This window comes from Calypte anna, chromosome 4A (genome assembly GCF_003957555.1).
Source record: "Calypte anna isolate BGI_N300 chromosome 4A, bCalAnn1_v1.p, whole genome shotgun sequence".
In the NCBI taxonomy this organism is placed as follows: domain Eukaryota; kingdom Metazoa; phylum Chordata; class Aves; order Apodiformes; family Trochilidae; genus Calypte; species Calypte anna.
Genome location: NC_044248.1, coordinates 14131811 through 14257392, shown reverse-complemented (window position 1 = coordinate 14257392; position 125582 = coordinate 14131811). Strand labels below are relative to the sequence as shown.

Here is a 125582-nt window from a genome sequence, read left to right as displayed (position 1 = left end):
TTGTGCAGACACCCCCTAAGCTAAACCACTCTGATGTACCCCTCTGGCTTCGGAAGCCCCCCAGGAGTGTTTGCTGGCCATGCACCTCAGGAGCACACAGCATACCAAGCATGCTATGAGGAAAGGGCTTACAGGAGAGGTAAATCAGACAGGCTGACAAATTGGGGTTGTTCAACCTGGAGAAGACAAGGCTCCAAGGAGACCTTATAGAGGCCTTCCAGTACCTTAAGGAGGCCTACAGGAAAGCTGGTGATGGACTTTTCACAAGGGCATGCAGCAACAGGACAAGGGATAAAAAGGGTTTTAAACTGGAAGAGGGTAGATTTAAGTTAGATTTTAGGAAGAAATTCTTCAGTGTGAGGGTGGTGAGACACTGGCACAGGCTGCCCAGGGAACTTGTAGCTGCCCCCTCCATAGATGATGTGTGAACTACATTTGGGGCTGCTTACAGGATTTTTCCCTGTCAGCTCAGCTTCTGCTTGTACTAAAAGAGTGGTAGCAGATGGGAGGGAACAGGCACTTTTCAGAGCCCTCTAGCTTTTTGCATGATGTCTGCCTGCAACATGTCCATGAGTGCTCAAAGCCTGGGTCTTGTTTTCTTCTGTTGCTCCTGCACAGTTCTTGCTACCCATCTCACTGGAAAAGGTTTGTGATTTTTACTACTTGCAAGTTAAACTGGTGAATTTTGAGATACACTGGGACAGGATGGGTAAAAAAAAAAAAAAAAAAAAAAAAAAAGAAAAAAAATACCGCCAAAATACAACCAAAACAAATGATAAAACAAAACAACAGCAAAATGAACCAGGGCCAGACTAGAGGGGTCTTGGAGCAACCTGGTCTAGTGGGAGGTGTCCCTGCCTGTGGCAGGGGTTTGGAACTGATGAACTTTAGGGTTCCTTCAAACCCAAACTATTCTCTGATTCTATGATAAAACAGAGCTGTTGCTGCCAAAGGCAGGTGTTGCTGTGACATCCCTCACTGGGGGTTGCCTGGGGGGCAGAGCCCCTCTCAGCTGCCAGGCCCGGAGGGGAGGGGAGCAGCCCTGTGGCTGCATCTCTGGGACCAGAAGCTCCAGCACACAGCAAATGCAAACCTCAAAACCAAAAGACTGGTTCATGCATGGCTCCCACAGGCATAACTGGATACACAGGGTGCACAGCAAGTGAGAGCAGGGGCTTAGAGAGGTGTAGGAGAGTTATTGCAGTGAGATGAGGGAAAAAAACACATGAGGTTACCTGTAGAAAAGCAAATATTAGAGTGACCTAGGCTGGCACTGCTGGAGTCCTGGCAAAATACTGAGGCAAAATACTGAGATTGAGACAAGAATGAGAAAGGCTGAGGTATGAAGGGTTTAAATGAAAGCCTGAACCCAAAAGTGTAATTAGATGAGGCAATTGAGGGGGTAAGATGGTCAAACCACCAAGCAGGAAACCAAGGTATACAGACTGGAAGGAGATTATGGGCAGGAGGGAAGCCACAGCAACAGAGATTGCCATCAGCCTGTGTGGAAGTACCAGAGAGAAAGCAACACAGATGAGAAAAAATGAGACAAAGACAGGACGGGAGAGATCATGTCAGATGCTACAATTTCTTAATTATTCAAATTATAATCCTTACAACTCAGATATCAGGAATAATTTTATTTATTCCATTAGGCTTCTGCATTCAATGTGATGAGGTGCTTTCATGATGAAAAAGATAAGATTTTTCCCCATAAAACATTCTCACACAAATTCTTCTCTCCAGGTTTGTGATTCCTTTCATGAAGTTATATGTCTGGATTTGATCTTGAAAGTAACTTCGTTCTCTTATATTACACTCTTTTCACCTTGTTGGAAAATGATCTTAAACCAAGACAGTTTTGTTAGTATAATTTTACCCAAGCCACAGAAACTCTGTGTGCAGAAGTTAGTTTAATAATTCTAGACTGGCACCAGTAGCAAAACTCTGTAAATACATTACAAGGAGAAGTTTAGTTGGTAAGAGGTATTTAAATCTACAGACAGATCCAGCTCTGATATTTTCAGCTGTGCTGACAAAGGGATGATTTTTCTGCCCTGATGCTACAGTGACCTCAGCCAGCTCCCAGCAGAGTGGGCAGAACGGAACATGAGGTGGACGTGGGATAAAGATGATCTGCAAGGGTTTTGTTGAGCTGTCTCTTTCTTTCCCCTGCTGTCCTCATTAGGTGCCCCTGTCTGCTTCATCCACTCTTCCCAAGAAATGGGGGCTCAGATCTGCTCCCCACAAGACCTTTCTGGAGGAGAAGGTGCTGCCTCACAGGTTAAGTGTACAGAGATTTGTTACATGTGAAATGAGGGTATGTCACAGCCCACTCTCAGAAGTGTTCACTCTCCAAGCTTCAGTTCAATTGGGAAAAATTCAAACACTGTGAGATGACTAAGTTAATTGCAGACCGTCTTTGCTTACTGAATTATATCCAAATATTTAACTGATATTAGGAAACATTCTGTGTTAGAAGGCTTAAACAAAAATTTAGAGTTGAAATAGAGGCTTTTTAACTTTTTCTTTTCACAGAAGTAACAAACTTTTTATTTGTCCGATTAGTTTTCTGATATTTAGAACCATTTAATTCCTGGCTAATACACTTTCTCACTTGTGCTTTTCGTAGCTTCCCAATCAGTTAAAAAAAAATAGAAAAAAATGTTTTCAAGTTTTCATAATCTCCTGAATGAAATGCAGTCGACAAACTTTCAACATGCAATTTCTTGCTGCAGTAAAATCAGCTCTTGGCAGTAATGATAAACTGTACAATAGGTATTACACAATTGACACTGCAATAAGCCATATTGAGAAGGAAGTGGGAGTTATAAACCGGGAGACACACCCCTCCCCCCAAAAAACAATGCAGGTCTCCAATATTAAATGCTCATATCAGACATTTCTTTATTGCAATTTTAAGATAAGTTTTTGAGGATGACTTGCTTAATCAAATACTGTTGCTTTTCAAGATTAGTGTTCACAGACTAATCATGCTGCACTTAGCTTAATTTGCTTTGCTGTGGACTCATTAAAATCTTTTATTTTGGTCAGAAACCCTACCATGGCTTGGCAGAGGAACAGGAAATCTCTGCTCAGTGCTGCAGAGTTGTGACTGCTCTTCCATTTTAACCCAAAGACTGGAGGGTGCTGCAACAAGTTACAGCTGGGTCACTTTTACATTCCTGCTTCAAGAATTCACAACCCCTTAACACTGTCAGCTGAAAAACTGGGACTTAAACAGGGAGAAAAATTATACTGATGTAAAAAATGATTCAGACTGCCATTAGATCAATTAAATCTAATGTTTAATTTTACATGACCTGAACCCCCATTGGCAACAATCCCTGTGTCTCATCCTAGTTTTTCTGTAGATGCTTTCACCCCATCCCAACTTGCTACAGATCCAGCATTTGGAGTTCAAGAAGAGACTTTCCTGAGTTGTTACTGTCATCTGAAAGGGTGCTGTATGCTGAGAAAGGAAAGTGCACTTCAGGACCAACATGGCAACAAATACTTATTGTTTGAACTGGAATCTATGAATCAGAGTATGGTAGGAAATACTCTAGTGCCACAAGTAATAAATAGTGGAGGTTTTGCACTACTGTTTGCTGGCAGCTGTGCAGTGTAGAAATCCCTGGGCTTGCCAATGTTTGGAAATCCATTAGAAAGATGTGAGCAGATGTGTCATGGTCACCCCTCTTCCTGCAGAGGTGTGCAAACTGTACCTTGCAGTCTCAGGTGGGCCTGTGGAAAGTGTCTGTCACACAGAGACAGGTTGAGCAGACAATTTTAATTGTCAGGTGAGCTGTTGCCTGGTGTTAGCTCTAAGGAGACTCCCCACATGCCGTAACAGTCCAAAACCACAGCTGAACAGCCCTAAGAAAAATGTCAAACTCTTTCCTATCTTTGGCATCTTCAAAGAAAACCTGTTTGAAACCTCCCCTAGGAAGGAAGGCATGAACTGGCTTCCAGAGAGGATGTTGAATCCTGTCTGACCAGCACTGACAAGGATGCTTTGTACGGCTGTTACAATGAGAGGAATAGTTTGTTTTTCAGAGAGATGTCAGCCAGAGGTGAGAGCCACAAGCACATGTGAGGAGTCAGTAAAACAGGCAGAGCTACACTTTTGGCAGCCTACCTTACCAAAGTTGGCCTTACCACACTGGTGCAGCCACAGCTCTTGGTAGTATAGCTGCACCCAGGACATGCAGGGCAGTGTAGTCACATTCACGTGCCTTTGCATTCTCTGTACTGTTCACTGTATTAGAGATTCTCATTTATGTATATATATATATATATACTCACTTGTATGTCTATATATATACACACACATACACATACACATACATATACATATTGACTAAGAAGTACTTCTGCCTGTAATGCCTATTTTGCTCCTCTAAATAGAGCATATGGAGCATACCCTCTCTCTACAAAATAGATTTCCTAGGGTCTATATTGGCAAATAATCAGATGGAAAAACTACAGAAAGGCTTGCTTTGGGACAAGTGGGCTACATTTTTAAGGAATATTATGCTAGAATACTTATGTGATTTTTGTACCACTAAGGCCTCCAGTATTTGTGTTTCTGGACTATTTTTTTCTTAAAGAATTACACTGCATAAAACGTTTGCAGCAAATGCTGGATTCTCATTTTAATTCAAGTATTTTATGGCACTTTTTGCCGTGATTATTTGCTGATTAATGCTGGTAAATTCTGAAAGATATTTTTTGTGCTTGGTGCATTTGCTAAAACCCAGATCACATCCTTTGATCAGCTTCTGAAAGAGTACACTGCTAACTCGAGCTCTCTGCAATATTTAGCTGTCTGGCTTCACGTGTTATCCCAATAGTAGTTTGATTCATCAGTTTCTGCCTGAAGCAAAACTCTCTTAGGGAGTCAAGACAGATTTGCTTAAGTAAAATTGGAAAATTAGTACGATTAGAGAAATACATGTTTAGAAGGACAAACATTTAAAAATTAGGGAGAATTATGAAGCATAAATTTCTGTCACTAATTTTAACCTCAAATATTATTTCTTTAAAGATTCAACTTGTAGGACTGTTAATCTACTGTTTATTGGAGGCTTGCTTTGTCCAGCTGTCCTAGATGCAGACCTATTGTCTAGTCATTAATTACAGGTGTTAATTGGAGGGGGTGGGGCCAACTAATCCGTGAAACTTCCTGCAAAGGGAAACCAACAGATGAATAAGATATTTAGATGACTACTGGTGGTAAAGGCTGTTGAGTATTTGCATACACGCGATGAAGCATTGCCTGCATTTAGTTTTCCAATTAAAAATTTCCCTGCATTTGACCGAAGGGAGAAGCTGAAAACTTAGTTGGGTTTTGGTTTTGTTTTGTTTTGTTTTGTTTTTCTGTTGCATGACAATGCAAGCAGGAATTACTACTTTAAATAAATAAATAAATAAATAAAATCTGCTGGTGTGTGCTTCCTGTTCCAGTTTGTTTAGTCACAACTCTGAATTAGAGCTCTTTGTTCGTTGGTTTCATTTACTATAAACAGGTCTCGTGCTTTGTTTCAATACATCAAAGCCCATAACCAGGCGCAGACAGGTAATGTAAAAAAGAGGTGAGAAAGTTTACAGTCTTGCTTCATTGTTTCTTTAAGCCTGACAACGGTCAGAGGGATCACCCAGAGGTTAAAAGAAGGCTTGGCTGGTTGGTTTGGAGGTTTTTTTTCTTTTTTTCTTTTTTTTTTTCTTTTTTGGTTTGCTTTGATTTTTTGTCTGTGTGGGGTTTTTTGTTTTGTTTTTTGTTTTGTTTTGTTTTTTATATGTACATAATATAAACTGGTTTCTGTTTTGTTCCTTTTCTAGAAACCACATGTAACTTTAGGTCAGAAAAGGGTAAAATGTGGCACTTCTTTGACCAGCGCTACAGCTGCCCATCAGGCAAAGGTGTAGGCTCCTCTCCCTGCTGTGCTGAGGCCGGCGATGCTATCCTTCTGGTGAGTACCAGTGGTTTATTTTGTTTTCAAATGTCCATCCACCTGAAGGATGCAAATGGCTGGGGATGGTATTTTCTCGTAACTGACACTGCCAAAAAAGAAATCACTGAGTTAGTCCTTTAAATATAAAAGGAAATCCCACAGCATTCTTAAGTGAAGCTGCTCTCAAAGTTTGTTTCCTTCCAGCCCCTGTATCTCTCCAGGTTCCCTTTTTTTTTTTTTTTTTTTTTTTTTTTTTTAATCTGCCCTCTTAAAACAACAGGAATGCTGCGCTGGCCCTTAGCCAGCCAAGGCTCAGCGAGCAGGGTAAAATTTCAGTTCAGATTTACGTGAAGGTGTTGGGAGTAAAAATCTGGTTTGGTGAGTTTAAGGCAGGGAGTAGTCAGGAGACAACCTTGCTACTGTGAGTGCGGACAGAAAGGGAGGAGGAAGCGGGGGGGGGAAGGATAAAAAAACCACCCAGGCTGGGGATGAGAGACCAATGTTTCCCCTCTCCGAGCTTCAGTGAGTGTTCCTGAACTCCTGCAGCCTTATCGAGTTCGTAGGCAGAAACTGAGGTCTGGGAGTGGAAGAGCTCAGCGTCCTGCTCAGCGCCCTGGAATGTGCGGCTTAGGGCAGGGGCGAGCAGGGGCTTTGGCTTAGCTGGTACTAATTGCAAGTTTTAGTGCTCAAAAACTGTTTAAAAAAAAAAAAAAAAAAAAAAAAAAAAAAAAAGAAAAGAGAGAGAGCGAGCCAAGAGAGGGTGTTAAGGCTGGGGAGAGCTGTTGCTCCAAGCAGCAGCGTGAGAAGTTGCTCAACTCTCCTTTAGCAGCGCGGTGAAAGGAAAATGCATTAGGCTGCTGCCCCGAAACGCTGCCGCTGCTGCGAATGGTGCTGGGTGCTGAGGCGGGCTCCAGGTAGGTGCCATCACTTTTTGTTTTGCTTTGCTCTTCCTCTGTCCTTGCCTGAAGGTTTACTCTTCTGTGATTGGGTTGACAACGTAAGAGGACAAGGCGCTCGCTCCGAAAATGCATTTGAAAATATTTTTAGGGGAAAAAGGCAAACAGAGAAGACTGCAGAGATTCTCAGTGAAGTTTTGGTGACTCTTTCCAAGTGACAGATTTCTGGTGATTCTGAGGAAAGATGGCAGATGAGAGGCACAAACAGGTACTAAATAAAGACAGAGTGAGAAGTCATCTGCAGATCCTAGAGTTTTAATTTAAAAAATATATGTTTCTCCATGTCAAAGAAAAAACACAGCATGACATGCCTGATGTCTTTGGAGTAAATTTTGGAAGGGGTATTTTGTTTTTATGGCTGTTTCCTCTTCTTCAACATCTAAAATACCGTTGTTGGTAAGAACGGAGAGTGGTGGTACAAGTGACAGGGAAGTGATAAGAGGGCTCTGAGATAGGCTGCCGTCTGCCGATAAGTTATAGATATTAGCATAAGAACAGGACCTTATCTGGGAAAAGTTTCTGATGACCGTTTAAAATACATGTATCAATCAGGAGGTGAAATTTCTTCTTCACTCTGAGGCATGTGTGATTACATGGGAAATGCCAGGGACTCCTTATTCATGTTAAAAGAAAAAGCTGATTTTTTTTTTTTTTTTTTTTTTTTTTTTTTTTTTTTTATGTCCCCCCTCCGTGATGGAAAGCTACACAGCTACACAGCTCATTTCTTCTTAGGAATTTAAAATAAAATTTTGAACAAAAGCCAAAGTATTATGATAATTAAAGATGGGTTGGCACCTAAGAAGTCACAAAATCCCTCCTAAGTTTTATCAGCTCAGCTGGCCTGGCCTGGCCTGGCGGAGGGGCAGGAACATAAAACCAGACTGAAATGAGCTGCCTGAGGCTAATGCAAACGGAATATTAGTGCCTTTATGTGCCTCCTAGACTTCGCAGATGATAACGTGGACAAGCCTGCAATTATTCTTTACCAGTTGAGCCGAGTTCACATGATGTGAGAGGGGGAACTCGGCGTCTTTCGCAAGCAGGGAGGGAGCAAGCGGCAGGGTGCAGGCAGGCTGCCAGCGGCCTCGCCGTCGGGATGGCATTGCTGTCGGGATGGCATTGCTGTCGGGATGGCATTGCTGTCGGGATTGCCGGGATTGCCGTCGGGCTGCGTGCCGGCAGGTGCCGGGTGGTGTGGGGTGCGAGGTCCGTGTTAAGCGGAGCCTGGTATCCAGCTGGAAAGCTGGAAGGCAACGCGCCCTCTAAGAGGAAAGCGAGATAATGCCGGGAATACGCCGCCGTTTGGTGTCCGTCAGACTCGTAGCATGAGCGCTGAAGGCTATCAAAGTGCCGTCTGGGAGATAAAAGAAGAGACAAACACTTTTCTTGAGTATTCGTTCTCTCTGCCCCGACTCCCCTCCAGGTTTCCTCCCCGGGATAGGTTTTCCTTCTGTGCATCGCGCCCGAACCTAAGGGCCGGTGCTTCCACCGAGCCCCCAGCTTCCTCCCCTGCTTTCAGGTACCAACTTTTTCTGACACATGGGGCCTAGGTGTTGTTAGGGAAATGCTCAGGGTTGTTAATCACGGCTGTTAATCATTTCTGGGTGTCCCCGCAGCTACCCGGGATGTGAAATCTTTGAAGTTTTAGAAATTAAAGGAATGTGCTGCCTTCAACACACCAGATTAAACAGGCGTTGAAACCCTTGGAATAGAAGTATTTAATTTAAGCATCAGACATGACAGAGCCTCCAGGGAATGCTATTTCAAAGGTGGTTTGGTCTGAAACCTTGTCCTTGCATGGTCCGCACCCGGCTAGCTTCAGCTGGGCTCTCCTGGCCTTGGGGTTTGCTTTTGGGGCTGCCCACATTCCATATTTTCAGGTCATGGCTACCTCTGCATGGCAGGGCCCCCCCACTCCTTTGCTCCCACTCTGTGCAATGCCATGCCCTCTGCTGCAAAAGCTGTGAGACCATCTGACAGAAGGCAGAGAGGTTTCTTTTTTGCTTGCTAGGATACATTTTTTCCACTGTCAGCTGTTTCCCTATGTGAAAATTAAGACATCTTGGGTAAAAGCTGGAAATTATGCTTTTTTTGTGTCTGACTAAAAATATTTAATCCCAACAAATAGACGGCAAATCTTACTTCTACCATCATAGACTCAGTATTGGCTCTGACAAGCAGTGAAATAGATTTTTATGGTTTTAAGTGTGTACTGAAGCCCTATTCACTGGGCTGCCAATGACATGTTCAAATTGTATTAATATCCCACAACTAGAGAAGAAGATCCAGAGGTTACCATGGAGTGGGTGTGCAAGCACCTGTTGATTAACCATAGGAGTCCACAGCACTATGAGAGTGACAAAGTCCAGCAGACATTATACTACTGCTTCACCTGAAAGTGTAGTATAATCTTGGCTTTCTCATTCAAATCACTGGCCCTGATCATCTGTGCATGTCTGATTTATTGAGAAGTTTAATAAGAGAGAATAAGTGTTCTCTGGGAAGAAATGTTGCCCATCCTGTTCCTGTTGAATGCAAGAAATCAATGACTTGGACAAATGCAGAGCTTAGATTTGTTTTGTAGCAGACTAATGATGAAGAAACCATCTCCATGCCTGTGGATGTGTGTATGTAGCTCCCATTTTTATCAGGAAACTGAGATCTCCGAATTACCAACGACCTATACCCACAAATCCTTCCTTACTTTGTAGTCAAGTCACTTTGAAATCTGCTTTGTATGGGGATTTTTAGGTGCAATTTTCAAGGTTGTAAAGTGGATCCTGTGAACAGGATATTTTTGTGGGCCACATTAGCAGAAGGAAGGACTCTGAATTTTATCTTTCCAGTAAGAGGCCTAAAATAATATTTCTTTCTGCTGTTGTAATTTTTTTTATTATTATTCAATAAAATGCTTTTGAGCACACCTAGCTCTTGCCAAGATCAGGAACATCTCAGTGGCCTTGCTGAGACAATGCAGGCTTTGTATAGCTATGGTTGGTAGGGTTTTGGTGACACAGTAAACTCAACAGGGCAAAGCAACTTCTTAGTAACTGTAAAGCTGACTACCTGATATTTGAGGGCATTTGTCCTTTCCAGTCTTTCATATCCCCTGGCCACAAGCAAGGTTTCATTTGAAGAGAGAGGTTTTCAATAATTTTTAAGAGTTTGTTTTTCAAAATGTGCGTAGAGTCTGGATGTTATCTTTTACCTAGCTTGGTCATAAAGCTGAGACTAAATCAGCACGGATGGTCTTATTTGCCACAAGATGGAAAGAAACAACAAATATATAAGAATCTTTGCCTAAGAACCATGAGGCAATGCTAAGTTTCAGCAACCTCTAGTGTGGATATGGCTTAATCAGCTACTGACAACTGAAATGTTCTCTGTCCTAGTCACCAATGTGAGGGGCACTTGGAGGTTTACTCCAGAGAAGCACCACCCCAAGCAGTCTAGCTCAGGGTTTACATTTGTGTTTTGGTCTTTTGAGTACCCAGAGGATGTCCTTGAGTTCTACCTTTGAAATAAACTTAAATACTGCCTCTGTGTTTCTGTCTTTTATCAGAGGCACTTATTAAGCTCCACCACGAGTCAGGCTGTAGGTTCAGCCTTAGCAGGTTGCTGTTAATTTTTGCACTGTCATAGACCCAGGATTGCTGACATGGGTGTTGCTGCTGTGTGTGTACCTGCTCCACAGGTAGAACAGAAAGACTGTCATGTCATTTGGGGTTTATTCCTGAAATACCCAGCAAGAGGCAAGAGATGGGTTAGACATGGGGTGGAGCACAAGGAAATGGTGAGGGGTCAGCTGGGTACAGAGTAGGCACAGCACAGTGGCAGTCTGGATGCTGTTGCACTGCTTCAGCAGTAAGGGAGAGATTTTAGAAGGAATTTAGGCAGGATGGAGTAAAGTTTCTCTACAGTTATGATCAGGAAGGTAGTCCTAGGGAGGAAGTACAAGGGAAAACAGGTTTTTGATGGCAAGCATAAAAGCTGCAAAAGACATCCCTTTGGCATTCAGCTCTGCCCATCTGTGCAAGTGCTGTGTGTAAGGACACATTTTATTTTGTTAGAGAATGGAGAGCTGGTCAACAAAAGCACAAAAATGAGTGGCATACTCAAAGCATCAGTCTACAAGGATGACCCTTGTAACAGTATTTGGAAGATGAAACAGTAGATCGAGGTTGCAGTTATGAAAGCAGAGAAAAGATTGTCACCATTTCTGAGCTAATGCAAGGGTGAGACCCTAGAGAAGTTTTTTAGCAATGATAGAACAGGCAATGCCATTTACATGTAAGCTGAAAGCATGAACAGATCTTGGATGTACCTCGAAATCAAGGCTGCCCAGATAAATGCTGTGTCCTGCCTCCAAACAGAGCAGTAAATGCCACTGCAGAAAGAGATTTGGGGCATCCCTTGAGAGTGGTAGTATCAGGGACTCTGTTTAACCACACTGAGCTGGACATGATGGCCAGGCTTCCAGCAGGAACTCTTTCAGAAGATAACAGAAAAAGTGTGGAGGGGCACCAACTGGCCTGGGTAGTATGGCAAAGCAAAAAGCAAATTGAAGGAAACAAGTATAGGCAGAATTTGCAATTGAACTCAGTAGAAAGATGAGGGTTAAAAGCAGAAGAGAAGTTATCAGGGCTGATGGAGTGGAAATCACAGAAAGGCTGAATGGTGATATATAATGGGGGAGGCTAACAGATGGTGCTGAATGGGACCACTTGAGGCTTAGTGCAGGGGAAATTCAGTAGTAAAGAGATGGAGTCTAACCAGTGCATGCCAAAGGAATGGTGGGGTTTTTTATGAGTAAAATAAAAAGATCAGGACAGGGGAGGAAGGAAATAGGTAAAGTGGACACAGAATGACAAGGGGATGGTGTCATCACCATAAACCAGCAATAGTGAGAAGAGAAAAATGGAGAATGAAAAATTGAGGAGAAAGATAGTGGTCTCAGGTGGAGGAGAGGTGTCTGCAGGACTGGAAGGGGTATAAATAAGAAATGCTGAATCCTTGTAAAGAGGAGAAGGAGGAGGGAGAAAGGGGAAAAAGATCAACTTGCTGACTATAGTCTGATCCCAGATAGGGAGATTATGAGACAGAGATGCTTGACTGAGGTTTGAAAGGCTTGCTGCTGAAGCAACAAGGTTTTAAGACCTCGAGGGAGGGAAGACTGTGGCTAGCTGAGGTCTTTAAACCTGGAATGTGTGCTGGGGTGAGAACCAAAGGGCATGAGGGTGTGACTGTGGGAGCTCTGGAGGCTGGGGAGAGAGGGAGAGTCAGAGCTGGGAAAAAAAACACCAAAGGCAAAGAGGGAAGAGTCAAACATGAACATTCATGCAAGGACAAGTCCTCAAGATGTTTTTACCACAAAAGAGCATGTTCAGCTTACCTTAATAAAATAGTTGCATTATTAACATGACCGTAGGCCATGTCCACACTGTGTACATGCTTCTGGCAGTAAAACTTCTGTTGGCAGTGGATGCTGCAGAGTTCATGCACTGATACCCACATCCTAACGTGAGTACTGCTTCCCATGGGGAACATTTCACTGTCAGTAGTATTTCCATTAAAGATGTCACTAATACTGAAGTTCACAGGACCATAGCCACAGGAAAAGCTGCAAGTAGAGATGGATTTTATGTGTCTGTGTATTCAAAGTTTTGGGATCACAGTACAATGTGTAGCTCTTGAAGACTGACTCTGTCCTTGGCTTCTTGGCTTCACGAAGTAGGCAAGGGAAGACTCACCTTAGATGACTTACTGAATGCACACAGTGAATCAATGGGAAGCTGGAGGTGCTTCAAATTGGATCAAGGGGATCTGAACGTGCATATTGTTGCTGCTGTGTGTGGTGTCTTACTCATTTACAAAGTGAACAGGGTGAGGAGATGCTGCTGACAAGGTTGTCTGCTCACCCTGAGCACCTAGGCTCAGGGCTGCTGCAGATGTACCCAGCAGTGCTGCACAACCCCAGGGCCCAGGAGAAAGCTTTGACTTGAGTGTGGTCCAAACAGGCCATGGCTATCCTGCAAGAAAAATTTAAAGAAAAAGTGATTTTCATGGAAGCTAATTGTATGAAGCAATAATAAACAGAAACGTGCTTCTTCCACATACTGAGGTCCCATGTCTTGACTTACCTGTATGAGTCACAGCTCAGACTCTATGTGTGAACAATAAATCCTGCCAAGTGCCACAGGGGTGGTGAGGGTGCCTGGTACATGGGGAGGGTCCTCTGCCTCCTGTGGTGTGTGATCAGTGGGAACACGTTCTAGGACAGGCAACAGCTCCTGAAACAAGCCTGGCTGCTCTGCTCCATGCTGCTTTGTAACATGCCAGCCTGCAGCCTCTGGAGCCCTTCCTGGTACTGGAAGGTCTTTTCTCTGACCTGTGTTTTATCACAGGTATTTTCAGGTCCCTATCTGAGGTGCTGAGAAGATCAGAGACCATGTCTTCCCACATTCAGTTTTTACTTCTGAAAATTCTGTTCTGTAGGTATTCATTTGCAGGCTCACATTCCTGGTAAGCAGCAAAGCCAGACTGACAAACAATTTTAGTTTTTACTGTCTGCTGACCTCATGCGTCTAAGTAAGAAAATTCCTGTGCAAATTCCTGGCCATTCCCATGGCCACCTGCCTCGGGAAAGTTTATCAGCTCACTTTTGAGTTGATATATGGGGCCCTGTATAAAACCTACATCCCTGAGGGGTGTGGAATGAATTGCCAGAAGCCCTGAATAAGTGCAGTTAAGTATTGCTGAGATGGAAACACCGGAGGCCTTGGCTGTTGGCTTTCTCATCAGAATGAGGAAAGCCCAAGACATACAGGTCTTACACTTACATAGCAGTTCCAGGCCTTTTTCTCCTCTAGCTACAGCATTATCTGGAGTTTAACTGGCTTTTTGATTCCTGTCATCTGCCAAAGCTGGGTTTGTGGTGACATGCTAGTGCAGAGAGAGGCACCGTTCAGACACAGCAGGGATTTGAGAGAAGTGTGTTACCTGCAATCCTGCTGGCCCCTGGGGTTGCTGTGAGCAGGCTGCTGGCTGTTGGCACTGTTGTGGTGTCCATCCCACTGATAAAGCAATACAGCTGAGGGCTGAGCCTGTTCGACCAGCTTCAGCTTGTGGCTTTACTGAAGAGACTGAAATCTGAGCCAGATCCTGGCATTTCCATCTGTAGATTGCTGAGCTTTTGAGCTATTTTTTAAAAAAAAAAAAAAAAAAAAAAAAAAAAAGGAAAAAATATAGAAGCATGTTGTTTATATTTGTACATTTTTTTAAATCTAAAAGCATTTGGGTTTTTTATGTTTATATTTATATGTTTTTGCACCAATTGTGCAAATAGTATCTTTTCTTCTACACTGGTATCAATGATCACTGACTTCAGTGAAGTCAGTAAAAGTGGCAGAGAACAAGGATTTGGGAAGCTTAACTTTGCAGCTGCTTGGGGAATACCTTGCTGCATCTAAATAGGTGTAGGCTTCTCTGTCTTTGCACAGTAGGTATCACAAAAATCAGTGTCAGTGCTAGATTTTTAATTCCCAAAGTACTGTCAGGGTTTAGTTACTGTCTTTGTCCTTGGTCTAGGGGGATGATGCTGACAGGATCATTTTCTCTCCCCGTGCCATGGTTTTACAGCCAACAGACAGGGAATACATGTTTTTTTTCCTAATGAAACACTAGAATTGCACTCTTGAGGAGTTCCATAGAAGACAGGTTGTTAAAGAGCGTACTGCATGTATACAGGAGCTACAAGGGATGCACCTGCTTCTACTACAAAGCATCTCTGTCTCTTTACATTTTCCAATAGGCACAACAGTTTTTTTCTGTGATTCTGTGACTCAAAATAAATAAGTTGAGTAAGAAATACTCCAAAGAAGATGAAAGCCAAACTGCTGACCATGCCATCTACTTACTCCTGGACACTGTAATAAACTTAATTTTATGAAAAATGCCATCTACTGTAAACCTAGAAGCTTAGATTTGCAATAAAGCTTCATATTGATAATAGTGAAAATCAAAGAGCACAGCTCTACATAAATTCTCTAGGTACCCAAGGAACAGACTGCATAGGGAAGTTGTAAGCTGAGGTCCAAGTTCATGGTATCTTTGGACACATATTTGTGCTTTTAATAGGTAAGCAACTGCATACAGTTTTTTTCTTGTACTCCAAACTAATCAGAAAGGATCCTGCTGCCGTCTGGGAGCTGTAATCGTGCTACCACAGATGTAGTTGTGTCCTGGGAGTTGTGCTCACAAATAGCTTGGACAAACCCTTTCCAGAGCTAAGGCTGCTGCAAAGAGGATTAGATAAGCTTGCTAGTTGTTGTTGTGCAGGCTTCCTTCTGAGTTCTCTCATAGCAAAACCCATCCAAAACCACAGATCCAAACTCCTAGGGGCCAGGCCTGGTCCATGTGGCACGATGCTGTAGTTGGCATGCAGCACCTACTGCTGACTCCTGGCTTCCCCATCCCACCATGTCCACCTTCACCTTCCAGCATGGGTGCCAGTTTCTGGGCCCTCCACTCTCCCTACTTGCTCTGCTGGTGTCCACTGGTAAGTTTGGGTCTGTGGGCAGGTATCCTGTGACAGGATGCATATTTGGAAGGATGCAAAGAGAGGGGTTGCTGAATGAGGGTGCACTGCATAAATTAATGCAGAGATGCTGGTACCATGGAAGAGCAGTGGGGATGAATGTAACATCAGCAGCTCTGAATGATGTGCAAAGGGAAGGAACCAGGCTTTCATTTTCACTGCATTGCTACGTTGTTCAAATCTGGGTTCCATCCACCATGCCAAAACACATGAAGGTCTTAGCTTCTGCCTTACCTCTGACGCCTCTCTGTCTCCTAAAACAAACCCTATAACACAAACAGTATGAGGTGAACAGCATTTTATTGCTTCTTCTGTAGGTCCACACCATTTCCATCACATTTCCTCTTAGTCTAATCTTATCTGTTCTGTGTCGCAATCCTTGCTGAGCTTCCCTATTTCCAAATCAAAGCACAATCTTTCTGCAAAAAGTCTGAAAGCTGCCTCCATTTTGAAATGCAGCCTTTTTAAACAAAGGACATCAGTTGGTTGTTAACTCATCAGTTTGTTAATCCTTCCCTGGAAGGTAACTGATGCCAAAATCATTGCATTTTTAAAGCTCTGGCAAATGTCAATCACCATTAAATAAAGGTTTCTTCTGAGTTCACACATGCTATTGTATGTATGTGTGCAATAAGGTGTAGAACAAGCCAGGCAAGAAGCAAAAAGTGTCTGAATTACTGGTTCTGCAGGAAAGGTGCCAGTATAGAGCTTAGAAAACTTTTCTTGCCACAAAAAATACCATGGATGAGATAATGACAGTATGGTAAAGGGGGCTGGTTTTGGTTGCTGTGGGTATCTGCTCTGTGGTTCTGTGTTTCTCTGCCTGAGAAGATCTCTCTATGGAGATCTGGGACTGCAACTGCTCCAAGTGCGTGAAACTTTGCATCCAAAAGTTCCCGTTGTATAAGCAGATGTAAAAGGAAGACAGTCAGCTCTTGTTAATAAGGCTTTCCTACAGCTTATAGTAGGAGACTATTTTAATTTGTTTATAATTTTGAAAAGATTTTGTCCCTGGATAGAAACATTAGGTGGCAAATATCTGTCTGATGCACATGACTCATTCTGTGTTTGCCTGGATAGATGTTTAACATAAAATGATTTGACCATTTCTGAAAATCAGTTAAAGAATTTGCGTTTTTTATAAATTTTTGCAACCTCTTCCTAGTGTAGTGACTTGACCTTTAGCAAGGAAATGGGCCTTGTGCAGTGGTACCTGGGTCTAAGCAGACTACAAACCTTTGAAAATCAGTTTCCATATGCTTGGTAGAAGCTTCAGCTTTTAACATCCCAGTCCCAGAAACCACTGTTCACACTGCAAAGGGATGAGGCTGCTGGGCTCTCCGCTCCAGAGTTCAAGAGCTTGGGGCTGTGAAGAGCAGGGTAGATTTGGGAGCCAGGGAAGAGAAAGAAGGGGGTAGGAAAGGTAAGACAGCTGCCTGGAAACAGCTGATGGGGAGTCAGAAGAGTCACAAAAAGAGGGGCTTAAGGGGATAACTCAAAAGGAAGGGATTGAGAACAGGTGGTTGGGCAGGGAGACAGCACATTTGAGAGCTGTCTGACATGGGGGTCTGCAAACAAAGCCAGCCAGGCAGGGGGACCCAGGGTTAGAGGTAATGGTGGTGGAAATGGTGTGAGCTGGGGGCACTGGTATCGGACAAGCCTTGGGGATGTGAATCCAGGGCTTTTCCCAGCACCACCTTTCCCTTGGAAAGCTGGAAGGAGCTCCCCCCTCCTGCCTCTTCCCTCTTTTGCTGCTGCTGCGGGCAAATGCAGGGCTGGGCTGCTGCCCTGTCTCTGTGATTTACTCAGTTGCTTTGTGGAACAGAACTCCATGGAGTAAATCTCATGTGCTACCCCTGTGGGTGACACATGCGTCAGAAGGATGCCACATGATGGAATCTGGGGTTGGGTTTCAGTGTGCAACAAAACAAAACAAACTAAATACAAGCTTAGGAAATGGTACACAGATATATTCTACTCAGAAAAAAATATGAAGTGTGCTATTCAGATTGTGCCAGATTTATAGTCTGCACAATCCTGATTTGCCTTCTGGTGTGTATTATTATAGTATGATCCTGTTTTTTTGACACATTCAGTACTGTTGGGATTTTTTTTTTGTAGAATCCTTGCCATATACTATGTATGAAAAAGAGGGTGGTCAGTAAGCAGTTTAAATATTTATTTTCTTTTTCTCCCACTTTTCAGGATGTAAATTATTCACAGCCTTGCACTGCTTTGCTTTGAGGACAGATTTTTTACTCTTTGTTTTTTAATGGTACAACACTTATAAACAGTAATGAGCTAATCTGCATAGCAACAATTTGATATTTATCAAAAAGCTAGGAAGGCAGAATATGAATTAAGTTTACCACAGTTTTGACTGTACAATTTAGGATGCCAGGGCCAGGCGAAGGTGAATTTTTTATTTTAGAATAAAAAAACTAAGTTTTCTGGAAAATAGTCATAAGGCAAGCAGTGTGACTGACTCATTAAGCTAGCTGAAGTGAGGAAAAAAAAAAAAAAAGGAGGTAATTTATTTTGTCTCAGGACAAACATTTAATTTTTGGATTCTCTACCCCATTTTTATTGTTAAAGTTGGTCAATGAATGAAATGGGTTTTTTTGCTTAAGATCCACATTTTCTTTTCAAAGTGCATTTCCCAGCAAGCTCACCTGCAGCTCTGAGTGCTCTTCACTTCTGAAAGCAAATTGCAGACCAGAAAATGTTCCCACCTGAAAATAAGGAGCACACAGTTGGTGACCATTGGTACAAAGTTAGGTTTAAATTACTTGGCCAGTGATACACAGGATCCATGTGCAGAGCAAGGGTAGAAAGCAGTAGGCAAAAGCTTCTTTATCAGCCTTAGCTATGAGTTCCCCTTTCTCACAGTGCATCAGGCACCACATTCCCTCCAATGCCTCTGTGGGGGTGGTGCGGACAGCAGCCACCATCAGTGTCCAACCCCAGCTTCTCTGCTAGAGCAGGGCCACTCTCTGCACTATATGGCAAGTGAAGGAATCCACCATCTCCTCTGAGGGTCTGTAGCAGTGCAGTATTCAATTTGCAGCACCCAGCTTCCAAATATCAGGTGCTTTAGGGGGCTTCTGGTACTTCTTGAGGGGAGCAGCCCATTGCAGCATTCACTCTCCTATGCACAGGTCTGCAGCAACCAGCCAAACATGGGCTGGCACCTTCACCAAGTGAAACATGAGGGTGAAAGCAGTGGTACCAGCAGCCAGGCTGGAGGGTACCCAGGAAAAACCCTGTGATGCTTCAGTCCCTTCTGGACCAAAGACTGTTGGGGACTGCACCCAGAGGTGAGGTGTGGGGAGATGACAGCCCAATGCCACTGCATAGCAGGAGAGCTGCAGGGCCAGGAAGAGAACCTGCAAGAAGAGATATCCTCACCAAACCAGGCTGATAAGGTTTGGGCTGGGAAGGGGAAATCCTGGGATGTCCTTTCTGCACCATGGTCTGTTTCTGTGTTTCATCCACATCCTTGCATGTCCATGGGTAGAAGTAGTTAGTCAAGCTTTACTCAGGGGTGACTAATGATAGGACAAGGGGCAATGGCTATAAACTGGAGCGTAGGAAGTTCCATACAAACATTAGGAAGAATTTTTTTCACTGTGAGGGTGATAGGGCACTGGCACAGGCTTCCCAGGGAGCTTGTAGAGTCTCCTTCCCTGGAGACATTCAAAGCCCATGTGGATGTGTTCCTGTGTGACCGCCTGTAGGTGACCCTGTTCTGGCAGGGCGGGTTGGACTCAATGATCTTTCAAGGACCCTTTCAACCTCTAATTTTCTATGATTCTAAGTAGGAGTGAACACTGGCTTCTCAAGAGTGGGAGTCACCCATGCTCTGAATTGGCTGGTTTTTGGGTGCTTTGGGTCCCACACAAGTCCCTGCTGGGGGGACGGAGAGCTGGTGAGCCTGGCCCAGCAGGGCAGGTATGTCAAAGGGGAAGCCTCTTTCACTGACAATGTTTTAGCTGGAAAAACAGCCTGTGGTAAAGACAAATGGGACTGGTGTCCTTAGCATAATAAGGAAAGATGGAAAGATAAAAAGGGAAGACATTATGGAATACAAATAGTGAGGAGAGTGCTGAGGACTGGGATATTACCCTTGCTAGGTGTCCTAGTGTTAGACATTTCCTTGCTCAAAGAATACATCTAGCACATCACTGACCACCACATCCTCTTTAGCAACCTGTTTAAGAAAGGTTATTTGTAAAACCAGGAGTCCAAACATAGCAATTCACCCTGTGCTGTGAAGGTGCCTGGTTCTCCTTTTCCTGGTGGATATTGTGTGTGACAGTTACCTGAAGTTAAGGTGTTTTCAGGAAGGAACAGAGGGTTGGTAGGAGACTGAGATGATGGGACTGTAGACTTGGTACTATCTCTTGGCTTTGTTCTTTGCCTTCAGGCAGGTGAGGGTTGAGGCACATCTGTGAAAGGGAGATGGTTCCCCCACCTAGAGACATCTCAAAGACCTTTGTGACCTGAAAGGTGTAGGATCAGAGGATGAATGTATTAAATGTTCCAACAATCATGAAATGGTTTCAGTTTTGATTTAGAACTGATTCAGTTCTTTTAATATATTCTTCTAAAGCAAAAGCAGACAAATGAAAGGTGCCCTTTGCACTGGGTACCACAGACACTGGAGGGAAAGCCAGCCCCTGATCAGCCAGCTTGAAATCTATCAGAAACAGAATGAGAAACAAACTGCACAGAGAAATCACCCTCATGTGTAGCAAACAGCTGAAGATAAGGATGAAACCTGTCCCAAGTGGGCTGAAATGTGGTGGACCATGTTGCAGCTTTCATTTAGCAAGCCTACATTGTGAACATGCCTATGAGAACTAGTGGGTGGATGACTCATAGACAAAGAAAAGGACCCAAAAAAATCAGAAGAAGAGTTTGCACCCCGTAGTACAGAATACAGCATTTAAACTCTTCTAACCTGGTGTGGTAGCTGTATGTGCCCTGTCACACACCTGTGCCCATGCTCTGTTCTTCTGCAAGGTCACTGCCTTTGAGGAGGACCTGCACTGCATGACAATAGCTTTACAGTACATGATGGTGACTTTTGGAAAAGCTCATCATCATTTCATGTCTATCCACTCTGTTCATTTACTGGGAAGATCACAGAGAATGCAAGTCGCTCTGTTTTCATCTTCAAAGCTTTGGTCAGGCCTGCAGTGAAAGCATTGGCTGGCCAGATGTGTTGGCCACATCATATTTAATTCCTTTTTCTCCCTGTGTTCCCCTCCTGCTTTCCCACACTGAAAATCTCACAAGGAAAAATCTCCTCATCTGCTGGCCAGATTTTGCCTACATATGCTGTATGTACAGTGTGCTGGGACAGCATACAGGGAAAACACAGCCTGGATTTTGTCCGGAGCAGCTCACAGCCACCTCACCTGTCTAATGGTGGCAAAGAGAGCCTGTGCCTGCACTGGTTATGCCTAATTACTTGAACCTGGTGAAAATCAGTAAATTTTCTTCTGGCTTTCAGAGCTGAATTGGTGTCAGCATCCTTGGAGATAACATGCATTATTATGTGTATTATTATTATTGTACTTGAACAGGTTTTTTTTTCCTTTCCATTGTCTCTCTGTTCAGATTTTGATTTAGTATTCCTTCTGTCCATCTGTTTGGGTTACTCTGTGTCTTGGTGCTTAGAGATTTCCTGTCTGTGTATTGAAAGATTTTAATGAAGAATTTCAGCAACACTCAGAGCCCTCTGCAGATTTTGACAGAAGAAAGAGTTATATGAAATTACTTCTAATCTCTTTATCCTTGTCACACCACTCTGCTATGCAGTAATACACCAAAGAATTTCCAGAAAGAAAAGGTTGATGACTTACAATACCTACCAACTTGGTTGAAAAAATAAGGGAGTTGGAATATGAATTCAATCTGCTGCTGTATTATGCTAGCTGGGGGACAAAGGTGGGGAAATGTGGACAAAGAAGGTTGGAAAAAAGTAAGTGTTTTCTTGATGTAATTAAAAAAAACAAAAAAAAAAAGCAAACAAGCTAAAACCCAAAACCCTGAGACTGAGCAAGCCATTTCCCTCAGAAATTTAAATCATGTTCTGAAAGTTAAAAAATGAGGCGTTTTGGTTGACTTTGTCATGGGAGCTATCAATGGCACATTGTTAATCCCTGCTAGAGTGGCAAAGCTGCAAAACAAATAACAGTATGTCCTTGGGTGCACCAGTTCTGTGCCTGACAGGTTTTCATTTTTCAGCCCATTGCATAATGCTGGCATGCACACACGACACGTAGCGTATGAAACTTTCTGGGTAGGGCTTGATCTTGCCTCCATTCAACTCAAGGGCAATACCCTTGTAGCTCTCAAAAGAGGCAAGGTTGTGACATGTGCTGGAGACAACCACAGCCTGGCTGGGCAGCCAGGCAGCAGTGTTTCAGAGCAGGTTGGCTGTTTCCTACTCTAGTCCAATCCCACATACACTTGTGTAAGGACTTATCTTTTGAAATCCCAAAGCAGCTAATGGCTTTCACCACTTGCTCGCTGTTTTCTCAGATGTATTTCCTTCAAAGAAGGAAAAAGAAACAACAAAAAAACAAAGCAGGGAAAAGAAACCCTGGTTCTTATTTGCTTCTGAGATACAAACAGACAAAGAAGACGATATATCAATTTTTTTGTACTCTGTGTTTGTCAGCCTTAGCCAAGCATTGTGTGTAGGTGTTCTGTGATTTAAAAAAAATAAGATGAGATGTGGGTGGGACTGAAAATGCAGTTGCTATTATTCATCTATTTATGCCATCATACTCGTGTGATCAGGCTGTGATCTTGTGCAGCAGCCTAGGAACCTATGAATTGTTTGAATCATCCTTCTGTAAAAGGGCCAGGAGACATGTTGTTTAATCCTTCTACTAGATCAGCAAGATCTGTATATACCAAATTTGTATTTCATACCTACAGCCAGCACCAGCCCACACATGTGATGAAACATTGGCATTGAAATCCGTATCTGTTCTTTTTGTCTTAACAATATGCAAGCTCATCAGGATTCCAGGTGGTGAAAACCATTGTGTAAACAGCACACTTATGGTGGATTTTGTATTTGTAAGTTTGAGTCAAGTTTGCAAAACAACCCGAATTGTGTAAAAATAAAAATTCCAAGGACAATATTTCCACTTTTCAATTTGGAGCACCTTATGTGAAAATTGTAGGAAAATTTAAAGAAGTACTAGAGAAAAAAATCAAACTGCAACCAGGTTTTTTGATTTTGTTGAGAAAAGCAAGGAAAAGAATCTTTGATAGTGTTGTTTTCAGGGTCCCCTTGTGATAGAAAGAGGTTGTTTACACATCTGTACTCTTGATACTTTTACCTTCTCAGGATGTGATGTTGGCACTGGATAGCCAAGCCATCCTCAGCTGGTTTGAGTAGAGTTTTTTTACATGGGACTGCAGTACTGAATGCTCTTTCATCTCTGAGAATCTTAACTGTGACACATGCAGACCATCCAAAAATCTTAGGTATAAATCTCTTATCACATTTTTGCAGGCTCAACCACATTCCTACTTCCACAGAGACCAGTTCTTCTAGCTGCAGGCAGTGCAAACTTGTTGCAGTGCTAATTATTTGGTCATCTGCCTCAATATTTCCAGATGTAAAAGATTTCTTTAGTTTGGTTGTTAAAGAATGGGTCTGGTTTTCTATCTCTTTTTCCCATTAGCTACGTCTCTTCTAGAGAATTAAACGTGCCCAAAATTGCTTCTTGGCACAGAGGCTGATTGCCTCCAGAGGAGGATGCTGTCCTGATCACCAAAACCAAATGGCTGCTCCCAAATTGTGTGTTAGGAACAATTTAGAGTTCATCCCAACCCCCACCAGCCTGTGACAGGGTGAATGGTATCTGTCCTCTGATTCGGGCAACTGGGACTTAAATGAGTTGGGTCCAAAGTGTGCCAGGGGCTGTTCTGGCCCTTACAGAGGGCAATTGTCTTCCAGCACCCAGGAATGATTGTTGATGTGATTCATCTCCATTCACTTCTGTAGAGAGGGAGTTCTTACCTCTCCCCCTTCCTTATTGGCACTGATCAGCACAACAGCCTTTTTTTAGAGTTCCAAAATCAGGAATATATTTATTATGTCCCCAAGCTAAATATTTGCATTAAAATAAAAGTATAATTAGTGCTACCTGTATTAGCAAGTGTTCCAGAATGAGGCTGGTAGGAGAGAACAGAGCTATCAAGATAAAACCCTGGGATCCATGGGATGTTTGCCCAGGAAGAAGCAGTGAACAAGGCAAAATGAGAGGTAGCAGCAGAGGCTGATGGTGAGGGCTGCTGACTGCAGCCAAGCCAAAGAGTCTCACCACAAATAATGTCAACGATTTCTGAGCAGGCATAAAACACAAAGGCATTTTTAGAATGGGAGGAAGAGTCTGGAGGTTCCAATGGCCTAATTTTGGTGGGGTTTTTTGTAAGGAGGGAACATTTGTTCAGCACAAATATTCTGTAGATCTAAATTCCGTTTTCCTTAATCTCTCATTACTGAGGATGCTATTACAAGGAATTCCTTATCAGGAGAAGAAAATGGTTGCCTTTTCCCAGAGAAATGCAAAATAAACTGATTCTTCATAACTGAGACCCCCCTGGAAGGACAAGGTGGAAAGTCACTGAGAGCCACTGACTTCTCAGCACAACAGGAGTGACTCTTGGCCACTTTCTCAGTTGAGAAATCATTTCTGATGAAACTTTGGAGTTATGTTGCTCTTATCCAGCTTTTATTGCTATTTCTATATATGTATGTGTGTATATATATATATATCCAATTGGTAGCAGTAGTAAACCTATAGAAAAATAGGAACTGCCTACATTTCCTTAACAAGAATAGTGGAGATCAAATGATTTTAATTAAAGCTGGTTTTGCCTTCAGTATGTAGAACAAAGTTTTCCCCTATTACATGGCAATATTGCATTCAAGGAAGACATTTTTTTCTACAGAATATACCTGATTTAACTGCCATCTGAGACTTTAGTTTCACAGATTAATTTTGTTACCCACTCCTTCCACTTGCACGCACTGGGGTAGCATTTTTAAGAATTAACAGCAACAAGTTTGTTTCTCAGTTATGTGTAGTTTAACTAACATATAATCCTCTTAGCTTTTATACCTTCACAAGCAGGGATTTGTTTGGCTAAAAATGTTTAATTAGCCCAATCACATGGACCAGGTATTTAACAACCTCAAGGCAAACCCAGCATCAGAGGTGTCTCACCACCAGACTCTGAGAGCTAATTCTAGGAGGCCTTTGCTGCAGGCTGCAGAACTTGAATAACAGGGTTGGTGAGTGGATGGCACCCAGTTTTTCTACATTAGTGGGCAGCATTCTTTAATGGTAACTTGCTGGCTCCAAACAGTGTTTTGTGATCCTTTGCTAGCCCCCATGCCTCTGCTCTCCCTCCAGAGCAGCCCTTTGGCTTGTGCATGCACAGGGCAGGCCAGCTCTGAAGAGAGCTGAGGATCTTCTCATGGGTCTGGTAGGACTGCTGCAGACCTGGCAGGTCACTGGAGTAAATAAATATGTTAGCAGATTGAGCAAGGATTGGACCTGCTGAACTTTTGATCTTAGTAATCTGAATCCAGAAGAGAGGCTGCTCGAGCAGCTCATGGGTCCTAACCCAGGAAGCACGGGGTCACTGCTGAGGGCAGGCGAGGCCAGGGAGGGGACATTGATGCCCATGGGACTTGTGCTCCTGCTGTGTGTGAAATCAAATGAGAAAAGGAGTGGCTATCACAAAGCGGAAGAATGGACACTGGTGAAAAAACAGGAGTGAGTGTTTGCATAACATGCTAAACGTGTAATTATTAACTTGGGATTAACTCTGTCACTGAACAAGGGCCATGGCCATACAAAGCCATGAGCATCACCCATGTGATTCTGGGGTCCAGTTTTTGGGAAAAAAAGAGCAATACTGTGATCAGCTGAGACTGGACAGAAACACTCTGACTGGTGGCTAAGGGGGGTATCACTTTGTTGCAGTTTTCTAGCAGTAGTATTGTTCTCAGCTGAACTTGTCACTGCAGAGTTTTCAAAACACCTGTGGCAGTAGGAGTGATGCTGACCAAGTCACCTCCATTGAGTGTTCTGCTTTGGAGTTGTTCTTGGCAGATGTTCTTATCTTAAACTTCTTTGAAACATCCCAAAATGTAATAAGAATACATATGTAAATAACTGAGAAATAGCATGAGCTTCTGCTCTTTAAGTTGCAGGAAGGGGAGCCCTCAGCACCTACCATTTTCAGCCCTGACTTTGCAACATATTCAGAGCTTGCCTAGGCATCAGCTTTAACTGATGGCCTATTAACTTAAGGTGTTGGATACATATGTCTTCACATTCTGCACCTATTCCAGCTGCCCCTCTTTGGGATGCCAGTGCTATCTCTCAGACCTGGGTGGCCCTGCCTCAGCAGGGAAGCAGATGCCTGGAAGGTCTGTCTAATAAGGTTATGACCTGCTCTTGGGATGCCTTAGCACACACAGACCTGTGAGGAATACAGCTGGCCAGGCTGGTTTTTTCCAGATCTGGTTATGAGGAGCTGCCCCACCTCTGTACAACTGAAAATGGCATCCCAGTACAGGAGGAAAACCAGGTAACTGTATCGTTTATGTGCTAAATGCAGTGCACTTGGTTTAAATCATATGTGACCATGTTCTATCTAGACATAAAATCAGTTTTAAAGCAAATACTTGTGATGAATGGACGTAAAATCAATTGAAAGTATGTTGCCTGAACAAGACCTGCATGATCAGGCAGAATTTCCATTACAGAGCTCTTGCTGAGAAAAGTTAAAATAGCAAAACCATGGTATTAGAAGTAATTCCTTAGGAAGCCAGCTTTTAAAAAAATGTGCTGAGCTCATCCTGACCTTTCAACTTTCAAAGGGCAACTGTAAAGCTCACAGGGTCCTGTCAGTTGGATTATTTAGCTCAGTAGATCACATTCAGGCATTTGCAAATAGCACTAAAAGTATGAGTGCTCACAGTGTTGGTGATGGTCATATCATTAAAAAGTGCACTTTCTGGCTGACTCTTACAGCTAACTGAAATTATAACATGAGCCAAATGAAAATCTGTCAGAATGATGTGATGGAAGGAAAACGATGTCAGGTAGTATAACTAAGAGCTAGCAAGTAATCTAAGTAATGAGGGGACCTTGGCTTTGATAGCCCAAGTGTAGTACACCAAATAAAGCAAAATCATCTTTTATTTCACAGAGTACCAAGAGCCAGTGAAACCTATATCCTTGGAGAAAGTATCATTGTAGCTGGGGCACCTCAAAACTATGCAACACAGATGCAGAGGCTGTATAAATCCAACATCCAAGGAGCATACACAATATTCATGGGGAGTGGAAACTGGGTCAAGACAGAACGCTATTTTTCCAAATGTCCGTCCAGTTTTAGGAATCTCGATGTTTGCCTTTAGCAACCTGGGTTGCCTGAATGAACATTCCTGTTCATCTACTGCCTGTGGAGGTGCCCATGGAGGGCTGGGATTGAACTTCATGGCCAGGCAACTGTTCTGTAGATGGCTGGGACACTGATTACCAAAGCAGGAGGGTGGATTTCTACATGTCTTGCTAGAGCATGGACACACTGGTGATTAAATACTTGGGATTATTGGCCCACACTGCACCTGGCATGAATGTTACATTCAGCAGGTGCAATGTCCAGCCAGTGAGTGTGGGATGACATTTTGCAGTGAGGATGTGTAGGGAACCTGGGCCAGAAGAACATTTTAGTAAATCACCTGATTTCTTTGAAACAAGGAGTCAAAACATAGGTGTGATGCTCAGCTCCTGGCTGAGTAGGCTCAGGCTCAGCTGGGGACCATGCTGGTGATGACTTGATTCAGGTCTATAAAATCCCAGGTGGTGAGGATGGGTAGGGATGAGCTGCTCACTGTCTCTACTAATGCAGAAGGCTGTAGGAGCCATTTTCAGAACAAAGGGAATTATTTCTTCATGAAGCAAATACCATATCTATGAAACTCTTTGCCAAGAGGTGTGATCGGTGCAGTTGGTTTTTGCAGGAGTTCAAGGGAACACTGGGCAAGTATTTGGAAGAGAGATCCACCACTGTGTAAACTACATCAGGCTCAAGGAGTCCCCTGAGCTGAAAGTGGTTGGAGACTGGAAGTGGCATTGCAGTAAAGATCATGTATGCTTGCCCTGCTCCTATTCTGTATAGGTTAGTTTGTGGTCGCTGCTGCAGACAAATTATTGTGCTACATGGGCCCCAAAATTCTGAAATAATATCATTTTTTTAAATGTCTTTATTTGGACAGTAAACAACTTTTGTGCTCATTTTCTAATATGTAGGTGAATTCAAGGTGCTCTGACTTCCCATGTGTGCCTGAGCTGGAGGGGAGAGCACTTCAGGGAGCAGGGGTACCACAGTACCTGTGGAGACCCAGATCACTCCCTCAGCTACCCCATGCCTGTACATACCAGATGCAGAATTCCAGATGAGGTTTTACCAGAGCAGAGTAAAATGGCAGAATCACCTCTCTCAATCTGCTGGCCACACTTCTTTTGATGCAGCCCAGGATGTTATTTTCCTTCCGTGCTGCAAGCATGCACTCATGTCTAGCTTTTCATCCACCAGCACTCCCAAGTCCTTTTTCTGCAGGAAAACCTTAATTTCCAAGCCTGTACTGATGTGGTGGATTGTTCTGACCCAAGTTCAGGACCCTACACTTGGTCTTGTTGAGGTTCACCTGGGCCTACCTCTCCAGTTTGTCCAGGTCCTTCTGGGTTACATCCCATCCCTCTGTCTTATTGACAGCACCATTCAGCTTGGTGCCATCTGCAAACTTGCTGACAGTGCACTCCATCTCCCCATCTGTATTGTTGATAAAAATATTATACAGTACAGATCCCAGTAGGGACGCCTGAGGGACACCACTTTTCACTGGTCTCCATCTGGACTTCGAGCCATTGGCCACTACCCTGTGGATGCAACCATCCAGCCAATTCCTTATCCACTGAGCAGTCCACCCAACAAATCCATATCTCTCCAACTTGGTGAGTAGGATATTGTGGGGGACGGTGTCAAAGGCCTTGCAGAAGTCCAGATAGATCCCACTGATAGGTTGTCCCTTGTCCACTGATGTAGTTACCTTATCATGAAAAGCCACTGGGTTTGTCAGGCAGGATTTGCCCTTAGTGAAGCTGTGCTGGCTGTCTTGGGTCACCTCCCTGTCTTCCATGTGCCTTATCAGTCCTTCTAGGAGAATCTGCTCCGTGAACTTCTCAGGCACAGAGGGGAGGCTGGCAGATTGGTAGTTCCCAGGGTTTTCCTTACTACCCTTTTAAAAAATGTGTCCCTTCTTCCAGTCACCAGAGACTTCACCTGAAAACATATGTACAAGAAAAATATGTTATGAAACCAGAAAAAACCCCAAAACACTCTGATATTCCAGTTGTTTTTTTTTAATTTTTTAAGAGTTTTTTAGAAAGTAATAAATAATTTTAGAAACCATTTTAGAATGCTTCCTAAAACACAACAAAAATAATCCTGCAGATTTTGTGCACACAAAGATGCACAAAAGCAAGAGAATTGTGCCAAATATGTGCACAAATGCATGTCACTATAAACTGTTAGTTTCCTTTATATGGACTTTTTTTTCGTTTTTTTTTTTTTACATCCCCTGTATTGCCTTCAATACAGACTTTTAGAAAAAGTTTTATAAATGTCATCTGCATTTTGTAAGTTGTATTGACTGTTTAAGCATTTTTAAGGGATAAAGCAACTCATTCCTGTTACTAGTTGCACTGAGTAAAGCTATGCTGTAAAACCCTCAGATGATAAGCACAGTATAAGAACATGTCTGAAATAGTACAACTACCTTGACTGTACTGGAATTACACTAATTTGCTTTAACAAAGAATGCAGAAAAAATCTGCATAGAAAAATCTGTCTCAAATCGAAACATGATAACCCAGACAACTCTGTAGATTCTGACTGATATGTTAATTTGCATGACTGAGCACAGGATCATTTCTCTTTAGGCTAGAAATGTGGGCATTTAACTTTAATATTGCTTCTGCATCTTAGTCACAAGTTAAAATAAACCTTGGAGACACAGGTTTCTAAAAGAATGTCACTAATAATATGAAAGGGGTGAAACATGTTTTTGAGCAATTGCCATAGTCCCATTTCCTTTCTCACTCAACTGGAATAAAATCAGTTGAAAATCTAATTTCTAGAAATCTATTTCCCAGGATATGCATTTTTAACGAGGTTGTGCAGAATTCCTTCCACTTTATCTGGAATGTCATTTATCTTTTTTTTCTTCCTTGCACATCGTACTTCATATGGGCCTACAGATGGCAAGAGAAGGATTTTAGCAGAATTAAGGCAATACAGCTCCCTTGCTTCCATTTTCAGTTACAGTGGGAAAGGAACAGAGACTCCAGGACTAAACAGACATGTGTTGGCTTGTCCCATATGGCACCCAAGTGATGCTAACCTCGGGCATGGGACACAATAGACTATTTGCTCACAAAAAGTACATTCCCTCAGAATACCCACTGGCAGCTCTGCTGGCTGCAGAAGCCCAGGAGCTCACAGAGCTCCCTTCTGACAACCAACAGCATCATGAGTAGTACAGGGATGGAGAGCACTTTGTTTAAACAGTGGCAGCTCCTCAGTATAAATCCATCTGTCCTTCATCTCTCTCCCTCAGTGACAGTATCACGGGTGAGTGATGTGCATGCCAAAGGAGGTGTGAGCCATCGTGTTCTGTTCTGTTCCTTAACACAGAAAGCAATCAGAAGGATGTTAGCACCCAAAACATTGACTAACACAATGATGAAAATAAAGTTTCAGCAAGCACTAATCCATGTGCCTTTTTTTTTTTTTTTTCTTTTTTCTTTTTTTTTTTTTTTTTTTTTTTTTTTTTCCCCAAGAGATCACTGCAGGCTCTGCCACATAGTCTGCAGACTGATTCATAGCCTGGAATTTCAGGCTCACACACAGTGTGATCCCAGAGGCTTATATTCATCACCACTCTGCCTCGTGCACGGTTTTTGTGGGCTTAGCACCATAAGAAAATGTTAATTGACACTGCTGATTTACTTAACCGCAAGCAAATGAAACTGTATCTAACCTGTAAATAAAGTGGCATCAGCCAAGAGCTCGAGATGGGCTCAGTAACTGGATTACAATCACTCAGTGAACTGTGGCATTCATCCTGACTGCATCCGAGCCTCAAACACGCAGGCGAGGAGCAGCAGCAAACCCAAAAGGTGCCGTGCCAGTTCCCTCTGTGCTTCTATCTGGTTATTTGTGCAGGCTGAGCTGCCCACACTGGCTTGTATGCAGCAGTGACATCGCTCTGACCCGCCAGTGTGCAGACAGACAGACAGACAGACAAACCTTTCCTTGCCCTGGATGTGTTGGGGGATTGGCTCAGCCCGGCTGGGCCACTGGGTGCTGCCCAGCTGCCGGAGGCTCAGGAGATCAGCCCTGGTGGCAGCCTCACAAGCTCAGCTCTAGAACCTGTGTCCTGACCCAGAAATGGGCCTACAGAGAGGAATGAGGCTGGTGGGAAGCTGGTACCGGCTGGTAGGGGAGGCTGGTACTGGCTGGTAGGGGAGGCTGGTACCAGCTGCCTGCCCCAGCTCTGCGAAAAGCACTGAGTGCAGCAGCACTGCTCACCTTGGATCAGATACACCCGGTGTCTAGCAGGAGGTAATTTATTATTTTTAGTGAAGCAAGTATAAGTGGCAAATAGGAAAAGTGCAGACGCAGCCTTGCCTGTCCCCAGACCAAACACGGCAGCAAATGTTGTTGCTCTTTGCTACATTGGACTGTTCTGGTTCTCTGCAGGTCTTATTTTTCAAGCAGCCACCTGTCCCTACTTCCAACCAGAGCTGAGAGAGTAGGGAAACACTATCCATGATCTAGAACATTTTTGTTTCTTTAAAAATGAAATAGATGAGAGCTTTCTGACTTTTCCTAGGATGAGTGGTGCTTGCTGCTGGTATTATTCAATATCCACATGGAATAAACTGATCTGGTTTGAATCAGATGCAACCTTTCACTTCATCTGTCTAAATACTCACTGGTTAGGGGACCATTTGGAATCTACAAAGCCAAAGATCTGGCTCTAGAACAGACGCAGCTCAACTCAAATGCAGACTCTTGTCCTCAGAGAGGTTTTGGTCTAAGCAGAAATCTCACAAGAACAAGCTGGTCCTGAGCATTCCTCTGTTTTGAGCAAAGGTTAATGAGAGCAAACTGTGTAATTCCAGTTTTAACATAAATCAGATCCAAGCTTCATATCTGAATTGTAGCCTCCAGGTAATCTAGACTGAGACACAGCCAGCTACAAATAGCTGCACCTGTGCTAAAAAGCAGATAACACTTTTTTTTCACTGAAATACATGTGGCCAACAGCTCCTGGTTTCATAGCAGTGAGCAGAGCAGGCTATGTATGTCAGCTCTTCAAATACAATTTTGTGCCCAAGCTGAAAGGTTACAATGTGAATTTTGCAGAAGCCAGTGAAAAGTTTTTGAATTCTAGAAATATATGTAGAAACAAGACTGATTTTGTAACTTGGGAGTTTGAATCAGGATGTTTCCACAGGCCATGCTGTGGGACTCAGGACAGCCAGATTGCAGATCAGTTTGCCACTGATCTCAGAAAATGCAACAATGTGCTTGTCAGCGTGGGCATTACAGATTTTCTCTTAAGTCATTCATTTGCATGGAAAAACAGATGTACTTTGAGCATTAATGGAAGATCTAAAAAATAGAAATACCATAAAACTACTCTGGGAAACTGATACACTGACTAAATGCTGCAGTGTTCTGGAACAGAACATTGTGTTACTCAATTCTCCAGTTTTCATACAATGGACAAGAACACTACAAGCACAACACGTTGGTTATGTGTGCATGGGAGTAAATGATATCTGGTTTTAGTTCTTACATAGGAAAAAAACCAAGTTTAGCAATGTATTTTATTTGCACATGAGATAATACTGTGGAGAGGGTATTGCTGGTTCTCCTTAATCCCCTTTTACATTAAGATTTTTAGTAAGTAAGAAAATCTGCTTGGGGCTATTTTTATCATAAACAGGAAAAAGTTTTGTTGTTTCATTTTTCTTTCTGAACCACTACCCCTCCAGTTCCCACTCCCCCTTTCACCACTGCACTTTTGGCCCCAACCTCCCTGTTTTTCTGCAGTCACACCCTCTTGTGCTGTCACCTCTGGATCTTTCCCCTTCTGTCTCTAGGTGAACTCCATATCTTTCATCTTTGTGTCAGTGTGGCTTCCAGCAGCCAGGACAGTGGTGCCAAATGCCTGGGTTGAAAGCAGATGACCGACCAATTCTTCCCTCCCCAAGGGTCAAGCTATCCTTTTGAATATGTCTTTTCAGTACACTGCTATTTTACCTGACTCATACACATTTCTTTAGAGCCAGTATTTGTAAATTCTGTATTTAGTGCTTCCTCTTTCCCATTCAGCCTTCATTTCCCCCTTGCAGTTCATACATTTTCTCTTTTCTCACAAGCATTACTGCGTCTCATTTGTTGCCCCTCTGAAACACCTTAGCTCACCCCAGCAGTTAGGTTGCCCCATCACGTTTTTTTCTTTCCCTTCAGAAATTACAGATTTCCTTGCATCTCTTCTACATGCAAGATCCTTTCTAGTTCAGCCTCACCTTCCTTTCCAGATGTTACCTGCCCTCTAGGTAGTTCATAACCTCTGTTCCTCCTAAACCACACCTATTAATCTCTGTAATTCTCTATTAACCTCTTTCCAGACAATTATAAAACGCCTGACCCCATTCTAAACATCCTCAATCCTTCTCCCATTTTTACAGTTGTCTGGCTAGCTTCTGTTCCCCCAAAGGAGAGGAACAAGAGGCAGTCAAATACCTCTCATGGGTAGATGACAGAAAAGCCACAAAGCAAGAGGTCCTCTGTGTGGGTCAGACCTTCATCCCACTCACTTACAAATGTTGTTTCTTGTGCCTGGAATTTGGTGATGAGGTGGGCGTGCTGCAAAGGCATCGTGTACTGACACTGAGGGATGTTTTTCATTGCATGGAGATAATTAAGCAGTAAATAATAGCTTCCAAATATTTAAGTACAGACCTTGGGAACTGGCCTTACAGAGATCTATATCAATATCTCCTCTGAGACAACAAATAAGAACAAAAAATATTTCATTCATCTACTTGACAGTATCTGCTGGAAAGGCTGATTCAGACCCAGCTTTTCCATTCAGCTATAAAATCTCCATGGGTGTTAATTCCTTAAGCAGTATTTTTACATAGAAATGTTACTTATCTTCTGGGGTTCATTCAAAGCACCTACCTACACTTGAGGAGTATGATGAAGATATTGCATGTCATCAGATGTTAGGCAATGAATTAGCTGACAAATATTTGCCCAAATCTATAACAAAAGTCACTAAGGACAGTGCCAGAATACTGCTCATTGCTAAAATGGCTACTGGCCAGTTTCAGTTCAACATTGAAGCCCAAGAAAGTACAATTAAGGCATTGTTAGCAGCATACATATACTCTTTAATTAGAAATTTTTTACTTTTTACAGCTCCAAATATGAATATCCCAAAGCATTGTAAAAACCAATGCGACTTGAGAGAAAGCTAGACAATAAACAGATAGACAGATAAAGACAGACAGCCCACAGAAGTTGATTCAAGTACTCTCCTGTTTAAAATAAACAATTTTATTCTTATGTTAGGGGAATTACAGGGGAAAATGTCATGTATAAAGCTGTGGCTTATGATTATTTAATTCACATGCATCAGATTTATATTTAAACAAGCAATGAAACTTCTTAACTGAAATATGACCAGAAGAACTCCTACTTCCTAGTAATACCCCTGTAAAGGAGGAAAATTGTGAAAACACTGTAGTGATATTCAAGCTGGTTTATTTCTCAAACTTTTACATTTTCTAAGCAACAGTCACTGAAACATATATATACTTCATTCTACTATATTTCCTACCTGTCTCATGCCTGGCAGCATATTTGTGTGTCAAACAGTACCCTCTGTGGGGGACTCACTGTGGACCCTGCTGCAGGTCTCCTGGTTCTTGGAAGCCCCTTGCCCTGGGGTGGAACTGGCAGAGGTTGGGCATGGTCTGAGAGGCAGCAGCTCCCAACCTCCCTGGGAAAAGGACTGATTTGTAAAATTGCTCCATTCTTCCCTGGACTAATGCCAACCTGCCCATTTCCCCCTCTGCTCCCAGGCTGCAGAGGAGGACACAAGGAACCAGGGACGTGACAGGAACATTGCTAAAACACACAAAGCACACAAACCCCCCCTGACTGCCTGGTGAGGATCCTGAATAAACCAGAGCTGAGCCCAATGTTCTCCCTCTGCAGTAACTGTCACATCAGGGAAAACCCAGAAGCAGCTTAACTGAGGAACTTTTGTACTAAAATCAAACCCATGGGGAATGTACATCTGTGATTTTAAACCATCACATTTCCTACATGATCATTTCCCAAGTGTGACTATGGCTATGAAGTTGCTAAATCACCAGCAGTGTGGAGTCATACAAAACACAGATGAAGTCAAAATAACCTCTAAAAGTTTTACACCCCTAAAAAAAAAAAAAAAAAAAAAAAAAAAGCTGCAAATAAGGCAATTAACCAGAAAGGAGGGATCAGGTTCTTTATTTTTTTTTTAAAAAACTTCTTTTTTTAGGGAGCTTATTGGCAGGCATTATATGATTTTGTAGCAGTGTTGCCCATTACTTGCTAACCATCTATTTAACAATTCAGCTCTACAGTGACTATTTGCAAGTATTCTTTCCCATCAACATTCAGTTTCTCTGTGAATCATGAGCAAGTTTTCTTACACATCTCATGTATTTTGCAAGGTCTGTTCCCTCCAAGCAATAGTGATGACTGAACTTCTGCCCAGTGCAACCACTGGCAAAACAGCCCTGAAGCCACCTAGTAGAGGTGGTTTGTAAATAATTTCCTTGCTATCTCTTTCCTCTTATCAGCTGGAGGAGCACATTGTCTGTGCAAAGCCTGAGGACCCATTCTGCTGTAGATGAAGATATACAGGGCACTTTGCTCGAAATCTTAGCACAAAATGCTAAATTATGGACCAAATGGAAGAATAGGTATGGCAAGATGGTAGTGTATGGCTCCTGTACTGCTGGCATGCCCGGGTATCATTTCTGAGAGCCCAGTTGGAGAGGTGTCCTCACATGTGCCATATTCAGGCTACTACTGAAGATCCCTCTCAATTCACACTTTGGGTCTCTGATATTCTCCTGGATGCTCATGATCTTCCACGGCTCACAGTGGTGGCTTTTTTCCCCTCCCACCTGTTTCTTTTGCAGCAAGCTATTGCTTGTCCTTCTGCTCCAGAGGAGGGGATGTAGCTCCAGTCAGAGGTGATCAGTGCTGTTCCAGTATTTCCTGGGGAGGTGGTTTCGACACACTGCTTAGGGATGGGTCTGAACATATTCCTGACAGCACCGTGATACAAGAGGTTCTTTACTGGGAATATGGAATTTATGAAGCCTCCACATTGGTCCCTCTGGGTCTGCCTGTACTGTTTTCCAAAGCAAGTGTTACTATACATGATGAAATGAAATTGCATCTGTTGAAAGAGAACTGGAACAAAATTAAACCCCACTTAAGAGACACAGAAATTTCCCTTTCTGTTATCTGATCCCCACATTTTAGCTTTGTTGTTTGATTTAGTTATTGCTAACCCTTTTAAAGTAAATTGGTGTTTCACTGAAAGTGCTTTTGCCTGAAAGCTTGTGAATTTTAGGTGCTTTTTCACTATTAACATCCATATCTTTCACTTTCACAAGCCAGTCTGAAATTATACGGTGTCTGTACTAAATTAATGTTGGACTCTGCAGCCTGTGTGCTGTACAAGCCAGCACCTCCTCCATTTGCAGTAGGTAAATATGCAAGTGTTACATTGCCCTTGAAACCTGCGGTGTGACAAAGGTTGTGCACTGAGAAAAGACTGAAACGCCAAAATTCCATGGGTCACAGTCTCTCCTGTCAGAGTTGTGTTAATCAGAAACCCACCCCTGGTTATCTGCCAGAGCCTGGTGTGGGGAACTTTGGACCAGGTGACACAGGGCCAACTCATGAGAAGCATCCACCTCTCTCTGAGCCCTTGATTCTGAAACCTTGATCTCTGAGAGCAGAAAATAGGGAGAAGCATGTTAAATTGGGGTTGGTCAGAAGGCAACTGTACTTGTTTCAGGTACATGGGCAAAGGTACTTGCAGAGCTTGCTGTAGGCATGGCACTGTCTTGCTGTGTGACTTTTGGGAAATTATTTTAACAGCCTACCCCAGCCTGTTGAAGAGCTAAAGGTATCAGCTCTTCAGGGAAATGCCTGACAATGGTGCTTAATCCAATTGTTCATGTTCACAACTTGCTTTCAGATATACCACTTCAAAAATTACTACTGCTATCACTTCCTTTCAAAGACAGGTAAAATTCATTGGGTATGGATGATTTTAATTTAGAAGTAAATCTCCAAAAGAAGAGGAAAACTTGTACAAGCTTCTTTGAATGAAAGACACAGACAAGTTTTCCACAGAGTGGTAGCTATACAGAAGTATGCAGGGAAGACAGTTTTTTTCCTTATTGCTTCTGCAACAATGAAAAAAATGTTTGGTTTCTTTTGCATTATAGCAGCTGGACCTCCTACCTCATCCACCTCTATGGCAGCAGCTCTTGATACCGGGTGGAGCAAGACTTCTGCCAGCAGTTCCTCCCCCCAGAGCTGGTTAGGCAGGGTCTTGAGTGTAGATAAACTTTCAGGTAAGACCCCTCTTTCTGCCTGGGGGTCTCAGATGTGACAGCCACAGTTGAGACCTCAAGCAGCTCTGTGGAACATAGCAGGTCATTATTTCCACTTACAACCAGGAGATCAGCAGGGCCCTCAGAGGCTAACATGATGTGGCAAATGTCCTGCCTTAGGCCTGAGAAGCTGGCAGAGGAGAATGGGTCTTTCCCACCTCTGATCATTTGCCACTATGCTCTTCATCACAGGTTGGGAATAAATCTGTAAAGCAACTGGCAGGGTTTTTAATCCAGAGGGAATACAAGATAGCAGTTGGGAATTAGTAAGGCTTTTGCAAAAGACATTGCCAGGTCTTGCAGGTTTTCCTACAGCAGCAGGATTGTGTCTAGCAGCTGTAGGGAAGTTCATATGGTGTGTCATTAGCCTGTCCTACCAGGGAGTCCAAGGTTGCTGGTATGGTGGCCTTAAGTCCCAAATCTTTGAGAGATTCCCCTTTTGCCTCTCCTTTTCCAAGGAAGGTGATTGTGGACCAACAGGAGGGAACACCACACCTGAAAGCACCCACAACAAATAGTGGCACCTTGTAGAGCTGAGTGGGCTGGTGTGTGTTGGGTGTACTGGGTGTGCAGCATGGGCTGCAGACAAAGGGCTCATGGACATGCCCCAGCCCCTGCCAGCTTGCCTGGGGCTCTGGGCTCTGAGGAAGCCCCCTCAGGACTCCTGGCTCAGTAAAGACACTCCTGCTTTTGGTGGCACCTCTGCTGAAGTCCAGCCACAGCCCTTTGCTGCCCTGGCAAACCATGCCATGTGTGCATGCTGGCTGGTGAGCTGCATACAGCTGTGCCCCTGGCCACGCACGAGTGTGACTGCAGTGTGCCCAGCAGGCAGACAAAACCTCTCCAAGTCGACCAGGCTTGGATGGTGTCCCTCAGAGTAGCATCACTGAGGGTGAACGACCCAATTCTTGTCTGAGGCCATGCAATACCTAGACCAACAGCAAACCCAGCTCATGGACATACTCCTTGTTGCTCTATGTGGCAAGTTCTAGCAGCTAATCTGATAAACTAGGACAGCCAGTGTTGAAGATTTTCTCCTTAAACATCCGCATTCAAACGCACACTTCTCAAGTCAGGGATGCCAGATTAGACAAAATCACTCTCTCTCTGGCAAAACAGGACTGAAATGGGATGATAGACAAGGCAGGATCACACACAAAGTAGCCTAGATTTTCCCGTAGCTCCTCCATTAGCACACATCTGTGTACTAGGTTCATAAAGGCTCTCCCAGTTTGGAAGCAGCCACTGGGTCCCAGCCTCTGAGTCCTTCCCAAACTGGGCAGCTGTCCTCTCCCTCTCCCTCTCCATCTCCCTCTCCCTCTCCTTCTCCTCTCCTCAGCTCTGCCCTCAGCTGCCGCCCGTCCTTGCTGCCCTCTGCCTGTCATTGGGAACTCACTGGGAGGAGTGGGAAGGCTCTGGATGGCACAGGTGGAGCTTTAGCTGTCGGGCACCCCTGGGAAGCTGAGACGCAGGAGCAGAGGGGCAGAGCCTCTACCTGCAAGGCAACCATCCCGGGTTGTTCCGCCATTTCTTTCCCCTGTATTTGTGTTTAGGCTCTGTTTGCATTAATCACCGTTATTTCAGAACATGTTTTGTTGTCTTTGTTTTTGGTTTTTTGTTGCTGTTGTTTCTTTTTTTGTTTTTTGTTACTTCTTAGCTGTCATCTGAGTGACTGCTCTCCCATGTTGCAGTTTTACTTGGAAATTTATGTACTCCCATAAATCAAGTGTTCTCTCTCAGCTTTCAGCCAGGCACGCCTAGGCTTGCACACACCCTTAGAACAATACAGAGAAAGGGTATCATGACTTACCTGCCACAGATTATCTATTAATAGCACCAATTTTATTATTTTTTTCCCCTTCATGGCACGCTTTCCCTGCATCCCCCTCTTAGCAGGTTTTTTTTGTGTGTACACTGCTTTCTTGGTTGAGGACCAGGCAGGTAGAAGAGGGGGTGACCTTTTTGGCACTGGCTTTGTCCCCGTGGCCCTGGTGCTGCCTTCCCCACGGGGTGTTTGCAGGAGGGTGGGACAGTGATCTGCTCACAGCCTGGTAAAACATTGACCAGCTCAGGCAGTCGTGGCCAACAAGACGCTGGGCTGCCCGGGGAGGCAGGCAGCGGGACCAGCACCCACGGGAGCACGACAGCCTCTCCACAGGTATTGTTTCCACTTCCATTTTCCTAGCTTTGAGTGGTAGAAGGACAACTAACTGTGCTCAGTTATAAGGTTTGTCAAAGGTTTGCTCCCTAGAAGTCAGAAGGGGAGTTAGCATTGTTACTTTGTAGTTTGCTTGCATCAGCTGCAGTTGGCTGCGTGTTGTCATCCAAAGCACGGGTTGGTTAACCCATGCTTGATTAGATAGTTGGTTTGATTTTGGTGTATCTTCCTTAAAAAAAAAAACCAACAAAAAAACAGACAAACAAAATTAATGCACAGTTGCGTTTGAAAGCTTCATGGATTTCTGACAAAACTCAAAACAGGTGGCTTCTGCTCATCTTCTAAGTAAAGAGTAGGAACCGGAGTCAGAGTTTCTAATGAAAATGTGCAGTCTAATTATTGCAACAGGAACGTGGGTTGTGACTCACGCTGAAAAATACTTGCTGATTTCTGGACAAGCTTTGCAAATATAGGCAAAGTGACTAATTTTTTTCAAGACTTTTTCCATGTTTCAAGGCAACAGACACAGAAAAAGTACCAGGATTTAAGTTCTTCATGTGCTTATGCCACTAAGAGAGGTGAAGCTGGATAGACTCAAGTAATTGAAGTGTGCTCAGTGACCCAAAGTTTCTACCAGACTTTGGAAGCTGACTTGCTCATGCAGGAACTGTCCTCCATGTGTGCTTTGCTGGTCTGGATGTGTCTTTATGTAAGTGCATATGGTGACTTCCCAGAAATCACTTTTTACATCCCAGATGCTTGTCAAATAATCCTGAAAAGGGTGGATTTTTTAGAGGGCTTGGTGTGCAGTGACCGATGTGTAGTCAGTATTTACAGCTTATTTACCATATGATTTGTGTACAAAGCAAAATGCATGAAAAAGCATTTTATTAGAATTAGTTGCTTAGAATTTATCAGTGTCAGGCCTAGCTGTTCTTACTCCTTACTTCACTCCTTGATGTGACAGATTTTCTTGATGTGTTTGCTTACTGAGCTTGCACACGACATGGTATTTATGTTTAGTAAATGCTCAGTGGTGTTAGGTGGTACTGAAGGGTGGTAGCACATTTACTTTATTAAAAGTAGTCTTAAGTGTGGCTTCAGCTCTTAGCAGTGCTAAAACTCCTAGAGCAAAATGCTGGAAAAAATTACTGGAGAACAAAACAACTGTATTCCCACAAATATCTGCTTTAAGGGATTGAAATGTGATTCAAGAAAAAATTTGGTAAAGGTTGAACTATAGTTTCAGTCTGTCAGTGAATCTGTAGATGTAGAGCATGACTATGATTAAAGTGTGTGATTTTTTTGTGTGTCATAGCTGGTGTGTGATTCTAGCCTTCTCCCAGGAATCATGGTTCCAGTATTTGACACTAATTTGGACTGATGTAGAAGTTTCCTTTGCAGTAACTAAAGAAAGAGTTCAAATCTTATCTCAGAGCTCACAGAGACTGAATTAAAAAAAAAATCTAAAACAAAAGACTGATGACAGTGTTATCTTGTCTATTTTCATACAAAGCTGGCATTCTAGCTAGTGGCTACAAGGGAGATTAAGTGGCTTAAATGGAAAATCTGTTCAGTTTTCAAGTCCTGTTTGCACTACAGAGGACTTGCAGGGCAACACCAACCCCTTTCCATTGCAGAATCAACAAAAAAAAGTTATCAGATAGACAGGCTTTGGGATAAGTGGTCATAAATGTCTGTAAATTACAAGCAAATTAAATTTTCAGTAAATAATAATGTTATTATGTACTAAAACAAAGCAAGGAGGTTTCATGTTCTGCGTTTTCAGCACAGCTGTTTACTAAGTTTCAGTTGGCTTAACCTGTGTAAATAAGCTGAAAGGAGCAGGTCTGCACAGGGATCATGAGGACAGCCTAGTCTGCAAAATCTTTTTTGGGATAGAGGAGGAGGTGGAAAAGTCAGAGAATAACCCTCAGCCTGGGCTGGTTACAGAGTCACTAGTAAAAAGGAAGTCTGTCCTCACCCTTAAAGCAGTTCCTGTGACACAGGCATTACTGCTAGACTATGCAAAATAAAATACAATGCATCTCACAGGGATCTCACAGTGGCACTTTTGCAAATTTCCCTTCACGGGAGAAAAGAAAGATTTGTATTTGAACCAGAAGTACCTATAGCAACCGGATGTATTAAAATGGGACTACTCTCATTGATACTTTGGAAAGGAGTGATACTCTATCAGTAGATAAGCAGATACGCAGATATGCTGATTATATGAAAAAAAAAAAAAAAAAAAAAAAAAAGGAAGCAAAACTCTGCTATCTCCCCAGAACATATCAGCTTGTGGACACCAGGGCCTCATGTGCTGAGCAGTGCCAGAGCAGCCTTGGTCCCCGCTCTCTGCCAGCAGGTGCCAGGGCTGTCACCAGGAGAGTGCCACAAAGAGTGTCCAGGTTGCATGCTCAGCAGCCTGCTGTGTTCCATCCCTGATTCCAGCAGCCTTCATTTGTTTGTGCTTGTTGTGTAGCAACCACTACATCATGGGTAAGATGTTGTAGTCCCTTTCCTTGATTCCCCATCACAAACATGTTGACAAAATATCACCTGGATCAGACAGGTTACTTGGGGTTTGCTCTGCTGGACCTCTTTCTTTAAGAACACACCCCAGGTGGAGACTTCGTATTCATTATTTTTTTTCCTGTGACACAGCAGCCACATGGCACCCGGGTGAGGCCATTGCAGTGTGGGCTTGAGGCAGAAGAGCAACTCCTGTGTCTGGCAGGAGTCTCATTACTTCTATGAAGATGTGACTCCTTGCTTTTCTCTCTCTCCATCTTTTCTGTAGCTTTTCATTTGCACAAAATCCACATGACCAGAATCTCTACTTTGGGAGAAATTTAAAACATTATAATTTAATTAGTTTGTTATCTTAGGGCAGAATCATAATTTTAGTGGGGGATTTTCGCCTTTTATAGGAGTAAGAGTTTTCTAAGGGAAACAGTTTACTTTTTCAGAACCAGCTGCAAAGTGTATTTTTGTGAAAATAAGCTGGTTTTCCTCTATCTGTTGTGGTGAATGAAATGACCAGGTAACATGCAAACCTTAAAGGACAGTGGTTAGAGACAAGGAAGCTCACCCATCCATGTTTGCAGCTGAGCATAAGTACCAGGGATGCATTGAAACCCCAACCTTTCAACTTTGCTAAAATAACACAAAGTGTTAACCCATGAGTTGCAGCTGAATGTGAAATATAATTTCTGTGAAATGAAGTAACTTTAATTATTTTAATTACCAAAATTATTTTGTGTCAGATGCATGTATATACAGTTCCCAATGATGTCAATGAGAAATGAATGCTTAGATCTTGATTTAGTTTTTTTCTTCTTTGCAGTGTGTACTTTCAATGAGAATATTTCTTTATACAATTTGTTTCTTTCAGTAACAACTTCCAGAACTCCTGTTCTCATCAGAAGTCAAGGGTAGCATAGATCAGAGTGCAGTATAGATCTGATGATTAAACACACCCAACCAAATGAATGGCATCCATGCCCTCCCCTCTCTGATCCTGGGTCACAATGTTTCCCACTACCTCCAGTATTCAGGAACAGCTGTCAATATCAAACACTAGTTGATTACATGCTGGAAGGCAAAAGTAGAAATGATAACCAAGAATTTTAGCAGAAATAATTCTTTTAATGGCTGACTAAACAAAGGCTTACTTTTCATACTACAGTATCCTGTCTCATGACAATTGACTGAACTTCTTCCCTGAATCTCCCAGTCTGTGAAAGTAAAAAATAAAAGTCACTGAGCAAAAGATACAGTGCCATTTAACCTTCCTATTTGGATGGAGTCAAGTTTGACAGGTCATCGAATTGCCTCTTTCGTACTTAATGAGTATTTGGCTTAAAAACAAAAATACATCGTTGAAACCAAAACCTTTAGGTTGCTGAGTCAAGAAAGCCATGCTCTGCAGATGTGAAGCCTCTATTGACTTTTCATCCTTTTCGAAGAGCTGCAGGGAAGTAATTATTCTCATTCCTCTCTACATCCTGCAAAGATATTAACACACAAATGCTATGGCACTATCACAGTGAAGTATTTTTATAATGATCTCCAGAAAAAATGCACATCTTGCTTGGATCTGTTTTCCTCTGGGCAGTTTTTGTAATTGCAGCCGAAACTGCAGCCCCAGCAGCTGGGATTATGCTAAGCTTTACTGAACTGAATGCTTTCACCTCAAAAACTGGGGATGCTTTAAAGGGAAAGTTGCTACGTAAACATTCTGCAGTGCATAGGAACAGCTTTTTCTAACTTGGTTTATGGCACTTTTATTAATGCTTCTCCAAGCAATACTCAGGAAAGCCATTTCTTCATGATCTTCCACTTGAACAGCTTCCAGAGGTGCTCAAACCATACCTGTAGTTAGCTGGTGCAGGCAGACAGCTTTATAAGGAAAGATGAAACTAAGAACTTGACAGTAGAAAATTCATGGATAATCAGCTACAGACTGAGTTTAATGGAATTACTCATTCCATTGGTGTCAGTTGGTGGGGCTGGTAGCTAAAATCTTCATTCTGCAGACCCTTCTCTACCTTGCATCATGATGGTTCCTGCTAATGTTATCCTTGAGAACTGCACTGCCATTATGTACTGCATAGTGAAGGGTCTTCATTAGGCTGTGCTTATGAGTAAATGCCTTATCTGATAGGGCTATGCCTGCCTGGGCCATTAAATAGACATAATGGCAAGGATGGCTCTGACTGGAGTTTCAGGGTAAAATTCATGCTGCAGGGTTAAAAAGTGTTGGATGTGCCTATGGACCTCTGTAATCAAGCAGCACATCTGCATGAAAATGAAGGAAGAGCACCCGGTATTAATGCCTGGAAAGTTTGCTTGCCTTGGTGGTGGGTACCATTAGCATGGCTGGCAGGGATTAGGTACAGTGGAAGTTACTAGAGCTAGTACTACTCCTTCATTTTTACTTAAAACTTTTTGTCAATGAGTCTTGAGCCACAAGGCCCAACTCTGCATCAGCAGTCAGGTGGGAATCTCTTATCAAGGGGAACATTGTTTGAAACAATGCTGTAAGCACAGACATAATCAGAGTGGCTGCAAAAACAGTACCACAGGTAGGAGTGTGAGATGGCCAAGCACATCTACCCAAATGAGAAGCACCACTGATCCCAGAGCTCTCTGTAGAGAGGGCTGAAATGGGGACAGGCATGGGGGAGGCCTGCTGCCCTTCATCAAGGGGAGGGCTGGCAGGACAGAAGCAACATCATGGGAAAAAATGTGGTGAAGGGACTAAGGGAGCAGCAAGAAGCTGGACCATCGTCCAGCATTCTGGACATCAGTGGAGTTGCCTGTCTCAGAGGCAACTGAGTGGGGTCATCTAGGCGGAAATCGGAGACGACAGTGCTGAGGGGCAATGAAAAGGGACTAATCAACCCTACCATCTTTAGTTCTTCCTTTTCATCACCTTTCTACTTCTGAAAGATCTTGTGCTGCAATGTCCTGTCCTATCCTCAGCACATCAAAATACGAGAGGTACCAAAAACCAAGGGACAAGGATTTCCAGAAGCTTACAGGCAATATGGTCCCTCCTACTTTTTCACAATCAAGTTAAGGAGAATGATCAATAAATTCAATAGAAACATATTTTGACAGGCTCAGCAGGCTACACTCCTCTTCCACAAAGATCTAGTGTGACTTCACTCTGGACTAAAGTAAACTAAGACCCTCCTGGCCCAGTTTGTCCTGTGTAACTTCTCCACTTATGCTAAATAGAAGAATTTCTGTCTAATCAGCCAGGCTGAAAACCAACATCGTTATTCTGTACTTGCATTGTAATTACAGATAGCCTACGTTAAAACTAGAGTCATGCACACCTGTTTAATAGGGTGCTGATCTATATATTAAATTTTTTCATTCTAGACAGTAGTCTATTTTCTCCTGCAGAATATTTTGATGTAAATGACTGGTGAGTTAGTGCTGATGTTGAATACAAATACTATGACTCTCACTAACTGGAGTACTGTACGTGTCGGCAAATGAATGTTTTTCAAAGCAACTACTTTCTGCAGAGACATAAAGAACAGTTTTGGATGAAGGATGTGTTTCTTTTTAGTTAGTTTTTTTAAAATGGCAGAGACGTGTGTAGCCATTTGTAAACAAAAGTAGGACACATAGAAAGCTTTCTTCTAAATTTCATGATGACACATCTCCCCTATGGAAGAGGAAAGACATGGAAATGAAATCCAGCATTTCATTTTATGCTCATTCAACACAGTAGGCTCAGCTCTACTCTTCATTTGCATTTAAACAAGGAAGTTTTGATAAAGAAATTGTTGAATTACTTGGGAGTGTCTTCAGGGCAGAATGAAAACACAGTGAAAGCTCTTCTGTGTACTAACTTCAGTGAAAGGGTAGTTGCTGAGACCTCTGGCTACATTTTGGTAGAGGAAAGCAGGGTCCACCTCAGCCAGCATATGTGTCATTTGAAACATATTGTAATTGTATTAATGTAGGTTAGATTTAAACTGTTTTCATTTGTTTAATTTTTTTGCTGCATTGGGAACCTAATTGTAGATTTTTTTAATGGAAAACTGCAAAGCTAGGTTAAAAAGAAGTCAAGAAAGAATTGCCTTAAAAACATGCATAATAATAATTATTAGTCAAATCTTAGAATTTCTGGTGGACAGTAGGAAAACTGGTAAACTCATACTTTTGTGAGTTTTTCCCTTTCTCCCCTTACAGAGGTGATCAGTCTTCTTAAATGCCCACCTTGTGAAGGGAAGGGGCTCTGTGTTAGGAACTCATACCATCACTTCATGGTTCAGATCTCCATGAGCCATGGGTATGTGGCACTCTACAGAAGCCTCAGTAGACTTTGCATCCAGGGTCCATGGTTGCTCTGCTTGACAAGTTATTAACTGGCACTTAAAGCTTGCTGTGGTGCTGAACTGAAACCTCATACTTTTATTCTTGTGTATACTGGAGTTGTATATTAGAAAAAAGGAAAAAAAAAAAAAAAAAGGAAACAAAGAAAATTTTGAGGAGGTCAAATCTGGACAGTATGCTAGGAAGTCAAATTTTGACAATGTTTTGGGAACAGAGTTGTGCTAACATGCCAGGCTATGGAAGATAGGATCTGTGTCTTCTCTTTTGTTTCACTGCTTGTTCAATCCAGTTCTAGGGAGTTTGCTGTTTTGTTTAAACTCGAGTTTTCCAGAGTTGTAATTATGTAAATTACTTCTAGTTAAAGTTACGTTTTTGTGAGTGAAGTCCAAGTAATTTTAAAAAGGGTTATTCTAGCTTATAGACCAGTTTCTGTGTTAAGACAGTGGGCACATCTTTTTTAAGGGAGGGGAAAACTAGAAAATATTTCTGGTTTGAGTCTTTCAGACAGTTAGCATGCAAGATTTGTGAGTTTGTGTAAGTGGAGAGGGGGCATCTGCAAGGATCTGACAAAGAGATTTGCAAAAAAGTCAATGAGTGCAACTTCCCTCTGCTTCCCTTCTTTAATCCAGGTGACCACCTTGACTCTGAAAGATTGTTAATGCTCAGTACTCCAGAATCTGCAGGGGGGATTTGGTATCAGAGATGATAGTAGCTCTTGATAAAGGAGCCACTGCACGTAGCTCAGCAGCTGGTGTTTGGCCATTCCAAATCTAATTTTCATCTAATTAATAATAAACAAAAAAACACTACTTTTTTAATTAGCAACTTTATAAAGGTTAAATTTTTTTAGCAGCAAGGCCAGCTTCTTGAGACCTCAAACGAGCATATTTCATTGGTAGTATTTTTATGTACAATAGATTTTCTTGTTTGCTTATAAAAATATATATAAAAATAGCTAGTTTATACACACTATAAGCCTCCTGCCACCTCTGTCAGCAACAGATGGAAAGGGTCAAATATTCTGGGAATTTTTTAGAAAATTAATGTGGAGTAAAGAGGCTGGGAGATGTTGGGCTTGTTTTGGTGGGCAGGGGGGTGTTGTTTTGTTTTGTTTTTTAAGAAAACCACCAGACAGAACAAACGTATCTGTCTGGATCATCTGTTGAAGTCAGCTTTCAAACAGGATTTATTACTGATTCACAGGTATGCTTTATTTCTCATTTATTGCTCTGGCTGCTCACATGGAGGAGAACAGACACAAATACCGGGAATGTGTGACCCCCTTCGTAGGCCTAAAAATGAGGAAAATGCACAGCAAAGGGCAAGAGAGCTGCAGGTCAGCTCACCTTCCCAGCTGCCTGGAGGCCATGTGCATGGTGGCTCCACACCCCAGTCCCTCACCAGACAGGTCCAGTGGTTTTGCCTTGCCGAGGGGGACGTAAGGCAGAAACATGGCTGGTGTTGACTGGGCTGGTACTGAAGGAGGAAGCATTCAACCCTTTGCAGCTTCTCAGATTATTATACTGCAGTTAAAATAACTCCCACCCTGTAAAAACTTGCCATCAGATAACAGGGCACTCTGACTCATTAAACATACCCTTGCCAAAATCGTTTCTCCAGGTGTTCCAGTTTCTTGCCTGGGTCACAGTGTTAAAGCATTACTTGCACTCAAAACCCTTGAGCAGTTCCTGCCTGGTTGAATAGAGCCATCAACACAGCTGTGCTGGTGGCCGCTTTCTAGAAGGTTTTCTCCAAGCATTTGGTTTGACTTGTAAAAAAATAGCCTGTTACTTTCTCACAGCCTCTCCTCTCCAAAGCATGACCCCCTCCTTGTTGAAACCTGATTGTGAAATGCCACTTTCCCCTTCCCCTGCTACCAGTGGGATGCTCTCTGTGCCAGCTGGGTGCAGTAGCACAGGATTTCATTCCTGGTTGTGAGGTGATTTGATGCTCTCAGCGACGGACTGTGCCATGAGGTCTTTCTGGCTTCTCTGCTTCCCTGTCTCTTCCCAGGGGAAGGTTCCATTTTCATTTGTTTAAAAGGTTTTTGCCTGCACGAGGGGGGCAGGCATGGGGTTGTGTACATCAGTGTTTGCACCTCCCTCCAAAAACTCCAACGCCAGATGAGAATTTCTTCATATTTATAAATGAAATAACCTTCTTAGCTGTAGGCCTACATTTCAGAGAACTGCTCCATTTCCAAGCAACTGGGAGGAAAATAAGTTTTGCCTCACCTGAGCCCAGGGTAGGTTTTTCCTGGCAAGTTTCAGTAGACGCACACAAAGCCTTTTGAAGGTAGGACACCAAATACTTGCAGCTTGCACCTCAGATTTACAAATTTATTTGGGCTACTGGACATTATTTTTGTTTAGAATAACTTTTGTAACCAGCAGCTTTCACTTACATTTACTAACTGGGCTGTGTTGCTTAGGGGAAAACAGAGTCGTCACAGAGTCACACAGGGACACCTGTAGGTGCAGACAACTGCTGCTGGCTCAGGCTAGTCCATTTTGTCAGTCCCTGGAGCCACATCTAGGGCTACATCTAGGGCCCACTCAGGAGGAGCTGGTTGGTTCTGTCCAAAAGAGGACCAAAAAGCAAGCACTGATGCAGTGTGGATGCTCAGCAGACCAGGACAGAGGATGACCTGGAGAACTGAGCTATCACATGGTGCAGATGTGCGGAGTGCTCTGGACTGCCCTGAGCTGCTCCAGGGATCAAAGCAGCTGAGGGTTTCACCAGCTGGGGTAATGGAAATGACACATCTACCTTCCTCTGCTCTATCATAGGCTGAATAGAGATACAGCACAGGCAGTGGTCCAGCCCATTTCTCCACCAGGAATCTCCTTTGCCTTCCCCTTCTAGGAATAAATGTTATCCTCCTTTAGAAGGGAGTATCTGCCACTTCTCTACAGAAGACAAGCACTAAGTAGGGGTTTACGTGCTTATTTTATGGCTTTTTGAGATTTTTTTCAACAAAACATAGTTTGGGTGGAGACCATACATGATTAGAACCTGAAGTGTTCTAAAGATGTCACAATTTCAGTTAAGCTTTTATATCCAGGATGTGATTTCTGGGCCAGACCAAGGGAAAGATCTGCTTCAAAGCAGCCAGGAGGGCAGAGAACTTAACCTGAGATTTGAGCCCACCAGCAGCAACCTGTGCTCTGACTACATCAGCTGGGCCTCTTGCATGCCTCTCTGTCACCTGAAACATACTCATTTTCACCAAATCATCCTTCTAGATGTCAGTTCTTCTTCTAAGTTAAGAACTGACACTGGGGTTTGTAAAACACTGTGCTCCCAGCTTGACAGGCACTTAGAGAAACTCCTGACAGGTAGGGATGGGTTCCCTTTGCTGCTGTTACAACTCTTCCCTGATTTCATGCTGTTCTTTATTTTCTTTGATAAGCCCTTAAATGTATAGTGACATTCCCTCTGACTGTGCAGTTGAACAAGATTTGATTTCCCTGTCCTGATGAGAAAGAAGAGCATTGTTTGGTATCAAACAACACATTGTTTTGGTGATATTAAACAACACATTCTTTCGGTGCTTTGGCTGCTTTTGAGGGTAAGGACATCAGAAACAAAGCCCTTTAATGGGATAATAAATAAAGTGGGTTTCCCCGTTGCTGAAATAAATGCACAATAGTCTGCAGTATGCTACCTGTCAGGGGTTTCCAAGCCACCAGGCTGACAACTGATGGGATTTTTCCCTTATATATCCTTATCAAGGGGCATTGTTGTCTTTTTAGTTTTCTACCCATCCTAGATGTTTCTTGCTTGTTTTATTAGGTCAGCTCTTTCTGAACATAGCTCCTTTGTTACTATTACCTTAAAATTACGCACTGTTGTAAAAAGCAACTGAAAGATTAAAAAAGATAAGAGAAAAACAATTTCTCCTTCAATCCATTATATTCCATCTGTGCATTGTCCTATTTCTAGAGAGGGAGGGAAGGAAGGAAAATAGCTCTCTCTGGAGACAACACTTCTGCTAATGAACTGAAAACAGCAAAACCAGCTGCCAGAATTTTCTACACACATATTCCCATCCCGCAAGTGAAAAAAAAATGATTTTTTTTCTCTATCTGCTGTAGACCATACTTTTAGATGTTTTCATAACTTCTTTGACATTTAACATTACACTTTTGTCTGTAATACTAATGGAAGACCAAACTTAGTGGTTTTGAAGACAGACGGGCCATTTTGCCAACCAGGTTAATTAAAAGATGTTATATGTTTAGTGAAATTGAAGTGTAGCACAGTCTCAAAAATTTGATTTTTACTCTGAATTACAGATGTAACGGTGTGATTTTTGCAGACTTTTGTTGATAAGGTTTCTAGGAGTTGGGTAATATAATGATTAAAGGTTGTGTCTGAAAGACATATACATATGTATATGTTGCCATTTTAAGACAGAGGTATTTAAAGTCAGACCTCCCCAGGCCAATATCTAGGCACTTATGGAGTCTTCAAAGGCTCTTGAGCACGCTTAGTTCCTACTTATCCCAGCGTGAATTTGACAGACAAGGACTGGAGGATTTAACATCCCTGTAACTGGCTGATCTATGAATAGCAGAACTTATTAAGTCTGGTTTTCTACAGCATCACCATAGGAATCCAGAGCAACTTAAGCTCCTCCCACCCTTTGCATTCCTCCCTCTCTGGTCTCTGCACCCCCTGAGTGGCTGCTGAGATTGTGGGTGCACCAGGTTGTACATCCCTGCTGGCCATGCTTCCCCATGTAGGGTTGGGGAAAGGCTCTGCTGGGGCTGCCTCTCCCTCAGCCCAATACCAATTCCATCTCTCTGAGTTACCCCTGCCTTTCCCAAAGCTGCATGAGCTCCCAGACCTCTGTCCCTCCCCGTGCCACTTGGCTGCAGCTGGCCAGCAGCTCCAGGAGTTGGGCACAGGGAGAATGGGTGCTGGCACACATGGCACGAGTTCATACACCTGGGGTGGGGCACGGGGCCATTTTTAGGACATGTTCAGCAAAACCAGGAAGAGCGTGCAAGTGCTAGGATGTGCAAACAGGGAAATTAACTCCTCGGCAAAGACAACGAGTCTATTTATTGCCTGTTTGCTCAGTTACAGCAGCAAATGGTGTTTGTCTTCTGTGCTGAAATGCACTCGCCTTCCAAATTTTACAGTAGTTGATACCTGTGAGCTTTGCATGTCACAGCAGCTTCACTTCTGGAGCACCTGCAGCAGGCTGGAGTGTCTTTAGCAGTTTAACCATGAGCTGCTGCTGGACTTTGTTCTCTTCAGCATGCTGACCTTTGGCCAGAGGAGGTAGGAGAGAGGCTGGTTGCTCTTGGCGAAATGCAATCCCAGTGTACCCAGGGAGGAACCTTTTGTAAAGTGCCCTTTAACCAGCTCTGGTTGTCTTTAAGGGTTGTAATGATTTAGGTTCCCTTGATAGTTTCAGTTAAAGAGCATCTGAAAGCACGAGGTCTGTCCTGCTGTTTCTCCCTGACCTACGAAGTCCCCAGCTGAGGTCTGGAAGCAGTGGGTGGTTGGGTGCTGGGGACGCGACGGCGACGGTGGCACCAGGCACGCGACGGCTTAGAGGGGCACAAACCTTCTGAACCAGCCAGAGGAGCAACTTGTAGGTCAGTAATTGTACTCTGCGGTGGTAATGTGGTCATGGTTATATATCCTGTGGTATTACCAGGGTCACAGGCTGTGTCAGAGGGAGTCTGGTCAGTGGAGCACCTATTTCCACCTGCCGGGCAGTGGCAGATGCTCTGCAACACAGTGTAAAGCATTCGTAGAGGAGGTGGTAATGGGAAGTCCTTGTTTCAGAGAAATCTGCCGTCCCAGTCACTAGATTTCAAGAGACCATCCTATGCCTTATTTCTTTTGTGATGCTGACTGTGCTGTACAACTGAGTATGTCTGTTAGAAATGGGCAGTCACTGTGGAGGCTCCTGTTCCTCCAGGTGGCAAAGTGTCCTTCTGGCCACAGAGGTGTACACGGCATGCACAGCAACCCTCATGCTGTACTACACAACTGCTCTTTGAACATGATGTTTAGTCTTCTAAGGCAAGGGGTAACAGACAAAATGTAAGTTTTTCATTTATATAAAATGGTTTTTTCAGGAGTAAATGAATTAATTCAAATTATTACATTTTTTCCTCTTTGAAAATAGACTGTACAACATTACATTTATTTCTCTTTGAAAACAGTGACTGCAGAAGGAAATTACTTTTCCTTTATTGGCATCATCAATATATTTAGGAAATTACATGCAAGGCAATTTTATTCCTCTTTTAGGTTTCATTTTAAACAAGAATTATTCCCAAAGGAACTGGGAGTTTCCAAAGAAAAACAGTGTAAAACCTTAGCAGAACCTTATCTCATTGGTCTTGTGGCACATCTTCAGAAAAATATTTTCTTCATTTACAAAGGCCAAAGACCAAAATAAGGGAACCCATACCACCTGATGGATTGCTTGTATTTTCTTAGATGCACTGTCTTGTACATACTATCAATTTCATACTATGAAGCATCTGGGAAGTCAAATTAAGTCCCTAATATAGCATTGTTCATGTCACACATGATGATCTGGCACAAAAATGGATTACCTGCATTCAGGCAAACTTACTCAGCAAGAAAATTTCAACCATCTCTTCACATACATCCCTAAATATAAACAGAGCAAATAATTCCTTCAGCAGATAAAAAAAATCAGACCTGAAGGGTGATGTAGAAGTCAAAGTATTTGGACAGGTGAAGAACAGGTGACAGCCTGGTTGTTGCCACAATAATCTGTATACTAGGCATCAATGCTTTCTATTTTCATATTCAGAGTTTCTGCACTAAGTCTTGCAGTGGTGAATCAAACACGTTCTTCCTTTTTCTTTTAGAATAATGTCCCTCAAGATAGCTGTAAGGGCAACGTCCTCAAACACAGGTCTCTGCTCACCTCCAGTGGTGCTCTGAAGACAGCACACAGCCCTAGAAAGGTCAAATTTCAACCATTTTAGCTGCAGGGAGACTGTAGCAGCTCTGTCTCTGGGTGTATGGTAATACGCTTGCCTTTAAAATCTAACCTGTCACCGATTAAGTGTGCTTCCTTTAGGAGTTCACCTTGCATGTTTTTGAGAAGGATAAAGTCACTGACCTTTTAAAGTTTCTGAGATTTTAGCTGGTTGGTTTTTGCTTTTTTCCAAAAAAGGTGTATCTCTGCATCATTAGAGTCATTTGTCACCTGGATAACTCAGTGACAAACTGCAATTTCCTATTTCATTACAGATGCCTCCTTGCAAACAGTTAATGTCCCAGGTGCCCAGAGATTGAGGACAGACTGTAGTTCCATGGGTTACATTTCTACAAACAAATGAAACATGCTGGGATCTCTTCCCTGGACCCAAAGGCAACACAGCACACAGCCTTTTAGCAGAAGTCTTCTCCTTCACCCAGAAAACAAGGTGGGCTTGCCCACAGATGCCTGCCCTGGGCAGTCTCCAGGTTTACCCACACGTACACTGCAGGAGAGAAGGAGTATGAGAGAGAAGGCAGAGCTAAGAGTGCAGATATTGCACAGGAGAGCTTGCTTTGTGTCTCCAACCCCTCCTTTAGCCAAGGGAAAGGAATCTTCCTCTCTTGGGACCTTTTTGTGCAGTTTCTGAGGTAAAACTCAAGGATTTGGAACTGTTCTCTTGAAAACTGGGACCTTCCCCTAAAGACAGTAAGTTTAGATGTGTCCTGAATGAGAGCTACCTCCAGCCTAGGCTTTGTGAGTGGACTGAGAGTGGCAGATCCTAGGTGACTGTAGAAACATTTTCTTTCTCAAGGAAGAGAAAGAGCAATTTAACTGATGGATTTAATAATTAAAGCCATTCAGGCCATTCTTCTAATTCCTAAACATTTGAGCTATTATGGTCTTTGAAATCACAGACACTTTGCCTGGTTTATCTTGTCAAATATCTATAGAGTTAGGTTATGTCAACAGCGCCCCGAGGTCTTTCTTTGAGAGAAAGGTGTTTTATAGCAGAGGCCTAGTCCTGTAAAAAAAATCACCTTCCTATTGATTACCGAGAGCTGCCCATTAACGCAGCCCTTGAGCACTTTCAAGTTTAATTAGGGCAGCTCTACCCCATGGGCTGACCTGGGGCAGGTCTGGCAGCCAGGGGGTGATGCCCAGGAGCCCCACTCCGGTGGTGGGGCCCAGCCCAGGTGCAGCCACAGAGGTGAAAGTGCCCTTTTACTCTTCAAGTGTGTCTGGTTACAGTCAGTGGTTTTACCACAGGGTTGCAAAGTTCATACCAAGAGCCGCTTTGTGTTACACTTGTGTATCTGCACCGTGCAAGTGGCTCGGTATAGATGTAGCTCTAGGGCTTGGCTGTGTTGTCGGTAACATGTTTGGTGGAACAGGCGAATCCAGAATGTTTCCCCCACTGTGCAACCACCTCTTAGACTGAGCACAGAGCTGAAACCAGCCCCAAAACAGAGCAAGCCACAGCGGCTGGGAAGCTGGGTGCCTGCCACTGGTTTCTGGTACATCTGCCGCTGAGAAGAAATCTCAGCTGAAGGGAGGTTTGCAGCTGAGGGGGAGGTTTGCAGCTTGAATCCTGTCTGCCTGTAGCAAAGGTCGGCGGTGGAAAGGAGCAGACGGGATGCAAACAGTGCTGGAGGAGGAGCTGGGGCGCTGGGGTGAGGTTAGGTAAGGCGAGAGCATGTGACAGCACAGGGCAAATCCTTGCTGGTCCAGGGGACAAACTGTGCTGTGCCCAGGCAGGGCGATGGGCCAGGAGGTGTGACCTCACTGCTGACACACGGCAGCACGCACCGGTGACTCTGTCACGGTCACGGCAAATTTTACCGCATAAAATCCCGTCCCAGGTATTCTGTCAGCATAGGACTGGTGTAAATCTTTGTCTGCTTACCACAGGTTTCTTTGGTAGTGATGCCTTTGCCGTGTGTGGCAGTGCAGACTCTGCCGATGCCATCAAAAGCTGCTTTTTCTAAATCCTGACAATAAATCAGTGTTCTGAGACATGGAAGTCATGTATGTGTAATAAAATACAATGTAAGAGACATCTGAGTTAATGGATTCAGTGAACTCCCCTGCAGTTCATTCAACCTCCTCCAGTCTAAATTTTTTTTCATGTTACTGGGAGGCAGGATAATAAATTTGTCTTCCTGAAAGAAGCTGTGTCAGTTCCCTTGTCTAATAACCTTTTTTTAAAAAAACAGATTCCAAATGATGCTTTGGAATATATATATATATATTCAATATATATTGAATATATTGCTTATATTCAATAAGGCATTAAGAATTAAAAAAAGAAAAGCTAAGCAGACATGATACCCGTTGGCTGGAGGAAAAGCTGTTTTGCTTAATATTCTTACATTCTACTGCTACCTGTAAAATATCAGAGCAATTACTGGAAGAGAATAAATGAGGGTTACGTTTACTAATTGCTTTCATTTTCATACCCAAATACTGGAAGCCTCCTGTAAATACAAATTTGGAGGGTTTTATACTCTCTCTTGTGAACATCTATCACAAAAACCTGTGATGCTCCTTTGCAAAAAAGCCCCAGAGGGAATCAGGTAGAATGTTGTTTGCTAGTAATATTTTAATTATCAAAATTGGCTGGTACATGGCTGACTTGTGCTGGATGGATATGCCTGTTAGCCATAGGAGGTGGCCACTTGGTGCTTTACTGTGGCCCATGGAGCTCACACTACCTCATCACACCTCCCTTCACAATTCCTATAGTACCTCAGCCTCTTGATACCTGCAGCACTAAAATTTGCTGGATGAATCCAAAGAGTACAGTTTGCTTTTCTACCCTCTGATCTCTCTGGGTGGTTTAGTGAGCTCCTTGGTGTCACCGAAAGGTTCTCATTTACCCCACTCTGAAATCTCATCAGCTTCTCCAGAGTGGAAGCTGTGCTTTGAAACTAGATTTATCAGGCTTCAAAAGAAATATTTTCCCTTTTTTTTCCATAATTTTGCTCAATAGGAAGGACTGTCAGTAGGACTGCTCCCACCTTCCCCTCCCCTCTGCCAGCACAGGCGCTGCGGTGCCAGTGCACAGGGCACAGCCACACAAATGCTCCTGGCTCGGGCTGCACACCGGCCTGGGGAGGGGTGGAGAGGGACCTGATGCTGGCAGCACCAGTTTGACATGTTTGACTGTGGTGTGAAACACTGGTGTTCAGCAGCCACATCAGGCCAGTGAGGGCTAAGCCTTTTTCCCATAGAGTATTTACCCAGGGACTGAGAAGTGATCATCATATTAACCTCCCTTGTAGAGGTTTTGAACCTCCCCTGTTCAAAACCCACCCTGTATTTATTTGTGTGGAAAGCAAACATGCCACAAAAATGCAGTGGTCGTGGCTATATAAAAAAACTTTGGGTTTTGCTGGTTTCCTTCTTTTTTATGTGCTATTAAAATCTGTTACACTCCATGAGTTTATTCAGTATCTGTCTTACTACATTTTGGAACCTAAAACCTGCTTTCTGTTTCAAATGAAAGCACAAATTAGCACATGGGGAAGCTGAGCCTAATCTCTCTCTGCTGACTTCTATTGCAGAAGGACAAAGTGATTGCTAAAAATAAAAAAAAACAAATTTTTCTAGCAACCATTAAGATTATCAGAGCAACTCAGTGCTCGTGAACCAGAGAAGCCTAAGATTAAAAAAACACAAAAGGGGAAAGCCCAAGGTGTCCTTGGCTGATTTCCCCCCTAATGGGAATCCACCTTCAGGGTTGTGACTTTGTCATCTCCGTGGTGGGATGGGGGATGTGTCTGGGGCTGGCAGAGCAGGGTAATCCACCTCTGCAAGGGTGTTTACTGGGAATCCTTCGTGATGTGGCAAGATAAAGGTCAAAGAACTGATGTAGGTTACTCATGGAAAAGGCTTTTTTTTTGCAGGAAAGCTGTTGTGTACAAATGTCTGCCTGGGTGCCTGAATACCTATGAAAAAAATCTCTTGACACTAAATAGTAAAGCTGTTTTGAAATATATGATTATATGTGTGTTTGTTGTCTGATATGCACCCTTTAAAAAAAAAAAGTGTTGTGGTACTGACTGCATCTTCTCTGAAGGTTCTCCCCAGTTTTTGGTCTGCAATAGCTTATGAAAGTCAGGAAATTATAAACTTTGTTGTATTAACCCACATGGTGCAAGAACAGGTGTAAAATAACATGTTATTCATTTAAATAAAGTGGTGTTGTCTCTTTAAACATTCAAATAGGCAATAAAATGGTTCTACACACAGGTGGGAACCTGTTCCACCAAACACTAAGTGGTTTTGTTAAAAAGAGAAGGAAAAGAAAGAAAAGGGGGAAAAAAGGCTGTCTGTTACTTTGAGATCCTAATTTTTGTGGCTAGATTGTAGATGAGGATGGGCTTATGTACAAATATAATGAAAAATTATAAAGGCTTTCTGGTGTTGAGATCTTGCACGTCACTCTTAAATTCAGCTGCCCTTTCAGTTAAATATTTTACTTGGCACATTCCGTCCTCATTCCACTACAGTCTCTCAGTAGCTTTAAAAACCAAATATAACTGTAAAAGCCAAGCCATCTCTCACTCCTTACTCTCCCTTCTCCTTTCACTCACATGTCTGCACCATCACATGATGCCAAGCTGACACCCTGAAATACCTCCTGAAAGCCAATCTCCTACCATGAACATCAAAAATACTCACTATCATCCAGAGAATAACCCCACCCCAATAAAATAATGGGTCAGCCTCCAGATCTCCCAAAGCATTTGAGTTCAATCTTTTAAAAATCTCAGAGAGCAGAGCCAGTGCTTTACTAGTTCTTGTGACTGTGTGGAGCAGCCCAGCACACCTGATCAGCAGAGCTCAGATTGTCTGTCAGATTGTAGAAGAAAGCCAGCGGAGGGGAATCTCCCCAGCTGCTTGAAAGCCCTTTCTGTGTCAGAGAGCTGGTCCCCATCAGACAAGCACTTGGACATTCCAGTGAATGTCACCTTTTTCCTTCAAATGTCCAGCCTTTTCTGTCGCTGTATTCAGGAGAACAATTATTTAGGAAAAAACATTCATGTGTAATCCCTCCACAGGAACAAATAAAATGGAAACAGAAGATGAGAGATGTGTTTATACCCTTATACCCTTATGCCAGTGCAGTGGATGCTGTATAAGGAGGGAAACGTGCACATGCACAGGATGGCCTCCCTGCTGCTTGGATATGGCTCTGCCCTTGACACTTCTCCACTTTGCCTTAATTGTTTCCCTCTCATGATGCCAGAGGCATTATAAAGAGGCATATAAGAAGTCATCTAATTGTTACAAACTCAGTATGCTTGAAGCTAAGGGAAGTAGGTGTCTGACATCAAGGAAAACTGAGGGACACATATACAGCATGCTGTCCAACCTTCTTAGGTTCCCTATAAAAGCACAGACTGCAGGACAAATAAATGTATTTTCAGATTCTACCATTGAGGCTGGTAACACCTCAGAATAACCTGCAGCAGCCTGGTGTTTGTTGCTTTAAATAATAGTGAGGGCATAATTTGTAAGCTGACAATAAGCTGGAACTAAAAGTGAAAGTCAAGGGTTTGAGTGACCTCCCTGCATGAGCCTAATTAACATGGTATACTGAAGAGCTTTCTAAAAGAGAGCCCATTGGCTCATTAGCACCAGTGCTTTTTTAATTCTGCTTACACCAGAACAGTCCTCCCTGTGCACTCAAGTACATGCACAATTGTAGCTGGTAGGACTCACTTTACAGTGGCTATGGTTAACAGCTCAGTTTGCTTTCCCATAGGAAAAAGCAAACTAAAGAGAAGGATACTGCCTTTAAAAAATTAACTGATCTTGTAGAGGGGAGTTTTGCAAGCTTAGACCAGCTAAATATTTTATACTCACTTCTCAGTGAGCATTGAGGCATGTGTCTGATTTTGGCAGACTTTCTTAGATTTTAGCCCTGAATTTGTGACTGATTCTTTCCATAGTCTTGGGAGAACAACTTAATTTCCATGCTGCAGCTCCCCTGGCAGCAGAGCAGTACAAGCTTCTCCGCAGCTCTTGTCGCTAACGAGTTAACATTTGCAGAGAGGAATTCTGAAGATGAAAGACTTGTACAGTAGACTTGGGCTGCAGGCATTCTGGGACCAGGATCCAGGCTGCAGGTGTGTTTGTACAGTGTTTAACACGCCACAGCCACAATACTGTGGATAAACAAGTAGAGAAAGCCAGAACAGAGTGGTTGTAATCACCCTTCGGGTTTGCGGTGTAAGCAGAGCACCTATCCTTCCTGTTTGCTCTCTGAAACCACCACGGTTTCTGATGCGGATGGTTCTTTTGCCAGCCTTAGCCATCTTCCACATTTCTTGCTCTCTGACTTGGAGCCTTCTAACATTAAAGCTCTTATCTCTACACCTGTTGGCTCCTCTGTCCCTCTTCTCTATTGACCAGCCTCTGACTCTGCAGCACAAGGATGTCTCTAATTTTTGCATGCTCAGTTTAAACCACTTGGAGGGCAAGAACAAATTATTCTGTAGGATCACCTGATACAGAATGGCAAAGCTTCCTCTTCAGAATCCACCCAGGTTGTCACTGAGAAATAAAAGACACTTTTTCCACGCTGGGATGCCCTGAGGTTGCTGCCTGTGTGCTTCTTGGTTTGAGATTTGGATCAAGCTTTTTGGAAAAAAGAGAAAGAAGAAAAGTAGGGCTATGCCAGTAAACAAAAACATGGAAAAGACTGAAAGCTGTAGTTGTTTTGTGTCTGTGATACGCTGTTTGCTTTTCACCTTCTCTGGGCAATATCTTTTCCCAGAAATGAGTTGTGTCCCAAGGTATGCCCTGCTCTCTCTTCTCCTGCTGGCTGGTTGTGCACTGACCGGGCAAATCCATCACCCAAAGAGTGTTTCAGTGCAGTTCCTCCTCTTGGCTGCTCGAGAAGGTGTGTTGTTTGCTTTGCTAAGTGCTCCTGGGGCCTAATGCTCCGTTGTTATGTACAGACCATTTCTGCTGTCATGAATCATGTTTTACCATGCTTTTTTTTTTTTTACCTGCTTTTACTCCTGCACCAGGCTCTTTTTTTTTTTTTTTTTGCTTTCTTCCAAGCAAACACATTTGAGTTTCCGTGTTTGCCACTGAAATGGTGCACGCTGGGTACACGGCACAGGCTGAGTTATTCTTACTGTCCCGCCACTGCCAAGATCAAGAAACCTGCCTCTTGCTCCAGGAGCTGCAGACCATTTTTTTTCTTACAACGAAGAATAAATTAATTAAACCTGAAATAACTTGCCAGTCACATACAGAGAAAAACAAAAAAAAAACCCACAAAAAGAAACAAACAACAACAACAACAACAAAAACAAAAACAAAAACAAGAAAAGAAAAAAAAGGAAAAAAAGGAAAAAAAAAAGATAAGAAAAGAAAAAAAAGGATTTTAGTGAAAAAACCTCACGCCATCGAGCAAAATATGCCCTTATCTTATCTGTTGTGAGTAACTCAAGCTATTTGCACAACGCCTTGTGCTAGGAAGGAGCTGTTTGTACATGTTTCACTCCCCTTTTTCCAAGTTTTAAATTTTGAATGAAAATCTTCCTTTTCAAACTCCTTGTCCCTGTGAAAGTGTCATGGTTTCTCTTTTCTGTGCTTCCCTGAAGGCTGGACCCAGCCCTCCCACCACAGGTCCCTTCCTTGCGGAAGGTTTTCTATTAATCTTCAAACCGCTGTGGAGAGCTCTTTGCGTCTGGCAGCGCCAACATCCCCTCTCCCTCCCGTCCCACCCACTTAGCCTCAGCCTAAGAGCCCTTAACAAATGACTCCCAAGGAATTTAAATGGCTAACGCTGGCTGGCCAATAACGAGATGCATAAACTCTATAACCAGGTTACAAGGCTCCAGCCATTAGGAAGAAAGGTTCCTCGGGCAAAGGCGTGAGTCCTCTTAACCTGTCGCCCTTCGACTGTGGGACCAGAGAGGTAAGGGAAATATTGTTTGCTCTGTAGGGCTTTTTTTTATCTGGTTTCCACTTAGGAGGGAGTTGAGACTGAAAGTATGTCATTGTCAAGGTATCGAGTTTGGGTTTTGCCTTCCTTTAGAGGGTCCTGGAAGAGTTTTTTGAGAAGGAAGCAACTGCTTCTAAGCTTGAACTATGAGCTCGACATGTGAACATCTAAAAGAATTTGCGTAGCAAACAGCAAAGTGAATATCAGAACAGTGAAAATTAAACCCTCGATGTCTTAGGCTGATGAAAACATAAAATCTTTGTCTCAAAGATATTTTTTTCTATCTTAAATTAATGAAGTAAAAGGTAGCCATTTACAACTGCCTGACGTGTTTTCAATTGGTCTCTCTGCTGCTGTCTGTTTGTGCCACCTAGTATTTTGTTCTGCTTCTTCAAGAAACTAACATAAAAATCAAACTTTAAAAGTGAGTTATCAGCTTTAGGTACAGAATTTGGGGCTTATAAAGCTATAAAGTGGCTAGGAAGGCTGAATAAGCAGGGTATACACACAGGTATTATTAATACAAACGAATCCATATAACTTATTCTGCATACTGAAAATTTGATAGAATTTTAAGACAATAAAACTTTAGTATTTTTCTATTCATATTCTAATTAAGCAGCATGTGAATTTTTTAAGGCTGGTACATGACACAGGACACGTGACATTAGTCTGTTCAACCTTATTTTTTTATTTATTCATTTATTGCTTTACTGGGGCCAGTGCTGATAACAATAGTGAAGTTTGAACTTGAATATAGAAAAAAATCAATTGATTCTAAACCCGTTTTTTTTAAAAAAAAAAGAAAAAAAAAAGGAAAAAGAAAAAGAATAAAAAAAGAAATGGAAATATGGAATATAGTTGTTGTAAGTCAGGTATGAATAAAATCAATTACGAAATTGTTCATTAACATGTGGGCCAGATGCAGCAGGTGTGTATAATGGTGTCCTGTCCTGGGCTAGCTGGATTGAAGCCAGGCTTCAACATGTGTGTGTAAAGTGCTCCTTCACTCTTTGCACATCCAAGCTTCCCATGGATGCTCAGAACATGTGAGGGATATCACAAATAAACATTACTGCCATCCATCCCTTGCAATACTCCGTGGCCTGGCAGGCTGGCTTGCAGAAATGTGTCTTTTCCAATCATGCTGGTCTCTGCAGACCTCCACACCCAACACAGTCTGGTGGCACATGTTGGTATTAGCTGGTGATGTTGCACCAAAGATCTTACCAGTGTCTGAAAGGGTTGAGGGAGCTTTTTAATTAAATGAACACAGTTAATCTGACAGAACTGCAAAGTATGTCCTTTTTCTTGTCAAGGCGAGGCCATATGACAGTCTATCAAGACCTTGTTGTAACGTTGGTTTGATTATTTTTCCATGGGTTTCTCATATAGCTTTGCATTGTATAACCAAGATTAGATAATGTGTTGAATAAAAATAAATAGAGTTAACAAAGGAGGAGCCATTTTGATACTCTTTTTAATAATTTCTATTCAGTTCTGCATTTCAGCTCCATTCATTGCTGAAGGAAGAATACTGAAACAAATGTTGCTTGTCTTCTTTCTTCAGCTTTTAATTAAAAAAAAAAATTTCCAATTAAGGTCAGCAAAAGGTGAATTTCAAATTACATCTGTCTCCAAACCCACTCATTTTCTGAAGCACACAGAAATTTTCTTTCCAAACTCTAGATATTTCCAACTGAGCTGTAATTTTAGTACACTTAAATTGTCTTGAATTAACCCAGCACAGGAATGGCGTCTGCTGAGAGAGTCCCTGCATTGGTTAAACATTTTTTTTAAATTTATAATATTAACTCTGGGCACAGGTAACGAGTGTTAGAAATCTCTTCCTTGTACTTGTAAACCTTGTTTCTCAATTTCAATTTGAGGTTCAAAGGTTTGTACGAACTTCTTAGATCAGAGGTCAGGTACAAATTGCTGCACTTTGCAGCTCCTTTCTGCAGATATGACAGAATTTCACAGCAAAGATGATTACCTTCCATCCCCCTCTCCTCCTCACACAGGCAACACGAGGCAGTTAAAAGCATGATATGTACAAGTCAGCCATTGGTACCTGAGTTTAATAAATAACTAACTGGATTTCAGTGGTGCAAGGTGCATATTATAAAAGGGGTCAAATGTCAGTGCACAAAGGAAAAAAAAAAAAACAAACCAAAAAAAAAAACCAACACCCAGCCACTGACTGAGCCAAATGCTTTGAGTTTAAAGTACTTTCAGTAGTGAACATTCACATCCCATCTGTGGTTTGTTTTATGCTGATTTTAATTTCTGTGACCTGAGGGGCCACTTTCAACTTTCCCTGAAATCTGCCTCCTGCTGCAAGCAGGTTGGGCCTCCTCTTGTTGTGGTGTTCTCATGGTGAACACAAAACTGAGAATGTTGCAATAGAAATAGAAATAGCACATAAGATAAGGACTGACTGAAAAGTCTAAATCTGTTTTTGTTGTTGTTAAATGGACTAAGCGGGTAGACTTTGTATGAATAGGCAGAATGTGTTATGTGTCACTGTGGGATCTCCAGAAGAGTTAGCTGAGAAAGTTAGAACAGAAAGGCTGAAAGGGAACTGTAGTCTGTGAACTTTTTTGGAACTCTTGGTAGTGTGGAACACATTACTGCAATGTTTACCCAGACAGACAGACAGACAGATAGACTGTTCTGTATTATAATGAAGAAAAATCACAAGCTCGTGCACACATACTCCTACTTTAGGGAGTTCAGCAAAGCCTTTCATGGACATTATCAATTCTTGAATTAAAACACTGTGTTCATATATAACATTTTTCTTTTAAGAGGGAAGAAGTGAAATAAGTGAATGTCCTATTCTTCCTGTGTAATAATGAACAGATGAGTCTAGTTGTGGTTTTGTTTTTAGTTGCAGATCTTCATTTTTCCTGTCTTATGGCAAAAGCTTGCAAGCTCCTATTCCACGCTGAATGAAAGAAACACTTCTTCCCTTCCTAGAAAGAATTCTTTTTTAAAACATTAATGAGGAGGACACACTTATCTGTACCAGCATCTCTGCAGAGTACACTGTTTAATTGCATTCCTGGTAAGAAAAAAAAAGGATACAAAAAATTTCCCATCAAGTACAGTTCATCTGGAAAGGCTTGTTACATACTGAGTGACTACATTGCACATTATGTCACACATTTCCCTGCCTGACTGTGGTAACAATATACTTTGTTGACTATATTGAAATATGGGACTCGGGGGAGAAGGGAAGAGTTGTGTTGTTTCCTGATTTGGAAAGCTGATAAGAATGATTACACAACCCATCTCTCATCTTCTCAGCTTTCCTCAACATGTGGCTTCAATATCCTACAGGATAATAACTTCAGCCTCAGCCAGCTACTGGTTCTATCAAAATAACTGATTTATAGAATTCTTCAGTGTTGGACAAGGTAAAATATGGAGCTGGGTCAAACAGTACAACACATGGGTTACACAGTTTCTTGAAACAAAATTCTGAATTACTTGCAGTAAGGGGCATTATAAAATAAGGGAGAAGATTCCCTTTCTTACTAAAGGAGACACTTACTGAAACTTCCTTCAGAAGCAGTTTAAGATGAAATGAATGGTTTGGTGCTGCAGTACTTTAAAAAGCACCTTTAAAAAGAAACCTACATTGCATTGACACAATTCACATTGCACAAGCAGGGGAAATAACAGTCTTGGTAGGATGCTCTAGGTGCTGGTGATGCTTTGGCAAATAGATAACTTTTTCATCAGCATCTCTTCATTCTCACCACAGGAAAGCTATGTATGTCTGAACAGAATTTCCACTTGTGATCATCAAAAAGAAATGGCAAGAAGTAAAGTGGTAGGCTCAGGAAAGTTTTCTCACTTTAAGCTATCATCAGTAAGAAATTCTTTTTCTTGAATGCTACCTTTGCAGTCTCCAGGCTAGGAGGTCAGATTGTTGAGGGACCTCTATCCTGGGAATGTTCACTGCTGGGCACTGACAGCATTTATCAATAATGCAGCAGAACTTTTGAAAGTCTTTTCAGCCTCACAGACCAAATTAAAGATGCCTTAGAATGATGCAGAGAGGGTTGCTAACAGAATAGACAGCAACTTTGCACAATTTCAGCTCTTTTTTTTTTTTTTTTTTTTTTTTAATTGTATATTAAACTGTTGTAAGGTAAGCTTAATATGGCTAAGGAAATGGGTATAGTCTGGTTGGGATTGGTATTGGTCTTAATGATAGTGATGAAAATAAAAAGTTTAAGCTTCAAATCCTAGTCTGAGGTTGTAGCCAGTTGTTGACTGTAGAAATTAAGTGTTCAGTTATCTGATTATCACTGAAGTTTTAATCTGAGGAATTCCAGGCTCAGGTTAATTTATAGAATAATGTCAGATGATGTCCTCCTAAAAAGGAGCAAAAAGTAAAAGAACAGACTTATAAGTATTTTGTTAGTTTTTTAAAGCCAAATTCAGTGCTTTTGGTGGGTGCCTGGGGGGCACAATTAGTCCCTGCAAGACTTTTAGGGCCAGATTTTCAGTAGTGCTTGTAGTGTCTTAGGTATAAAGCCATAGAAACCATTAGAGACTCAAAAACTGTTACCAGGAAGAGAAGCTAGATGCTGAGTATGACAGAGAACAGCATCCTTTATTTTCTGTTTATTTATGTTGCTTCTTCTCTATATTAGTAATTAGGACCCCCTTCTGGAGTAGCACCAACCTGCAAACTGCTTTTCAGGCCCAGAACATTAACCTGCCCCATATGAGAGCAACATGACTAACTGACCTGAAAAAGTTAAAGTTTAAGCTTGAAACATGAACTCTTTCACTGAAATCAGTGGCTGAACCCCTGATGGTAGCCCCTAGGTTAGGATGCCTGGTGTCACTGTTAATGAAAGTGGGAATTCCAGCAGCCAGGCTGGTCTTGTACTGCCCCTTACATACTTTACACTGTTTCTCTTTACATTAAGTACGGTGGGCAGAGAGCCACTGCTGTACATGTTTATGCCTGAACACACATGAGATGGGCTGCAGCAAATGCTGCCGTGTGTGCATCTCCTTGGGTCCCATGCAGCACCTGAGCCAAAAGGGTTCTCCCAGGTGACCCTAGCTGGAGATGGACAAGTTTGGTAGCCTTAATTCAGGCACGTGAGTGATGATGGGAACACACTGTGCTTTAGTGGTGCTGGCAGCAGGAAACTTGCACAGCAGACAGACATGTCATCAATAACTAGTGCTGATCTGATCCATGAGATCACTCCCCAGCTGATGAGTCTCTCATCACAGAGACTCATCAAGTCTCCTGCCAGCAGATGTTCCTGCCCCTTCAGGTCACTTTTGTCTCCATAGAATTTTGCCAAAATGATCCAAGTAAGGAAAACCCACCTTTTCAAAGTGTTTAAATTAGCCTGGGGCAGCTGCTTCACCCAGTTCAGCTGCAGTTAAAGCAATGTGCCTGACACACTGCAGACATTGCCATGGCCTGTTGTCCTCAGATACTGGGTTTTTTGGTTAAGTTTGAAGGCATCATCCACCCCCAGTAACCTTCCCATTCCTTTATGAAAGACTTTCAGAAAAGGTCCCTTGCCAAAAAGCTGTGCTGAAATGCTGCACTATGTCTTGCACTGATGCACCACAAGACTCAGCTTCAGAAGTTTGCATTTTATTAGCAACAGCATGTAGGAAAATAAGCTGTGGTCCAAGTTCTGTTGGAAGATACACTGAAGACTAGACTTTGACTCCTGAAATACAAATTAAATTGGAGTTCAGAAAAGCCTTTGCATGGTTTTTTTCCACAGATGGAATCTTTTTTTCATCACACTGGCTGCCCTCCTGGCCTCTGTCTGCACTGTGCATAGAGGGGAGCCAAGGACGCTACTTCTTGCAGGATGTCCCCAAGTTGATTGCAGAGGGCAAAGCTTTCTCCCAGTAAGCACATAGGGTGGCAGTGAGCACTTGTGGGTCCAGTGGCTATGTTAGGCATGTTCATAAAAGAGGTGGAACTTCATATTTCACCATTAGTTTTGGAAGGAGAACCTTGCATGCCAGCTCCCTGCTGTGGCAGGACTGTAAGGCTGGTGCCAAGCACTAGAGCCGGGCATGCCATGGCTCAGGGTTGGTCAGCTCATTTGTGCAAATAAATGATAGGAAAGGAGGGATGGTCTTGTCAGCAAAACAAAAAAATTATGTATATTATTATGTCTATCATACTACAGCTTTCTTTAAAAGGGGAAATAACTTGCACGTTACACTTGAAGCAACAATCAAGCCACTACCATACTTAGCATTGATGTGGCCCCTGCCTTTTTATGTTCAGCCTATGAGCCTGTAAATAGGCAAACTGAGTTTCCAGCAAGAGCATTTCTGTGGCTGTATGATGTTTGTGATAAAGTTATACAGTTGGTCTTAAGAAGCTGCTGTTGTTGTTACAGACACTTTATGTATCTAAAGTTGCCATGAAAAAAAATCAGCTTTTAAAACTGAAGGGCATTAACAGCAGTTGCACTTCCAGAGCTGCTGCTCAGCATCATCAGCAGGATTGCCCTTATTATTTAAAATTAAAAACCAGGAAGGTCACATTTAAACCAGTAGCTGTTGTTTCCCTCCGTCATCAGGATACATTTATTTAAAGATTCTGTGATTGACCTTCCTTCTGTAGCAGCTCTGTCTTAAAATGAAAAGCAATGGCCATTTCTTGAAGCAAGCAGGCAGGCGGGTGGTGTTGGTGAGGACATGCTGCCTCAGCTCTGTAGGGAGACACCTCCCTGGTGCCACCGCCTGCCCCCATGCTTTGTGACTGCTGTGTCATCCACAGGAGGACACGTGATGCCACTAAAACTGCATAACACAACCCTGGAGGGATGAGCTGGGGTTGTTTAGTTGTTTAGTCTGGAGGAGGCTCAAGGGAGACCTCATCACTCTCTACAGCTCCCTGAAAGGAGGTTGGAGCCAGGGGGAGGTCGGTCTCATCCCCCAGGCAGCTGTCAGTAAGACAAGAGGGCATGGACTTAAGCTCTGTTGGGGGAGGTTTAGGTTAGATATTAGGAAAAAATTCTTTATAAAGAGGGTGATCAGGCATTGGAAAGGGCTGCCCAGGGAGGTGGTAGATTCTCTGTCCCTGGAGGTTTTTAAGAAGAGACTGATGTGGCACTCAGTGCCATGGTCTGGTAACCACAGTGGTCGTGGATTAAGGGTTGGACTTGATGATCTCAGAGGTCCTTTGCAACCCAGATGATTCTGTGTGATTCTGTGTGAATGAAGCGCAAACATAAACAGCCCCATTTTACAGGAACACATGAGTGAAGTGGACATGCTGTTGCTGCCAGAAGGACACCGTCTGTGTCCCTGTGTTGGTTAAGAGCCTGTTCTATCACACCCTGGTCAACAGGAGCAGCTGGTTGTGTAACTTCACAGGGCTCTGCCCAGCGCTGGCCAAGCCCAAGGATAAGGTGCTCTGTGGTCTGTGGGCATCACCTTTGTGCCAGGGCACTGAGCTGCCTTTGGCCTGACGTGAGGGGCATCTGGACCTGTGTTGCTGCTAATGAAGGCATGGCATTTCTGTTTAACAAAAGATCTGCCTCAGTTATCAGCCTGCTCAGGTTATGCCTTAGGTCAGTCACTGCCAACACAGTAAGTTTCCCATTTAATATTCTGAGCTGTGATGAGAAAAAAAAAGATAGGCTGAAAAGAAGGTAATTAATGTTCAGGGCAAGAACTATTTACAGTCGACTTACTGGCAGCAGGGAAGGAGTTTCATAAGCAAGAGGAAGTGGAATTTGAATGGTTTCAGTGAAATGTGTACGTTTGAGAGTTCACCTGTGTGAGGGAGAGTCCTTGGAGCAGAGACGCGGAACTACAGACCTGGCTCCTGGTCTGCTGGCAGCTGCTAGCATCCATCTAACGTGGCACTGAACAGCAAAGGAGGCTTTACTCTTTCTGACAAGAAGAGAAGCCAGTCTGTTTCAGTCCTGATGATAAGTCATTTAAAATTTAGCTGTCTCCAGAGCGCAACCTTTCTCATTAATAATACTTTTTTCCATCTCTTGCTTATGAACCTTTGTCATCAAGATCAGGTGTACCTTCGTCTTCAGAGACTAGAAATTAAGAGCTTGTATTTCACAAGACACAACATTTTAATGTCGTTTAAACTTTTGCCTCTTCTAGCATGCATTAATCAGACTTTGTGGGTTTACTGGAATCAGTCTGGCAACAAGGGCACTGAACTCAGACTATTAGCTCATGCCATGTGTACACCCACACACGACAGCAAGTTTTCATGACCAGTTTACTATGGACTGAAAAAAACCACACAAGCAGGGTTGAACAGTGACAATTTTCTGGAGAGTGATTGCTTTTTTGAACATGACAAAGTTAGGTTGTGTTGGCAGCCCATTTTGTAAGGCTGTAACACCAGGAGAGAGCTCTCAGCCCAGACACACCCATGCTTTTTCTCAGCTGAACTTTGTTAAGGTTGTGTCATGTGGCAATGAATGTTGTTAGGTGTATATTTAGCTACACCAAGTGCGACCTCTTATAATTGTCTCAGGTAGTATATGCTTATGAAACCAAACTCTGTGGAGCTGCACAGAAAAAAAATAAAAATTTTTGATCATTGATCTTGATTCCAAATAAACTACATAGACATAAATGCAGTTTAGGTTCACAAAGACATTTTAATTATTCACTATCACGCATGGAGTGTTTGTAGCAAAGGTGGCCATCAGCACTTAGCAATAGATTCAAGTACAACTCTCAGTACTATAAATCATCCCGCTGGTGCAATGTAGAGTGAACATCCCAGTCCCTGTACCACCACTGAATTACCAGGTGGTTTCTGGTGGGTAGGGAAGGCTTTGCTCTAGACAATAGATAGCCCCAGTGGCTGAGCTACTGGCTGAGCCCAGACAACAGAATACAAGGCTTTTACTTTGTAAGTTGACCTAAAACTGTTGGTAATGACTAATTTCTCAATTTACCCAAACCTGGGGTGATAAGTAGTGCACATGCCAACAGGTGGCCAATGTAAAGGTAATGATTATTCCTCAGCAAAGTGTTTGTTTAACAAGTTTTACTTTCATTCAGGGAAAGGTGAAGTCCCATTTTAAGGAAAAAATTGTCACGTGAAAAAGGCAATTTTTTTCTCTGCCTTAATTTTTTTACATTATGTCAAATAATTCCCAGAAGCAAAATGAGAACATTTGACTGCTACACATTAAAAAGGGAACAACATTTGAACCTGAGAGGAATATGTTTATCAACAACATTTAAAGCCAGAAGTTATCAAAACTAATGTACTTCCATGAGAGACCTGTTTTCAAAGAAATTATGCTTTCTAAAATATTTCCTGGCTGTCAGAATGACTATTAATGCTCTTCAACTTCTCTGCCTCCCCTTCTGCTTTCCATATTTTTAATTTAAAATGGCTCAGAACTATCAGTGTGTAACACTTTGGCCCAAATACACCCAGTCCCAGAAACATTTGGAGCATGTGGCACAGTGACCCATTCACAGCTGTGTTGCCCTGGCTGGTGCAGAGGCATCTCTAGATAAAGACCAGCACAATTCTGGGAAGCTCAGGAGTTTTACTGAAAAAAAAAATCTGAGGTACTAAGGTTACTTAGAATTTAAATAGAGGGTTTTGGACCATAGAAATCAGGCTTAGATGCCTAAATTTTGTGCTCATATTTCTGTAAACTTGGGCCTATCATACTGGTGAAAGACCTCCCTGCATTATAACCAACAGTGAAAATGGACAAATTGTTCTAACAAAGGGTGTAAATCAGAGTCCCTGTGGGACTCACAGGAGAGAAACCTGCATCCCACTGAATAACACAACTGAATAAAATAAATGGCTGGCTGAAGCTTAGTCTTTTTTTTTTTTTTTTAAATAAGCCTGTGAAACCCTGAGTGTTTCGTATGCTTGCAGTTTCCTATAGGGGCCAGTGTTTTTTGGCAGTTCCATCAACAGACTGGTCATGAATGCAAATCATGGCAAATAAATTGGTGGATGATGCAAAGGCTGATGCTGATTTTAAAAACAACGAGGAGGAGTCAATGGTGTAGCACTCAGTAGGTGGAATCTATTCAAAAGGCAGGCAGGGCAGGGCTGTACACAAGGTTGTTTCATTTAGGAGTAGTGAGCAAAAGGCATGCCTGCTGCCTGGGGCATGACTCGGGCAAGTGGTGCTTCTGGAAAGGATCTGAGGTTCAAACTGACAAACAAACTCCATGTGGTTTGCTAGTGAAAAGGTGTGGAGAAGCAGGCCTTGGCAATACAGAGACGTGGGGAGAAGAAAGAAGGATGATCCCTGTATATAGCAAAGGTAAAAAAGGCTGAAGGATTAGATAACTGTTGAAGAACCACAAAAAAGATTTTAGGTGAAAAAATTACTAATTGGGAAGGAGTTCAGGAGTTCAGCCTGCAAGTTTTATTAAAAAGAATTGTGTCTATTACGCAACTTAAATATCATCATAGGGCAAAAGCAGAGGTCTTGAAAGACTCTTTAGTCTATCACAAAATGTGGAAGCAATGGCCAAATTCTCATGAGAAACACAGCACCCCTTCCTATCTCAGGGAGTGACTCAGAAAAAGCCATAAAGGGAAGTGGTGGGGTCTACAGCTCTCTGATTCTTTAAAACCAGGGTCCTTCTGGAAGATAGGACTTACTCAGATAAATGTTTTGGGAGACAATGTGCAAATAACAATAAAATGTAATGGCTCATGTCATATACAATCATTCATATTAAATGGTTTGATGGACCTTTCCTGCTTTAAAAGTCAATGAATTAACTACTCTCAGAGTCCCAAAGTGTCTTATTTAATTGTGCTCCAAGAGGAAGCCAACAGTGTTGCATTTGTGGTCATTAGCATGGTCATCTCCTCCCACATGTCTGTATTTCCAGCTCTCTGTCTGCGTTCAAACGCAGGAGGAGTTTCTGAGATTTGCCTTCATCTTACTGGCTTGCAGGTCTGTTCTGGTCACTTGCTAAAAAGCAAGTTGCCTGTCATAAGGGAGTGGTTCTCTTCAGCTTTTGTGGAGTCCTACTGTAATAACAAAAGAAAGAGACAAACACATCACACATTGAACCACAAGCAGTAGGCAATTCAGAAGCTCACCTGATTGTCCTTTGCACAAGAGAACAAGAATTTGTCTCCCCAATACTAAAGTGTATTTATTATTTCCTACACAAGGATTACTGTGAAGGACTAGGGGAGTGAGGGGAGTGTTATCAGATGGAAACCATGCCTCGTACTTCTCATTCATTCATCATCTTCCACCTTGGAATATGGCACCTGATGCTTGCACTGTTCAGGAGTAGATGGATTAACTGAGGAATGGCTGAGGAGAAGGCTCTGGAGCTGGGAACCACTGGCTTCATGGCAATATCTTCCCTTTTCCAATCCGGTCTCAGCTGCTTCCTACCCTTTCAAAGATGATCCAAGCCTCCCCAGGGTTTTGTGTTTTGAGGTGCTTGGTGGCATCCATTTATCCAACTTCAGGAGAAGAGGAGATTGAGGGGTGACCTCACCAATGTTTATAAATATGTAAGGGGCAAGTGCCAGGAGCAAGGAGTAAAGCTCTTCTCAGGGGTGACTAACAATACGACAAGGGGCAACGGTTATAAACTGGAGCATAGGTGATTCCTTATAAATATTACAAATAATTTTTTCACTGTGAGGGTGACAGGGCACTGGCACAGGCTGCCCAGAGAGGATGTGGAGTCTCCTCCCTGGGTGCATTCAGAGCCCACCTGGATGCATTATTGTGTGAGCTGCTGTAGGTGACCCTGCTCTGGCAGGGGGGTTGGACTGGATGATCTTTTGAGGTCCCTAACTTTCTATGATTCTTCTGTGGCATCAGCTCTGGGTGCCAGGGTGGTACAGGCGGGTGGTCCTCAACTCCCTGCCTCAAAGAGGGTTTGTGCCTATATCCAGGATGTTCTCCCCATGCAGTATCAATGTTCAGGCTGGTGTGATTCATTCATCTGCTTTTCTGCAGTTTAGAAAACAGTTTCTAATGAGTGTTCTCCTTCCTTTGCCCAGGCTTTACCAGGCTGTGAATGAGTTTGACACCATGACCGCTGAGGACTCCACTGCAAGGATGAGCAACGATTCCTCCAACGTGACTACCACAAAAGTTCCCGAAGGAGTTGCTGGTGCTCCCAACGAGGCGGCCCTGCTGGCCCTCATGGAGCGCACTGGATACAGCATGATCCAGGAGAATGGGCAACGCAAGTATGGCGGCCCTCCTCCTGGCTGGGAGGGCCTGCACCCTCCACGTGGCTGTGAAGTCTTTGTGGGCAAAATCCCCCGTGATGTCTATGAAGATGAGCTCGTCCCTGTCTTCGAGTCGGTCGGACGCATCTATGAAATGCGCTTGATGATGGACTTTGATGGGAAGAACCGTGGCTATGCCTTCGTGATGTACACGCAGAAGCACGAAGCAAAACGAGCTGTCAGGGAGCTCAACAACTACGAGATCCGCCCCGGCAGGCTGCTGGGTGTGTGCTGCAGTGTGGATAACTGCCGGCTCTTCATTGGAGGCATTCCTAAGATGAAGAAGAGAGAGGAGATCCTGGAAGAAATCGCCAAGGTGACAGAAGGCGTGCTGGATGTCATCGTGTATGCCAGTGCAGCAGACAAGATGAAGAACAGAGGCTTCGCCTTCGTGGAGTATGAGAGCCATCGAGCAGCAGCAATGGCCAGGAGGAAACTCATGCCAGGAAGGATCCAGCTGTGGGGACACCAGATTGCTGTTGACTGGGCAGAACCAGAGATAGATGTGGATGAAGATGTCATGGAGACTGTTAAAATCCTCTATGTGAGGAATTTAATGATTGAGACCACAGAGGACACTATTAAAAAGGTCTTTGGGCAGTTTAACCCTGGCTGTGTAGAGCGGGTGAAAAAAATACGTGATTACGCCTTTGTGCACTTTACAACCAGGGAAGATGCCATTCATGCCATGAACAACCTTAATGGTGTTGAACTGGAAGGCTCCTGCCTGGAGGTTACCTTGGCCAAGCCAGTAGACAAGGAGCAATACACTCGCTACCAGAAAGCAGCAAAAGGAGGAGCTGCAGCAACGCCAGAAGTAACTCAGCAGCCTAATTATGTTTACTCTTGTGATCCGTACACACTAGCATATTATGGATATCCATACAATGCCCTGATTGGGCCCAACAGAGACTACTTTGTGAAAGGTTAGTAAGCACAATTAGGGGATGTGAGGGGCAGGTTTGATCTCAGGCTGGTGCAACCCAAGGTCTGCTTGAGCCAAAGGACGGATGGTGCTATGAATTTTTTCCTTAAACACTCTTTTAATAGGACTTTTGCCATATTTATGTTCAGCCACCTTTTAATTTATGACTATATAAAGTATATGCAACTATAAATAATAAGGTACAGGCTAGTATGAGGGAGGCATCAAAAACATGGTTAAGAATGAGCTAATGGGCCAGGCATGGGATGGGGACAAGAGAGATCTGGCTTTTGTTGAGTATTGTAGTAAGTCTGAGCAAGTCCAAGACTCCAACTTCTGATGCCTCCTTTCAAAGAGCTGGACCTTAAATATTACAGATTGTGACAGAGTGCTCCCCTTACCTTCTCCTGGTGTGGGTATGGTGACCTAGTCATCCAAAGAGAGGGATGTCAGGAAAAGCCTCAGTTGGGAGCTCCCCCGGTGTCACTTGCCCTCCACATTAAAATGACAGCAGTGCTGGGCCCTTTATAAAGAAGTCATTTGAGAGGCAGAAGCAGAAGGAATCAAGTGAGTGTGAAATATCTATTTTATTATGTATCCTTCAATTAGTAATTGGTTATAGTCATTAAAAAAATAACCAATAATAATAAAAAGCCCTAGAAACTATAACAGGTGTTACAACTACAGGAATTACAGTTTCCTGAAATTTAATGTGGCAACTCAGAATGAATATAATCTTAAAGTACCCACGTAAACCAGGAAATATTTTTAACCCTAGGTGATTAAGAATTTCAGCTTCTTCTCAGTTTCCAGATTTGTACTTATAATGAACTACAAAAGTGTTAACTGACAGACTAAATATTCAATTACACAATCATAGAGTACATTGATACCTCAGTGTCCAAAGAACTGTCGTAACGTTCATGGAGTTGCTAAGATAAATAAAGGCAATATTTATGGAGATGGGGTATATCCACATTACTAATAAAATACCAGAGAAAACAAACAACACTAGTAAAAATATATAGAATGATGGAACAAAGTTGGTTAAAGGCCAGGTACAACTTCGGGCCACGTCTGCAGGATCCCATGACAGCCATTTGAGAGTCTGGGTGTCCTCTGGGGGACAGCTGAGAGCAGAAGCTTTTCCTACTGCACAGAGATCACCCTGGAGGAGCCCCTCTCTCTACTGACTGTATAACAGTGGTCCATTACACTGGCCATGAAAGCTGCATCAGTATAAATAAGCAGTTAATATATAGTCAGAAACATCAACAGCAAAACTTGTGTAGGCTTACTGGGTGCTTCTAAGGCCAAAATCTTCTGTTTTCCTATGTGAAGCCTTATGCCTCTTAGTCTCAGCCTGGGGCCATTTGTGCTCCTCCGTGGGGCTGTTGCTCTCTGTTATTCACCACCCGTGGGGCTGTTGCTCTCTGTTCACCATCCTCTTCTGTGTTGTTACCATAAGCAGGCAGCATACGAGGCAGAGGGCGAGGTGCAGCTGGCAACAGAGCCCCAGGCCCCCGGGGCTCCTACCTGGGGGGATACTCCGCTGGCCGTGGCATCTACAGCAGGTACCATGAAGGCAAAGGAAAACAGCAGGAGAAAGGATACGAGCTGGTACCCAACTTGGAGTTACCTGCGGTCAACCCGGTGGCCATTAAGCCTGGAGCAGGTCAGTATGTGCAGTGAGGGGAGGAAAGCAGAGGTGCTGGGCAAGCTCCCACTCCAAGCCCCATGTCAGGCACATGGGGACACTGGGGACAGCCCACAGCTGTGGCATTGGGGCAGCCCCATGGCAGGGACTCAGTGCTCCACTGTGCCAGATGCCTCCTGGCCCTGGCTTTCTGTAAACAAGAGGCATGCAGTGAGACAGAAGGCATGAACATCTGGGAGCTCTTCAAGCCAAAGAAAAGCGGGCTGAAGTTGTGCCCACTGCTCCTATCCCTTTCTGCACCTCCTCAGGTGGAGACTTTTCTGTCTAGTCATGTACACTGGAGCATGGTGACTAGGAGCAGTCTTCCTCTCTTTTAATTTCTTCAATGCTAATTTCACCCTGGGAGATTCCCATCCCAGATTTCCATCCAGGCAGAGCTCTTTCCTACTTAGTTTGTATTTCTCTGGTGCTAGAAGGTTGGGAAAAGGACCTGGAGTTTTCCCATTGCAAGCTCCTCTGTCACCAAGGAAGGAGTAATGCAGGGAGCCCTCAGGGTCCAGCTCACAGCAAGGTAGTAGCTCTCAGCTCTTCTGGGCTTAGGGTCAACTGGGGCAGGGATCACCCCTTTCTGACACATCCTCAGTTGAGTATCCAGCCCTTGCCCTTCCAAGGTGAACAGGATGAAGACTGAAGCCCTGCAATTCCTCAAGATCCTGTTTGGAAAGATAATTATGCAGAAAAGCAGACTGAGGAAGAAAATCCTTGCAGGTGAAGGGGCAGACCTACTTGTAGGAGCCCCCAGGTCTTTTCCCCATTCCTCGCTCCAAGTAAAGTTTAGCTTCAGGACCTAAGTGGTGTTAAATAATAGAGATGAAGTGGGTTTGCCCAAATGTGCTCCAAACTGTCAGTGTAAACTACAACTTGCATCTAATGAAGGCTTTGAAGAATTCTTCATAACAGCTAGAGGAGACAATGTGAGAAGAGGCCTACATACAAAAAAAAAAAAAAGCTGTAAGATTAGAACCATTTCCAAAGGAAGATCAGACTTCCTGAGAAAACTACCCACTCACAATCAGAAAGCATTACCACTATGTGTGTTTCTAAAGATACTTCAGGAATTCCAGGTATTACCAAAGGATACTTGAAAAGTGGGCTTTGAAAGGCACAGCTTTTAGTGAGAATTCATTTAACTGCCAAACAAAAGCCTGAAGCTCAAGTCAAAATGTTTCCAGACTTTGAAGCATGCTGAGATTCAGATTTCTTTATCAGGTCTACCTCTCCCATATCTCTGAGAGCACATTAGCAAAACAGAGGAGTACAGAAGTACTGACTCTGCCAAGTTTCCTACCATTTGTAACCCTAAAGCTCATGTCTTTGCAAATGGTTAGAAAAGTCCTGAGATGTCGCCCCAATGCCCCAGCTGCCTGCTACTACTTTTCTGCCAGAAGTTACTTGAGTGGAGCATGTGAACTTTCTGCCTTTGCTTCGGTGAGAAATTATCCAGGTTTTTTAAACCAGTGATAAAACTGGTTTGAGCTGACCAAGTGGACTTGGTGTAGATTGAGAACTGGAAAAGCTTGTGGGTGGAGATCTCTGCTTGAGGAAACAGAGGTAGTCCAGTAGCAGTGGAAACATCTCTGCCTGAAAGATATTCCATCAGATTCAGTCTCCAGGATCAAAACAAGAGTACTGCTTGCTGGCAGCTGTCCTCCCCATAAGCAGAATTGCACAATTCCACCTTGCAAAGTTTTCTGACAGTGAAAGAAACCTATGTGCATATTTGACTTAATTTCTGACTTTCTGGCTGCTATTCCCATGGATGCCAGCATCACCTGATAGCCCATCATTTATTGATTACTCTAGTTTCCTTGTGAATAACCTAAATGCTGAAAGGCTCACAAACTGAATGCTAAAGTGTCCACTATGACACAACAATGGAAATCATAGCATCATAAAACAGTCGGGGTTGGAAGGGACCTTTAGATCTTTAGATCACATAGTTCCAACCTCCACTGTCATGGGCAGGGAGACCTTCCACTAGACCAGGCTGCCCAAAGCCCCATCTAACTTAGCCTTGAACAAATCCAGGGAGGAGGAATCCACAGCTTCTCTGGGCAACCTGCTCCAGTGTCTCACCACCCTCATTACGGAGTATTCCCTTCTTATTTCCAATCTAAACCTATCTTCTTTCAGATTAAAACTTTTAGCCCTTGTTCTATTGCTTCAGGCCCCAACAGAAGTCTGTTTATCTTTTATAAGCTTCAGTTATTGAAAGGCTGCTATAAGGTCTCCCTGGGATCTTCTCTTCTTCAGGCTGAAAAGCCCCAACTCTCTCAGCCTTTCCTCACAGCAGAGGTGTTCCAGCCCTCTGATCATTTCTGTACCCACTCCAACAGGTCCATGTTTTTCTTGTGATGAGGGCCCCAGAGCTGAATGCAATACTGCACGTGGGGTCTCATCGGAGCAGAGTGGAGGGACAGGATCACCTCCACGCTTCTTTTGTTGCAGCCCAGGAAACAATTGGTTTTCTGGACTGTGAGTGCACATTGCCAGATGATGTCCAATTATTGCAATTACTTAGAATCTTCAGTATAGAACATTTCTTCCCTAAACTGTGCCATGAAGCTCCATTTTGGACCACATACAAACAACTTCACTCTGACTGGAGCACTGGAGCCTTTTCACTTTGTCTCAAAGACCAAAGCTCTAATGATTTTATGTTGTCCAATTCTGGCGTAAGGGAGAATTCTCTATGGAGCAATTTCTCTTTTTTTTTTTTTTGGTCATTAAACATATCAATCCTGTAGCAGAGATGGTATAAAACACATTTAGCCAACTTAGTTCTGAGAAATCCATAGTAGTGAAAGAGCTGGCATTTTACAGAGCTGGCCAGAGGACAGCATATAGACTGAGACAGTTGCTGCCTGCAACCTGTACAATACAAACCACACTTTTTTTTTTTTTTTTTTTCTTGGAGCAGCTCTGCCAACTGCAGCTACAGGTCCCTTGATCTCAACAGCTGGAGTGGGGACCCCATCAGGACAGAACAGGCTCCCACCCATCCCTGTACTCAGGCCACACTCTTGACCAGGGGGGAGAACAGCAGTGGTCAGAAGGGGCCCTGTAAATTTGGGTCATGGCTCCCAGTCCCCAGCAGGGCTCTGTCCCTGTGCTGGGAGCATGGGGGGAATGGCAGGCAGAGGAGGCAGCACCGAGCCCATCACCATGCACCAGCTGCAGTGCTTCCACCCATGGAGTGGGTGGTCCAGGAAGCATGGAAGTGCTCCAGGTCCTTCAGTGGCACATCAGCTACCTGCCCTGATGAGAGCAGTGCAGGACCACTGCAACAGGGCTGGCTCATGCAGGAGGGAGGGCTCTTTGGGATGAGGTTCTCTAACTCGCCCTCTCCCAGCGCACCTGATGTGTCTGATCTCTCCTAGTGGCCATCCCTGCCATTGGTGCCCAGTACTCCATGTTTCAAGCTGCGCCACCAGCCAAGATGATGGAAGATGGCAAAATCCACACTGTTGAGCACATCATCAACCCCATAGCTGTCCAGCAGGACCCGGCTAGTGCAGCAGCTGCTGCGGCAGCCGCGGCCGCAGCTGTGATACCGGCTGTCTCAACGCCTCCCCCGTTCCAGGTGAGTTCAGCACAAAAGTCCTGCTTCCCACGCATCTTGGTCCCATACATCCTGTTTCCCATATAACATGCTTACTGTAAGTCCTGCTTTGCATGCCTGGGGTGTGTGGCAGGGAAAGCCTGGCCTCTTGCCCTCAGGAGACGCTGTTGAGGACTTCACAGTGCCCAACAACCCCGCGTGTCGTACACATCTGCACTTTGGACACTGGCAGATCCAAATCTGGGAGGGAGGAAACAGCTCCCTGTGATGGCAAAACCCTCATTCAACAGGGTACACGCTGCCTACCCTCCCGTTGTCACCCCCCTCTTCTGGGAGGCTTACAGTTCAGGGGGTGGAAACAGGACACGACAGGAGTTTAGGCCCTCTTTTTGAGGCCTGAACCTGACGCTCTCCTTCCAGGGCCGCCCCATCACGCCGGTGTACACCATGGCTCCCAACGTCCAGCGGATCCCCGCTGCCGGCATTTACGGGACAAGTTACGTGCCCTTCGCGGCGCCCGCCGCGGCGACAGCGACGATAGCCACGCTACAGAAGAACGCTGCCGCCGCCGCTGCCGCTGCCTACGGGGGGTACGCCGGCTACATCCCCCAGGCCTTCCCAGCTGCCACCATCCAGGTGCCCATCCACGACGTCTACCAGACGTACTGAGACTGTCGGCAGAGGAGAAACACACCCTGAAGGAACACTTTACTATTTATGAAGAAAGAACCGACTGCGAAAGAGTAAATGTTTGGGGCTCGGTAAACTGATGCAGAAAGTGAAGAATGTCATAGAAAAATGTGTCCGAAATGTTTTCTACGCTTGAAGTTTTCACTAACTTTTTTAGGCTATTTTTAAAATTTAACATGCCTGTATTCATACATTTCTAAAGGACCTCGATGCATCCAGCCCACCGCTGACATGCATTTATACCCATCCTAGTGGGGTTGCATAGGGTCTCCTTTTTTTTTTTTTTAGCAGTTATATTTCCAATGTATTTGTGGTATGAAGGTTATTTTTTAGTAACTTCTGCACTCCAGAGATGTCTATTTTGTAGTGCCTTTAATAATATATCAGCTATATATAAAAAAGCACACCTGAGCAGCTAGGGAAAGTTTTAACAATATATTTTGAAGAATATATTCAATATTTAAAGAATACATACTTTAGATTTTTTTTTTTTAAGAAAAAACCAACGAGTATCTTATTTAAAAAATTATACTGGAAAGTGCAATTTGAAAAATGTGCAAGACCTCTGCATTTTTGTGCTGGCATTAACACAATCCACTTCTTATTTGAAATCGGAGGTAACTAATATTTCTCATTTGAGAGAAAGAGGAAAGAAAAAGCCTCCTCACACAAACCTCTTCATGGTGTGATTTGCAGGCTTGTATTAAGTAAAGGAAAGGCTCTGAGTTCTCCTTAACAACTGGATTTTCTATTGAAGCTACTTGCAGCTGGAGCACAAGCAGAAACAAGTAGCTGATATTTGATGTGAGGTTTCTTGACTTAGATCTTCATCCAGTATAAAACCTAGGCTCTTTTTTAATGTTCTTTATTTTATTCTTTGAAGTATATGTTGTAGTGACTGAGAATGTATGCTGCTCTCACCAAGAGGATGCGCAGCGTTACTTACCCATTGCTCCATCATGTTCTGTGAGAAATTTCCACTACTAGGGGTGGTAGTGATACTGGAATTAGTGAAACGGGGCTAACCTCCCACCCAGCCTCCCTTCCATGCTTAATTCCCCTTCTCCACAGCTGGAGTTGTACATGCACATCAGGGGTGGGAGCAATTAGACCCGACGATTTTAAGACATAGAGCTTGTAAATATCTCTTTTAATATACATTTTCAAAGTCCTTTTATGTTGCAAATTTACATGGTATGTGGTTTGCCACAAAACAAAAACCTTATATTGCAATGTTATAAAAAAAGTTTGTTTTATTAAGAAGTAAATATATTATTGCAGTGTTTTGTGGCCTGTTTAAAGGCTTTTATTTAGTAGTATGGTGAATGTAAAATATGGTAAAACAGTGAAGAAATGTCTTGCCCATTGTATGAAGTGCATCAGCCCTGCAAACACAGCTCTGGTGACACGAGGTGTGGAGCAGAGAGTGAGTAAACAATGTTCCTTTACTTTTTGTGGTAGAAGTACCAACTGAAGGGGTTTCGTATTGAATATACTTTGACAACCGAACGACTTCCAGACCACATCCAGCTCAATTAAGTGACATTTTAATATGTTTTTTTTTCCTTGCCTCAAAATGGAACAGTTGTTTTTTAGGTGCTCTTGCTCAGCCAGGCTGAGCTCTCCTCACCCCTCACGCCCCACCAAGCAGCCAAAGCACTGGGAGGAGGTTAACCATTAGGTGGGACTCTGCCCCTCCGCACCCTTTCCCAGGATTTTCTTCTTATCTGTCCCTGTGCTTCTGAAAGCACACCCAGACCTTGCCTGAGGCCTGAAGCAGGGCAAGAGGAGGTGATTTGGCTGAGAGGGATGCCCCCATCATGGAGACCAACACTGCTTCCTCCAGCCTGGGCCTTGCACAGCTCAACACTAAATGCTGCTGTGGGTTCACAGGCTCTGCCTAAACACCCCTGGGGCTGGGAATAGGCAGCCTCCTGGTTTGGGTTTCTGTCAACCCCTTTCCAGCCCCACGCCATGGCTGACCCAAAGAGGAGGGATGAAGGGCAATCACTCTTTTCCCATTCATTCTCTCCCCTCCGGCAGGACAAAAAGTGGCAGGGAGAGAAAGGAGCCAAAGAGGGTGAAAAAAAGGAGCCCCAAGCCACCAGTGGGTGCAGGCAGGACCCAGGAACACAGGCAGGAGCCAGGCTGCAGGCAGGAGCCAGGCTGCACTGAGCTTCCCCAGCCCCTGCCTTTTACACTTCCTTCTAAACCATTTCATGTACACTACTACTGAGGTAAGTTTGATAACTTGAAATGTGAACATCTTTAGGTTAAGAACAAACTATTCAAAGGAGGAAAAAAAAAAAAAAAAGAAAAAAAAAAAAAAAAAAAAAAGAAAAAGAAAAAACCCAACAAAACTAGCGTGCCTTATTCTCAAAAGAGCTGATATTTTAGGTGTTTTATTGTATCTCTGTTTCCTGTAATGTCAGAAGCCTCTGAGTTATTTAGTTCTTGCTCCATTTACGGTACATTTCTAGAATGTAGTGAATAAAGCATTGTTTAAAAATGGAGACTGTTATTTCATTGCAACATCCCATGGCCAGGATTAGCCACTCCACCAAGGCTGTGCTCCCCTCTGAGCTGGGCAGAGGGTGTTCAGGGAGGAGGGGAGTGGGGCACCAGAACTGGCATCTCCTGCAGGAGACACTGACCCACTGGTTCCCCCATCAAACCAGTGCCCTGCCCAGCAGGCATCTCCCCATTCTTCCACCAGCCTTTGATTAATGTAAATCTCTTTTCACATCCAGTTTAGAGTCTGTGCCTGAATGTGGATGCAAGAACTGAAACTGGCCTCTTTCCCTGCTTTCTACCCACACAGTGCACAAAACCTCTGTAACCCTGTTGCATGTTCTTATTGCAGGGTAGAAGTGCTGTAGACTAGCTCATGGTTTTCATTTCAGCATGCTCCACCCTTCAAATACACAGAAAGATAAGCCACACCTCTTGGCACTATTTGCAGTCCTCCAGAATCCTTGGCTGTTTCCTTACTGTAAGTCCACTCCAAGAAAATGAGCTGCAAATACCAAGTCTGGAGAGAAGAGCAGTGCAAGGGAGCAGATGTAAACATGCAGAACAGAGAAAAGGGAGAGGTGGTAGCAATGGAGGCAGGGACTGGCACTAGTGAGTAATTCTCAGGAGAGGGAGATCAAAATAAATCCTGTATGAGCTTCTATGACCCTCATAGGAATGCAAAAGTATCCCTAACTTCCCCTTGCTAACATCATATCATAATCCAATTAGGACTAGGCACTGTATATCAACATGCCCCAGGTTTCCCAAAGGATACTAATTATGAGAGGTTTTCCTAGTTTTTTTTTTTCAAAGAAATTGCAAGAAAAAAATTTTTACTTATTTTTGTAGGGTTTGGGGGTGGGGAGTGAGTCACCTACTTTTGGATTAGGAGTCTGTGTGTCTCAGCAATCATTTCCACTAGCAAGTAAATCTGTCTTGCTCAGAGAAGGGATAATCACCATGACACTAAAAGTAGCTTTCAAGGAGCTATAGCGACATTAGGACTTCACCTGTCAGAGAAACTGAATTACAGAAGCCCTACACCTTCTCCACAGTTCTTTGCTGATCTTTCCACTCAGTAGAGGTCCACCTATGTTAACTTGGATAAGAAAGAAAGTACCAGCAAACCACAGCCCTTTACAGGTATCCAGAGGTGTCACACACCTTTCACAAAATGTATCATTTTCAAAGTGAGCTGGAGAACTGAAATGTGTTATGCCTCCTTTCTCTTTCCCTTTATCCAAGCTACCAAAGATTGAAATGAAACTATACAGCTTTTTCTAAATGGATACTTTACAAAATATTTTTTCTATTTTCCTAGACTGACTTGAGTTTTTTAAGATCTTAATTAATGATTAACTCATCATAAGGTTAAAAAATGCAAGTCATTCTCAGGATATTAACATAAACAACGCCAGAGAAATGCAATTGTGCTTTCAAGATGACCTTGCTGCCTTGGGAATGTCAGGAGCTCTGCTGAGGCCCTGGGCACTGTGACAACAAAACATGCTGCCAAGTCGATCTCATTCCCTTTCTGAATGTCTTTCTTGATGATCTTGAAGAGCAGACACACACTTCCCTGGCTGGTATCGACACAGAAACCAGCTTTGACTTTCTTTAGGAAACACTACCTGTTAGCACAACTGTGACACAGGTACTATATAAACAGATTAACAAGAAATTCAAGTGGATGATCACCACTCTGATATTGCAACATCACATTTATATAAGCACTAGAGTTCAAAGTATATGCAAAATGCATTTTTGGTGTGTCTGAAAACGTATATTTGGTACCCTATCTTCTTCTCTGTGGCTGGTGTTACATCCCTAACGTCTCTGGTCTGGCTAGGTCCTGCCCATCAGCCCATCAGCCACAGAACTGGCACATCGTTCTGACCTGTAAAGCAAATAAACCCCAGACCTACTTCTTAACAGGAGAAACTACCTCTGCTGTGCATCTAAAAGCCAGCAAAATCGGGTTTTATGCTTCAGTGCGTTAATTAAACGCTGAATCACACTTGACTGAGTTTCAGGGCCAAGTCCTGCCTGGCAAAAGGTCGGAGGGGTGTTGCAGGGAGAAGTTGCACATTAGGGAATAAAAAAACACAATTTTGTGGCACAAAGTCCTTCTGCCCTGGCACAAAGGCAGGCTGCACCATGTAATTACAGCTGCTCAAGATGCCAAGGAGCAAAGAGACTATGGAAACTTTTAGAAATTTGGTACCGTAGAAACACTTCCATTTGAAGTATTTCCCATCAAGCTGATGACTTAGAGCACATTTTTTTTTCCTCCAGCCAGAAGGCCAAGACTGGAATTCACTGGTTTCCTAATCAAGGAAGACAGAAACTCTGCCTCGCAATCTTTGCTTGGGGAAAACTGCAGATCCTGCATGTGGGAGGTGAGCAGTCAAGGACTAAGTTTTCACTGGAAAACTCTAGGGAAAAACACACAGTTGTGAGCAGCTTTGTTCCACATGCACCAAGTGGCCATGTCTTCCCAACACTGTGACAAACATCTCCATCTAAACAGGCTTTGATGGGCAGTGCACTGCCTCATGGAAGGCCCTGGGGCTTTGTCCCCATGCACCTTGGGCTCCCTGCAGCCACCCTTCCCCTGGGACTTTGTAGTGACAACAATCACAAACTCTGTTTGGGCTGCAGATTTGTGCCCACCCTCACGGTTCCTGCACTTCTGCCTGCAGCTGGTTCATAGGGTGGCTGCCTAAAGCCATGACACAATTTGTGGTCTGGCTTGCTTGTGGCTGTGGATTTACTGAGAAATTATATGCTTTTGTTCAGTTTTTTTACCTTTTTCCAGACATACACACATAATTCTTGCTGGGCAGGCTGCACTTGAAGCCCATCCTTGTCCATTTTTGAAACGCCACAGATCTGTGTTAGCTCAGCCCCTGCCTGCAATTCACATCCTGGTGGGAAGCAGGAAACCACAGGTAAACCAGAAGCATTAAAAAAACTCAGCAAAGAACCTACAAAAGCCAGAGGTGACCTCAAGCTAACCAGCAGAGAGACAGAGATATTTAAATTAGTCACAGCCAAAACAGAATGGGCTTAGAGCAGCTTCTTTGTTCCAAAGCTTGGAAGCAGTAACTACAAAGACCAATTTTCACCCCTGTAACATAGTGGAGTGCTGCAGCCTGAGAAAACTATGGCACATCCCACAGTCCATGCAGACATTCTTCAGCATCCTGGCAATGTTGTTGGTCATCCATGTAACAGTGATATGGCAGGCCCTGGGGCACACCCAAAGTCTCTCATGTTGCAGATGAGCCTCAAGAAGTATGAGGTGAAGTACACCAGGCTTGGCATGCATGTCAAAAACGAAAGATGTGGAAGAACATTATGTCTGACTGGGACTTTCAGACTGAGTAATGAAGTGTTTGAAGATGAGGAGACATAACCCAGACTTACAGGGAAACTGTGATAGTGATGTGGCCTCCTGAGGCCCTGGCATGTGGGAAAGCCAGTCAGATGTGGGTGGGTGTCAGCCTGTTGCAAGGAATAAATTGTTTTGTGTCCTTAATTTCAACACACGTCTCTCCCCACAGGTGGTCCCTCCCCTTGTAGGTGTGCAGCTCAGCAGCCCCACTGATGAAACTGGCTATATTAAATGTTTTTCCCCACCACTGCCTGGTCAAACTCAGGACTTTGGCTGTGTAAGTTAGGCAACACCCATAAAAGAAAGAAAAATATCTGTCTTGTTGCTTTTCCCTCTTGCACACCAACAAGGGCAGTGGTATGAGCACTTTGGCTACACGCCCCTCTTCCCTCATACCAGCTCTAAGGGAGATGCAGAGGGGATGGTCTTGCTTCTGCTGGCAGGAACAACATTCACCTGCAAGCCAGTCCTTCCCCAGAACATGCCGGGGAAGACAGTGGACTGAAAATAGAAACAACCAGAACAGAGAAAGGGTGATCCCTCAGCCCTGGGCCTGCTCTCACACACAGTGAAGACATTAAATTGAGCTGACCCAGGCGAGACCTCCCACTCCATCCCAATCAGGATATTTTGTTCTCAGGGTCTTGCAAAACAGAAACAAATGGAAGAAATTATTCTGTCAGTCTGGTTGGGTCTGACAGCTTACTTCTCTTTTGCCAGGGAATATACTGAATATAACATACAGCTAAGAAAAGCTGATTTTCTCCAAGAGATGGACATACCCAAACACACAAGTGAAGTAATTTAAATTAAAATTGTTTTTACATTTGATATTGATGGATGATTTTTTAAATGACTCTGATGCTGAGCAGTCCTGTATCAGCAAAGTGACCACTACCATCAAGACCAGTGAGAGCACAGACAACAGAGTCCCACATTCCCTTGTGCCTGTTGTTCCCACCCCCTTTTACCCCTTAATTTCACTGGCTCAACTGAGACCTAAACCCCATCCCTGCAGCATGCCTATTTTTTTTTAAGACATCCATAACTGCTTTGTTAGAAGTTATTTTTTCCCACATTTTGGCTTTTGTACAAATTCTTCTCAGGCTGTTCCTTTTGGGGTAGGGACCAGGACAGTAATGAGGTCTTAAAGGATTAGATTTAAGAATAATAAATGCTGCTTTAAATTAAAAAAAAAATCCACTCCCTGAGAAAGCAAACTTCCTTGTCTTTCTGTGGTGTCTTTGTGAGCAATAGGAGGGGAGGCAGAATATGGAAATGTACAGCACTTGGCACTGGGTACACCTCAAACTTGTTTTTCAACATTTTACAACCAGCTCTGGCCATGTGACCTATGTGGAAAGATAAACCAAGACATTTAATACTTTTTTCTTTTTCTTTTCTTTTTTTTTTTTTTTTTTTTTTCCACAAGGAAATGGATTTTATGTGGCTGTGATCATTAAATTACAGTAGATTATTTGCCCAGAAGATAATAATAATTTTTTAAAAAGAGTGGTTTAAAGTAGGGAAGGCTGGGACAGGGCATCTGTTTCTGAACAAATACCCCTCCCTAGCTGTGAGCTTCACTATGTCACCCTGGCTGTGGCACTTAGGGACATGGCAACTTGTTCCAGGTGAGGAACACCCACCACTTGCTTTTGCAATGAGAATATCATTAAAATATTAATGATTAAAATTTTTCTAAAAGCCAACTGCTATTTGAGGTAAAGTGGCAGTAATCCCCCAGATGTAAGTTGTTAGAAAGCTATTTAACACCTTATTACTCTAGAAAGCAGCAAGCTTTACAACTTTCACTTCACCTCCAGAAAACCATCAACTTTTGAAATGAAAGCTGGGTGCTCAGCGAGCTGGGCACTGAGGTGTACCAGGGTAGGGAAACACAGTTCAGCCCCACTGGGACCAGGAACAGGCTCCCATCCTTTTACAGCAGCATGAATCACACCCCTGGCACCCAGAGGCCAGGGTGACCTCAGCACCAGAGCATCCCAGGGACCAGAGTGCAGCCTCCACAGTGTCAAGGCCATCCCACCCCTCTGAGACACTTCTGACTAAGTTATAGGAGTGGAGGAGCATCCTTGGTGAAGCCATGGTTAGTCAGCATTGTCAGCTGAGATGAGGACACAGGCTGGGAAAATGTTACTGGAAACAGAAGATGTGCAAGAAACTGCAGACTGTGCCCACGAGTCACCCCTGGTATCGTCTGTCCTGCCCAGAAGGGCACATACCACAATGTTCCTGTTAGCAGAGACCTGCCCTGCAAACGAATGTGTGAAAGGTATGATAACAGTTGTCAGGGTGTCAGTCAACCAGAGGTTGTCCTCTCCAGCACTGAGGGTGGCATGTCCACTGGTTTCTGAGAACTGTGGCTTTTTACTTTTGTTTTTTGTTGTTTGGCTGCACTCCCAAGTACTAAACACATACCAGTATTTTCTTTGTCTGACTATTTAAACAGCTTTTTGACACAGTCCACTCAGTTCAAGATCCAAAGAAACCTTGGCCTAAGCAAGATAACAGCTAAAGTTGAACACACCTTTGTAAAGGTGCAGCTGCTATCCCCTGGGATATACCAGCAGTGCATCCAACGCAGGATAACCAGGGTTTTTCATTCTGAGGCACTATCAGAGCCTGACATCCAGATTTCTAGGCCAGAGCTGGCTCAGCGTTGACCAGCTTGGAGCAAGAGCAAGGCAATCCATGAGTCCCAAGCACCCAAACACATACCTGCCACCACAACCATCCTCAGCCCCACTGCTGCTGGCTGGGCCAAATGGGAGGAGCAAAGGTTTGTGTTTAACCAGACTCAGCTTCCTGCTGCAGTCTGCCACGTCCCCACACCAACCATTGCATTGGCACTGGGAGGAGGCAGAGCCCACGGGGAGCCCTGCTTCCAACTGCTTCCACCTGCTCCCACCTCATCTCCTCTTGCCCCCATCCATGCAGTGATGGCAGGGGCAACACTGCATAAATAACTACACAGCCATGCCCTGGGCAGGTGACTGCAACTGGGCAACATAAAAGCCCCAACTTCAGAACAAAAAACATTTTGTATTTGAAATTCTGCAATGCCAATTGCTATAACTGCACCATGACTCTTCCCTGTGAGGCTGATAACCCTCATCCCCAATACTTCCTGCTACGAGCCATTTTTATTAACTGACATCTCCCCTACTCCTATTTATTCTTTCAAGTAGGTTTGGGTTTTTTTTTCCCAAAGATAATTTCTGGATCCAGTGTGGCCCCACACTCCCTGCCAACAGCCCAGCTGAGTCTCCCCTAAACCCTGCTCCACCATCCTCTGCTCAGCTGCTCTCCTGACTCTCCCTGATGCTTCCATAATGGTTACACAGCTCAAGGCTTAGGAAGGGCTGTGGGGCCCATAGCAAGCTCCATCAAGCAAGAAGAGGATCAAGCTCTTGCTCAGGTCAGGGCAGCAAATAAAATTGTTTTGCTCCTTTCCCTTCTTGAGGAAGCTCCATCTCTGCCCCCAGCTGTCATTGTCCCAGAATCCTGCTGATGGCAGTGCTTCCACAGACAGCACCATCACCCCCTCCCCTTTGACTTCACTTGAGAAATGGGTTTTCACATCTGCAAACAGGGGAAGCTGCAGGGAGAGCTACCCTGGCCATCGTGGTTGGCAGCAGTTACATTGCCTTTGAATAAGGAATGCACAAAAAAACCCAACCAAACTGAAAAGTGCAAAAGTTTCCTGTGCACATCATTCCTCTGCATGTGTTAAAGCCTGGTCGGATTTGACCAGTGTTGCTCAGACTTCACCCACACAGAGGTGTTTTCTTCTCATCTTACCATGACCATGGAAAATTCCTACCAAGAAGCATTTTAAAATTCAACTTTAAAAAAACAACTTAGGAACATTCTTGAAATGGCCTGTATAAGATGAATGATTGCATATAATAACCTTAAATATTCATAACTCAATTACTTTGAATATTTTAAATTCTTTAAGAAGAGGCTACTAAAACATCCTGACACTATACATTCTGCTGGGGAAAAACAAACAAAAAAAAAGATGCCAGCCAGAAAGATATTTCAGAATAGCCTTCTGAGAGTTCATTACAAACTTAAAAGCATTATTATAAATTTTGCTTGATGCACTTTCATAAAGCCCCTTGGTATTTTCCTATTGTTGATTCCAGCCTTAGCAGAACAGTCATTTTAATTTTTCTTTTTAAACTACCTGTCAATTAATTGCCTATCAATTTATTAACTAGCTTAATCCATAAACCCCAAAAGATTTAAATCCCACAGTGAATGAGGTGGGTGTATGTGTACATGTTATATGACAAAATTGTCACGTACCTATGTGCACATCCAGAATGTTTTTTCTTGGAGTTCAATTTTACAGCCCTGGTGTGATGGGACAGACAATGTCATAGGGTTGGACTGAGATTATAGGTCTCAGGTCTTGTTCCCTGTAAGTCTTCCACCTCTGTAGTGTTTGCCATGAAAGAAGTACAAAGGGGCCTGCACAGAAGAGCATGTGGGAACACACACCTCTCAAAACAAAAAAAGATAACTACTCTTTTAATGAAACCAGAAAGGGGAAGAAAAAAAGTAAAGGTAGAGTAGAAAAAACTGCAAGAGGTCAACAAGGTAAACAAAAGGCAGCTTTATGCAACCAGCTATTTCACTTCAGAAGCAGCAGGGCCAGCTAAGGCACTGCTACCCAGTGGTTTTAATATAGAAATTCAGTATAATTAGAGCTTTGCTTGTACCGAAATGATAATGGAAACCCAAATTATAAGATCTAATAGTAGATCAAGCTTGGGAAGATGTAGAAGAAGGGAACAGAATGAATAGGACTCTTCCCAAAAGGCAAAGGACTGCTTAGTAAAGATAGAAGTAATTCTCTACATTTTAATTTTCTACTTTGATCAGTAGCAAATAAAGCTTTTGATAACTGTTACAGGATCTGTTGGTCAAAAATGAAAGCCAGGTCCAAATGAGCTAATATCTCTAATCAAAGGACAAATAAATCAGATTAAAATTTTCTAGCAGGAAAGCAACTTTTGGACAACTAGTGACTAGTGTAAGAAAATATATTTTTAGAAACATTAGACTCAAACTGATCAAAGCTAGAAAGAGATACATTTAAATAGACATAAAAGGATCAGTTTCAGTTATAAACTGACATGGGAACTAAAAAATGATAAAGTTGGGCAGATCATTGTAAGATTTCTGCCAAAAAGCTATTCACAGGCAGCCTCTTGAGCCACATCTCAAGCAGGATAAATACACACTGAAGAGTGCAGTGTTGGGCAGCTGTAACATCATCACCCTTACTGCAGCCCAGCCCCTCAGTTCTGCTCCTGCAGGATGGGTCTTGCAAGTTCAAGCTGCCAACACCTCCTGTCTTTGGTAGGAAGACTTACCCTGGCAGCTTGCTGGCTGACAGCTTGCTAGCAGTCTGTTGCCAAAGCCGATGCTTCTGTGAATTTTTATTTTGGTTGGACATTCCCACTATGAAGAGCCTCATGTGATGGCTCTTCTGGTCCAAACACATCCATTTTTTTGCTAGAAGAAGAGAACTGTACTTAATTGAAACTGTTTCATTTCTACGCTTGCTCATCCCAAACTGCAAAGTATCTTGAATTTACTTAACGTGCTTTCTACTTACAAGGAACCAAGAGAAAAGATGGTGTTTCAAATTAGCCCAGGATGAATGGTATAGAAGCAGCAGAGTGATAGTATCTCTTTGCTTCCACACCATTTACAGCCTAACAGATGATTCGTTAATTTCCCAGGAAGATCTTTCCATCTCTTTAGCAGCTGTACAGTCAGAATGTATGGGCAGCTGTGCTAAGTTTGATGCAGAACCCATCTAGCTGAAGATTTAGTCTCCTGCAGTGCCAAAAGACAACAGCTGGAAAAGAAAAGAGAATCAGGAAAGTTTATCTGCTGTGCCCAAGCACTCCTCCAGGCACTTCCAGCTCAGGGGATTTCTGCAGCTGTACATATTTTTTGCTTATTTAGTAAGTGTTAGCAGACATCTCTGCCAAATCCTCTCTCAAATCAAACTTCAGGCAGATCAATCAACCATCCTTTATTTTGCACAGGCACTCTGTATCTTATGCTTACTTTCTGTCACACAGTTGCTGCCATTTAAACTATACATTATTTTCCTGGGCCTGAAATATAAAAGGACTACAATGTCTGTGGGAAGATGGGAAGGAGCATTCACCTTTGGAGACAGCGTGGTAGATGATCAGTATTTTACTCTGACATGTTGGCCTCTCCATCCCCCAGCAGTGGCTGCTCTCCAGTTTTGATTTAACTCTCAGTTTTAGACACTAAATTCAGTTTAGAGTAATATGCCCTTGAAAATCTCATCTCAATCATTTCTGAAAATACTGTTATTTGTTGCCATTTATTTTAAGAAAGGAAATAGAGATGAAAGAGCTACTTTCCACAAGGCAGTTCAGGACTAGCATATGGAGAAATAGCAGCCACATTCTGCCCACAGGAACAATTAAATCTTGCAACATACCCAATATTGCAGAAAGTGATTTGTATTGGCAGGTAGGTGGCACCTTCAGTGCCAGGGGTTGTTGCAGTTTTTCAGGCTGCAACACTGATCATGCCTGAACACTGCTCCAGTTAGGAACAAAGCCTGAGAGCTGGCAGGAACAGAGCAGATGCAAGGGGCAGACTGGACATATCAATGCCTGTGTGCCCAGCATGCCTTGTGCACAAGGAGAAATGAAGGCTGGCTTAGTTGGAAATCTTATCCAAAATCAGGCACCTAGGACACACTGAAAATTATTTGGAAGTTGAGAAATGATGGAATAGAGGAGCTGTGAAGTTGGGCTTTGGAAAGAGTAAATACAGCGAGCGAGTAAAAAAGGAGAGGACATGATGGCTGGAAGGGCTCCTTTAAATGTGTTCTGGAAAGGGAAAGTAGGCAAATGCTTTTTTTTAAGAATAATTTTGAATGTTACCTTTAGATCTTCTTTGGGAATGGTTTCTATCTAAAGCTGCCCTAGCTTTCACAACATGGTGCCCAAAAAGCTGCTTCAAGGCACACCTGATCATTGCTTTCATACCCTGTGCTGAAACATAATCTGGCAAAGGGGTTAAGAGACACACTTCAGAGAGACAAGCTAAAAAATCAGCTTTTCCCGGTAAAACAAGACACAAATGTTACAGTGTAAGTGCCTCCTCCCTTTGCTCTGCATAACCCCTGCAGGCCTGGAGTTGCAGAGAGCAGAGCAGCCCAGGGAGGTCTGGTCCTGGGATGCAGCCACAGTTCCCTGGCAGAGCACATCCAGAGACCTCAGTCCTGTGGTGCTGGGGTACAGTAATGTGTCACAGAATCAGAGTGTTTGTTAGGGGTTGGAAGGGACCTTGAAAGATCACTGAGTCCAATCCCCCTGCCAGAGCAGGGTCACCTCATGTAGGTGACACAGGAACACATCCAGGTAGGTTATGAATGTCTCCTGAGAAGGGGACTCCACAACCTCACTGGGCAGCCTGTGCCTCTGCTCTGTCACCCTCACAGTGAAAAAGCTTTTCTTTATGTTTATGTGGAGCCTCCTATGCTCCATCTTGCATCTGTTTCCCCTTGTCCTATCATTGGACATCACTGAGAAGAGCCTGGCTCCATCCTCCTGACCACAGAGTCTTGGACAATTCCTACTGATATTGCACAGCTGTAAGACCAGGACAGGGATAAGCATCTAGATGATTCATCAGAGCAAGTACATAAGAACCTACAAAATACTTTGAGGGTGGAAAATGCTATGTATGTTATCTATTATTGATGAATCCTCACAAGCATTTCCTGTTTCTCCCATTTAATGCAACGGATTGCATCTTGCCTTGTGATTCATATAGCCATAAGCGTGCTTTACTGCCTAGTTTTCAGCTCAGAAGGTACATTTTCCAGTTTCCTCAAGTACACTGTCAAACAGCAGAAAGGCAAAGCTGTGATCCTAGTCCATAGGGACCCTAGAGCATCAAGAGGAGATAGTTGAAGCTTATACATGTAGTGGCCTTCTCTGCTGCATCTGCTCCAGAAAGCTTTCTAAGCTTAGGTAAGTCTCTCACACAGTACCATGGCTGGCTGTCCTGCAAGAGCTCCAGAAAAGCTGTGATGACACCTTTGAGAAGCTGTCCCCAGTGATAAAACTGTCCCCAGTGAAAAACTGTCCCCAGCAGGACCACCTGATCAAGGACTAGCTGAAGCTGACAACACACAGAAAGGACAGGGGCAAGCAGCTGCTTCTGTACATCCTCCACACACATGTGCTCTCTACAGCTCACATAAAAGGCTCTTCTGCAGATTTGGAATTAACTCTGCTCTACCTAACCTGCGGGACTCTGCCAGCCTGACTTCTAGGAAAAGCAGCAGAGACAGCCCCATGCATTTCAGTGTGAGGGAGCAAAGGCTAAACAAGAGCGCCACAAGGAAGGAACAGGGTGATGATGCCAGGTTTCTGTGAAGCACTCTGGTGCCAGCTAGTCCTGATTCCCTCAAGCAGGAATGGGTTGGTTTGGGGCACTGGATTCTTTATCTGTATGCAGGCAGGGCTCTGGAAAGCAAAGCTGTCCCTCACAAACACCCACTCCCACGAGTGAGTTGTTTGCAGGGGTACAGAGAACACTCAGTGCTGGCTGGTGCAGCTCAGGCTTTGCTCCAGTTTCATCAGTCTGGAGATGTTCCTAGTAAAGGCAAGAAGTCTAGAAGGAAAACACAAAGGCATGGTTTCCAGTCTCATGAAGAAGGGGAAGGCACCTAATGCAACATATAATTCAGGGTCAGATTTACAGTTGGCAAAAAAAAAAAAAAAATTCTACTCTCTATTGCACACCAGTAAAATTAGAGGTTCCTAACCCAAGCCTGAGATGTCATGCAAAAATTGGATGGAAGTGAAGTACAAAAGCAAAACAGTCTTCCTTTATGATGAAATCTCAGAAGAGTAATTAAATTAATCAGCAAACTTCAACACCGCCTTTCATAACCTGAGATGCACCGAGAGGCTGAGCTATAGGGGCCAAGTTATCTTTGTGACCTTTACCACCAGGAAAGTTTACAAACAGCAATTAGATTCAGAGGCCAAAAAAATTAACCCAGATATAAAGCATGTAATAAACCTCTGGCATTTAACTCAGTGAAGCAGAAAAGCCAAGACAGAAGGTAGTAAATGCAGTGAAAGGAATTAGCATTGATCTTCTCACAGGAGGTTTGCAAAATATCAGAGAGCTGTTATAGACTGAGGTTATAAAACTAAACCCACTTATCACTTGATGTGGGATTTAGAGTTATTGGACAGTATTTAAGAGAACAAGAGCAAACTACAAGCGACTGTATAGATCCTTGATAAGATACTTTTTCACAGTTTTGTGGTGAACCTTGAAACTTGTAGCTCAGTACCAGACTGAACCCTTTTCTTTCAATAGCATGCAATTAGGTGAATTACTTGGTATAGGTAAAATCACTCTTGGAGAAAAAATACAGTGAGATAGCATAATCCACAGGAGCAGTAAAAAAGAGGGGAGGCTCATATACTAGGTAAACAGCAACAAAGCTCTAACAAGGCTATGTTTTGTTGGGCACACCCTCCCTCCCATGGTCCTTCCTGGATTAAAGTAATTCTCTCTTCCCCTTCCCTTCAGATTTAATCCATTTTAAGATAAATCATTATGTTTCTATTACAAAATGACTGTGCTCATTTATTCAACAATAACACCTGGGTGCACCTGAAGGGTCAACATGTGAGAACTGCAGAACTATTGGTAAGCCAAACACACCTTTGGAACAACTCCAAGGCAGTGGTCCTACTCCCAGCAGCATAGGTGTTAGAGCTTAGGCAAAGCAGCTATTCTATCACTCTGTTCTAATCTTACGAGTGCTTCATTTAAAAAAAAAAAAAAAAACAAAAACGCTAGAAGGAGTAGAGCACTCATGACACATACCAGGCAATAAAAAAAACTCAGTATCACTTTGTGTTCTGCCCTGTATTCACCCTCATCCAGAGCAATTTATTCATACATTCTGAAAGAAAAAAATTAAACAAAACAAAACCAACAAAAAGCACAAAAAAACCCCAAACAAAAAATCACTGGGTTCTTGACAGCTGCCAGGCAAGTCACAACACTAGGCCTCAGTCCCAGCAAGATCATCAGCATCAAGACCATGGCCCAGACCTATAATAATGTTACAGTGCCTCATTTAATATCCTAAAGCATCTCATGGTTACAAATGTCTAGGTGGCTCACTTAAAAGGTACTACTGAATCACTTTTTAAATAGATGTTTTCAGTAACTAGAATGAAAAGGCCTTTTTAAAACCACAGATGACATTTTTGGATCTTGATTTGTGTTTTCTGGATGTCCACTAGATTGCCTTCTCCTCTGAAGCTGGAATGCCCAAGGCATAACAATTCTGTACATCTGAAACTAAGGACAAACCACATTCTCCACCCTGCTATGCTCCCTGTCAACTGACATCCCTCCTTCAAGTTATATTTGTATTCTATCCTCTTGCAAAGGTAGCCCAGATTGCCCTCTCAAACACAATCTAGGCTAGAACTACACCTGCAGCACTGTCATGAACAGCCAAAGCTGGATGACCTGCATGACCAAGAACAGGCATGCCTGAGTCCACCCCAAGCCTGCTGTGAGCTTGCTCCTTGCACCCCAGGTAACCAGAAGGTGGCTAGACCACCTGTGAGGCTCACCTTTTTGGCAGAGATGGACTTGGGAACTCCTTGTGCTCCTGAGAGCTAATATGGGTTGCAAGACCCAAAGGAGTAACATTTAAAAATCCTTTCATAAATTCACTCCCTTTTTGTCCACCCAAGTGGCTGAAATATGCAGCTTTTGGAGCTCAGTCTCACAAATCCCCATGGAAGGATGGGTTAAATCCATACAACTCCATAGAACAATGTAAGTGTGTTGTGTGTTCCTCGTGGCCATGCAGACCTTTGGTGGTCTATGGACTACAGACAAGGAATTAAATGCTCAAAAATATTTAGAAAAAGAGATGAGAACAAACCTGAATTAGATACTTGCAATCTCAGTTATTCTTTACTGCAAGCAATGTAAAAGCAATATTGCTCAGTCACCTTGCAGAATGGAGGAGTTCTTAAAAGGTGTCTGGAGACAATGAAGCTTTAATTTGCAAAACACAAACTAGATACAAACTCCTCCTTGTCTCTTCTCCACAGCTGGACTTGTGTCTAATGAAGGAGAAACATTTCTCTTTTTTTAGTATACTTCAGAAACAGTGAGAAAAGATGTTTAGTTTGCTCTCCTCTGAGCTCTGGATTCACACTGACTGAAAGTACAAAGAGGGTGACTGCACACCAACTCCAGAGGCCAACTTTGGCTGTATATGCTGTCAGTGATAAAATTATTTTAAGAATGAAAACAAGGATCAACTTATTATTTCCTTCAACAAGTAACAGAAGTTGTAAGAAAAGATGGATTATTCACAGTTATATAGCTGAATACAGCTAAACACAAGAAATATACAAAATAAACATAAGTCCTTGGAGGGACACAAACTGCAGCCCCTACAGTATAGTTAAATATTCCTAAAGTAGCTTGAAACCAGCAAGCCATTGTTTGTAGTAGCATGGACTTTGCATCAGCCTTGTCACCAGAAACATGGCCATGCAGAATCACACTGTGTTTTTACTCTGGAAAGTGATCAAGTCCAAAGATGTGACTTTGAAGGTCCTAGCATGAGGCTTCACAATAAATATTCAGGTACCAACTTCTACCATCACCCATTACCTGCTGCTCACATTCTTTACTGAGCCCAGGGCTCTTATGCATTAAAACCAGAAAAGTGTTTGTTACATAAGCAAGAACAATAATCACCACAATCTAAATGAAGGAACAGAAACCCTTGAGAATGCCTGGTGACCCAAAGAAAAGGATAAGAGAAAATAATTAAAAAGCAAATATAAAAGTCAATAAATTCCAGTAGGCAAGAATAGTTTTCAAATTCTATTCTTGTAAGGAAAAGAATTCTTTTGTATGATCCAATCTTCAACTAAAACATTCTAGGGAAGTGCTAAATACCAATTCAACATCACCAGCCCAGCATGCAGCATACAAAGGAGCACCAGCATAGTAAAAAAGGCTCATCATCCATCTGATTGCCAACTTTCCCTTTACAGGTGGGAAGACCACAACTGTAGCATCTGGTTTTGAACAGAATGGTATGGGCACAATCCGAGTTTCTTAGAAATATATTCTCTATAATCTATCTCTATAACTCCTGTTGCAAGGAGTTCCTCTGCCTTCTCATACACTGTACAAACTGTGTATATTTTATGTACCTATACTGGAAGAGACAATGAATGCTAACTCTCTACTTTCTTTATATTACCCATAAGCCTTGTAAAAGCAGTTGATCATCAGTTTTCCATGCTTAAAACTCCCATTCTGAATATTTTACCTTTATCTTTAAATATATTGCTCCCTTAGCTTTTGGAACAATATTTTTTTCCCACAACAAATAAAAAGTCAGTTTCTTCAAATAGGCAGTGTAAGTGCCAAACACTGAACTCCATGGCAAATGGGTGCAGCCATTTTTCTGCACTGTGAAAATGAACAGCTTGTCCTTTAAAGGAGCTATTCAGAGTCACCCCGGTTCACTGGGAACTGATAATACACAGGGAACACACTTGAGACTTTTTCCACATACTGAGTTTATTCTTGGCTACCCACCTAGGTTAGCTTTACATTAGAACCTGGACTTTAAGGTTTGCATTATGTATGAGAATCCAGATAAACTTACAGCATTAATTATTCCACACAAAAGAAAGCCTGCCATTAGCAATTCAATGCATCATTTACATTATACTAATAATAATTACAACTCCCTTCCTTCCAATAAATTTGGGTATAACAACTGCATCACTTTTCTATTTTGACTCCTCATTCTTAAGTTACAGCTTCACAAGTGTGGTCATACCAACTGCAACAATCATTAAAATTACTTCTATCACATGAACTTTTGACTAGGATCCATTACAATGTCATTCTGCCTCTCCCACTGCATCTAGGATATCATGGTTTCAAAGTTCAGAGTACTTTGTAAAAGTAATTCATCTGCCATCTTACAGGCATGTCTGGGGTACTAGCCTCTCATTTTACTACATGAGAAATCTTCCAGAGCTCTAATAGTTCAAGACTGTTGACAGAAATTAACACACAGCAGAGGGTGTTTTGATGTTGTCAGTGACAAACACAATCACATACATACTAAGGTTGAGCAAGAAGTGTTGATTATGGCACTATTTTAATGAGCCTGTAAGATCATGCCGTTGTGTGAAGTAACAAACCTCAGCATTCCTGTAAACACTTTAAGCATTCTGGAGGATGTAACAGTGAACAAGGGATCCATGGGGTAAGCATTGATGAAGGCAAATAAAACAAGCAGAGACAAAAGTAACAGCCTCCTATTTTAGCAGTCACAAATAGCACTCAGAGGCCCATCTTGCACGAATGTCCACAGCAATGAGAATCTAGGGAGGACAGGAGAAGCCTTTCCTATAATAGGGCTCGAGAGAAAGAGAATAGAAGACAGGCCCTCTGACTTGGTGAGGAAGTAGGCCTGGGAATCTGGCTTACTGGAGACATGGTGACAATGGGATAATATTCAGCAGCGCAAAATTATTAAGAGGAAGATTCATATTAAGTAAGCTCAACAGTATTAGAAGTGAAAGGCACACCAGAGAGCAGATAGTTAGGGTAGAGCCTATGAAATGATACAAAAAGTGGCCAGAAAGACCCGTAACAAAAAAGCAAGTTAGGAAGATGAGCTAAAAATGGGAAAAGGCAATGCCATGAAAGGATGATTTTCCAGAACTACTGCCATGTCACAAATACACATTGTTATTTTCTAAGTGAGAGAGAGAAAAGGTTGGTCATGTTTCAAGGTGCTGAGATGCAGCCCTGGAAACAGAGATCTCATTGCTAGACTGTCTGCTCCATCACTCCAATACTCCTCCCCACTGAGTGTGAAGTCATGGTCACCACCCATTAAGAGAGAGCACAGGGTGCTTACCTGGCAGCCTCATTAGGGCTGCAGTCTCATAAATAAAAGGCAAAGAAAGTCACTAACAAACTCAGCTGAGCAGCATCTCAACACTGTCACAGCCTAGAGAATCAAATTGTTTATTGTTACAGAATGCAAGACAAACATCTCAAAAGCATCCTTGTCCCACAACTCCACAGAAACAAGATAACTCAATATATTCAGATTTACAAAAGGAATGCGCTCATCTTCCATTAAGCTGCTTTCCCAATGATCAGAACACTCATAAAGAACACCATGATAAAGAAAATCCACATGAAAAATCTATCCATCACTTTTGCAACTTTTTTCCATTCAACTCCTTTGGCCCGGTTTGCTTTGTGGTCTCGAACACAATTAGCAATATACTCAGTATTTTTAATCAGAATTTTGTAACAGGAACAGCAATTAACACTCTCCCTAATGTTTTCACCATGAACCCCATAGCTTTTGTTCAAATTTCCACTGAGCTTCTCCTTGAGATCACAGTCATCATTCCTATGGGAAAGGTGTCTACTCACTTGTTTGTGCCTCTGCTGACAGTCATCATCCCCCTCTAACTTATGTTCCTCTTCCTTCTCTCTTTTTGGACTTGTGCAATTTTCACCCACATCATAAACAAAAAAGATTTTTGACATGTAGTTCAAAATAAGCACCCTGGCCCATTGTGGAACAGGCTTTGCTTCTGAGCCACAGTGATGGAGATTCATTATAATGATTGTCAATGCAGTAGAGGCTGTGATCATGGTCATAGTTGCTATATAATACTTTCCTGGAACACAAAATAAAATTATATTAAAGTTGCAACCCTAAAAAAAAATTCAACACAGAAATAAGATAACATAGTGCTAACTGTAAGTGCAAATGAAACCAGTTTTTAATTACCCTGATTATCTGGGCTTAGATTATACTTAATTTACCATTTAAAAACCTTAGATTAAAGCCATTAAAGTAAAACCTCATACTTGTAACTAGCATGCCTTTCTCAGATGAGTGACTATTGTATTAGCATGGTAAATATTTGCAAGCCCAAACCTCCAATGTATTGAAGCATACTCATTCAGAAAACAGCTTAGAAGTGTTCATCAGGAGCCTTGCTCTTTTTCTGGTGTCTATAAAACCCCAGTATTGATGGCTTCACACAGCACATGAAAAATTTCACTTTGAAATACAAAGACAAGTGGTGATACTGTTTTGCTGGAGCTATGGAGCAGACAGATGCCATTGTATTCTCACAGACAAGGGAATATCCAGACCTTGCAGGGGTTCACAACTCATGTCTGACAGCCAACAGCTCAGCCACAGAGCTGGAGGGTGGCTCTGTGGCCACCGTTGCTGAGATTTGCTGTTTGTTTCTTCAGACTGTACAAATTTGAGCACAGAGATCCCACACAGGGGTCAGGATGAGAACAGACAGCAAATAGTGAATGCAAGCTGAGCCCTTCAGCCACTGCTTTTCACAACTGAAGCACCCAGATGAGCAGCTGGTTCACCTACTGTGGCTTCTGATCTGCAGCTGGGGCTGGCATCCGTGACACAGGATGGGAGACAGACAAGTGTGATGTGATCCCAGTTTTCAAAGGGGTTGGAAAGGATGGTGAGGCAGAGTGAGAGAAAAGAGAAAGCAAACCGAGGTTAGGTCCTGGCTCCTTAATTTGGACATTGTGATAGGAAGGTAGGGAAGATATTCTGCTTCAGCCGTCCTGCATTCTAGGCAGGAATAGTTGCTGCTGGTGTGGGAAATACATTCAACTTTCCTGTGAACTGACAGGTGTTTTGTCTCAGTTAAACCATGCAGTTTTTCATATAAAAACCAGTAATGAAAATAAAAGTAATGAGACCTTAAGTATCTCAGTGAAGCTGGAAGCCAGAGTGGAGGAAACCGTGTTTCTAGTCCTCCAGAAATCACAGCAGCATCATGCCCCAGGGGCAGATCAGCAAGAAGCTGGGGGTCTTGGCAGAAGGCAGGTGCTGAACACCATCCTGTTGCTACACAACAGCTCTTTTGAACTCTCACAGATGTAAAATTCAGCATAATGGACTGCCGAGTATTATAATTCAATGTAACAATTGTTGGATATAAAATTCAGCACTGGGCATCCTAGTTAGGCCATCCAGCCATCTGACCTGACAGAAACTTTGAAACAGCCTGACCTTGTGTGTACAGCTCTTGCTTACCCTTTGTACACTGGTTCTAAAATTGTTTTCAATTACTAGCTTTATTACAATATGTGATAAGATAATTCTAAATGTCTAACTAAATTTAATAAGTACAAAATAGCTAATATATTTTTTTAAATTATCTTTGAAAAGCTTCAGCATACCTGTCCAAATTCCATGCACATTATAAGTATTTCACAGTGCTTTAAAAATGCAACACCTTTATCATACCAGAAGTCACAAATTGCATAGGGTTCCCCGGCCATAAAGCCCTGCTATTAATAAACTATGTTTAAAGACAATGTGTGTAAAACTCACCTATCAAAGGTATGCTTTCAGAGGGAGGCATGATCTCTGCAACCATCAGCTGGAACACGGTCAGAGCAAGAAGAACTGTAACACCCAGAGACACCTTTTCCCCAGAGTCTGCAGGGAGATAGAATCCCAGTGGGGCCAGGAAAGATATCAAAACGCAGGGCAGCAACAGATTAAATATGTAGAATGAAGACTTCCTTTTCAAAATCAGTGTGAAGGTCACATCTGGATAAGGCTCAGAGCAGCAGCCATAAGTAATGACATTCTTAACTGCTGGCATACCATGAATCTCCCATTCCACATCTTCTATAAAGTCAGAGAGGTCACCACTATCAAGAGAATTGATGATGTCTACCTGATTACCATTATAGGTCCAGGACCCAAATGTAAGGTTGCACTGCTGGCTGTCAAAAGGAAAATAAGATACATCCACAACACATGAGCTTTTTGTGATAGCAGGTGCATCCCAAGTGATTTTTCCATCATATCTCAACACAACATTAGTATTCACTGGCTCTGAAAAGTCATCATCAGCCCTAAAAGACAGAAAAGTGACAGTGAGGATCAACAGACAACAACTTAATGTGTGGGCCGGGGAAGGGGGAAGAAGACCTTTGCTTCACACAATTAAAATCATGCTTCTGAAATTATGTTATTTATTTATACTGAATTTTATTAGGAATTTACTATTATTTACAGGTACAAGGCCCATTAATGCCACACATCAGTGCTGCTAAATTATGTTGTATTTGTTGGCCACAGTTTCTTCAAACTTGAGCTCAAACACAATACCATAGGATAAGAATCCATTCAAAGATGCAAATAATCTGCTGGTCACTACTGGCCTGGGAGAGCGTGCAAGGAGTGCAGCCTTTGTGTACCATCTTTTTGTGGACACAAGATCTTCCAAAGCTCTTCAGCAGCTTCAAAAGAAAATACTTAATACTGCCAGTGCATTCAATTCCCAGTGCAGAGAAATTCATAACAGTTTTGCTGTGTAGCATAAGCAGTTGCCAAATCCTGTCTATGGCTTTACTGCAAAATATTTAGATGATTAAGAACAAATGTTAAGACAACAAAAAAAACCAATAAACCCTTGCTAAGGTACGGTGAAGTGGTGAAAGTTCAGACTATGGGTCAAATCCTCCTTCAACCGCCTCCCTCAGATAAATATTCAAGCTTATTTTCTCCAGTCATACTCACTTGTTATACAGGACAATATCTGGTCTCCAAACCAAATCACTTGGAATCCTAATAGAATCCAACCCATCGTATTTATCCTTGTCCCATTTGAGGTATGCATCATACCAGCTTTGTCGAATCCATAAGTAAGTTGACAAAATTTGGTTCCTTTCATCCTGCATAAAAATGTAGAAATATTTCTAGCTGAAGGTGACAAAATCACATCTTATGTGGAGACAGAATTTATTGTACAGTGTCCAAAAACCACCAGAAAGCTGGCAGGCCATGAGAGTACTTCTCTGACACGTACACATGCCCATACGTTGTAAGAAGAGCTTATTTATTTGAACTTTCTCTTGTCCAACCCTTCAAACTGCACCCTCCCAAGCTTTAATTATAGTTGTCTGAGGCTCCAGTATCCCAGGAATTTCCTTTTGTGAGCTTCAGAATACCAAATTGGTGATAGATTCAGCCTACCAAATTCTCTGAAAGCTTGGAGAGATCTTGAATATGTAATTCAGAAGTCACAAAAGTGATTTTTCATTCTCCTTCCAGATACATTTTCTTTTACCTTAAGTATATCTGGCTAAACCAAATTTATAAAAAAGTTATTAAAGCCTAAAATAGGGAGTTTAGAAGTAATTAATTGCATCTTAGCAAAAGTTGCCTGGAGGGTGGAATACCAACACTTAACTACAGAAGTCTTAACAGTTCAGTAGTTGTAAGTTTGAAAACCTAAAAGGGAATTCTTAATGTTGCAATCAGATAAAAATCTACAAAGAACTGGTAACATGACTCTGGTGAGGAAGCATTATTGAAGCTATCACAACAAAACACAATCTGCTTTTCCTTCTCCAAGCTAAAGGTTTATAGCCAGTACATTTCTACACATCTTTAGGAAAACAGAACTATACTCTTACTCACCATGTCTTTAATTTGGGACAATGTGATTTGAAGGGTGACATTCAGTACTTTATCTGTGTCTTCCACTGGTATCAGAGCATTTGAGTAGTCTTCAAACAGTTTATTAAACAGCATGTGAGCATATTTTCCTTTGGCTGATTCTACATCTAGATAACATTAATTTGGTACATCAGATTGAGCAGTAGCAGAAGATAAGACTCTTTCTACAGCTTCAAGTAGCATTTGCTGTAACTATATTTATCATTCACACACTGTAGAATATCATTTAGTGCAGAAATAGGAGTATTTTCAAGTAAGGACAACAGTCACCTGTACTTAATGGATAGCTAACTAGCATTCCACACCTACTGAAGAAAAACCCTCTGCATCTATAGATTCCTGCCTTGTTTGAAGACAAATATGATTACCTCTCTTTTACTGATGTCTTTCACAGCCATTGAGATTACAGACCTCCAGTCACACATCTGCCAAGCTAAAATTTGAAGTCTGAAGACAAACCTGCTCCCAGGCTAATAACTTCTGATATCTCCCTAGATGCAGCACTGAGATTCATGCTACTTGCAGAATTTACTCTTTTTAAAGTACCACCTGGCGTAAGTCTGAGCTGCTTTTCTTCACAAGTTGGCAAGTGCATGATGTATGAGCACATCCATGCACTAACACCTTTTCCAAACCATGTATTTAGAGATGGTTCTTGCTATCCAGGCTTAGTCACTAAGGATAATTCACTGACACTTTAGGTTTTAAATGACACTTCCTCTATTCTAGACCATTTTGTACATCACAGTCTGCAGGCAGTCTTTATATTACTTTTAGATAGATTCTGACATCTCTGCAAGCAAAGGGCAAGGACAGTAACGCTCAAGTCTTGCGCAAATGCCAGCTGGCACTATGTAGGAAGCAAGTGCTTTGGAGTGTATCACTCTCTGGTGACTCACAGGGACTTCCTGGACTAGTAAGACTTCAAAGCAGACCTTCCTGATTGAAAAGAAAACCCAGAAAAATAAGCTTCACAAAGAGTTAAGTTCTAGCTGTACATGACTATTCACTTTGCCTTTGCATCAGTGAGACAAAGTAAAATGAAACAGATGAACAACTTCTAGACATCACCTGCGTAAGAAATGTCAGGACACTGGCTCCTATCAGAGTAAAATAAACCTCAATGCAACATTTAGCTACCAAGCAGTATTCTCACCTTGAAGCATCACTGCTGTAAACAGCAACCAGAGAGAGATGAAAAAGGACGACAGGCTATTTTTCTTCATTTCTGGATCTTACATAAAACTGCTCACTCAAGGGCACAAAAACATTTATCACCATCCAAAACTAATAAGAAAAAAAAACCAAAAAAACCCACAAACCAAAACCAAAGATGCTAAGGCACTGATGACGTGCTAGAAGGAACTTAGTCCTCTCTCAGCAGCTGTCAGAGTCCCAGAGCCATCAATGATCTCTGTCCCTGACACCGCCTGGGCTGGAAGGAACCCTCCCTCTCTTGGTAACCTGAGAGCTGCCTGCTCCCAAGGTAATGCTGAGGGAGAAGACAAACGGATGGGGTATCAAGAGGAAAACAATATTGCATCATGGTTTTTACTAATAATGTAAGATTCTGTCCAATTTATGAAGAATCTTTTCACATATCTTTGGTAAACCACATTTTACTGCCCCCATCTTCAGCAGTCGCTTGCTCAGAACCAGTTCTGTGGAACCTGCAGACCCTCACAAAAGTGATCTGCCTCAGTACAGTCACACTGTGTAGCAGGCATCCAGCATGTCACACAGCAAAACAGCCCATAGCCTACCTATTCCCATGCTGATAAAACACTGTTTTCAAAAACCAAAGTGTTGCCAGGTGGGAGATACAGCTACACCAAAGCCAGACAAAAAGAAGAATATTTGCATTACTCCAGCACGTGTGCAGACAAGACTTTCTTCTGGCATGGACAATTATGAGACCAGTACTCTGAACAGTAAATCAGGAGCAAAACTGAGCTCTGCAGATAAGATGCTATTTCCCAAGACAATACAGTTTTTCCCAGGTGAACTTTATAAAGAATTACAGAGCTATTAGACAGCTCTTGCATTTAGTCAAAATATGAATATGAAAAAATATCACACTTGGCCTCCTATCTACCCTTGTGTTCAGAACTCCATTATCTCTGTCTATAGTACTCATGTTGCCATGTTAGCTTCCTAGTACTGCTGGCATTTTCTTACAGAAGTTTCTTACAGATAAGATTACTTTCTCATTTCCATAGTTTAGTCCATCCTTCATGGTATACTGCATCCATCCATTTTGCCATCCTTTCAGAACAGGTAACAGAAAATAGTCATTAAAATAGAAAGGTGAAAATACAGAACGAACAAAAAGAATTGGAGCAGAATAGTTCTGATCCACAAAATATAAAGCACTCTTTTGACTAGAAGGAAGCTGATCCCTCCCTGCACATATTTTCTATACAGCAGCACTCCTGGCACTCACTGGCTAATGTTTGTGCTTTGGTGGGGTCTATAAATCAATGACATTTATGGCAGGCTTAGTAGGTAAGCAATACATAATTTCAGTTAGAACACCTGTAATGAAAGCCATCTCTATCACTTCATTTGCTGAATTGTGAAAGGGGAAAAAACTGGAAAGCAGTTTAGATGTCAAAAAGGTCAGAGCAGCCCATAGGCAGTATGTAATAAACCACTTTTTCTGTGGGATAAAGGCATGTGCTGTTAAGAGACAACAAAAATCAGAGACAAAAGATGAAAGATTTTTGGATACAGTCAGATCAGTGCATTCTCAGAGGGTACCTTTAGTCTACAGGACGTTGCTATTATGTCTGCAAATAACTACTCCTTCACTTCTCTTACTGTTGTAACAAAAGTGCCCAGGGGTTCTGCCTTAAACTGTGCTATCGACACTATAGGAACAAAAACTAAGGTTGCTTTGCCACACGGTTGAGAATCTTGTGACATATTACATCAGCAATATATATCTGCCAAGTAGTGCAGACTCATGTATTTGCATAAGACTATGTACATTAAAGAACCCTACACCCTTATTGTAAGCATATCTTTTTGAAGGAAATTGCAGGTTCTCAAGAGAAAAAAGAGAAACTTTCTTACATGTCTTAACTCAATTTATTCTTAAAACCACATATATTACATACATTAATTATAAATTTGCAAAGGGATAGATCATAACTGAGGCATTTTGCTCTATCAAGTATACCAAATAGTTGCCACATATTGGAGGTACAGTCAGGCAAACATAAGCACACATACACAAGAACATGCTATGCCTAAGATGCCACATGTCTTACACAGTGCTTGTAAAAATAAAACTATTACACCCAAAAGACTTTCTCTGATTACAGATAAAAGAAATGTGACAATTTTCCAAACCATCTGAGTTTTTTACTTTTGTACAGAATAAAACTGATCTGTAATTTTAATGAAAATGTCCCTAACGCAGACATTTTTTGTGAAGAGCAAGTATTAACATTAATTGGTATTATTATCTGAGACACTCATCTACAAACCCATGCTTCCTCAGAACACAGTTTTAAAATGTGGCGTTATCTATGGCAATACTACTCCCAGATCAAACAGCTCATTTAACATTTGAATGGAGGTTAAATTTATAGTTAAGCAGTTCTCTATTTTTACAGTAAAAAGTTCTACTACAAGGTCAGGAATCACTATTAAGTACAGAGCAGCTTACAAAAGATAATTTAAGAAAAGACATGGAAGTCTGGAAGTTAGAATCAAGCCATTAACCTCTCCCAGAACTAGATTCGTTACCAGCAAATTTGAAGTTATTTTGTTAAGAGTACATCTGCCAGCAGATGGCCCTGTTAGCCAGCTTTCTGATCCACCCGGAGATTCAACAAGATTTTTTGTTTCTCACACAAAAATCAAATTGCATTTTACTCTACTTTGACAATTTTTCACTGAGTATTTGCCTTACATTTGCTATAAGATGAGCTGAGACAAGATGTTCTTCTAAAGAAATAAAAAAAATAAGCAGAAGGAACAAAACCACTTAGTGTCTGAACCCAGCTCTCAGGTCTGCCTACCACACATGAAAAGAGTCATGAGTGGGTTTCTGGGCAAGCAAATATATCTCACTGTCATCAACTGCATGATACAAAACCATATTTGGAGCATAGGCTGCTACTGCTGGTGCAGAGAGTGGTTAAGGCCCATGGCACAATATCCAACCCTGCTTCCATGTATTTTGTTCAGACATTTGAATTTGTGAGAATGTGCATGAGCTATAAAGGGAGCAGAACATTGTGTTCATGCTTACATTCAGTGGGACATGAGCATACCATTCATTTGTGCATTGAGCTTTTACTGAGTGTTGTAACATCTCACTTTTTATGGTTCTAGACAAACACACATGCTTTTATCAAGGCAACATCCAAAAAAAAGGGATTAAGTTTACTGCCATCTAAGGGAAATTTGCCTTCAAATGCTCTTTAAGGACAGACTGAAGTGAAGATGACATGGGAGGGATTCATCTCTTATTAAAACTTCAAGCTTTAGATATTTATCTTAGCCAAACTATAAGCAAAACAGGAAAGTGTAAAAACATTTTTATTTAAAATTTTGTTCTTTCAGTTGAACAAATCTTTCCACTCCTGCCTAAAATAATTTGCTTCCGAGGCTGAGGTTTTGATATGTACATTTTCTGATTTTTATGTGAATGGAATCTTATCCTTTTTTGCATAAAAAACATTAAGAGTTTTTAAGCCTCCAACTGGAAAAGCTATAGATACAGTATTATCACAGGCCTAAAGACCGTCTGTACCATTTATAACCCATCCCTTCATCAGAGACAATAAAGAAGAACAGATTGGTTTCTAAGCACAGTTTGTAAGAAGTGTCTCACAGTCTGCTTCTGCCTTCCTGCCAATTTCTCTCCAGAAGCTGTTGCAGTCATTCTTCACAGAATATTATCTTGTGATAGGGTCAAGCAGCACACTAACTCTTCAGGGCCAGACTTTCCTCCTTAGACTAACTGAAGGCTTAACAGCATGGGTAACAACAGCTCTTCCTGCCAGTAGCACAGCCTCACTGGGCCTGCTCTGCAGAAAGAGAATACAGCACTTCATTTAGATGCAGCATGTTTCCTATCCACCTCATTTTTTCTCACCTACCTACTGCCTCCTCCTTCCTTCTCTCTGAAATCCCCAGCCACCTGAAACCAGCACACTCATTCATATTTTCTTGCAACCTATTGTACACACAGAAGACAGGAAATGTACTGGGAAGCATTGACACTGGCCATGAGATAATGTAGAACATTAGCCACATTTTTCCAGATCCTAATTTACATGTTACAGTTGTGAGTTCTGAATATAAATTTTATTTGGGTCCATTTCCATAGGCAGCTGTGCTGACCATTTCTCAACACTTGAAACAGGGAAGTCTTTTGCCCCTAGAAGCCTTATGTGACCTAATATGATCATGAATGCAGCATGCCAGTCCTTTTTCACTGGGTAGCTTGAAGTCTGACTGACATTTTGTTCATCCTTGAGAAGCATTCCGTATCTGGCAAGGTTGAGAGCAAAGCTATTTTATAATTTTAGCTATCAAAAAGCTATTTTATATACAGTTCTCTCACTGGTATCATTTACAGCTTTGTATCATGCTGAATGGCTTAACAAAGGTTCTGTACTCTACACAAAGAGAGCATCTGGGCTGAGACACCTGTACCAGATCACAGGTTTGCTGACAGCAGCCTGATGCTCCAAGATAAACTGGACTGAAGAAATATTTCTACCCTGTTACAAAGGTACAGACCGACTCATGGACAACAGGACATTATCCCAGCTTTTGGAAGCAGAGGGAAACCTCCCAGCTACCACTGCATGGCAAAGACACCTCCAAGTTCCCCAGAAAGCAATTCCTTGTAGCTTCCATGCACATCACAAATCTGAGAATAAACTGAGGAAGCAAGACTGAAGGGCAACAGTTTAGATACTATCTCAAAATTAAAGTTTCACTTTCTCCAAAATTCAGAGGGTGGGAACATCCCTTTAAAACACTTACAAACCTAATCACATTCACAAGGCTTTCAGCATAGAGGTTCCCCTGAAAATACCTGCTTTCTAGATAAGGTAAATTTTCAAGATTAAGTTCAGATCCACCTTACAACATGATACATCTGAACTTCTGTGTTCTTACCTGAGTTCCTCAGGGCTTAGGGTTTCCCTACAAATATCTAATAATAATGTTGTGCATCATTATGGTAGATGAAAAAACAGAATGTCAAATGATGGTCAACCTAAATTTTTCTTTTGTTTTCAAGGAACTCACAGAATTCCAGTTGCAAAATGACTGCTAACACAGTATGCATATATGATATTTAACCACTGTTGTATACAATTTTACTTACATAGTAACACAAATCTCTGAAAATACAAAAACAAACATTTATATTGCAAAATTTGGCATTATCTAATTACTTCTGCTCCATTTCATCACACATATCTACCCAGGTGATTTCCCCATGTTCCCAGAATTTAGAGGAAGAGACTAAAAATAATGTTTTACTTAGACTGCAAAATTTCCACCTTTGCAAACTACACTAGCAAGTTTTTTTCTAAACCAAATAAACTAGTTTCCAAGCTTATATATATTGCAGAGGTGCCCACCTTAAAAATATCAGAACTATATGGGGGAGGACACAATTCTACATTTCCACAATGCCTTTACATTTCAACAAACCTCCCTACAGGATAAAGTAAACAGCAGCTACTCATCTTTTTGAGGTAAAAGAGATTTTGATAAATCATGGATGTAGCTACAGAAACAACTTGCAGCATATAGCTACTGACATTCTAAATAATGTCCTAGCATGAACAGAGCTACATTATGCTATGGACTGAGAAAAAAAAAGTATGAGCAGAATACAATAACAGAATTTATTGAATTCTGCTCATTCAATAAAAGTCTGCACTTTTATTTAAACTCTTAGACTACGCTCATTCTGACTCAACAGTATCACTTAGATCTTGGTGACAAAGCATCACTATTTCAAGTGAAGACAGCATCCATTGTCTTAAACACTTCTGAAAACAGAGGCTGCAAAGCAGTTAAGGGAAGATGTAATTCATACCATCAGTTTTCACCTGCAAAATTCTAAGCAACTGTCCAATGCCAAGATATTGGCTCCTTCTTTCCAACACACAACAAATGCATTGAAATGTAGGCTTAGTACTTCCAAGGGAAAAAAGTTCAAGTGTTAATATAGGGAGTCACCATTTGACCCATACATAGGATTTGCCATATAGAAGTGTTAGCCTACAACAGTGACCTGAATCTTACACGCTTAATAACTGCTATTTTTCAAGTTTTATGGAAGATGAGATTGAGGTATAAAAGCTGTTAAGGCTAAAAAAAGTGCTCTAACTGCTACTGTAATTCCATAATAAACCTGGTTGTTTTGAATGCTATTGAAAAACACTTGCTGCTTGCCTGCCAACAATTGACAGGGGGCTGTGAAGCACCTCTGCCAACTGCTGAGCTGCCTTTAGCTTAAGTAAGGGCATTTTATTCTGAAGCATAACCAAGATGTTGGGGAAAAGGCATGAGAATACTGCACACCTTATAGCTATACTACAGCCAAGAGAAGACAATCCTATGATCATCCTGCAGTTAGAGCTTTTGGAAAATATGTACAGAAGTGCAAAAGCCAGATCCTCAAGCTACTATAAAAGCACTAATATAAGAACATGGCTATAAGTTGGAACAAGTTTAGCAATACCTTCCATAGTGGCTTACTTCTGGGCTCTAACAAAAGCAGAATCTTACCTTGCCATTTCAGAGAAACACTTCAAATCCAATGGTACCAATGGCAGGTATGGTTAGGTCTGTACTTTGATGGATAACTGCATTGTTCTTGGTGGAAAGCTATACATTAGGAAAAAATTATGGATTTGTGGCCCATGTTGTTTCTCTATTTCCGTCAGCATTTCAGGGCAATGTAAGTAGCAAATAAGATGCTAATATGGTTAAGCAACAGTGCAGCAAATACACAGCCAGATCAGAGGATAAAATGGCAACATATAATGACAACTCACTGGAAGATTAGCATTTGGTGAATTAAGCACTTGCTTCACAAAACATAAAACAGAGCCATCTTCAACCACCTTGATTGAAATACATTGTTTTTCCTTTAGATACCTTAAAATATTGTTCTTCTAATGTCTATAAAGCTTCCGAGTTTGCAACACTGACCATTGTAAACATCCTGAGAAGGTATGACTTAAGAATATGAAATGAAGCATCTTTAGCAGCAAGGCAGAGCGGGCAGGGCAGACAGAGTGCTGGGCATGTCACACCCAGTGTCCTGCTATTAGAGCTGCTGCAGAATGCCACTATTCCCCATGCTATAGCATAGAATGACCAAGTCTCTTCAACATACAAGTAAACACCACAACCATATACATCTTAAAGTAAGAAAGAAGTCAAGGTGACAAAAATGAACTATAGACACTCAAAAGGCACCAAAGGGTACTCAAATTACCAAAGGGTAACATTATTTTTGTCATTGTAAGGAATACGTGTTTGATACAAATATCACACTCAGATTAGAATCAAAGACATACCAGCCAGGTATACAAAGAAATTTTTTGGTTTTAAACACTTTTTTCTTGAAAAGAGTCTAATTACTTGAATTCAACAATTATAAATTGTAAGAGTTCAAGCTTCCACATGAATAATGATTCACCATTATCTCCACATAATACCATGAATTCCCACAGCAGACAGCGATCAGCAGTATAAGAGTAATTTAGCTCTTTCTGGAGTCAGTATGCTTAGCCTTTCACCCTTAACATGATAAAAACGTGTGAAATCACTAATTAACACTGTAAGAGAGGATCCTGTGTTGAAATAATTCCCCATTTTGATTCCTAAAGTAAATACCCTTCTGCTTATATTCAGAATCTTTAAAATTGCAAATATTAATTTTTGATGGAGATAAGCATTTCAGGATGGTTATCTGATGAGATGTGAAACTCCTAACATTCAGGAGAAAGTGAGTCTCATTTACTCACAAACTATCTCAATTTTATTTGCTACAAAGAAGTGGACTTATAGTTCAACAAGTAATTACAGATCAAGCACTGCATTTATAACCCTGTTATCTGAAAATATGCTGATCAAAACAGGGCTTTTTGAAAAGCTAATTACCCCTTGTGATGGCTGTTCTTTAAAAACAAATTTCTCTTCTTAGCACTGGGATCAGAACTCAATTAAGTTGACTTATCATCGGTCCAGCTAATTCCAATATTTCACTTCCACTTAAAGGGTGCAAGACCAAAACCTCTGGATACAGCTACAGAATGTAGGTAGAAATAAAAAGAAAGGTAATTCTGCTTCATGTAACACAGAAGTTACAGATAACTATTTTCCCTGTGTTGTAGAGCAACCATATGACATTTGTTTGACAAATAGCATGTTTTCCGTAAGACACACTTACCTCCAAGCTTTAAAAACAGAATCACAGAATGTAAGGGTTGGAAGGGACCTCTGAAGATCATTGAGTCCAATCCCGCTGCCAGAGCAGAACCATGACTAGGGCACTTATATTATTGGTGGTTGTATTAATACAGCTATTCCTGCTTTACTAGAATTACACTCTAAAAATGAATGCACAGCTTTCTTGTCTCCCCATTCGGGAAGCATAATTTATTGCTGAAATCAATTAAATGGGAAGGTTCCAGCAAGGAGTTAAATGGTCAGCCTCAGACACATCCACTGAACTGGTTTTGTAGTGCATTCCTTTTGATACCTCCCAGGTATGGAATGCTGGTGCAGCTATGTAGGTCTACTTGTACAGAGGGCTAAAAACAGGGAGATCACTTGCTGCCCCAGGTAAAACAGACTTGGGAAAAATTAATTCATTGACAGCTTAAATATTTAGATAATGGGAAACAAAAAGAACTGGACAGCCCCTTACCTCTTCCTACAGAGGCCACCCCTGCAGCCTGTCCCTCCCCCCCAAACCCCAAAACTGCCACATAAAGCTATTGCCTAGACCTTTCACCGCAAAGCAACAGAGTACTAGAAGCTGGCATGATACAACACAAGCCAGTGAGCAGACACATCACATACACAGGGGACAGCAAAAATCCATCAAAGATTCCACAGGGCACAAAGCAGTTCCTTATCCAGGTGTGTTCCAAGCATCTGCTCAGCCTAACCAGCAGCAGCAGCTGGTGGGCACTGTGGGAGAAGTTCCTGGGTAGATGATACATTTGCATCACCTTAGCGTTATTTACACTTAGATTTCATGCACAGGAACTTAAATATAAACATTTCTAGTAAATAAAGCCACGCAATTAATACAGCTTTTAGCTGAACTGCAGTTAAAAGAAGGATGCCACATATGACTGTAACCACAGAAATCTTCATGCACTGTAGTTAGTTCCCACGGTGAACACAATGCCACTCAGAGTAGCAGACTGGTGCTGCCCTACATAGGCAGTATTTTTACTAATCAAAAGTATCAGAAATCATGGGTAATTATCCACATGTAGATCAAGCCAGCATTAAATTTTAGCTAGCTCCCACACTTCTAAAACCCATAGCTTTGTTAGAAAAGGATAGAGAACAGAGCAAGATAAAAAATCAGGCTGCTTAGCATTAATTGTGGTCCAGGTTTGGAGCACTGATTAGTAAAAGGGTGATCAAAAAGCTTGCTCACTACAGTGTTCAGCAAGGGGACAGTCTGACTCACCAACTCTAGTCCAGCCATATGGTTAAAAATATATTCCATCACATGCTACCAAAGCACTACACGTTACAATTACAAAATTAAAAGTACTCAAGCCATGGTCCTTTTATTCTTGAAAACTCCTCAGTTTTGAAAAGCAACTTAAAATTCAGTAGAAGAAAAAGTCCATTGAATTAGGGAGAGCAAGTATCACAACCTAAGGAAATCATTAACTGTTAAGTGAACCATGTGCTATTTTTGTTATTTAAAATACTGAGTGGGCTAATTATGCTCAGAGGGAATTGGGTCTAGAGGATCAAATGAAATATTTGCAGAGACAGAGCTGACTGAATAGAAAAGCTGCTGTCCCTCATTTAAGCAGTACAAGATACCACTTCAAACATCTCATGAATATAAATGTTTTAAAAATCTCATCCCTTGGTGTCTGTTATTGGGCTAATAATGTAGCTTTTATTTCCCTTTTGACCTTAGTGATATATGTTAATGTTGAGAAATTTACAACTATGCCAAAAGATATTACAACTTAACTATCTCCGGTTTCACAAGGAATACTTTGAAGTCTCAAGAGTTTCCCTTCAAAACTTCAGAGACTGCTTGTCATGCATAGTTCTCAAAGTAAAGACTACAATTTGTTGTGGGTAAAAAGCAACAATATTATTAGTGGAACTGTTTTTAAAAAGGAAACATTTATTAACTCACACTTCACAAGATAAAACGGACTGCAGACATTCTCTGTCAAGACTAACAAACAAGGTCCACCCAGGTTTGACACTCCCCCTCCCAACCTTTAACACCGTGGACAACACAAGCAGCAACTCTGAGTGAACTTCAGAGATCACTCCACTGAGAGGGAGAAAATTCAGGTGTTAATTACTGCCAAAGACCAGAAACTACACAGTTCAAAGCAGCCAACTATAGAAATAAGGTAGTTCAGTAACTTCTTTCTACTTTCGCATTGGTCTCCATGGGTATGACCTCTGGGGAAACATACAGGGCCATCGTGCCAGGCGAGTGATGTCTTCCCCAGGATACCCGTAGGAGGCAGCCGTGAGTGCAGTCCCCAGCCAGAAGGAATGCACACCATAGCGCTCTGGACACAGCCCCAGCAGCTGCAGAGCACACCGGAGAACAGTCAGGAACTCCCTCTTTGTTACAGTCCTATTATCCAAGTGCATAAAGAGGGGCCCTTCCAACTCTGAACGAACTGTCACATAGCTCTGGAGGGCCAGAACAGGACACACCCATGGCTCTCCAGACAGCCCAAGACTGATGAGGTGTCTCTCCTGACTCACAGGAGAGTTATGCAGGCAGAACACCACTCTCCTCTCCATCAGCTGGAGATCACTCAGGTACAGCAGCTCAGGCTGCAGTACCTCACAGTGCTTCGCCACCATCTCTTCTATTCGAAGTGCCCCAAAAAAAGCAACAGTAAACAATGCATGAAACAGTAAGCATTCATAATTAGTTACACATACAGACTCCAGAGCTCCTAAGAGAGATCGCAAGAGCTCAATTGTTATAGGCAAGTATTTATCCCTCAGGATACCTGCGTGACGTTTCAACCCTGTCACCATGCAGTGGACTATAGGATCTTCCAGAGGATCACGGTTACCAGTCAATTTTGATACGTAAGACAGTGCTGCCACATATATCAATGTCTTTGAAGATGAATTAGATCCCACAGCCAAGAACCCTCTGACTTGCTCCTCTGGAATTGGCCATGCTGCAGGCATCTCCATGCTTTTCCTAAAGACAAGGAACTTCTTCAGTCCTTCAAGGTAGACTTCCCAAAGCCTATTATTGCCTGAGTATTCCAACAGTGACAAAGTCTTCAAAGGCTGAGGTCCCAAGGAATGTTTCTGAGGACAACTAGACTCCCTTCCTACAAAAGAGCGTCCTCATTAGCACACACTGACAAGCATGTCACTCAAGCAGCAAAAAGTCAGTGCTCCTCAGTGCAATACATCCACCCCTACTCAATAAACTGTTATCTTGCGTGATTAAAAACAACTCACATGCAACTACACCTACAGCTGTTAAGAGCTCAGATATTTTTCAAACGAGAAGCTACAAGCAACATACCTGGCCCATTTCAGATACTGGACCTGAGAATACTCTGGGAATTTGAAAGTTTGTGGAACAGTAACACAGAACACAAGCAAAAAGCAATTTTAAAACCGAGCCTTCCTAGTATGGCTTACAGAAGTTACAGCTTCAAAGGGCACACAGCATACTCCTAACAGAAGGCGGCACGTTTACCATCCCAGGAAACTCCTTCGAGGCCTCCCTCCAAAATCTCCGGCGTCACGCAAGAACACGAGCAAAACCAAGGGAGCACTGGCCGGCGGGAACCATGGCCACCAGCCATCTGCTCGCCGGAGCCAAAGGCCACACGGCCCGCACTCACCGGCCACTGCCGCGACGCTCTCCCCGGGGCCTCTGCGCTGCCCCGCATCCTCGGTGCTCCCTGCTGCTCCGCGGCTGCGATGCGAGAAGGCGACTGTCCGCCCAGCAAGGACCTGCTCCAGCCACTCCATGCCGGGCTCCCGGGAAAGCAGCCACAGCATCTCCCAAAACGGCGCGGCGGCAGGCCCAGCCGCAGGGCGGGCACTGCATGACATGGCGGCTGAACCGCTCACCGATCCTCACACCGCACCGAGAGCCTGACAGCTGCTCCCATCTACACGGGACACTTTATAGCCGGCAGCCGCTCGCAGCCCCACCCGGTACCCTGGGCTGGGCCCGGGCGCCTCCAGCCCTGCGGCAGCGGGTGTGAAGCGGCCATTAGCGAGAGGAGGCAGCGGAGACGAGGAGCTGGGTTTGGCCTGCGGGGTGTGAAACTTAGAGGTCCATCTTCCCCCAAAGACTGCCTGCCAAAGTCTGAAATAGGAACGGATTTACTGATAAGGGTGAATGCCCTCGTTACCTCCTCGTTGTTCTCCTGGGCTCTCCAAGGTGTGGTTTCCAGAAAGCATCCCGGAGAGGAGGGCTCAGGGCAGCTGATTCCCTGAGTTACTCATCAGTCATCATGTCAAGTTGGCTGCTGATAGCGCACCTCGATCTCTTCTGCACAGTTCAGCGAGATAATGATCCTTCTGCAGATCAGCTAGCCCTGCTGAATCCCAAAATAAAACAAGAAGCCTTCACCCATATTTTTCCAGTTTGGGTTTTTCATTTAGCATTTTCCTCATCTCCTTTAGGCTTGTTCTAGAGAGAGGGTACTCAGTACCCCGAGGGCTTCTGGCCTCACAGGGCACCAGCAGCTGCTCCTCACCAGGACTCTTGAGACCCATCTGTGTCTTTGTGAACAAAGCTGTGCAGGAATCTCAGCAACCACCACACTGGGAACTTCCTCTCCTTAAAGATTTGACTGTTATTCATAGAATTGTTTTGGTTGGAAAATATCTTTTAAGATCACGCCATGTGCAATTACAAGTACAAACACAAGTTTGACAGAGTATGGTTTGAGAACAGCCCTGAGGAGAAGAACTTGGGATTGTTGGTTGATGAGAAGCTCAACATGTGCCCTGGCAGCCCAGAGAGACAACCATTCCTGGACGGCATTAAAAAAAAGCTTGGCTAGCAGGTCAACGGAGAAGATTCTCCTCCTCTACTCTCATGAGATCCCATTTAGAGTATTGCATCCAGTTCTGGGCCCCACAGCATACAAAGGACATGGAGTTGCTAAAGCAAGTCCAGAAGAAGGCCACAGAGGAACCTTCCAGAGGAAGGTTGGAGCAGCTCTCCTATGAAGACAGGCTGAGAGTTGGGGTTGCTCAGCCAGAGGAAGAGAAGGCTCCAAAGAGACCATACACCATCCTTCCAGTACCTGAAGGGGTCCTACAGGAAAGTTGGGGAGAGACTTCTTACAAGGGCATGGAGTGACAGGACAAAGGGCAAGGGGCTTTAGCTGTAAGAGAAGCTTTAGCAGAATTAGATTAGGTATTAGGAATCATAGAATTTTCAGGCTTGGAAGGGGTCTTTAAGATCATCCAGTTCCAACCCCCCTGCCATGGGCAGGGACACCTCCCCCTAGATCAGGCTGCTCAGAGCCCTGTCCAACCTGGCCTTAAAAACTTCCAGGGATGGGGCTTCCACCACCCCCCTGGGCAACGTGTTCACCTCCATGGTAAAAAGTGTCTTCCTAACTTTCAATCTAAATCTTCCCTCCTCTAGATTGAATCCAAAGAAGAAATTGAAGAAACTTTAGTGTGAGGGTGGTGAGACACTGGAACAAACTTCCCAAAGTTGTGGCTGCCCCCTCCCTGTAGGGATGAAGGCCAGGCTGGACGGGGGCTGTGAAGCAACCTTGTCTAGTGGGAGGTGACCCTGCCCATGCAGAGGGGTTGGAGCTAGGTGATCTTTAAGGTCCTTTCCGACCCAGACCCTTCTAAGACTCCATGATGATCAAGCGCAACCATTAACCTAGTGCTGCCAGGTCCACCACTAAACCATGTTCCAGACCAGCATATCTGCACATCTTTTAAATACCTCAATCACTTCTGTGGCCATCCTGTCCTAAACTGTGCCTCTGCCTGCTACATTTTAGTTATAAAATGGTGCAGGTCTGAGACAGGGGAGAAAGAACCACGACCTGAGCCAGGGAGGTTGTCACACTAGGAGGGGGTACCAGTGGTCACACCCCACCTCACGGCCTGCTCCTTCCTCAGCCCCCAACTGCAGCACAATAAAGGCGATAATGGGCCGTTTAGCTCCCGGCAGTGACACCCCCGCTGCCAGAGGATTCCTGCCCACGCAAGGGCTGGGAGAACAGAACCGGGCCCGGACCTCAGGCGGCCCTTCCCTCAGGCTCCACCGCCGCGAGGCGGGGCGCAGTCACGTGGGTCGCTCCGCCATTGGCTGAACAGAGAGGCGTGGGCGGGCGGGGGACGCTCCGATTGGGTGGAAGCAGGGGCCGGGCTATAAAAAGGCAGCGAGCAGGGGGCTTTCATGCATTGAAGGCTTGTAGAGGTGTCAGTGGGCTGATGTTTTAATGGCGCTGCAGAGCGGTGGAGCCAGGGCGTCCCCAGCCCCTTCACCTTTCTGGGTGCTGCTGGATCTACTGCGGCGGGAGACCGGTATGGGCTGGCTGCCGCGTCATCCTGGTGCCTGCACCGAATCGTGGGATACCAGTGAATTGGAGGCTGGTCACGGGAGAGGAGCTGGTGAGTGGCCCTTGAGAGGTGGGCTGTGTGGTGGGGGAGGTTGGCAGGGGCTCAGTACGTTCGTCTGTGGGATCAGATATCTGCTGAATATTGATAACCTGTAGCTTTGTTGTTCTCAATCGCATGTGCCCTGTGATGGGGGTCTGGGTTCAGAGAAATGTTACTGTAGTGGCCTATGGCTGTCACCTGGCTTGAGATGTTGATAGAAAGAGATAAATCACTAGGGTTCTCTTTTTAGATTTTTTTTTAGTTTTTAATTCTTCTCCTGTACTCCGGCTGTTGGGAGCTTTGCAGGTGCAAGTCATGAGAATGCAAGGGATGGGGTTTTTTTTCAGAGGAGTTCTAGTAAAAGCTGGAGTGTTGAAAGGGGGAAGACCTTATGTCTGCTTACTGTCCATTGTTACCATTGTTTTTACCGTTGCTAATGTGGATTTCTCTCAGCAGATGAGCTCGGCCAGGTTCCTGACAGGCATCTCTTGGGCCCTTGTCCCCTGAAGGCCCTGCTCTTACTGGAGTACTCGGGAGACAGACACTTATGGCAGGTCTATCACGAAGGACTGAAGACATTCCTTGCCTTCAGAGAACGTGTGTCTCTGCCTGTGGTCTGGCCAATTCCAGTGGATCACGTGAGAAAGTTCTTGATTGTCATGGAATTGCAGAATCTGCCTCCCACAAAAATAATAATGTATTTGGAAGGACTGTCCTTTATCTCCAGAATGGTAGATCATACCGATCCTCTTCAAGATCCTGTTATATGTTACATGATAGCAAGGTTGAAACGCAAGAGTGGCCCTTCAAAGGATAAATACTCTCCTGTAACTATTGGAATCTTAAGATCTCTCTTGGGGACTCTGGAATCTGTGTGTAGCTCTCCTTATGAGTGTTTGTTGTTCCGTGCTATGTTTACTGTAGCTTTTTTCGGTGCACTCCGTATACAAGAGATGGTGACAAGTCACCCAAATAGAGCACAGCCAGAGCTCCTGCGTATGAGTGACCTCCAGCTAACTGAATGGGGTGCAGATCTTTGCTTACATACATCTCATATGGGCCAAGAGAGGTATCTGATCCAACTGGGGTTATCTAAAGAGGTGTGGGTGTGTCCTGTTGAAGCTCTCCATATCTATGCGGCAGCACGGCCCCGGGGAGAGGGCCCTCTCTTTGTGCATGCAGATGGCATGGCTGTGACAAAGAGAGAGTTCCTCACTGTCTTCCAACATGCTCTGAGGCTTGCTGGGCTTCCTCCTAACCAGTATGGTGTGCATTCCTTCTGGCTGGGGACTGTTGTAACAGCACTATCTCATGGGTATTCTGATGAAGCTGTTAACAGAATAGCAAGGTGGAGTGGAATATCCTGAAGAAGACATAGTTCTATCTTTCTATTAGGCTTCCTACTAAGGGGTACCTTCTGCAATGCAGAAATGTTATACTTTCTGTAGAATAGTTACACTTATTCTATATGAAAGTTTCGGTGCTCTGTAAAGTTACAGAGAAGGGAAGTACAAGATGACTTCCCACCTAGGATGGTTTTAGAATGGAGTGTCATGGTTTCAAGACTGCTGTGACTCTTGAGTCAGTGTGCATACTATACTATTCAGCATGTTTGTTCTAATTGTATTTTGACCTTTTGTGACCTTGTATTAAACTGCATTTTCTTTCAAGAATGTCTCTAGTCTAATCTTTTTCAGCCTGGTCAAAGGTTACTCATCACAGTGACAATAAGAACTTGATACAAGCAAGCAACCTTTTTACTGTATAATGTAGTGAGAAGTAAAGCTAGCTGATGGTAACTGGAAACTGAGTGTGGAGGGAATTCAGCTGCTAGCTGAATGTGACACCAACAGGGAAGCTGACTCTTGCTGCTGTTCATAGCTGTCTTCCCTTTGATGGTTATTAGGATGCCTTGCTGATCCTTTTACACTGACCAAAAGTAGCCCTTAATGAAATGTGGAGAACACCTCAAATATGACACTGCTCAGGTTAAAGGATCCTTTGTAGCAGAGAACTTGAAATAGCTAACAGAACCTTCATTCTGTACTTGGAATGACTGTTGAAGAAATAATCTTCAAATTAACTAGTATGTGAAGAAGCAGGATTCTAAGAAGGTTGATATATATATATATATATATATATATATATATATATATATATTTGTGTGTGTGTATGATGTTTGAAGTAAAGGCATTATCTCCTGTAGTACATCACATCAGCATGTTCAGGAGCTACTGAGGTGACAACTAGGTGTGCAGAAAACAGCTCCAATCATATTGACCAATCTAGTTTTCAAGAGGATCTTTTGTTACAGAAAGTTCTTGCTCTGCTCTCTGCAGAGCATGCTGCAAAGACAGAGCTGTGATAGCAGATATCAATCTGTTAATTCCCTGGCAGACATTTGGTAGTTCCCCTTTCTACAGCTTTACTACAAGCTGTTGCAGAATTAGCACACTGTGATGCTGGGTCCCAGTTGTCTTGCACATATTCATAAATGTGAAGTGGTATGTTGGAGGGGCTGGAACTTTATCTGAGTGAAAGGTAATTGGTTTGGTTGAAACACACACATGAAAAGCATGCCAGAGGAAGCAAAGGTCTTAGGCTGGGTGATAGGAGAGAGGTGGAAGAGTTTGACTCCCCAGCTTTGGTTATTGAGGGGAGGTGGGGAAGAGGGGTTTATTCTGAAACTGCAAGGAGGTTCTCTGGGCCACAAATATTCACTCAAGGGAAAAGGGATTTGCTAGGAAAGGAGAAGCAGGATTCTGCTTTGTGCATGAGGTAGAGGAGGAAGTGGCTGCACAGGACTGAGTGTCTGCTGGAATGACTGCTCAGTGTGTTACATGGTGTGCTCACACACAGAATTTTGGACTGCACTTTTTCATCCTGAATCCTGTGGGGATGACCTGTGTCAGCCATGTCAGGCTGGAGGAAAGTGTCTGGAGGACCTGTTTTACTGTCTCTAGTGCTATCAGAAAAGTGCAAATGCAATCAGAGAAGTATAGCAGGCTGCAGTAACCCAAGGAGCATGGGGAACAGCAACCTTGAAGCTGTTCTCTGGTGTGTAGTTAAAAATCTCCACCCAGTTAAAATCCAAGTGTTAATTAATAATCTTTCCAAAGCTGTGATAAGAGTACCTTCAGCTACAATGATGGTAAACGCTCTCTTTGTACTGCTCCTCAGTTTTCTGAGATGGAAGGGCATGCTGGTCTGTCTTGTGGTGGTAACAGTGACAGCCTCACACTAATATCAAAGACAGTAATTGTGCTGTCTCTCCATGGTGGTGTAATTACAGTTCACCTAAGAGATGGCACAGGAAGGATATAGAGCTCACCATAGCCAGCTCAGGAAAGTCTGAGTGTCACAAATGGTGCTATGCAAGCAAGGAAAAATCAAGTTCATCAATAAGATGAACTAAAAATAAATCAGAATGCCACTGCAGAACAGCTGTACCACAATGGTTTCTTGTAATCCCCATTATCAGTTCTAAATGTGAACGGTTACTCTTCTCCCAACAGGGAAAAGAGCTCCTGAACAGCTTAAGAGTGTGCTGAAGTTCACAAGTGTTTCCTCAGCGGCAATACCAGTTTACTGTAAGCCCTTTCTCATCTACTGCTGTTGACTCCCTCTCTGTGTGATCTCCCTCAGCTAGTACATTCTGCTTGGCTAAACCTAAAGCAAACCCAGAATTATAGAATAGTTTGGTTTGGAAGGGACCTTAAAGATCATCCAGTTCCATCCATGCCATGTCCCTGGCATGGGCAGGGACACTTCTCACTGGACCAAGCTGCTCAAGGCCCCATCCATCCTGGCCTGGCACATTTCCAGGGGGCGAACACCCATAACTTCCTTGGGCAGCCTGTGCCTCACCACCCTCACAGGAAAGAATTTCCTAATGATGAACCTAAATCTCATCTCTTCAAGTTTTAAACCATTTCTCCTTGTCCCCTCACTACACACCTGTGTAAAAAGCCCTACCCCAGATTTTGTGTAGGCCCCCTTCAGATAATGGAAGGTTGCTATAAGGTCACCTCAGACCTTATACAAGAAACAAATGTAGAATCAAAATAATCAGGTTATCATGTAGCTCAACAAAAGCTGTTCTGACCCACCTAAGGCCAAGTAAGCAAATTGCATAGGTTGGTTCTCCTACCAAAAAAAATTAATCAAATTGTCCTAAAAATGCTTCTCTGAAGTAGTCTTTGTAGGACACTATCTTCCTACAGTGCATAACAAAGCCAGGCAAGGGGAAGGAAATTCCATCAGTTTAACTGATGTATTGTTAAGACTTCCAAGGAGCTTTCCTTCTGAGTTGCTGAACCATTGTTCACATCACAGGGGTTAAACTTTGCATCACATCCTAAATAATGGTGTAATCACTTAGGTGTAATCATCACAGCAGCACTGAAATGCAGCCACTTCCTAGTGAAGGGTAATCAACTGACAACTTAGACAAATTTAACTTTTTTTTACCCTAGCAATGAAGACAGAGAGATCCACTTTACTGGTAGATACCTCTTTCATCTTTCCAGGATCATTCCATAGTGGGGCAAAACCATATGTAAACATGAACCTCAAAAAGTCCAGGTAAAAAATATAAAGATTG

At 42.9% G+C, this 125582-nt stretch overlaps 2 protein-coding genes across 7 annotated transcripts; one reads left to right on the top strand and one right to left on the bottom strand.

Moving 5' to 3' along the window:
- The first annotated feature begins 5902 nt into the window (after positions 1–5902).
- Positions 5903–82836, top strand: RBM47 (RNA binding motif protein 47). Of its 6 annotated transcripts, none has more exons than XM_030449821.1 (5): positions 5903–5975; positions 73395–74554; positions 76022–76228; positions 79651–79853; positions 80253–82836. In XM_030449821.1, the coding sequence occupies exons 1-5, from the start codon at positions 5962–5964 to the stop codon at positions 80499–80501; spliced, it is 1833 nt and encodes a 610-aa protein (XP_030305681.1). In that variant the 5' UTR covers positions 5903–5961; the 3' UTR covers positions 80502–82836. The 6 variants fall into 6 exon arrangements, with proteins under 6 accessions (XP_030305681.1, XP_030305680.1, XP_030305679.1 ...); XM_030449820.1 differs by lacking the exon at positions 5903–5975 and adding an exon at positions 6800–6871 and having other exon boundaries at positions 76025–76228; XM_030449819.1 differs by lacking the exon at positions 5903–5975 and adding an exon at positions 6800–6871.
- Positions 82837–100719: 17883 nt separating this feature from the next.
- On the bottom strand, positions 100720–106350 carry CHRNA9 (cholinergic receptor nicotinic alpha 9 subunit). The gene is made up of 5 exons (XM_008491793.1): positions 106281–106350; positions 105086–105231; positions 104183–104337; positions 102983–103515; positions 100720–101276 (listed from the first exon to the last, which is right to left on the bottom strand). The coding sequence occupies exons 1-5, from the start codon at positions 106348–106350 to the stop codon at positions 100720–100722; spliced, it is 1461 nt and encodes a 486-aa protein (XP_008490015.1).
- Positions 106351–125582: the final 19232 nt, after the last annotated feature.

Excerpts from the sequence above, each read along its gene's own strand:
- RBM47 (XM_030449819.1), top strand. The coding sequence starts at position 6,843 with ATGGTGCTGGGTGCTGAGGCGGGCTCCAG. Across the intron at positions 6,872-73,394 it reads GGTGCTGAGGCGGGCTCCAG|GCTTTACCAGGCTGTGAATG; the intron begins GTAGGTGCCATC and ends TCCTTTGCCCAG. Across the intron at positions 79,854-80,252 it reads CAACGCCTCCCCCGTTCCAG|GGCCGCCCCATCACGCCGGT; the intron begins GTGAGTTCAGCA and ends CTCTCCTTCCAG.
- CHRNA9 (XM_008491793.1), bottom strand. The coding sequence starts at position 106,350 with ATGAAGAAAAATAGCCTGTCGTCCTTTTTCATCTCTCTCTGGTTGCTG. Across the intron at positions 103,516-104,182 it reads GATATTGTCCTGTATAACAA|GGCTGATGATGACTTTTCAG; the intron begins GTGAGTATGACT and ends TCTGTCTTTTAG. Across the intron at positions 101,277-102,982 it reads TGAAAGCATACCTTTGATAG|GAAAGTATTATATAGCAACT; the intron begins GTGAGTTTTACA and ends TTTGTGTTCCAG.